Source organism: Sander lucioperca, chromosome 12 (genome assembly GCF_008315115.2).
Source record: "Sander lucioperca isolate FBNREF2018 chromosome 12, SLUC_FBN_1.2, whole genome shotgun sequence".
NCBI lineage: Eukaryota > Metazoa > Chordata > Actinopteri > Perciformes > Percidae > Sander > Sander lucioperca.
In genome coordinates, this window is record NC_050184.1 from 12,358,754 (window position 1) to 12,502,309 (window position 143,556).

Sequence of the window (143,556 nt, forward strand, 5' to 3'; positions counted from 1 at the left end):
TCTATCTATCAACATCCGGTCCCCTACCCCTCTAAAAAAAAAAAAAAAAAGGGGGCGGAATGCTAAGAGGTTAAAAGGTATTTGTTTATTTTTCTCTCTGTCACACAGCGCAACCCATTTATTGCAGCCACCTGATTGTTTTGCCACTCAGTTGTGGTTAGGGGATACTATCATGTGAAAAAGAGATGGCAACGTCTCTACTACTCTATAAGACAGGCAAAGAAAAGTGTGACCATCCAAACGTCTCAGAACTTCAGACTACATTGGTAAACACCATTAAATTTGAAATACCTGTAATTTACGTACTTTAGATCTTCAATAGTTCAGCTTCAAAATTCTGTATTCTGTACACTGAACTTCATGCTTTCAAAGGGTAAAGGATGAATTAACAAGCCTGAAAATAAAATACAGTTAGTTGCCATGCCTGTGAGCATGTGACATTCATCCGTGCATGTTACCTGTTCTCGTTTAAGTTTTTCCCTCTTGCGGATGAGCTCCACCAACAGCCTGGCTTTTTCAAGATCATGCCGCAGCTTTTGCCAATATCTCAGTGCTTCTCTTGCAGCAGAAACCTTCTCATCCACTTCAGGCTACAAAGTGCAACACATTTTTTTTTAGCTTTATTGTATAAACACTAAATCGAGATGTATTTAAAGGCAATCAATGAAGTTTAGAAATTGTTTGTTAGGACAATGGCTAAAAAAAATTGCATACCATTACACATTGTCATCAGAGTACAAAAATAGTTACAAAGTACTAAGGCTGTAGTACTGGTCCTTACCCTGATCTCTTCAGTATTCCTTTGGGATTGGAAGTTAGAGTGCAGATGCCGGACCAGCGGCACACCGTTCCTCGACTGACGCTTCAGTAACCAGTAGTTATGCAGCCTCTGCATGAATTGGTTTTTCCTCTGAAAGAGGATTCCTTTACAGATGATATTCAGCCTGAGAGACAGAGATAGATGCAGGTCGGTCTTACTATCAACATGCCTGACGTCAGTTCAGGCATCTCTACTCGAAAACGGTTTCTTGTTATTGTACAGTACACGTATTTAAACTGGCTAGTAGCAAATCCAAAAATTGGTTAATTTATGTTGAACAACAGATGCACAACATTTTATTGTATTGAAAATAAAATAAAATCGAACCTGCTTGTGGGTATCTGGGGCACAGTCACTTGTGGTGAAGCAGTGTGTTGTGCTGTTGACTCTGTGCTCTTCTTTCCTTTCTTTTTATCCATCTTGGCATCATCTTCAGACTTCCTGCCTTTTTTCGGTGTTTTAGGGCCCTCTGTGTATGCACTCCGTCCTCTACTAGCCCTTCCTCTGCTGCCCACCACTCTTCCTTCACTCTCCTCATCTGAGACGGCCTCCTGTCCTGGTGGCGAATGGGCCTCACAGAATGCTGTCTTCTTAACAGAGAACGTGGTCCCGTTAATATTTGTCTCTCGCACAGGATCAATCTTCATAAACAAGCCAGCACGCTGAGCACATGTGACGTGAAACGCAGTGTAACAGTTGGCCTTGTGGCACTGAATTGATGCACCACGGCCCTTCTGCTTGCACAGGTAGCAGGTCAGTTTCCAGCGAGCTGGGGGGATGTTACTGACACCTTCCACTGGTTCCAGAAATACTGTGTTGGCAAAGCAGACTTCAGGGATCCAGATGGCACACACCACATGCGCCCAACGGCCGTCACTCGTTTGCTTGAAGGCGCCGCCACGGTTCGGACATAGAACACAGTCAACAGGTTTCTGAGCGGACTGGAGGCAGCAGCGGCACAGCCACTGGCCCTCGGGGATGTAGGGCACACCGTAACACTCCTGGTGAACAGCCAGGTTGCAGGAGTCACAGAAGAGGATGACATTGCTGTTAAGGCACTCATCGTCCAGGCACACGCAGCAGAAGGCATCGTCATCAATAGCACCTTGGGAGGGCGTCCGGCTGCGGGCTTCCCGGTACGCCTCCTCCTCCAGCCGGTCAACCAGCAGCTCAAAGGTGTCTGGTGTGACAGCTGAATAACCCTCTGACGTCCGGCCGGCATTGACCATCTCGAGCCAAGCAGTGTCCTCTTCGTCCAAGTCATATTCTGCCTCAGCTTCCTGCTCCTCGGCTAAGCGTTCAATGTAACGGTAATATGCTGTAGGCAGAGGAGGTGCCTCGACCGGCGTAAAGGTTTCTAGCACATGAAACTTAGGTTCAGGGAGGGTCATGTGTTGATGGTGTGATGTGTTAAACTTTTCAGGTGTTTGTAGATGAGAATTGGGGCAGTGGTTCTTGGAAGGTCGTGGCGACTTGACAGGAGGACATTTGGAGTCTTTCCTGCGGCCTCTGAGTGAGACAGGTTTGCGGACTGTTTGGGCACTGCTGGTGGGAGACGATGACTGCTCACTGTTCTCCTTGTTACTGTTACACTCACTAATGTCCTGAGCCATCATCTCATCTTCAGTAATGACCTCCAAGGGCTCCAGAATAGAAATGCGGTGAAGCCTACCATCCAGTTCCACCTCTACCACCTTCTGGGCCTGGGAGTAAGACAGGGTTTCTCTGCTTGGAGATGCTTTGAGGCTGTAAGGGGATGGAGATCGCTGTCGGGCACCCCCACGCCCGCCAACTGTCCCATTGGACTTCTTGACATTAGCTCCACCTCCTGCGGCCACCTGGCCTTTTCGACGTGGCTTCCTCATAGGCCACCAATCACACTTTACCTCCTGTTGGTTTAAAAGGAAATGAGTATGAGAAAACAGTGTTGTTGTCAAATATACAAAAAGGTATTTTGTACAAGAATAAGCATTTGATGGTGCTACAGTAGAATATGAAAATTATATGCCATTATATCACCCTTTGAGGTTAGCCCTCTGTAATGATTCATACATGACATTGCCCTTGCTAATATGTTGCTGTTGTTGTTTGCTTTTGTTATCTTGATTGTCTTATTGTTATCTAGCTCGTTTTAGTCAACAGCTTATTTTCCCCTTTTGATCATTATATATTTACAGGGCTAAGCAAAATCTAAAGCGATAAAACTAAGGCCTAAATACCATGCTTTGAACTTATTGAGATATTGAGCCATTCAAAGCATCTCTGTTGTGTGTTGCATTTAACTGCAAAGTGTTATTAGGCTGGGCTATGTTCATTAGCACCTGTAGTGTAAACATTCCTTCACAAACCTCAGCTCGCAAGACTCACTCAAACCAAATAGCTAAATGCATAGACCAATGTATTGACAGCTGGCCAACGGTAAAGCTGAGGGTCACTATTTACGGTCAATAGACACACGGCCAGTAAAGAAAAATGATCTGCAGATTATTCTCGACTTTATTTCATAAATTGTTGGCAACTACTATCAAGGCTAGCCACAACACAACGGGCACATCCAATCAGCTTTCAGGAAAGTTTGACTGATCCACCCCAGAGCCAATCAGCTTTAAGAATACCAACAGATCATGTCCTTATTTACGGAGTAAAATGTCAGCCATATTTACTATTAAAAGCTCTTCTTCGGATTACATTTTAAAATATAGTTTTGTACTGCTAAAGCAGTGCATTATATTGTAAAATTGGTATGAGAAAGGCACAATATTAATAGTATTGCGGTACTCTGACATAGAAGTAGAGAGTAAAGTAGTTAACGTTACAGATATCAGCTAGCTAACGTGCTAACTTTAAAAGATGGGCAGAACTAACGTTAGCTGCCTTGTTATAGTTTAACGTTGACAATGCGCATTAGCTATAACTTTAACCGTTGCTAGCCAAAATTAGGTCAAACTTCTGAGCCACTCTATAATAAAGAAACAGTACGTAGCAAACTTAGCCATCTTACCTATTATGGCAGCTGACAGACGCAGGTAGCTCGACAGCCGCCGGTCTGAAGCCGCTTCTACAGTAATGGTTGCCTAGCCAGCCGCCTTACTTGCTGTACTCGCGAAGCTAATAGCTAGCTACTGTTAGCCAGCTACAATTTGCTGGCACAGCCGGTATGTTTAGCTCTTTTATACCGCTTACGTTTCTTCACAACACGGCGTTTGGTAGGCAAGGAGTCAATCCCAAAGTCTTACTGAGAACACGAGTAGTATATTTGCATTAATAATAATAAGAAACAGCATATCGTCGACTCAATTTTATGAGGAGAAATACTAGTCTCCTTCGGCTAGCTGTTTGGGATCCTGAGTATGTGCTAGCTAAATCGAAATTAGCAAAAGTAAAAACATAGGACTTCCGGATAGATGTTTCAAAATAAAGTCCTTACTGGAAAATGTTTCAATATTTCACAATTAATACAGCTAAAAAATAATTTAATTTAACATGAGACCGAATTTAATTACACCTAGTTGTTTTTCTTTTTCCCCCCAACATATCATTTTCACAGTATTTCAATGCCATACGGTCTATGACAAAATGTGGTACCATGCATAGTGAAATGTGGCAGAAGGTGGATGAGCAATATAGACCTTTTTCACGGCAGACATGTTGACATGTCATAGTAGGAAAAGCACAGGTATATTCAAAACTATTAACGATGGCTGCATTCCAATTAGGAGAGGCCCTGGTAGTGTGAATGCTGACTCACTGAAATAGCTTGCTGGGACAATTGATGGAATTGAGCCATCATTAAGGTTATCAATTTCAGCTGTGCTTTTCCTACTATGACAAGTCAAAAATGTCTGCTGGGAAAAAGGTCCATTAGATGGCGGCCTAGGTATTTGGGAGCTGCTAAGTGCAGAGATACTTTTTTCCACACGTTTTATTTTACAAATATGTGTTATTATTGCCTTAGTCTTGCATTGTCAGACATATCTCCACAGCGCTAATGTTGCCTTAAATGCACTCTTAAGTAATACATTCTTGCTTAAAGTATTTTATATTGCTTTTAAATAGTATTTCCCCTTATATTCCCTGGCTGTATAATATTTGATCTCCTTACATCCAATTATAGGGGATATAATGTTCAGTGTTTTGTTGTCGGATTTGCTTTGAAATGATGCAATCACTTATAGACTTACATTTTGTTGCTTAACCCTTTCTTTTGAAGTTAGAATTAAGTCTTGAAAATAGAATAGCTGCGCAAAAGGAGTTATATCCATCAATATACTTTTATTTTGACGGCAAAATGACTCACTTCCGCTTTTACGGTAGTCTGTGGGCACAGTCGTTTGTTACAAGTTAACCCGCCCCCTTTACGTCACCAGGCCTGATTTTCGCGCGCAAGGTATTCAACAGTGCTAATGACTACAGCTTTATCCATTCTAAGTGTGTACTTTTTAATCCATCCTTTCATAACAGCAAACTATATAACTATCTGAACTGAATCTAGAGTGGAAACACCTGTTCTGTAACCCCATTTACACAAAACGTGCACGCGCGCGCGCGCACAGCAAGTGCAGGATGATCCCTTCATAAAGATGACACAATGAATTAAACAGTACTTAAACCGTAATGAATTACCTCTGTGCAATATTATACACCACACAGCAGCCTCTAAATGTACCAGTCAAGTACATATTCAAAAGCTGCTACATACTGGAAAGATCCACACGGGTTGGGTGTAAAATTGTGTGAAGTTTTTTTAGTAATTAAGTGAAGAACTACAAAGTGATAAAGCAGAGAATGAATGAATGAATGAATAAAACGACTAGTTGCTTTCAGCATCATACACACCTTCATGGTCACATATTCCAGCTGACACTGGTTACATATTAGAGATTCACACAGTAACTGCTAATTGTTTTTGGCCTTTGCTTGTCAGGTCTTCAGGGCATTCATTGGCAAACTCCAGACTTTGTCCCTTTATAATAATTTTAATGAATAACGTATAAAAAACAAAATGCAGTTTTTACCTCACCATTGCACTAATTTTAATGACAATAGATTTTAGTTGGCTATGAGTTAGGCCAGTCTTAAGTCAATCTCGGGCAGCAACATTTACTATTTGCCGCAAAAACAAAACATACACATCTTGTCTTATTGTTTAATTGTAAAACAATATTAGAGTAAACCCTGTGACATTTAGTCACAATACATTTGCAAAATAATTCACTGATAGGGAATATGTAACATAAGGAGAAATCCACACTTAGGAAACAATTGCACAAAATAATTGAATATAACCACTCTTCAAAATCTAAATATATCCAGGGTAAAAGAAATGAAGTGAATCCATGGTTGGAATATACAAGGGCACCATTGGCTGTATGCTGTGTAGGTTAGGGCATCAGCGCTACAAGGCATTCGTCAGGTCACGGAGATATAGTCAGCGTGTTTTTTCTCTTGGAGTCCCGCCGTGGGAACGGCACAAAGCTGTTCACCTCTCTGAAGCATAACCCTGTGGGTAAAAGGGGAAAACCATTTGTTTTCTGCATGTGCTGCATGTCCACAACTCCAACAATAATGTAAACAGAAAGCCAATAAAAACATATTACATTTTAACACAAATTATTAAATACCACATGAACAGAAGACCTAAACAGGATGTTTGCGTAGTTATAAATCATACAATATGGTCTACATGGTAAACACTTAAAAAATAGAAAATCTCCACTTCAAGCATTTCAAAAGCATGACAATAACAATAACAATAATAACAATAATAATACAGTTCCACTGTTTTCACACTTTTCCACCGTTTACTGTATGCACAATGAGTGTATTAGTACTTCTGTTTATCTTTCTCATAAAATACATAAACATAAAAATACATTTTAAAAAAGCCTCTTTTCTGACAAATTTGTAAAATAAATGAGACCATAATTGATAAGTATATACACGACTCAAATCTGCACATAGGTTATATTGTGGCAGTTTCTTTAAATATGTTTTCTTATTGTTTTTCACTTACGCTTCCACTCATCCAGGGACAATGTGGCGTTGTCATAGCTGTCATCATATGGCGCAGGTTTAGGTAAGTCGTCTGGGTCCCTGAGGCTGTCAAAATATGGGTGCTCCAGAGCTAGTTCGGCCGTGGGTCTCTCGTCTCCGTCCAGAACCAGCATCTTCTCCAGCAGGTCGATACCTGCAAACAGTCAGTGAAACAAAATAATACAACAAGTTGATCAAAACCATCAAATTATACATCAGTCAACGTTTTACTGACATAAGCCATTTGGCAGATTGCTGCAAGTTTTTTAGAAGCAGGAGATTAAATTATGCATACAAGTCCAAAGTACTATTTGTTTTGTGCCTATTAAATGTAACACTTTAAGTTGTTTCCAAAAGATACAAAGAAGAAGGAATTCTACTACTGACAGATACATTACATTATACCACATAGAGAAATTCTCCTGTTCTAGACCTACTTGGTACTGTTTGTTTAGAACAGTAGGCGCAACATCTTAAATGAACAGGGTACAAAGAGAGTCATTACATCATTCAGAGACAGAAAGTAGCAAAATTAACATGATAAGCAAATGACACAGATGATTACTGTTAACGGTTACTGACAACAACAAGCATTTGATGCCCAACTGCTGTGGTGGACCAGCTCTGTGGACAGTAGCAAGACTGTACTTGTGCTGAATGTGTCTGAAGTGTAATAAAAATGTAGAAATAAAAACGTGTGGATCAGTCAAGCTTAGGAAAAAGGCTGTGGCTAAACTCACCCATTGCACTGGCTCTGGGGAACAATGTTGAGAAGTCTTTTCTGGGATAGCGAGGAAGGGCCTTAACATAAGTTTTGGCCTATGTTGTTTAAAGATGAAAGAAAAAATAAAATTAAGCATGAAAAAACAAATTTGACCAAATTACAATGCAAATCAAAGCAACAGCTCATACTGTATCTATTCAATGCAGACATTTCTGGTCATGGACATGGACTAGAATGATTCAAATTACATGCATTTCAACTGATCAAAAACTGTGACTGAGGATATCACTATTGCCTTAATGAATATATATAAAAATCACTTATAATAAACTACTTCATATTCTCCAAAGACAAAAAATGATTGTTAGCTATTAGCTTAAAAATCATCTGCTTCAGTCTGCAGATGATACAGGTGTTTCTGCAAAATGTAATGAATCATTCATTTAATCATCTAACTCACTGAAGTTAAAAGATATTCTGTAATAATTTAATTGTTTGCTTTGCACCTTGCAAAAATGAAACAAATGGAACTGACTGCTTAAGTCTAGGTAAGCAATACGTTTTGAGATTGGTGCACGTTTTATTCCATTCATTATGTGTGTTATAATAGTAGGATAATAATAATAATTTTTTTTTATATTTCTACTCCCACTACTGGTAAAGCTCGAAGAATGGCAAAAGCTCCAGTATGTTGGCTGTAAAGTACATTGCAACCTCTGTGTGCTGCTAGTGGGACTTGTTCTTCAAAGTTTTTCTTTATTTGAATTTTTAACAAGTAATCTTACAATACAGTAATATGTTTGCTGTATTCGGTACAGTCAAGATGGTAAATCCACCCCACCCCCTATCTGCTCTCTATCATTGTCCTACTGGCCAAACACCACGGCTGAATACCAGCTAAGATCAGTTGCATTGTATTTTTTAATCAGGGCAGCAGTTTTCAGATTACATTATGTGCTTACATAATTGCAAAAGGGTTCTCGACTGTTGTAGAAAGAAGTGGCTGATCTTTAATGCAATATCTACATTGCCCATTATCAGCAACCATTCATCCAGTGCGCCAAAGGCACATTCTGTTTACTAATCTGATATCATTTTAAAAGGCTAACTGAGAAAACATTGGAGAACCCTTTTGCGATTATGTAAGCACATAATGTAATCTGAAAACTGCTGCCCTGGTTAAAAAAAACAATGCAACTGATTCTGTCTATAATGGAGTCGAATGGAAATTTCTAAGTGACCCCAAACTTTTGACCGGTAGTGTGTGTGTATACATATATATTGAATATGTGTAAAAAAATGTATAAAAATAATACTAAAATGTTACGAGAACAGCTAGTTCTGAACCCAAACAGTTTCTATAATATGAGCAACATACAAAATAATATTAACCAATAATTAAGTGTATGTGAGTTTAAAGGAAGTCAAAGGAGCAAGAGAGGTGGAAACACACCCAGTCCTCCTCCAGCAGAAAGCAAAAAAGTCAGAGGTCCACTAATCAGAAACTAGCAGGACTTGTTAACAGTAGTTTCCTGAGTTTCTGAGAAGGATTTAGTGTAGCATGAGGCATTTTCACTCTTACTCTCTTGGGGAAATCAATTCATACTTTATTTATGTATTAATCTATTCTTTTTAATTGGCCAGCTTTAAAGGTCATGAGTAGTAGCAACATGTCAGCCACTGGAATCAGAGGTTTTTTATAAAAAAAAACATCCCACTCAAACTGTTTCATTACATGCATGTATAATTATGACACAGTAATTTGTCCTACCTCTGGACTGTCCAGCTTCTGTATGAACTCTGCTCCAGGTACTCCAGTCACTTTCATGATCTGAGTCAGCTGGTCCATGTCTGGTAATAAAGGGTTACAATTGAGGATTTTTTAACCTTGGATGTCCTGGTGGTTCAATAAGCAAGCGTCCACTCAGAAGCAGTGAAAAGTATGCAGGTCCATAAAACTGAATAATGAAGGAAACTAAGCCACAAGTGACAGCTTTATTTGCTAGGAGACGCTATGTATAAGTAAAGGGCATCAAGTGCAAAAAAAGAACATAAAAAAATCAATATAAAACATGCAGAAAAAGTATGTAATATAGTGCAGCATTAGCTGCATTGGATCCTGCCTGAAGAAACATATTTTTGCTGCATGTAATATACTGTGATTGCCTTTTGTGTTCCATTGTGCACCTGATTTATAGTGCCCATCATCAAATAAAACTGTCACTGTTGAATCAAGTGGCTTTAATCACCTTTATATTACAATGATTTAATAAAGTGATATTAAAATGTGTTGTCATTTCAGAATCCTACAGTACATATACATTTCCTTATACTGATAATCTCATTATCTGGCATTACACAGGTTTCAAAAGTCCAATAAACCGACAAGGCTGATGAAAGGATACAGTCTCTCCCTTTGAAAAGGGTTTTTCCATTGATCATTTCTGCCATGATACAACCCACAGACCAGATGTCCACTAGAAAAAAAAGAGAAAGAAAAAAAAATTGAGTGAGAACCTAAGCAGAATACAGGTTTTAACTTAAGCTCAGTGCAGTACAAATGAGGAAGGTGGCATTTATATGCCACAGCAAAGTTCCTCATCACAATAGAGTGCAGAATCTATTGTGCTGTTTATATTGGGGAATACTTGGTGAGTAATACAATCCTACCAAGGGTGCAAACTTGCCAGTGTTGCTTTTTATGTTACATCCCATTCGGTAGATGCTGTTTACAAAATGCAAAACCACTATCTCCTAAAGAAACATACATCCTGGGAAAGTCAGTTTCATTAGAGAGAAGACACATAATCGGCCGTCGGACCGTCTGGTGAGGTCGGTGACTCGAGTCTGTTCGGTGTGTCCTCTGCCGTCGGCCGTCCGAGGGGCTGTCGGCATTCATTTGGGCCGACCCGACATGTTCAGTCGGGGACAGGGCAGTCGGGACTCACCCGGAAATGGGGAGCGGATGAGCTGCTCAAAATCTGACGAAAATCTTTTAAACTGACCTTTGTCAATCTGAAATGAAGACAGATTCAGCAACTGCATGGCCTATTTCTCGCTTAAAATGTTTTCACAAACACGTTTCGGTGAACTATTTTAGTACAATATGAGATTGTATTCTGAACAAGCCGCCATGACAGTCTGGCTGTGAATTTCCGGAGAAAAAAGAACCACGTGATGAGTTCGTCCAATCAGCTGCCGGTTTTCATTTTCTGGTTAATAATCAGACTGTTAATGGAAACAATACAGAGCAGCGCCGCCTGCTGCTATGGAGACGTATTACGTTTCACGCACGTGCAGAGCATACGCTCAAGTCGCCGTCGCCTCAGTGTGTTCTGAGGCATTTTTTGGACCTCGGGGACCGACTGATCAGTCGGACTGCGTTTTCTGCCGACGGTCGGCCCGTCTGGTTGGTGTGTCAGGGCCTTTAGAGTGACAGCTTTATCATTGTCATTGAGTCTGAGCACTATCGGGCTACTTCAGACCCATCTTTGTCAACTGCTAAGAGATTAAGGGAAAAAAAAAAGATTTATTGTCAAAATGATACCAATGCAACTTCAAACGCATTTCAAACACCAACGACAGGATTAGAAAAACTGCTGACCCATAAAGTACCAAACAAGCCACCTCTTAAAGAAAGAAATCCCTCTAACTGGAGTTGAGATGTTTTCACACGACAAACAGCAAAAAGTTACAGGCCAACTCAATACTGAGATGAAATGAAGGACGGATATAATTGTCTTGCCAGTCTGGGTGTAGTGCATCCAGTTCAGAATGACCTCAGGTGCCCGGTACCAACGTGTCACTACGTAGCCTGTCATCTCAGCATCAGTACTGCGAGCCAACCCAAAGTCCAGGATCTGCATTGGAAGCCAAGAAACTGATCAGTCTAGAACGTGAACACTGTGCAGGACAAACATCTGTAAAGTTAATTTATTGTTTGATAAAGTGTTTACATGCTTGCCAAATGTGTGGACACTTAATGAACATATAGACTGATATTGTCTGTAATGTTTCCAATGTTTAAAGATATTTTCATAAATCAATAACATTATCTTAACACACACAACATGTGTTAAGATTTTCAGAGCCACATTTAAGTAAAAATTTAATCTGTCTAGTAACAAAAATAACTGTTAGTAAATCCATATCCTGTTTCCCATATATTGCTAATTTGATAGTATATCTTGTATTCATTACTTTTCATCTGCTGAATCCTAATATTTTGCTGCCGCAGAAACCCTATCATTTCAGCTTCGTCATGTTTTCTTGTGTAATAATTCAAAGTACAAACCTTCAGTTCACAGTCTTGGTTTACAGCCAAGTTTCCAGGCTTAAGATCCTGTAAAAGAAAAGGAGCTGAGTGATGGTAACTTACTGCAAATAGTGATTAACAGCAAATTGTAGTGTTTGTACTGTGCAGTATCAAAATTGGGATCGGGAAGAGCCTTAAGCCACAACACTTTCAGTATAGTACCCCTAGAACCTGTATGTAACTCATACGGACATGCACCTAAACAGTACATCTGTTTTGCATTTCCACCGCAGACGTTACTCTTAAATGTAGGCGGGGTTGTTACCGGAAGGTAATAGCCGCGTCAACCATGTAAGAAGCATGTTGTTTTTAGTTTGTACATTTCCTCCTACATTGCTCGAACATGTGATGGAAGCCGTAGACAGCCATGCGCTGAGAACTGATGGAGAGGGACGTCTGCATCAATCAACATACTGCAGTGTTTCTAGCTCCACCTTTTAGTATTGAATCAGTGTGCTGGATACCTCAACAGAGAAGTAATGAAAAAACGGGACAGAATGGAAAAGTTCTATTGGTACCAGCCACAACTTTTGACAATAACCATTCTAATGTGTAACGAACTGAACTGAACCAGACTGCTTGGTGGAAACGCAGCCTTAAGCATGATTTATGGTTCTGCCGAGGCTGCTCGCAGAGCTTTCGCCGTAGCCTACGTAAGTGGCCTAAAGTTTCTCTCTCTTTAAGAGAATAGCAGGGCCGGCATGTGTGTGTACGTGGGGAGTGTGTGGTAGAGCGAGTGAGAGAGTAACAGTGATTAGCTTCGGAGCGAGTACCGACTCTAGAGTCATAGTGAGAGAAACAAAGTGTCTCCCCTGTGCTTTTTGACCACGGTGGGAAATCTTTAGCAGGAAAAGTTAACCCTCTCCTTGATTTCATGTTGTTTATAGAGAAGGAGAACCCGGAAATGAGTAGGGGGAAATGCAATGCTACCAAGCCACAGCCGAGCGACGTGCGTTGCCGCGACGTGTAGTTACATTTTTCGAGAGGTGCAAGTCAGGCTACGGCGTAGGGTCTGTGTCTCCACGTACCTAAGTACGTAGCCACTGCGTAGATTTAACGCAGAAGCATAAATCACGCTTTAGTGCTTGTAGTTCCTGTGGCCTAACATGGCTCAACTGTATGCCTCAATGCCTGAATACTGTGGGGATTTTTAACAGGTATTCAATGGTCTGACTCAACTATGAGCTGACAATAACACTCACTGCAGCATTTCTGCAGAGTCACTCATACAATACTGTGACATAATGTGTGATAAGTGTGGCACTGTTAGTGAGTGTTGATAACACCTTAAACTGTGTTAGGAATTACAAGAGTAAAAGCAGGGTAACACTGACTGAATCAGAGTGTGCATGATCATATTTTCTTCAGTCTAAACACACAGTTAGCTGATCTCAAACACATGTTCAGAGCTCAACCACCACAAACTATAGCTTAGTTAATAATTAGCATAATCGATAATTATGTTTTGATCAAAACGTGAAAAAAAGGCTACACTGTCCTGTAAATGCTCAAGACACATTTTCATAACAGTGCATAACCATTAGTGTGTCTGAAAATCTACTACTTCCCTGTAAGGGAAACAAGAAAATAGTAGATTTAACAGTAGATCTTGCTGCAAACATTAGTACTATATGTCTTTGGACTTTTGTGTTCTTGTGTTTTAAGTCTTTGGGCATCAAAGAGATAAGAAGCCATTAATATCTGCCCATATATAAGTGCTGTATTGATTTCACCCTACTTTCCCTACTTCACACACACATCCACTTGGCACTGGTGCTGACGGGTGTGGCCTAACATCTCTCGACATGCAGTCAGACATCGGAGAGTCAACTCATCCTACCTGTTAGGGCAGGATTTGATCTGAGTCAATAACAATGACTAATGAAATCAACATTCCCATGTATGTCTGCAGTACAGGAAGTTCATGTGTGTTATCTGAGCCAGTACAGTACAAACCACTGCACACACTACAAGTGCTTCATAATAACCTGTAAAGAAAATTTATCATAGGTCCAAATTTTCCCAGGATAAATCTTATTTTTAATTTTTTTACCTAAGCTTGAATGTCAACTCTCTCTCAACAGTGACATTTGACTTACCCTGTGGATGATTCCAGCCTTGTGAATGTACTGCAGAAAGGGAGAGACAGAGCAGGTCACATCCAAAATGTATGTATGGTATACATTTACATTACATGTCATTTAGCTAATGCTTTTATCCAAAGTGACTTACAATTGCTATATATGTCAGAGGTCTCATGCCTCTGGAGTAACTAGTGGTTAAGTGTCTTGCTCAGGGACACATTGGTTGATGTATCGCAGTGGGAATCGAACCCAGGTCTCCCACACCAAAGTCATGTGTCATATCCACTGCGCCATCACCACCCAAATGTTTACATAATGGTTTTATTAGTATGCCTGTTTTCACTATGAGTTCACCTGACAACTCTCTATTATAGTTTAATATAGTATAATATATACATGTATAGTTTATTATATTGCATTAATCTGTCTCTACTTTTTAAAATAACTTTTAGTATCTCTCTCCTATTCTATAATTGTGTTGTATTAACTAATTTAAGGCACAAAAGGTTGACACTCCACTGCACCCTTCATTATATATATTACGATTTTACTATTTATTCTCTTTAGTTATATTTATTTATTGTTTGTTTATATCTGTGTCTTGTACTTTTCCCCCTATCCCTTACTGCTGCAACAGTGTGAATTTCCCCATTGTGGGATTAATTAAGGATTTTGAATCTTGAATCTTTGAATATATACATGCATGCATGTAATTGAAGTGCAGACAATTCTCTGAACTTATTGTAGCATATATTAAAATTAGGGCTGTCAGCATTAACGCGTTAATTGCGATGTGATTAAGGGCCGAGCATAACGCGTTAAATTTTTTTTAATCGCATGCCGGCATTTATTAATTTATTTTACACTTCACTCGGCTTGACGTCGTGCCTAACAGGCTACTATTTTGACCCTTTGCAGCACCGTTACTTATCATCAAGCTGCCACTTCCTCGTAACACATCCTGCTGCTGCAGGCTGCAGGCATGATGGAGAAAGACAGCAGCAATAACTCTGAATGGAGCTTTTTATTTTCCAAAACTCCCGGACGGCTCGTAGACAAGTCAAAAGCCGTATGCACATTGTGTAAAGCCGAATTAAAATATCGCCGAAGCACGTCAAGCTTGAGCTACCACCTACGGAGCTAAGCATATAGTTCAGTTAACGTGATGCTACCCGCCAGCATGCTACCCACTCAGGCAAAGCAGTACTTTGGAGAGTGCTACTTGCCGACCTGTGGATGAAACCAAATCCCAAAAAAATACTACAGCTCTTGCGAAATGGGTGGCAACTAACTGCAGACCTGTCAGCATCGTAGAGGACTCGGGTCTTAAAGACGTACTACGGTTGGCATGTTCTGACCCGTCTAATTGCCGTCGAGGGGGACAGCAGCCCCACGCACAGCCCGTACGACACGGAGAAAGCAGCCACAGTGGAACTGCTGCAAGGTGCTGCAAACGCTGTCTCATTAACTGGTGATTACTGGACGTCAGTGAGTAATCAAAATTATTTAGGAGTTACTAAACACTATATTGACTCTGGTAAGGATAGGGATTTTTAGTTTTTTAGTTAGGTACTTGGAGGAATTGTGCAATAATGACAGATTCACACATTTTTCTTTTGTTTACACAGTAAATAAATAAATACAAATCTTAAAATCAATTTCATAAAGTAACTTTCCCTGCATTCATTTAATTCCCAATCAAGATACACTGGTAAGAATTGCTTTTGATTGTTAATATGTACTTAAAAACTGTTCTGAAATGCAAAATAATGGAATTTTAATCATGTGATAAAATATGCGATTAATCGCGATTAACTATAGAAATTCAGCGATTAATTGCGATTAAAAAAAATGTATCGTTTGACAATCGTTTGACTAATTAAAATACAGTACAATTCTGGCATGAATGTGTTACATGATAACCTTGGAATGTATTCAGTGAGGTTTTAATAAGTTATAGTCATGTTTCACTAATGTTCTCATTATGCTTCATAATAAAATTGTGCGTTTCTAAAAGGTCAGCTTTTCCCGGCTCACCCTGAGTCCACAGAGCATCTGGTAGACGAGAAACTGGACTTTGTCTTCTGTGAGATGACCTCGCACCTTCGACAGGTCAGTAAACATGTAAGGCATCACCAGGTAGCTGAGAAAAAGAGGGGGAGAGAGGCAGAGCGATTATTGTGTTTTTAGCCACACCCTGTTAATGCTGTAATTACTACTACTTTGATTAAGGAGCTTAGGGTGCTTGTGTATGTTTCTCATATTTCATAAAACCTTCAATTAGGGTTGGGTATCGAAATGCGGTGCCAATAGGGCACCGGTGCCAACGTAAATGGTAGTAACTAGACCGAATAAGAACGAAAATTTTGGTGCCTGACTTTACACTACACTCGACAGCAGGTAACGTTAGCCTATCTTTAGCTAGCAGCTGGATTAAACACAGTTAAAATGCTGACAGCTAACGATAAACAGTGTAAAGTGTGACTGTATTTCACTGTAGAGGATTCCAACACCGGGACGTAACAGTCTGCTCTGCAGCTGCCGTCGGAAAAACAACACAGACGGTGTGTTCACTTGAAACAGGTAGCCTCGTGGTGCATTCAAAGTTATTGTAAAATACCCTTTTCCCATCTGGTGGTTATTTTTCTTTTTTAAAGATTATTTTTAGGGCATTTTAGGCCTTTATTGTGACAGGACAGCTGAAGACATGAAAGGGGAAAGAGAGGGGGGAATGACACGCAGCAAAGGGGCCGCAGGTCGGAGTCGAACCCGGGCCCGCTGCGTCGAGGAGTAAACCTCTATATATGAGTGCCTGCTCTACCAACTGAGCTGTCTGGGCGCCCTGGTGGTTATTTTTGTCGTTCAACAGCAATTTACTGGTGAAATAAGTTATTGTTATAAGTTATAGTTATTACATTATTATTAAATCTTTAATTTTGACCATATGGCCTTAGCAATAAACAAGCTGTTCTTTAATGTCGCCGACTGTTGTTTAGTACCCTTCTTTTTTTTCTTCTTTTTTAAAACTTTTTATTAAAAAATATCGGTTCAGGCACTGTTTAGGCATTGGCACCATTTTAAAAGTATCGCTTTAGCACCGGTATCGGAAAAAACCCAAACGATACCCAACCCTACCTTCAATATACTCTTCCTCTTTGCAGTATTCTCCTAATTTGCTGCTGCAAAAGTCTAATTTAGGGCCAAATAAGATCATGAAACCTATGTGGCAACAGTTCAGGGAAGGTACTTTCCTGTTTCAACATGACAACGTCCCTGTGCACAAAGAGAAATAAAGAAATGCTTTTCAGAGTTTGGTGTGGAACAACTTGACTGGCCTGCATAGAGCCCTGACCTCGATCCCATTCATTACCTTTTGATGAATTGGGACGGCGACTGCGAGCCAGGCCTTATCGCCTAACATTAGTGGCCGACCTCACTACTACTCTTGTGGCAGAATGGCAGCAAATCCCTGCAGCCAGGTTCCAAAGTCTTGTGAAAAGCCTTCACAGAAGACTGGAGGCTGTTGCAGCATACTAATGCCCATGGTTTTAATATAACATGTTCAGCATTTACACACGGGTGTACTATTTAGGTGTCCACATATAGTGTATGATATTACAGCGGGCCTTTGCTTCATACTTTTTTGTCCAATGTCCATACTTCTAATGAAAAGAGGTGTTGGCTGTCTCTGCCTGAGGGCTTTGCTAATATGCCAAAAAATACTCACAAGTCCTGGATTTCTTCAAGGCTTGAGGCAGGTGAAAACACATCAAGAAGTCCGATCACCTGATTGGAATGAAAAGGCGACGTGACGAATACAGAGACATGGGAGCAGACGTGAGGAGCTTAAGTATTAACAGGATTATCATATCTAAAATGCCATGCTATTTAAAAGTTCAAAAACAAATGTCAAAGTCTGCTAAAGGAAGAAGTAGAAGGAGATGTGTTCGGTTTTATCTACTTACGTTTTCATGTTTCATGTGTTTGAGCAGTCGGAGCTCTCGGTAGGCCCTCTTAGCAAAGATCTCTGACTGGAAGGGCCTGTGGAGCTTCTTGATGGCCACTTTCTCTTTAGTCTTCTCATTTATTGCTGAGCTGTGATGAATAATGTAAAACAAGTCATTAGCTTTGCACTCCCAGTCTGCCTCTGCCTCCTAGTATCACTATGATTTCCCTCTTTTGAAGTCAGAGCAGTGAGAAAAGGACAGGACGGTCTATTTTGAGGTTTCACTCAAAAAAATCTTTCAACAGCAAAGACGTTCTCAGATGGAGGAACTCATTCTCTAACTGAGTGGGGGGGGTCTGTGGTTTATTAAGTATGAGTATGTATGAATGTTTGGCAACTCGTGATGTGCATGTCTGCAGTGATCTGCAGGGCACCAAATCGTAGGAGGACAGGCTTGTTCGGCTATTTGGAGCCACATCCACCAACACACATTACACACACCACTTGTGTAAAGTGTTGTTGACAATGTTGATACACGAATGTAGGATATTAATGTCAATTCTACGTGCAGCAGCTGATCCATGCCAGATAAGCATCCACAATAAATACAGTACATCTCACACATACAGTAGTTATGAAACTGTTGGTTATGCCTCTGTTTATTAATTCTTTCTTTTCCCATGTTTGCAGGTTCCTACAAGACGATGAATGAGAGATGTGCAATTTGGCAGAAATACAGAGAATGGTGGTGGCTTGATCCAAGTTCATCAGATGGAGCTTCTTTTAAAAAGGTCAGCTTAACAGACTGTCACTCCCACACTATAATGCTTAAAACCCTGCTAACCACAGTTAGCAGGCACAATATCTGCAGCTTTGACAACAGACACACCACAGTCAGTATAAACACCCTCAATGGGATAAATAACAAAGCTGGGACTGAGTGTGGTCGAACACCAAAACTGGCAATAATGCAGTGTTTTCTTAATAAATGTTGAAAGTGAATGTTCAGTGAATGTCATCCAGCACCTGTGCAATGGAATTATCAAATTATCCAATTTGTGGTGCTACAATTTACAAAATGTATACATTATAGTCTAGATCAGGGATCTTCAACAGGGGGTCCGGGACCCCCATTGGGTCCTCAGAGTCAGTTGACCTTTCAAGATGATCACTAATACATCATAGTATATCATATATAATATCAAAAATGTAATTGATTACAAATGTATCACCAAATTGCAGCCTTAGTTGACCCTAACAAACACTGATTTAATTTATCTAGTCAGCGTGATAAACAATATGGTACCTGTAAATCAATAATGTCAAGTGATGTCAAATGTACTTATTCTATTTGCTTAAACAAATCAAACGATTATCACACTGAAAGTTGTGTTTCCCCGTGGCTTGACGCCTGACCCCCTTCGTGTATCCCTAAAATGTAATTTAATGTGCTATGGTACTACATGTAAATTTACAATATGCTGTTTAAATATGTATTATGCAATGTGCCCATTATCTGTTTATGTGGCTTCCACATGTATTTATGTACCTATACCTGCATGAAGAAATGAACGTGGAAAGTGGCCATCTTTAATATTGACATACTAAATAGCTAGGCTACATCTCCTCTATTGTTGTATGTAGACAAATACATATAAGTTTAAAACGTACGCGTTATGCGATATAGTCTTCGTCCTAGCACATGCTGGTAGGATGCGCTATAAGGTGTCAGGTGTTATAACATGAATAGCTGTGCCATCAGTGTTGACAGTGTATTGGTGTAACGTACACTACAGTACACTAACGTTACAGGATATAACCATAACCCAGGCCCAACACACGCTGCATGCAGCCAATGTAGCTAACGGTAATGAATGTTGGGCTCCGACTAAACAGTATTCATACACAGTCCAGTTCCAACTACGACACACACATCATACAGTGTAAACACACTTCATACAGCGTGAGGTAACGACACTTACCATACAGAGCCATACGCCCCGGTCCCTATCTGTTTGAGCCGTGTGTATTTCTCCGGGACTTCCCACACCGTGCTGTTAATTTCCTCACGGGAGAAATGTGCCCGAGCCTCCATGATTAAGAGGAGAAGGCGAAGCTAGAAAAAAAAGTTCCTCCTGTAAGCCTGTCACTTGTTCAGAAGGTAAAGCAAATGCTGCTTAAATACGAGACCACATAACCTGCATACTTACTTCCGTTAGAGGTTTTCAAATTAATGTCCGTTAGACAGCGTGGGGAGGAAACAAACGGCTGCTGCTCAAAACACCGCAAAACAAACTAATGCCTCAATGTATGTCAATTAATAATTACAAAAAAATCTAGAAATATGACATTTAGTCTGTGCTATTGTTTGACTTTCTTGTTTTATAAGATTCTCATTTGATTTTCCTTTGACTTTATAGGCCTATATTTTCAGTATGCATGAAACAAAACTTTATTTTGAAGGTAAAATAATTACATTTCCTGTCTAAACTTGACTGTCTCCCGTTGGCTTTACTCGGCACCACAGGGTAATGATGTCTGTCAGTAAAGTATAGTCACAGTATAAGACAAGTAACCTAGATGACTACTTAACATATAGCCTCATGTACAGTAGTCTTCCTTTTGCAGAAATTTTTTTTCACTCTAAGCTTCATCCCCCGTGTGGAAAACAACCCAATGATGTGTGAAAAAAATCAGACGGCTGCTTGCTGAAACATGTCAATATGACTCGATTTGCTCCCACCCACACACAGTAGGTGTTACTTGTCATGAATAATTAGGCTACTGTAAATTGCCAGAAGTTTATGAATCATAGCAGCTTACTGCAGGACATCGCACTTACAGACATGGACAAAAACATGAAACTGAACTATAAGATTTTGACTTTGTTCACAAATACTGTAGGTTTAAACCATACATTCATAAATTATCTTTATAAACCCTTCTTTTGCAATCATCACATATATATATATATATATATATAGTCATTTTTTTCTTTTTACAAGAGTGTTATTCCTGTACTATATTATAACTATAATATTATATAGGCTACATATTTTGTTAGATCAGATGTGGACAAAGTAGGCCTTTGTGCATTTGGAAACACAGGGTTATGTGAGTAAGGTGAATTTGTATTTTCTGTATGTCTTATGTTAGTATCATGTCAGTCCATGTTATCAGTGAAGGTGTAAGCCTATTAATAATCATTTTATTTGATTAGAGAACAATGCCTTTGTGTAAGTAAACACAAAGGCGCGAAGATGGTGAATATAAAATCCAATTAAAATATTTAAGAAATTAATTAAGAAAAAAGAAATTAGTGAAATAAACCTAAAATGTGTAATATTCAGTTGTATTTATCTTGTATTTTATGGTACTTGAGTCAACACAGCTCTCATGTTTTGGGGGCAGCATTTAAAAATTAAAAAAGGGATGAGGTGACTATTTTAAAGTGAGTAATAAGTAAGATTTTTACTGCAGGATGGCACAAAATAACCATAATATATCTGTGGTAGTTAAAAGGATTATATATCAATACCAATGACTCAGCCATAACTTGGCCAGCTGTTGAATTTTCTGGCTTTCAAAAACCACTTTCCATCCTGTGTTTTGGAGAGAAAAAAATCCCATCTACTGGAGTTTCAAGAGCTAATTTCCCGAGCTAAACCGGTCTCTGTTTAGTCAAGTGATTAGCAAAGTAGACTACATCGCAACTAATAATACAACATAATAAATGTAAAATGAGGTAATATCAATTTGTGGAAGATAGTAATTGCAAAGGAATAATCTGAATGTTAACACAAATGTAGCAAATGTTTATGCATAATGAGAAATTATATATATTTAAATATAACAGTGTAACATTTTACAGTGCAATTTGTAATACATATAATATAATTGTAATTTACTTGGTAAATATACATATTATACAGTGTTATTATATAGTATACACATTGATGTCACGCTAATACGGTAATACTAATCATGGTATTAACTTTGTCCACATCACCCACTCATATGTTTGAGTGGTAACTATTAGTTACGGTCATCCTGGGACCTCCGTCTCTCCCCTGGCCGTCAGTGACTCATTCCAGACATTTTGTAACTGGGCACATTTTACATTTTCTTAAATGTATAGATAATGATTAGTGTCATGTGCAGGTTATCTGCTCTGTATGCAGGGTGTTACAAGTTTCTTAACCTCCTCTAAAAACAGCACTCTCTTCTGTAGCTTTCCATGGTGCCACCCTGCATGGGCTTCGCAGATCACAAAAGCATTATTGTATGCCAAAACATCCAGTATGTTGTAAAACACTAGAAGTAGCAATTGTGAGGGTTTTCTTAGGCAGCTGTATAGCAGGATAGCAGCTTGGCTAAATTGTCCACACCTCTCTTTATGCCATTATGATTCAGTATGATATCTGGGTCACAGTGCTCTAGAGGAAAAGTCAGGGGATCAACAAAGTCATTATAATTCGCCCCATGTGGACCGTGGGCGTCTGTACAAAATGTCATGGTAATCTGTCCAGCATTTATTAAGATTTGTCAGTCTGGACCAAAGTGGTGGACTGACTGACAGACAGAAAGACCTTACAGCAACGCTGGTAGCTGATAACCGTTACTCCATCCATCTATCCATCCATTTTCTACACCTTCAGTTCTATGCAGGGGCGCAGGAACTGGAGCTCATGATGGCACACACAACATTCACCATTAGGTGCAAATTAGTCTTGCATTGCAAGGTGCAAATATAAGGTGACAAGACAAATACATACAGACAGACATATCTTTGGACTATAGAATAAAGAGGAAAGCCTTGCAGACACGAGCAGATCTGAGGTCCAAACCCAAGGCCTTTTTGCTGTAACCACTGTGCCACAGTACAGTATAGCTACAGTAATTTAAAATTCAATAAACCTCAGATGCATTCATAAAACACATTAAAGCCCAATGTCATGATATAACCTCCATGCATGTGGTTTACGATGGGCACCCTCCTGTTAAGTAACATTTAAAAGAATAATCCACTAATGGCTGGAGCCAATAATCTTCAAAAGACAATTTAGCACCTGGGTCAGGCTCAATGTACAAAGTAATAGTCTTACTGTAAAATGAACCAAATAAGCTAAAGGTTTCCTTCACCTTGTTATTTACCTTGACCGAAGTATATTCTGGCAGCCACACTGTCCCTCTGTCCTCCTCTAGAGGATATATGCATTTGATTTATTGAATCCACTCTACCATTGATGCACATACTCCTTGTTCTATATTACTTTACATGCTACCTGCAGGCTAATCCAAAATTGAGAAATCCAATTTGACAGAAATCTGCAGTCTGTCTGTTGTTGCCAATATTGATCATAAATCCATTTGCTCTTTGCTATTTATTTGCATTTTGTCAACATTTTTGGGTAATTTCCAAAAATAGTTTTCATCAACTGTTTGACGAGGGCCTATGTCACTCTGTATGGGTAAATGTCAGTGAAATTCCACATTTTACAGATATTTTTGGAGTCATTGAGATGCCAAAGGATTGTGATTAACTTCTAGTGAGCGAATTACATCAGCTTCTAGCAGAAAAGTTATGGCAGATGTGTCAGTTGCAAGTTGGCTATAGTAGAAGGAATTTGCCAGCATGTTGTGATATAACAGTTGTTTAGAGGGAGAAACTGTCCTTTCATAGAAACATAATAGTTCAGAATACAATTCAATGATATTCATGCCATGTCTAAGAGTCAAATAAAAGGAAAATTAATTCAGTAAAATAATGATATACTAATGCATATTTAATATCACCCACACAGTGATTGAAAATTGAAAGTTTACATTACAAAGGCTGCAAAAAGCATAGCTAGATATAGCACAGAGATAGTTATCTCAATCTATGTGGATTCATGTTATGCTTGAACAATGAAATGATGATCCCATTTCAAAAACACAGCATCACATTCTATAAGCCTGCTAAGCCTGCCACATATGCTTTGAGCTATAAGTCTGTTTTGAAATGGTACTTTTACAAGATGTACCAGATTGATGGCATCAGCTGCTCCTGATCCTACTAAAAGGGGTGATAGAATGCAAAACCGATTTTATCTTGTCATAGTTGAATAACGACAGTTCGGTGGGTAAATAAGACATACATAGAAGCTCAAAATCCCATTGATACCCCTATCCTCTGCAAATCTCACATTTTGAAACTGCCGCTGAAAATGGGCGAATCTCAACAAAGCTGGATGTTGACGTCATGATCTCAAGTCACGCCCCAACATTTGCATAGGGTACACCACTGACCTGAGGTCAGCTTAGTCTTCTGAATCTAGCTAGGTCATGCAGATCTACAGAGGTACGCTATTTAATTACTAAATTCACTTCTGAGACTTTTTTATGCGAGAAATCAACTATGTAGAGGTCAAATATGGGCCGTTTTACGAACATTGATGGCTAATTGCAAATTTTGTCCGACTGTGTGTTCAGCAGGAGCTCAGCAGGCTATGTGACAGCGGCGGTGGTATATGTTCTATAAGTGGCGTGACAAAATTCAAACTGTAAATAGACTTTAATTATGCCGAAAGTGAAGCTAACTAGCTAGCCGCGGTCTGTACACATAGCTAGGAATGAAGTGACAGTAGCAGCTAACGAAATCCCTAATGTTCACAAAAATGCATTAAATTGAAATCGGACACCATAGTTACCTTTATAAGACCTTGGGTCAGATGTTATATAAGTGGCGTGACGAAATGCAAACTAAATATACTCTAGTTATGCCGGCAGCTGGCAGCTAGTCAGCTCCGCGGAGCTCCACGGAGCTCCAGTAGTCCAGTAGCCGAGAAACGGTGACTTTCACTGCGTGAGGTTGCCGTTTTCTCGTCAGACTGTGTGGAGCTCCTAAAGTATGACACGTCTTACCAAATTTGCAATCAGCCATCAATTTTCGTAAAACGGCCCATATTTGAGCTTTATATAGTTGATTTCTCGCATAAAAAAGTCTCAGAAGTGAATTTAATAACGAAATAGCCCGACAAACAACGTATAACTTTGCAGTGTCTGAAATATGAGACTTGCTGTCTCGTCTCCAATGTGTTTCTATGGGTTTCGCTCAAACCAATCAGCGCGCAACTCATCTAAATATTCATGAGCATACCATATTTGGAAGAAAAGCTCTTGTTCCAAATAGAGCCATATTCACAGGGTAGTTAAGGGCCTAATAAAATAGCATTCGGGCAATTTTCAGCCCAACCAATGTTACATACCCTATTAGGAGACCTTAAGGAACAGTGTGAAATACCCTATATAATCATTCTATCACCCCTTAAACACATATCTAAGTCCTACTCAAGCTCACTTTGGCTGTGTGAATAAAAGCTATGGATGTGAAAATGTGAAAAGACACACCCAGGTTGCAGCTTTAAAGGTTGCAGCTTAATATTTTCTGAAAAAGATCTAAATAGACCACAAGATGGAGCTAAAGTCTAGCACAGGGCCACAGGATGAGCTAAACGTTGCACTCAGGCCATTTTATCCAACACGGTCTCAGTGACCAGTGCAGCTTTGTTTAGGCATAGCTGTGTGTATTGTTTTAAATCTGTTCATGTGTTAACTGCTTAGAAAATAAAATAAATATGTTTGGGCCTTTCATTTGTAAAGCCTGAGTCATGAAGCTGTAATCCACAAATCCATGTTTTTTCTTGAATCTTATTTTGATGAAATTGAAGTTTATGTAGGAGCTGCTCATCTTTTAACATCTGTGGCTATCCCTGCTAACGCTGACTACCAAGTGCTTTTGTTTATTCATGATGATGTGGGAATGTAAAATGCATCACTTCCTACGTGCAGGCGGTTTATTCCCAGGAAAGATCTTCCAGACACAGACAATAAAGAACAGCAAATGTAAAAGCTTTCATAGGTTGAATCATTACTCTGCTTTCATTATTGTCAACAGAAACAAAAAGACTGAATGAGATAGTAGTAGATGACACATTTAATTATGTGAACATGTCACAGAGTATTATTTTAAAGTAAAAGCCTCTGAGCACTACATTGCATCAGCTTCCTTCACAACGTGGAATGGTAGATAATAAAATAACATGGCATGTCCTCTATTCTTGCTTGTGATGCAGATATTATGGTGGCGTATATGTGACTCAAGACAAAGTCAGACACGTACACACACACGTACCTATACATCACTGCAAACATAAATGCACACACACCAACAGTCATACAATCGTGCAGATACACAGGCTCAGAGTGTGTCGTTCCTCCGTCATTTGTGCTTCAACCCATCTGCCAAAATCCTCTCAAGCTAAATCGGACTTAACATTTTCCAACACTGAATCAGCAGGGAAAGTAGGCTAGCACATAGATGGTACAGGTAGAGAGAGACATAGGAAGAAAGAGAGAGAGGGGGAAAGAAGCTTGTTTCACAAAAGGCCACGGGTGGAGGAAGACAGCCATTTGCCCCCCGTGCCACCAGAGCACACGATGGCATTAACCTAATGAGTCTTTACATAGTAATTTAAGGTTCCCCACTGGATGATACTCTGTCGTTCTGTACTGAATGAGTATTAATTATTAGTATCAATCACTGATGTTATCTGTGGGTGTTACTTGGTTAAGAAGGGAGACGGGCAGACAGTGGCATTTAGCTGTGATTAATGAAGTGACCTTCCCTACAGCCTTGGCTGAGATCTAGAAAAATCTATTCCATTTCAAAGTGACCTCCGGGGGGGATGGCTGGTTGGAACACCCACTAACACTCTGCATCCAAATGCAACAAAACACACACACAAGCATGCACACACATGCACACACGACCCTCACCATAAGGACTGCAGCGATGCAGATGCAAATCATCAGAAATGAATGTCCGAGGAAGTCACATCAGATGAACCACACTGTCCTCCAGTCAATCATTGCTCTCATATTCAGCTGATTCTGACATATGACTGAAGATTGTCATCGTAGCTAAGTTTAGTGCACTGATATTATTCCTCAAAGCTTTAGCACACCAACCACTGGCATGCAAATGTGATGGTGGCAGAAGTGGTGATGATAATGATATTAATGGGTGCCCAAAGACTTTAACTAAGAAATTTCCATATTTTGTCCCATGGGCCTCAGTTGGTAGAGCATGGCATTAACATTTTTATATTGGTACCATTCCCACTAGAACAGGACAAGCCAAGCATGTAGGCTTTATTCATTCCTCACACTGGAGAACAGTAGAGAAGAACCAGGCTTTTCACATGGAAAGGTTCAGAAAGTAGGCATGGAATTTATTTGTAAAAGAAGATATACAGGGCAGTTAAATTAACTCAATTGCTACTTGTAGATATAGACACTGTAAATAAAGACACATGGAATATTTTAGAATGTGCATACATGTATGTTTAAATTATGGACAATAATTAGCAATTTCATTTTAGTCTATTTCAGTACGCTAAAATGTTTTACATGCAGAATGCTCTGGTTAAGTTAGTTAAGGCACAAAATAGGGAAAACAGGAGATCATGAGATATGTATTATTAGACCTTTACTGCCATTGTACATTTTTGGCTACAAAACCCTTTGATTTTACTGCATGATTTTCTGCCATTTGCAGAAAATTGCTGGATGTTTTATGCTTTTATTGCATGCTATTGTATGCTTTTTGAACTGTACAAAGATACAAAGATGATAGTTTAAGAGAAGCTGAGATAGGAGTAGATGGGATAAGTACGTATTTAGTGACCCTCATGAACATCAGTAGAACTATAGCTGATATGGCTATGGCATGGATAGATAGAGGTAACGACTAATAATGTCAGTTAGAAATTAATAAAAATACAGTAAAACCAACACAATTGCCAATCCAATTCATATGAATCTGCATATTGCTTTGCCGTAATTAATTGTCTTACTTTTGATTTACTTTTGCAGTATTCTTTTTTTACAGAAGACATTTCGATATATCACAGTAGGAAAAGCACAGTTGTAAATACAATTAATAATGGCTGAATTCCATTTAGCTGCTTCAGTTTCAGGGTCCTGTATGACTTCATGAACACAGCCATTGTTAATGTTTTTTACAACACCTGTGCTTTTTCTGCTACGACAAGTCAAAATGCCACTAATACCAAAAAATAATAATCAAAACATAGAATTGGGACATCCATGCATGTTCCAATATGTTTCTGACCTGAGCTGACCATATAACTAAAACATCCCTCAAATTAATTTGGCCATTTGGAGGCAGTGAAGCAAACTTTGTTAACATCTGACATACTGAAACGCCTGGAAAACCCAAACAATGAGCAAAAAGAGGCTTAAAAGTTTCATAAAGCTGGTGGCTGGGTTGGATCAGTAGGTCGAGCAGGTGCACGTATACTTTTTAGGTTTATGCCTCGATGCAAAGGTCCAGGGTTCAAATCCGACCTGTGACAATTTCCTGCATGTCTTCCCCCCCCTCTCTCCCCTTTTCTCACCTAGCTGTCCTGTCAAATAAAGGCAGAAAAGCCCCAAAAAAATAAATAAAAATAAAGCTTAGAGGGACTGCAGAGTTGGGTTTTAATTCCCTGTGAGTTCATCACTATATGTGAGCCATTTCATATCACACGTCATATGATCCCCAATGACCTGCAGACAGCATGATCAAATGGAGCTATTCAGTTTGGACTTGGCAATGCAGACAGCTGTCATGGAGTATCAACCTTCATATCATCTATGATGATCAGGAGATCAGACCATGAGCATTTTACAATCCCAAATGTGTCCATTCCATTTACACGACCACCTGGCTCTCCTTCCGTCTGACCCAGCATCAGGTCAGCCCGGATCATCTCCTAATGAGGATGAAGAGGAAAATACATTAGTTAAAATAACTCTCCAAGCATTGCAGATGTCTCATTTGTTTTTGATACAGATGAACATTTGGTAACAGATGGGTAATACACACACATACACACAAACAATGCCAGCAATATCTAACACACTAGTGCTCATCTAAACAGCGATTACCATCTTGTATGAGGCTGGTGTGCTGCCCAGACGATGACAGCTCCTCATACAGTACAGCAAGTCCCTGCGGTGTCACTATACCAAGCCTCAGATGCATGCAAGTCATTGTGCCATTGTGCCGGCTAGCTGCCACTGTAGCAAAGCAGGCCAATTCTAATAGTATACACTGCATGTAATTGCTGCATTTCTGGAGTGTACAGCAATAATGGTCTATAGAAGGCTGTTACTGGGGTGACCCTCTGCATAATGACCCAACTCAGGCTTTACAAAGCATTCAGGACATTGACTTTTCATTCATGAGTGTGAGACTGAGGGAAAAGGAGATAATATTATTTAGTATTAGTCAGGCTAGTGTATTAATTTGTGAGAATAATGTCCCAAATAGTGTCAGAGGTTACAGAGCTATGTAAGTGAGAGGATATAATAAGACAGGTGTTCATGTCTGCAATATGTCCCTGTCTATATATTCAATGTGGCTTAAATGGTGATTTAATTGCAGTGACAGTGGAACGATGTGGTGTTATTAGACTATTCTAAGGAGAAAAGTGCAGCTAGTGCTGATCAATACAATTTTTACAATCAACGCTTAATTGCCCTGGTAGCCAATGAAGTGAAGCTAAAATGGAGAATAAGACTGTCTTTTCCACTCAGCTCCCATCAGGAAAACAGCTGCGAATTTTTGGACAAACTGTAATCTGGATATAATCTGCTGGGTTCGACAGCTTTCCAGGAAGCCGTAATGAAGGAGAAGCATTGGTTGCAGTTTCAGCGGTAAGTCAATGACAGAAAATATCTACTGTTGTAAAGTTATAGGAAACACAGCACAATGGTCTTAGGCTGAATGTCATTTGTCTGTCTGTATGTATTTTTTCTAAACCGAGATAAGAAAAAATAATTCTGGCTTTGTTCAAACAGCAGTCATGGAAGGCCAAATGTGCATATGATGAAGGGTATAACTCATTCATCTTCAAGTATAATTACAGTTTATTACAACTTTGGTCTTTTGGTCATCATCTCTATCAGTTATGATAACATTGTACTCACCAAATACAAAGTAGCGATAACATATGATAACACAAGCATTCAGATGATCAGACAAGACAACAGTATCTACAATCCAAACCACTTTATGTGGAGGTAAAACTGAAAGTGAAACAGATAGGGTAATCATTTCACAGCCCCCGTTTGTTTTGTTCTCCAAATAAGTTTGGCTAAACTGGAGATTTATTTAAAACCTGTCTGCCATGTTCCCAAATGTCATCAAATTAACTTGATTGTGTACAAACTTACAATAATCGATGGCCAAAACTACAAAATAACAACCACGTAATAAATAAACCAGAATCATCCTCTAATTATGTCATTAATTTGTTAAAATAAAGCCTACTTGTTGGTTTGTGGATATGGACTGAGGTTACCTTGTTAGGTTAACACGTGCTAGTAACAAGTAGGATTTCCTGCTGCTTATTTTGTGATTTTGTATTTTCTTATTTTTATGATGATGTTTCCTAGTCACATTGCTTTACAAGAGACACTATCAGTGACAGAACAGAACAGTATCTGCCATGTTGTGTGGTGTAGCTGTCAACAGTCTTGTCCTTATTTTCTGTGCTCTTGTTTCCACAAATTTTGTTTTCGACAGTTAGAAAATACCAGACAGCAAGACAGCAGGGCTGGAACAACACAGGGCCATAATTTCAGATTCAGCCATAATCATCTATAGGAAATCATTTTTAATATACAGAAAACAAGTAAGGTAAATTGGCTTATTGCTACATGCAATATCTTCTGGGTTTAGAGACAGTTGCATGTGGGTAACAAATCAGTGATACTACACAATTATTAAAGAATAATGTACATATACAAAAAGACCCAGAATAGACATCAAAGGAACATTTTACACAATCAATATCTATAAAGAGGAACTGTCGTTTATTGAGTTATAACAGCAGAAAAAGTCTACTGGGTTTGAGAAAAATGTGTTTTCAGTTGTTTCACGGCACATAAGAGACTGTATAAAATTTAAATCTACCGCAACCCATAAGAAACTACCAACTACTATTCCTTCTTGACAACATTTAGAGCCACCAACCTTGTGAACACTAAAACAGTGAGGTGTTTCTTGTGTTGTTTGTTGTCTTAATTGTCATTATTATGCTGCTTCTACATAACATTGTATTGTCATACTATCTGTGATTGTTGTCATGTTATTGTTGATTCTGTGTGTCATAAGAGCTGTCTCTCTTGTCTCTATGTAGTGCAGGCTGTTTGTATTTGCTTATTTTTTTATTGCTCTCAATCGTTTGTATTTTAAATGCTTTTATTCTTAATGTCCATGCTTTTAACTATTACCTGCCCGGGGACTACAGATGAGAATTCATATATATCAATATCATATATAATATAATATATATAATATAATATCATATATATAATATCAAGTTATTAATATGCACTGTCCATCCATCTTCCATCCATCTTCGTCCACTTATCCGGAATCGGGTCACGGGGGTAGCAGCTCCAGCAGGAGACCCCAAACTTCCCTTTCCCGAGCCACATTAACCAGCTCCGACTCGGGGATCCCGAGGCGTTCCCAGGCCAGGTTGGAGATATAATCCCTCCACCTAGTCCTGGGTCTTCCCCGAGGCCTCCTCCCAGCTGGACGTGCCTGGAACACCTCCCTAGGGAGGCGCCCAGGGGGCATCCTTACCAGATGCCCGAACCACCTCAACTGGCTCCTTTTGACGCGAAGGCGCAGTGGCTCTACTCCAAGCTCCTCACGGCTGACTGTGCTTCTCACCCTATCTCTAAGGGAGACGCCAGCCACCCTCCTGAGGAAACCCATTTCGGCCGCTTGTACCCTGGATCTTGTTCTTTCGGTCATGACCCAGCCTTCATGACCATAGGTGAAGGTAGAAACGAAAACTGACCGGTAGATTGAGAGCTTTGCCTTCTGGCTCAGCTCTCTTTTTGTCACAACGGTGCGATAAATTGAATGTAATACCGCACCCGCTGCGCCGATTCTCCGACCAATCTCCCGCTCCATTGTCCCTTCACTCGCGAACAAGACTCCAAGGTACTTGAACTCCTTCACTTGGGGTAAGGACTCATTCCCTACCTGGAGAAGGCACTCCATCGGTTTCCTGCTGAGAACCATGGCCTCCGATTTAGAGGTGCTTATCCTCATCCCAGCCGCTTCACACTCGGCTGCGAACCGATCCAGTGAGTGCTGATCCCCCTTTTTGAACAGGGGAACCACCACCCCAGTCTGCCACTTCTAGGCACCGTCCCAGACTTCCACGCAATGTTGAAGAGGCGTGTCAACCAAGACAACTCCTCCACACCCAGAGCTTTAAGCATTTCTGGACGGATCTCATCAATCCCTGGGGCTTTGCCACTGTGGAGTTGTTTAACTATCTCAATGACTTCCACCAGGGAAATTGACAACAATCCCCCATCATCCTCCAGCTCTGCCTCTACCATAGAGGGCGTATTAGCTGGATTTAGGAGTTCCTCAACGTGCTCCTTCCACCGCCCTATTACCTCCTCAGTTGAGGTCAACAGCGTCCCATCCTTACTGTACACAGCTTGGATGGTTCCCCGCTTCCCCCTCCTGAGGTGGCGAACGGTTTTCCAGAAGCACCTTGGTGCCGACCGGAAGTCCTTCTTCATGTCTTCTCCGAACTTCTCCCACACCCGCTGCTTTGCCTCTTTCACGGCAGAGGCTGCAGCCCTTCGGGCCCTTCGGTACCTTGCAACTGCCTCCGGAGTCCTCTGGGATAACATATCCCGGAAAGACTCCTTCTTCAGTCGGATGGCTTCCCTGACCACCGGTGTCCACCACGGTGTTTGAGGGTTACCGCCCCTTGAGGCACCTAAGCTTCAGCTTCAGCAATGGAAACTTTGAACATTGTCCACTTAGGTTCAATGCCCCCAGCCTCCACAGGGATGCACGAAAAGCTCCGCCGGAGGTGTGAGTTGAAAGTCTGTCAGTTTGGGCTTACCAGGTCTGTCCAGAGTCTTCCCCCACCCCCTGACCCAACTCACCACCAGATGGTGATCGGTTGACACCTCCGCCCCTCTCTTCACCCGAGTGTCCAAAACATACGGCCTCAGATCAGATGAAACAATTATAAAATCAATCATTGACCTTCGGCCTAGGGTGCTCTGGTACCAAGTACACACTGAAACAGGTTATGAGCATCCCTATGTTCGAACATGGTGTTTGTTATAGACAATCCATGACTAGCACAGAAGTCCAACAACAAACAACCACTCTGGTTTAGATCAGGGAGGCCGTTCCTCCCAATCACGCCTCTCCATGTATCTCCATCATTGCCCACATGCGCGTTGAAGTCCCCCAGCAGAACTATGGAGTCCCCCACTGGAGCCCCATGCAGGACTCCATTCAAGGTCTCCAAGAAGGCCGAATACTCCGAACTCTTGTTTGGTGCATATGCACAAACAACAGTCAGAGTTTTCCCCCCCACAACCCGCAGGCGTAGGGAGGCGACCCTCTCGTCCACCGGGGTAAACTCCAACGTAGCGGCGCTGGGCAACTCCGGAGAAGAAAAGAGTCCAACCCCAATCCAGGAGTATGGTTCCAGAACCGAGACTGTGCGTAAAGGTAAGCCCCACCAGATCCAACTGGTAGTGCTCCACCTCCCGCACAAGTTCCGGCTCCTTCCCCCACAGAGATGTGACATTCCACGAACCCAGAGCCAGCCTCTGCCGCCTGGGTCTGGTCCGTCGAGGCCCCTGACCTTCACCGCCACCCATGTGGCAGCGCACCCGACCCCAGCGGTTCCTCCCACAGGGGGTGGGCCCAATATGCACTGTCCCTGTCAAATAAAGTAATAAACTAAACTAAATATAAATTTGTTTTTTAATAACCAGTGTTTAGGATTTAGGGGGATCTATTGGCAGAAATGGAATCTAAGAACCATAGAGTTTTCGTTATATATACATATATACTTTGAATTCTTTGGTCCATTTTAATATTAATGGTGTTTTTTTAATTCATTCCTGTGGCTATGTGGGTACTCATTCAGTGATTTCTGTATGGATTATTATAGACAATAGAGATAATATGGAAAGCCCATATGCAATCTATGTTCATAGTTAAAGGTTAATGTGTTCTGTTAACATTACTGACAGTTATTCTGGGAAAATGAGGGAGAGGCAACAGAGTAAGTAAATAAGGCATGTAGACATATGAAACAAAGAGAATTACCACGACGACTGGCAGCACATTTTGAACATCACAGATTGATGATACACATAACTGAATAAGACAATGTGTGGGTGTTTATTTTCTTAAGATTTCCATCCCCTTAGTCTGAATTTGCATGCCGATAGAGCCCATTAGCTCTCATTATGCCTGTTGATTGAGTTTACAAAACAATAAAGCGTGTAGGCTTTTTCTTTCCTAAATTGAAACTTGATTAAGAGAAACCAATGACTTGTAACATCTTTCTCCTTCAAACACTTCCTTTGTCATCTCAGTAAGTGGTGTTTCAAACACATTAGAGGCATCCATATCCAAACGTCTACAGAAAAAAACTGTTTTGTGTGCGTGAGAAACACCTAAGAGGCATCATTCAGCATCCATGTTTCATTCAAATCACTGGCATTCAGCAAAAAATATTGTTTGGTGCCTGTAATTACTGTAGAAATTGTAAGTGGTGAGTGGGCAGAGTGTGTGTTCGAGAGCATATGTCACAGTGTGTTAGTGTCCAGGCTAAACGTGTTACTTACGCCTGTCATGGCCGCCCTGGCTGCCCATCAGACCAGCCATGACTGAGGTGACATTGATGCGTCTTGTCGGTCCTGTTCATTGGCCCAGAAGACCTGTCACTTGTCAACACACACACACACACACACACACACACACACACACACACACACACACACACACACACACACACACACACACACACACACACACGTTATTATGTAGATTGACAGCTCATGTGCATCACGTTTCACTCAGTTTTCACTGGCTCTATTTTTCTGCCCATTGCCTCCTTCCAGCTGCACTTGTTCATATTAATGATATGCCAGCAGATATAAACACAATCTCCTGCCCTTAAAATTACCAGTCAAAGCTAATGCTGAAGTCAGATGTAAAAGTAAAAGCATGTGCTGATTCCTGATTCCAAAAGGCAGGATACTATCACCTATGAGAAATTGCAACCATTTGTCGACTGTTAAAGGCAGGATTGGTAATGTTGAAAAGTTAGCAAGATTTGAAAGTAGCATCTCCTCGGGGCTCCGTCTAACCCCTCCCCCTGCCCTCGGGACTGCAACCCACACACAGATGGGCACGAGCACCGCAGGGAGCAGAGAAAGGGCAGTAATTTTACTTTATGTCTCCTTCACCTGTAAGCAAACCCCTAATATTATCAAACCAAATGTTTAAAACAAACATGACTACTGTTAGCAATGTGGCAATAAACCACATTGAGCTCAGGCTCATACATGGGAGGAGTAGAGTACGTGCAGCGGAGAAGGAGGCATTTCATTGGTTCTTTCCAAGCAGACCAGGTGTTTTTACAGGATTACAGCAGCTACAGATGAAGGATATTTTTCACTCCTTTTTCAGAGCCCATAAGTTATTTATTGCTGTCGGGGTGTAAATGCTATTTCAAACAATATATAAAAAGTGTATATTGGAAATAGTTACCGACCCTGCCTTTAAAGGGTTTTAATTAAGTTCACCAACAAGCCAATCTCCCATAACCCTTGATTGTATTGCTTCCTTGTATTCCTTTAGTGTACAAATTGTATTTTATTTTACAACATTCTTATTTTAATCCTTTTCAGCTTCACTATGACTATCTTAAACAACCTTGTGTCCACATGGGAATCTTGAGGTTTCATCTCATCTTATCACTCCCTTTCGTCTCCATCTGAGCCCTCCTCTCTTCTGTCCTTGTGGATGGCCCGCTCCAGACCTCTGACTTTAACCCTGCGGCACATCATTCCAGCTACACTCTACACACTCTACACAGTTCTTTCTGTCTAACAACTCCCTCTTCTTTCTCCTCCTCTTCCATCCTCTCTCTCCTGTCCAGTGGCCCTTATCTAAGTGTGTATTTGTGTCTCTCTCTGAGGCCCAGTGTGTTAGTGCCAGATGACCTGAAGCCACCCATGACCAGTGGTCCACGGCTAAAACGATAAGGCAGGAGACTCCTCGACTTGCCGTTCCTCCTTTACTTTCCTCTCATCACCTTTGATTTTGTTTTTCTCTTCCTTTCCTGTCCTTTGCTTACTTGAGTCTATTGGATATTTCAAGCCAAAAGTGGTGCACTGTTAGTCACAAGGACTTTCTCAGGCCTTTATGTCTGATCTGAAAACAATGATCCTCAATAAAAAAAAAACCTCTTAAACATTTATCTACTTTTGGAAAGATGACTTAACAGCTTGGTATTTTCCTGGTAATAGCCATGTGAGTCAATGGGAAATCTATTTATTTAGACGCCAAATTGAAATCTACCAAATCTCATGCAACCTAACAGAACGGTTTTCAAATGATTTTGGTAGAAATGGCCCATGTCTCCATTGACTTTGACTGCAGCTTTGCAGCCCTGTGTTGGCTTCCAGAAACCCCAGAGAGTTTTGATGAACCACATCTGGTCCAGCTCTTTATTGGGATTCATCACTGCAAACTCTTTGATAATTAGAAAGGCCGTCCTTCATGTCAAATCGAAAAACATGACTGATGGCCAATTGTAATCTTATGAGTGCATGTGTGTGTGTTGGTAGTATGCAATAGAAATATCTGATTAATGATGCTCATCTTGGCCTCCCTTGGCTGTCCAAATGTAAACAGAGGTCTCAACTGTTTGCTTGCAGTGTAATTAGTCAGCGGTGACAGGTCTTTTCTCTCTCTCTTTCTCTCTCTCTGTCTCTCTGCTCGTCTTGTCAACAGGACAGATACGCACCATGCTGTCAACAAGCCTGATAGCCAGCACTGGTAGAAAGGTTAAGATTTACATAAAATACAGCAATCTGCTTATACACACACATCATACAGATTTCCCCATTATTATGTTTTTTCTTATTCTTTTCTTTCTGTGTCTCTACCTCTATTACGTCTCTCTTTTAATGCAGACTTTCGCTCTAAATAACTCACATACAGAGGCAACAATGCACGCATGATTGAGTGTGCACACACACATACACACACAAACACTCATAAACATTCCTCTTTGTTGAGCAGAATGATGGTCATCTGTCACAGTGAAGGTAACGTTGTTCTAGTACATGCTGTCCCACATAAAACCGTATACAATATATATGCACCCTATTGTTTTAGTGTGCAAACACTGCTATCATTAACTTATCCTCGTCAACAGCCAGAAAGAAAGTGCTCCTTGAAAGACAGCGATGGATTGAACAATTCAGAAGTTCATTTTCTAAAGCCTGAGAATCTAAGGTGCTATATTTCCTGTAAAAGTAGAAGAACAATGTACAGAGAGGATGCATGTAATATGGACTACAAATTGTTAGTAACCACAGAATGTTTACTGTAATGGATACAAGCAATAAATGCATAAAAAATAAACAACTAAATAAAAAACATTTGTTAAAAATAGTGAGAGGGATTCATAAATGTGAATGCACCTTGGTTCTAGTAAAAGAGTGAAAGGGGGTGTTCTGGTCACCTTGTGTCACTAAAATGTCAACTTCTCCATGCGTACACACATCTTTTTCATTTTCACATAAAGGCAAACTTGCCCTTGACATTTTGCGATATGCTGAGTATCCCCTTTAATAGGTGCACCTAATCATTTAGAGTAACGCCCTGCTCCAGACAGTGAGTCACATATGAATAAAGCATTAGTGTAAAGCATGCAGGCGGGTGAGAGGTTATAACTGTTTCTCCGAATGTTAGAATGAGCAGCGTGCATGTAACTTTTAACATATGCTTAAATTTGTACCGCTAAGTCCTCTGTATCCTTTAATTAGGGGCTTCAGGCAATTCAGTCCGGTCTTCCAGATGCATCAGAAAAGGTACATTAAGTCACCATTGGTTATTTGCATTTCATCTGACTCTTTTATTGGTATTATGGCAAATCATTCTCTTAGACCTTGGGGATGTTGTGGGAATGACGTGGAATGCTAACACGTCAGTTATAAATAATAATAATAATAATAATAATAATAATAATAATAAATAGTGATCAAGGATAAATAAAGGTTGACCTGACACCTCTATGGTGTGATTGCTGGTGTCGGACACTTCTGTCACTTCAGTCCAATCTCTGAAATAATTCGGTCTCAGAGAGGATTTGGCACTAGCAATAACGATAACACAAAGGCTGTATGGAAAATGTTATTTTGTCATGTGGTGACACATTGTGTCACCAACAATCATTAATAATGTTTAGACTGCCAATCATGTCCACCTTGGAAGTAGTGTTCAAAAAAGTTATCAGGTGTCAGCAGTGGGGGAAGAACTTTTAACTGAACTAAAAGAACCCCTTCACAATACCACAATGTAAAAAATAGTCTTAGTAAAAGTCTTGCATTCAACGTTTTACTTAAAGCTGCACCAATCAATGTTTTTATTTTATTTTTATTTTAGAATTTGATCAAATGCCTTTGTATAATGAACTTGTAGAGACAAATCATCCTCATTTTCTGTGATGGAAAATAACTAACTAGTACTTTACTTAAGTACAATTTTGAGGGTACCTCAAAATTTTACTTAAGTACTCCACTTCTCCTCCACTATAGTTTAAAAGGAAAATATTGTACTTTTTACTCCACTACATTTATTTGACAGATATAGTTACTAGCTACTTTGCAAATTAAAGGCTCTGCACACCCACACCAGTGTTTTTTTTTTTTTTTTTATTACCCTGATTGATTAGCCCTCTAGTCAGGTATAAGTTGGGTGGAGCAGGGAATTTCACCAAATGTCAATCAAGCATATAGCACCAGAGATGGGGACTCAAGTCTGAGACTTGGACTCGAGTCGCACTTAAGTCGCACAAACAGCTGACTTCAGACTTGACTCGGACTCGAGCTTCGAGACTCGTCAACAACCTGTTTTCATACAATTATTGCTTTTTAAATCTAAATGTATTAATGTATTTCTATTTTCTTTTATTGGCGCATATACGGGGAAACGTATGACGAGCTGTCCCCTGCCCTTTGCCATAATGTGCAACGTAACGCATGCGCCTATGTGCGCGCACATATCAAAAAATGCATTACAGATGGGGACACCAAATCCTCCTGGAGTTGTGCCTTTTGTCATTAGTTTTGCTTTCAATAACTTGGTAAACAGTGGCAGTAAGCTAACAGCTACATACAAGGCGTGTGGCACCAAGATAAATGATGCTGGATCAACAACGTCGGACTTCATCAGGCATCTCAAAACACATCCAAATAGGTCGGTCACTCACACACTAATGTGAAAGAGACGTTACATTTAGCATATATCGTCACAGGTAACAAGCTAACCATCGCAAAGTGTTGTGCTAATGCTGGGAACAGGCAAATAGTATCTTTATAGTTAGTAGTTGCTGAGGCTCAGACATCCATGGCGCACAGGAGGCGGGACGCACGGATCCATCTCCCCAGGAACAAACGCTGTGTCGGGTGGGCAAACTCAGGTGATGCGTAATTGATCCCGTGGATGATTTGTAGACTATTAAGTGAACAAGGTGTACCTGGTCCACCAAACACTGGGCCATCTTGACTGTCTTAATTCTACACATATTTCTGTTACTGTAGCCCTATTTACTATTTCATTATTTCATCCATGCGTGGCGCAGCGGATCCGTGCGCACTGTCACCTGCCGTGGAGACGCTGGCCTCACTAACCTCTCCTCCTCTGAGTCGGGTCTCCCTCGCGCTGGACTCAGTTTCACTGAGCGTACTAACACTTAGAAAATAAATAGCATTACATCAGTGAGTTCAAACTGCTTATTGTGCATAATTTGGACTGACACTGAGATGCACGGTGTTCTGTAACTGGTGTGGCGCTGCCACTTTTCTCTTGATTTCCACTTCGGCATTTTTTTGAGTGAAAGAGACATTACATTTAGCACATATCATCACAGGTAACAAGCTAGCCATTGCAAAGTGTTGTGCTAATGCTGGGAACATCTTTATAGTTGTATCCATATGATGTGACAGCTACAGGACATGCTTTGAATTCATAAGATTTAACAATACAGTGTTAGGGACAGATCAGATGGCCAGAGCCTTGAGACTTGACTTGGACTTGACTTGGACTCATGGCAAAAGACTTGAGACTTGACTTGGACTCGAGGTCAAAGACTTGAGACTTGGACTTGCAAAAAATGACTTGTGAACATCTCTGTATAGCACTTGTTAGGCAACATAAGTGAATACACCTGTGTGAGTGGACAACTGGTGTGCAGTGTGTCTAAGATTATATGATTCCTCAATAAAATATGATGCATCACTTAGCATTAGCTCCATCTCGAACATCTACATAAAATGCTGCTTACAAATAAATGCATCAGTAGTAACACATTCATATTATATAATAATATAACACTTCCACTCTGCATAATGAGTACTTTTACTTTTTATACTTTAAGTACATTATTCTGATAATACTTACTATTACTACTAGGCCTACTATTCTTCTTGCATCACAGCAGGAAAAAATTCAGACTTATTCAGACAAAGTATCATCATATCATTATTAATGCTTTTACTCCTTTATATTTTTAAGGCAAATATTGTACATTTTGCTGCACTACATTTATGTGACGTTTACTTTGCAGATTAAGATTTTACATTTAAAGTCTATGATGAGCTTATATAATACAATGTATTAATGCAGTCATGCATCTGTAATGCACGATATGCCATTAAGTGGCATAACGTGGTAGTACTCAACTTGAGTAGAAGTACATAAAAACTTAAATATAGTATGTGAGTAAATGTACTAAGTTACATTCCACCACTGCATACATTTTACTGTAAACTTTAACAAGTTCCTGTACACCTTGCAACTTCAACTAATGACAGCAGAGATCTGGCTTTCATGCCATCTTTGAGGCCTTTATCCTGAAACACTCACAGCCCCTTCCCCTGCCGACCACCTCTTTAGAAAATACCCAGACACCCTGCTGGCACTGAAGCAGGAGAGAGAGAGAGAGAGAGAGAGAGAGAGAGAGAGAGAGAGAGAGAGAGAGAGAGTGCTGGCATTAGTCAACATTCTCAGAAGAGATTTTTCCCCACTGATGCGCCACCCACTCCTCTGAATGCCAAACAGTTCCTTTATTATCTCTGCATTTACATGATTTTTGGGAGCAGCTTAAGTTTTATTCCTCTACTCTCCCTTTCCTCCACCTCCCTGTTCTCCTCCCTTTCCTTCCCCCCTCTTTCTGCCTTCCTCCTTCTGTTCTATCAAAGTGCTGTATCATTACGCCTGGGATAATCCTGATCCCCTCGCCCCTCCCTCCTCCTTCAATTCTTGAGTCTCACCCTTCAAATTCTTTTGTTTTACAGGGTGCTTTTGAGTGGGGGGGAGGAGGTGGAGGCGGGGGGAGGTTGGGATGTCTTTTTGTGCTACTGCAAAATGATGATGAAACCATATGGAGGCTAGCGGTGGTGGGGTTTTGCAGGGAGGGAAATAGGGAGATGGGGGAACAGGAGGGGAAGCTACACAGCGGCGTAAATGACTTCTTAGCAGTGCAGCGAGATGTGAAGGACAGACTGACGTGAGACGGTGTGGTGAGCAAACTAATGAGCTACACATTTCACGCCGAGAAAGAGAAAGAAAGAAGAGAGAGGGAGGGGAGGGCGAATAGAGGGAGGAGAGATGGAGCAGGAGGAGCAAGATGATGACAGAGATAGAGAGATGAGAGGAGGAGGATAGGAGGCAGAAGAAAAAGGAAGAGGAGAACAGGAGGAATGATGGAGGGAAAATGAGAGATGGTGAAGCCTTACATTTGCAAAGTTGGGGTTAAGGAAGAGGAAGACAGGAGTGAGAGAGACAGACAAGTAGGAAAAGAGGGGGCAGAAAGAGTGACATGAAAAATGACCTTTCCTTGCCAGCTTTTCTCATTCATCCTTGCCACGACAATGAACAATAAAGTTAGCTTCGATATTGCATGGGTACACAATCTCACAGGCTGCTCATACCGCTCATCTTTTTTTAATAGAAACTTTCAAAGATTTCTATTCATTTGACTGCAAAGGAAATATGTATTTGATGCATAAAGGTTCAGATGGGATGTACAATATTAGTGTGGAGGTGATATATGGCTCCCAGACAGAAGAATGAAACATCAGCAATCTGCCAGTCAGTGTAGTCCACATCTGATACGATACAATTGGTTTGATTATTCATTATGGAATTAATCAATACAACACTTGTTGCCTATGGAAAGCCCTGAGCCTACTGCCACAGAGGTGTTTCCTCTCTGGCAAGATTATGCTGTTATTGAACATTAATTTTTTTCTATGAGGATGTCTGGATTTACAACACAGAATTCACATTGGTTAGACTGCAATTTCTATAATGAACAAGCTACTTTTCAACTATATTGTTTTGTAAAATCAGATTATTCATGAGAAAACAGCAACACAAGATGAATGTGCTGTACCAGTAGGTGCACATAAAGATTCTAATCATTAATACCACCACAGATTTTTTAATAAACACCAATCCGCACACTCCATCACCTGCAACTTCACAGTTTTCAGAGCGACAGAAGTAGCAGCATGCTGCAGTACATTTTGTTATTTTTAGGCCTCACACCCAGGACGGAACTTCCAGCTCTTATCCCTCCTCCTTGGCTTCCTGCAGCGTGAGTCTTTCAGTACCTGGTGTGATGGGTGTTGGAGGACGCCTGTGGTTCTCTGTTACTGAATGCAGGCTGCCATCCAACTCATCTTGAGTCACTTCCAGTGTTTGTTCTGGTCCAACCGCCCACCTCTCCACAGTCGCTCAATGCATCAAAATTTAAAGCACAAGATAAAACGTGGTTAAATAAAATACAGGGCTTTGCCTGAGAGAGTTAAGCCTTTGCTTGGTGTGAGCTAACAGTAGCCCATAACTTTGTCCTGAAAAACATGGGGTTAGTGTATTTCTTAGACCAAGACATGTCTGTATCCCATGTAACCATCTAACAACAAGTTAGATGGGTGCACCACTACAATTTAGAATAAATATCTTAACAGGTATCAATGGATTTACCACACAGACATTCATGATCCCCAGAGGATGAATCATGGTTATCCCATGACTTTTTCTCTCTTCCACCATGAGGTGACATTCGTGATTTTAAGTGAATTGTCTTAACAACTATTTGATGGATCGCTGTGAAATTGGGACACACATGGATGTCCTCTACAGAAGGAATTGTAATAACTTTAATGCCACATCTGTAGCATTGGTGTGTGATAAAACTGCACATTTTAGAGTTTATTGTGACCAGGCCAAAGCACACCTGTATGATAATCATGTAATCATCTAATCAGCATCTTGATTTGCCACACCTGTCCGGTGGATGGATGTTGGCAAAGAGGTGCTTACTAACACGGATTTCAACAAATTTGTGACCAACATTTGAGAGAAATAAGCCTTTTGTGGGCATAGAAAAAGTCTTAAATCTTTGAAAAATGGGAGCGAAAACAAAAGTGTTGCATATATACTTTTGTTCAGTGGCAATGGTAAACATTATCTGCTAAACGTCACCATGTTAGCATTGCCAATGTGAGCATATTAGTATGCTGATGTTTTCATTTTGCTCAAAGCACAGCTGTCGCAGGGTTAGGGTTAGGATTAGGAGCCATGGATGTAGGTTCTAAGTCTTGTTGTAGTTTTGGCCATCATTGCTATCTGTTAAACTCACCATTGTACTCACCAAGTTATTTGCACTGAACTGTAAAACTATTTCAACAGAAGTTGTTATAAATTAAAATCTCCCTTTAAAGTTAAACATTGTATTCAAATGTAAAACCAGAAGCATTAATAATACATTGGGAAAGGTGACAGAACACCCAGGGGTGTCCTGGATGTTGTCCAGTACATTTTTTGGATTCAGCAGTTGGGGACTCACATTTATCATCAGTGGAGCAGCTCTTGATTTTTAATCGTGATGACATCACAGGTTGATGGCCAGGTTCTCTGATTTGTGGAGCTTGTTCATGTTTCCGATTAAAATGCCTCAAATAATAATGTCTTTGACTTCTTAAATCCAACCTTTTTTTTTAATTGTCAATGTAATAAAGAAATTTAATTTAGACATATTTGATTTTCCAGGTTTCTGCAGAAGCTGTGTTACCATAGGTGTTTATGCAGTGTATTTGGTTCATCCTAACCAGAGGTTAAAAAGGGCTAACGTGTGAATAATCAGCCTTTCCTCTCTATTTATCTCTCTCGCCCCCCTCTGCGCTATGCTGATATATTATGCTATTTAAGTCTCCCTCTTTTCCTCTTTTAGTTGAGATAAGAGTTCATTTCCCCTGCCTCTTCTGCTTCTCTCATTATTGCAAAAGTCCTTTTCATGTCAAAGAACCTGGCAATGAAGCAAATTGCTTGTCCTACTAATACTTTATTAGAGGCTACTGGTGCGCACGTACTCCTTCAAACTCAGTCGGACTCACTCGTTCTCTCGATCAATCACACGCACTGCCCTCAGCTCGCCCTATCTCGTGACCACTTGTGCTAAAACCTGCAAACAGACCCACTGCATGGTGATTAGTATAAGGGAACACCATAAAACACTGCATTGCATATTAACTGTTACTATCTGTATCACCTCATCACTCAGGCTGGTTCAGGTATCTCCTTCCCGAGCAGCTCCCTGAGGTTTCGGAGGCACAGTCACTGCTGAATTCTGGCAGCTGCATTCAGGGGGCCGTGACCTTCGCGTCTTGTTAAGTTGGAGAGAGATGGGTCACTTTGCGAGCTGTGTTTACAAGCCGCACACTGCAGAAATTCACTCAGTAAGCATTTAAAACAAGTAATACATGCCAATTTATAAGATTATTCAGAGAGATTATTCAGTGTTAAATGCAGAGACACGGGTGTGAAGGAGACCACAATTAAACAGAATATGTTGGTGGTATTGACAAAATGTGACTTTCAAGGACATTTTTGAATAGGTGGATGCACATTCAGTTTATCTGACCACAGGTTAGACATTGACTCAATTCCAGACAAAATAATGTAAGACAGATTTGTTTTAGCATTTGCTGAAAAATGTAAAGACATCAATGTTAGGAATAAAACACCTTACCTGAACAAAGTGTTAGTACCGAGTAATCTGTGATTACGCTTTGAAATGAGAAATGAGAAAAGCTCAGTGAAGTGGCTGTGAACTGCTCTTTATTCATTTTTTCAGGTAACTTTCCAACACTGATAGACAAACAGTACGCACAGATTTGAATGGACTAACTTTTGTGCTTACACCTGAACATCTTAAATCACACACGAAAAACAAAACTTTATTTTTAATTCGTCACATACATTGAATACAATGTAGTGGAATTTAATTACTGCATTTAACCCATCCTAAGTAGTAGGAGCAGTGGACAGCTATACATACAACATCTGGTGAGCATGTGGCTGGAGAGGCCAGAGGAGGTTGACCATTCTACCTCCGAGCCACAAGCTCACACACATCTTATATAACCCTATGTATACACAAACACAGAGCAATAGGAAGCTTGTCTGAGTCTGGAGGAAGTGGAAGACCTGCCATGACTGCTGGGGGCTTTGACCAGCGTCTGACAGGAGAAAGTAAAGCAGCTTGTCTAATTGACTGTAGACAGTGTCTCGCATTCGGGGCTGCTGCTGCTGCCTCCAACACACAGCATTGATCTGATAGAGAACATTGTCTGTCTCTTACTTACCCTTTCTTCATCCATCTGTCCTCTATTCCTCTTGCTTCATTTCCTTTCTCTCTCTTTCATCCAGTGCCCCTCCTCCGTTCCTCCTTTCCCTCTGCTAATCACTCCTTCTTTTTCATCTCCATTGCTGTCATTCTTTCTTTCTTCCTTATCAACATATTTTACTATGAGGGATCTGAGCCAAGCCTTTAAGACAGATGGATGATGATGATGAATGGTGAGACAAACCAGATCTCTATCTTTCTCTTTCTCTCTTTCTTCCTTTCTTTCACATACTGTTGACATTGTTTTCTTTGATACACTTTTAGGATACTGACAATACGCCTTTGGGAGGTAAATGATGTGTTTTCAAATGATTTTGGCCAAAAGCTGATTTCTTGGCCATCGAACATCAATACAACAAAGCCAGTTGGATACAAACCGTGTTGAGACTGAAAAGAAAGAGAAAAAAAACATTCTACTCAGAAGTTGGTTATGAACCCTCTTGTGGAGAACCAATGAGAGGCTGTTGCCTACTTGTTAGAGCTTCCACCCCTCAAGTCTTCTTAACTTCCCTATGATAATGATGTGATCCTGCTTGTATCTCGATTGGATTCAAGGGATGAGGAGGATAAAGATCTGTGAGCAGAGTGACATGTAGCTTTTGCCTTTGAAGAAACACAGATGACGCCTTTTGGGAAATCCCCCCAGGACCCAAGATGGACTCCCTTTGGTCTCAATTATACCAGCCTTTGCTTGTAAGTACATCGTTCTCTCTCTACAGTCTCTATCTCTCTCTGCATGACTTCCGCACGTCTCTTGTAGCACCGCAGGACAGTTCTGTCCTTCACCTTTTGATCCATGCCAGATCAAACACCAGCTGCTCTTTGATGATAGCAGATATGGTGGTCGTGCTAAGGACCCCAGGGTATCAGATCCCCTTCGGTTTATCTCTGGAAAACCCTAACAACCTGTAGCAGCAGGCCTGCAGTTATACTGTTGACAACTCCTAGCAGGAGGCAACATAAGTAATGGCAGTCTTGTTGTGGTGATGCAAGTATTGAGTGTAGATTTTGCCAGCTGCTATGCTTCCAGGGGTGTTTGAGGAGCTGCTCTGCTGGGGAACACTGGGTGGTGGAGTCAAGCAGTTTATGATTCATAATAAGTGACAGAGGTTTGGGCTAACCCACGAAAGCTCTCACAGTGAAGATCAGGTTAATGCAGCACTTCCGAAACATCCTGTCTTTAATTCTGGGAAACAATAGCTTAGTAGCTAGCACAACCAGCAGGTTGAGATAAAGTAGCAGGTCTTGAGTTAATGTCTCAACAACTATTGGATGGAGACTGTGTCAACCCCATAGGTAGTTTGTACAAGCAGCTTATTGCAACCAATATTTACATTTATTGTTAGGCAGTGACCTTTAGTGGCTGCAGTAATTATGACAGGAGCAAAGGAGAAAGTCAGGTGACGTAGTATAAAGAGTAAAAACGTCTGCATAGGGAGCTGGTTGGGGTGGATGGATGTTCTGTCCCATGTGAAACCAAACATTGCCATTCATTGTTAACATTGACTTATTTAAATGTACGTATGTAAGTTAACTTGTAAGTTAAGTTACATAAGTAACTACATTACGCTACGTCATGTACGTAACTATTGTGGTCTCTTACACACTCTTTAACTAACTCTTTAACTATTCTCTGCTAAGAGAATCTTAGCAGGATGTATGTGCACATTGTACCTTATCCATAGCCGAACAATATTAAATCTTATAGTGTAACTAGAAGTGATATTTTATATGCCTATATCACCTTTAAACTAACAATTAATCCTCCAAATTATGATATATTAAAGCAATGGACAAATTGAGGAAAAGATTAAAATGAGCAGTGAGGCTTTCTAACACAACACATTGGGAAATGTATGACTATTATCACCAACTATTCAGACCTTTTCATCATCGCAGGTGCTTACCTTCGGAAGTCCTGACTAATACAGCTCTGGACGGTGATATAAAATGATTACGACTGATATGGACACTTATGGTGCCCACATTTATAGACAGAAGAGACACAGCTACCTGAAGGTCAAGTGGAAGAGGGGGAGGGGGCAGTCAATTTCAAAGGACCTTTTGTCAAGTCCTTATTTAAATTCATCAATGGGCCGCCCTAAGCCTTTTCAGAAATAAAATTGTCATGCTAATTCATTTTGATTGCCACACTGGAATGGCTAAACAAAATGAATGGTGGGGGCCAGATGCATCCGCCGAAGCGTAACTCTGGATATTTCATAGTGAATTACCCTTGATCGACTTGCCCCATGGATCTTGGTGCAAATTCCGATCAAATGCCCACATGTGTGGAATTCCAATCACTGCTTTGCTAACTCATTGATTTGCATGCCAAAGAGGTACACATTAAAACCCCAATGAAAAGCAGCACTGCTGACTGGGACTTTTTTTGCAAATCGAAGAACGGAGATTATTTAAATTTCATCCCAAGCATGCACCTCCTGATATGAAAAAAATATTCAGCCATTTGTGAACCAAACATTGACTATTCACCGTTATCATTTGCAGTGACTTGCAAACACTTGCAGAGAGTACTATGTTTCATTAAGGTTTTATTAGGGCAGACGTTTGTGCTCAAACATAAAATGTTACTTATCAACACACCAAAGTTCCTTAGTTTCTATTCTTGTTTGGATGAGGGACTAAATAAAAAACACAGCAACTGATACAGTTTCAGAGCAAAATGCATCAAAAACACGACTGGTCCTGTAGATTATAGACCACAGACCATACTGTATGGGGAAACAGCGAGGAATAACAAACCCTCTGTGTTGCATGAGAGACAGGATTCTTGTGGATGAGGGGGGATGATACTTTCCAATGAGCCATCTGGACATGGGCCCCTAGGGGACACAGAGCAGAACATGCTTGCTCTGTCTGCCTCTCTCCCTCTCCTATCTATCTATCTATCTATCTATCTATCTATCTATCTATCTATCTATCTATCTATTTATCTATCTGACTTTTTGTTTGTCTCATGCTTTTACAGTAAGTCAACATGGCAGACTTGAAACAGTTGCCTATTAACACATTCAGCAGCATTTTTTGAGTTGTGATTCTATCAACATGGGAACGCAAGTCCAATATTCACTCTCTGTTAGTTCTGTCTTTGGTCTCTGTCAACTCCTGAGGGAAATATCTATTTACTGTAGCTTCTAAATGCTAAATGTTTACCAGCTAGTTGCTAACTGATACCTAAAATTGACTTTCAAATGGAAAAATCTCCGGTGTCATCTACGATCACAGTGTTGTGTCCAGATAAAAGGGCTGATGAGCATTTTAATAAAAGTTGTACATGGGATGCATTCTGCGGGATTTGATTATGAGGCAAAACTCTCATTCATACAGTCAGGATGGAATTTACAATGTGGTGGCATATGATTCTTGTTATTCTGTTATACATCATGTGAGTCACAGGACATTAATGTGACCGTAGCCTTGGACTCAGTGCCCTTATCCATCACTTTACAAAACATTTCTCCATCACACTCTCTTTGTCTCCCCCTCTCACCCTTTCTCAGTCACCCTTTGGTGTGTCTGTCTCTCTGTGTCGTTCAGTTGGAGGCCCTCAGGGTATTGATTGGGCTAGGCTTAATGCTGTCAGACTGATGGGAGACATGTGATTCACAGACGAGATCTTGGCCGGGGTACACTCAGCCTCCAACCAACCAACCAACCAACCACACGCATGCATGCACGCACGCACGCACGCAAACACACATGCACACACGCACGAACGCACACACACACACACACTTGCACACACACGCTCGGACACACACACGCATGCTCGCACACTTGCACGCTCGCACACACATATGCACGCACACGCACACGCACACGCACGCACACACACACACACACACACACACACACACACACACACACACACACACACACATTATGTGGGCAGCAAGCATATACACACAAATGAACACATTTTGGGTCATGCACTAATGTACAAAAGCAAATGCATGTACACACAGTTAAACGGGTACCACACACATGCATGAGTGGGCACACTTCCACAAAAACACACAGCCTTGGGAGTCCCTCATGACACCCTCAATCTGTCACAGCTAAAACCCAGAGGACCTTGTCTTTGAGTCAGGAGGGCCGAGGCAGTACACTGAGCTCAGCAGAGTTTGAGCTAATCCAGACTGGCAATAACAGACTGCCTGCAATGACAGACATTTTTTTTCCACTTTTACATATTTCACAGTTGAGGATATCTCATTTCTTTGGTTGGAGGCATGGAAAAAGGAGTTTGTCCTGATGGGCAAATATGGATCGTGCTTAATCACCCGTCATGGGACTGAGGCACAAGTCTGAATGGATAGACAGCTTTGGGTTGTTCAGCAATATTTACTGACAATAATTACATGAACAATGAAGATTTTTATTATTACTGTAACTGCATTATATCTGGTTCACAGAAAAACATTTTTTTTTATCACAGCAGGTCAACACTGTGAGCTATACTGTATAGTTATTATGTAAATGGTAAAAAAGGGTAAATACATATAATATGGGCTTCACAAGGTTAAAGAACAGCAGGATGAAGGCCAATCAAAGTATATTCAGAAAAGCATGTCTGTCTTTTAAAAAGCCTCAAGATATACTGTATGTTTCAATATCACCCAGATGAGAATGATAGGTATATACAGTATGATGAATTTCCATGATAAATGTAAATAATTATTAAAGGTGATAAAGTTATCAGCCTTTATTCTGCAAACAAGTTAAAGCATGAGGCCGGAATTATTATTAGGGCCCGAGCGCCGACAGCGGCGAAGGCCCTATTGAAACTGAAGAAATTATTATTTTCCCGGCAAATGAATTGGCTTTTTGAGGGGCTTAACATATTCAAAAACTCACCAAATTTGGCGGTCGCATCAAGTCTGGTGAAAATTTACGTATTTTAAGGGTTTTGGGAATAGGCGCGCAAAAATGGCTCGCTAGCGCCCCCTACAATGTTAAAAAAATTGAGCCCCTGCAGTGCGTTTAACGCAGACTCACGAAACTTGGTACACATATGTATCATGTCAAGATGTACAAAAAACGTCATTGAAGCCATACCCTAAGCCCAACAGGAAGTCCGCCATTTTGATTTCAAAGTTCGAAATTAGTGCGATTTTGGCCATTTCCACATGTCGTACTTTAACGAACTCCTCCTAGACATTTCATCCGATCAACTTCAAATTCGGTCTGTGCCATCTTAAGACATTAAAGATGAAAAGTTGTTAAAAGAAAAACTTTTCGTCATAGGGCATGGCCGTGGCGGGGCGGCCATTTTGTGCGTTTCGCCGCCGAAACAGGAAGTGGGTGTAACTCGAGTGTACATTGTCCGATTGGCTCGAAACTTTTCAGGATTCATAAGAGTCCAACCCTGAGGACAAATAAAGGCCGATATTTACTTAAAGTCATAGCGCCCCCTAGTGGCAACAGGAAGTAGGCCTAAAAGTCAAGGTGCTATACTTTAACGAACTCCTCCTAGAGATTTCATCCGATGTACTTCAAACTTGGTCTCTATCATCCCAACACCTTAAAGATGAAAAGTTATTAAAAGAAAAACTTTTCGTCTGACGGTGTGGGCGTGGCGTGGCGGCCATTTTGAGTGTTGAGCGATGAACAAATAAATTGTTGTAACTTGAGTGTACGTTGTCGTATCTGCCCGAAAATTCTCACGATTGACAAGGTTCCAGGCCTGAGGACACCTACAGGCCATATTTGACTTTTGGTCATAGCGCCCCCCACTGGCAACAGGAAATGCGCCTTATATGACAAACATCATCCGATTTACATGAAACTTAGAATGTGTGGTCTACATGTGATAATGAGCCGGCCCCTATAATATAACCACGCCCACTTACTCAGGCCACGCCCCCTTTCATAACATTTGAACCGTTTAAGGTAGAGTCTTGTGTGAGGTGTCATTGAACTCAGCAGAGAGTTGCTTCTTCATTGGTGATGGTTTGGCCCGCCCACTATGCTTAAGCCACGCCCCCTTTCATGAATGCTGATCCATCTAAGGTAGAGTCTTGTGTGAGGTGTCATTGAACTCAGCAGAGAGTTCCTTCTTCATTGGTGATCATTTGGCCCGCCCCCTATGCTTAAGCCACGGACCCCTTTCATAACATTTGAACCGTTTAAGGTAGGGTCTTGTGTGAGGTGTCATTGAACTCAGCAGAGAGTTGCTTCTTCATTGGTGATGTTTGGCCCGCCCCCTATGCTTAAGCCACGCCCCCTTTCATAACATTTGAACGATTTAAGGTTGACCATTGTGTAAGGTATCAATGAAATCAGCAGAGAGTTCCTTCTTCATTGGTGATGTTTGGCCCGCCCCCTATGGTTAAGCCACGCCCCCTTTCATAACATTTGAACGATTTAAGGTTGACCATTGTGTGAGGTATCAATGAACTCAGCAGAGAGTTCCTTCTTCATTGGTGATGTTTTGCCCCGCCCCCTATGCTTAAGCCACGCCCACTTTCATAACATTTGAACCGATTAAGGTAGACCCTTGTGTGAGGTATCATTGAACTCAGCAGAGACTTCCTTTTTAATTGATGATGGGTTGACCCGGCCCCTATAATTTAGCCACGCCCCTTTTTATAACTGGTGACCCATTTAAGGAAGAGTCTTGTGTGAGGTGTCATTGAACTCAGCAGAGAGTTGCTTCTTCATTGGTGATGGTTTGGCCCGCCCCCTATGCTTAAGCCACGCCCCCTTTCATAACATTTGAACCATCTAAGGTAGAGTCTTGTGTGAGGTATCATTGAACGCAGCAGGGAGTTCCCTTTTCATTGGTGACGATTTGCGGTGTCTGAGTGCTGCGCAAATGCACGGTCGCAAGGAGCGGCGACCGCCGGTGACCCCGACGCGCGCAGAGGAGCGAGGGCCCGTCCATCGCTGCTTGCAGCTTTAATTTATATTTTCTATTGTCAACAAATCCCATGAAATGACAAAAAAAACATGTTAGTCTGTCTCTCAATAGTTTCTAATCTCTCTATGCTGTCTGCAAAGACATGAATCTTATAAAGTAAATAGTGGATTTGTTGAGGACTATTTTCAGCCACAAGTTACGCGATACATATGGTGCTCCAGTGAGCATTCAGCAGCAGGTCGATGTATGCTGATATGAGTCAAAATAATGGTAAAGAAGGAACATATCACCTAGTGCAACAGTGTGGTTCATTGATGTGATGTGTTGTTGATTAATGGAGCTCTATGGCACAGAGAAATAAACTATATCACGCTTTGGCAACACAAATAACACTTGTTACTGTAATATGATTATTACATTGTTGGCTTTAGTCTTTTCATGGGACTTGTTGACAAAATGAACAATATAGAATATGGTCAGCCTTATCCTCTAAGGTTGTTTTACTCTTCGCTTCTTCAATGAATAACAAAATTACATAATCAACGTGCTGCAGCTCCAGTGCTGTTTATTTCCTCATTCATAATACTGTAATACCTATTGTGTTTCATTTCATGAAGAGTAGCCTATTCTGTGTTTCTGCTGACATTTAATGAGGCTTTGCACTTGACTTTGAGCCTGTTACGTCTCTCTCTGTTGTTGCCCTAATAAAATGTGCATTTGTCCTTTTCTTTACGCGAGTACTCAGCGTCCTCTGTGACATCTGGATGTTCTCTTCGTGTGGGGACCAGAGACTAGTAGCTGCTGTAACTGTAAGTCCAAAGGCAATAAGCGTTCAAATAAACAGTCCTCAGCAGTAGGCCTGTTAATCGTCTGCATGCAGGGCTGGGAATCAGTGAGACAGATGTGGCAGGAAACAATCATGTGATGAATTGACCCCAGTGTTAAATAGTGCCACTAAACCTTTTAAAATTCGATAAACAAGTCAGTAGGCCTGCGCAGAGATCCATACCCTCATCACAATGAATTTCCTGCTGCATAAATGGGTCAATGGCAAAGTGTGACTTTGCGTTTTCAGAACGGTCCAAGAGACATTTAAAGACAATTCACCATTAGCTTCACTAACACCATTTCTTTTTCGAGTAAGAAATTGATAAATTAGCAATGTAGATCATTGAAAATATATCCTAATCCAGTGGTGTAAGGTATTTACGACAGGCCCTAGTGCGCGAAGAGGTGCATGAGAGTTTGCACCTAAACTAACTACTGTGTATATCATATCGTCTCAACACATGGTCAAATACAGACTTGGCGTTGGACAACATCAAAATAACATATTACCCAGCAATCATCATTGCATATTTATATATGACAAAAATACCATAGAACATAAGACATGTATTTAATTCAATAGTTTTTTTTTTTGTTTTCATAGTTTATGTGGAATAAGCATATGACTTAGTTATGGATTGCTACTGACTATTTTACAAAACCATGATGAGATGGGTTTGCCTTTTCAAGGGCATATATAGCAAATGGCACTATTTATTTAACATGATTTTTTTTTTTTAGCACAGGGCATATTTTCAAGGTGGCAATCTGAATCACTCGCAAGGGCCCATTCTCCGCCCAACACATTGTTGCAGGTCCCACTCTCTCTACAGGCCCTTGACTACACTACACTGTCTATATTTATGCCCCTGTCCTAATCCTATATTGCTGGTATGCTAGTCATTATTCTTTAACATTCCTCTATCTTAAACGAAATGAAAAACTGCAGAGAAGTTGACTTTTTAGTTTAATTAACATTATGCTCACAACCTACCCAGTAAAGCTACAGCCATGCTAGTAGCTTTGTGAAGCTGTATTTAAACACAGCTGGACTTTGACCTTAATGCTAACATCAACATGCTAACATGCTTACAATGACTATGCTAACATGCTGATTTGTTTACCATGTTTACCATCTTAGTTTACCATGTTAACATGCTAACATAAGCTAATTAGCACTAAGCACAAAGTACAGCTGAGGCTGATGGGACTGTCATTAGTTTTGCAGGTATTTGGTCATAAATCAAAGTAAAAAAAGGCAACATCATGGTGGCACTAGAGAAAAAGTTAAGGGGATCACCAAAGTCGGATTCATCCTCTGGGGACCATGAAGGTCTGTACAAAATGTCCTGGTCATCCATCCAGTAGTTGAGATATTTCAATCTGGACCAAAGTGGTGGAGCAATCGACTGACAGACATTGTCATCCATAGAGCATTGCTAAAAACAACATACATTGGAATGATAGTGTGACATATTTTGCCTAATTCTGATACAGTATATAATGCTAGCCATAGTATCACTGAAATATTACTTCTTCTGAGTAATTAGTACTTTTATCTAGCATGCACAATCTGACAGTACAACATGGATCTTCAGAAAACATGTAAATGACTCCAGTAACTTTTCCAATACCTTCAATAATTGACCTCACTGTGTCCTATTGGTGTTAGAAAATGATGACTCTATTGGTTAAATTTGGCTCCGGCCCCTCTCTCCTTGACTCACTAAATGAGCCGAGTGAAGGATGTTGTGCTCTTCTGCATAAACGCTCGCAGCAAAATAGAGTTTATTAAGACCCATAAAAAACAACATTAAAATTCACAACCAAGGGAGCGTCACCTGACCCCTGGAGAATGATAAATTAGCTTGTGTTGCTCTAGCAAAACGACCATTTTATACCTTCATTTTCCCCCCTGGAACTGACTCCCCTTCAGTGTGGTAGCACCATAAAGGGCCTGGACTGAGAGGCTTTGGCAGTGAGAAACTTTCAGATGCTGCTGATATCATTCTGCCTGCTTCCATTCTCATAGGAAATCCCTAATGACATTTAATTCAGCTGCATGTCGGCTCTCCACATTCATCGGTGTCAAGTTGGTATGGCGTTGTACCGCACTGCACATACCTTTACCTAAGCTGGTCTGAATTTTACATTGAAGTAACAATAGAGAGCAAGGGCCAAGAAAATAAAAGTCAGAAATCTCTCCCGAAATCTCTGTGGTCGATAAAAGCTGCTGCTTAGGGCTCAGTCCATTGATACCTTTGATTGTATTCTACTTTTCACTTACCATGGATGAAGTGTTTTCTGCAGCCAGTGCTGCTCTGCTTATCTGGGACAAGTTGTAATTGTTGAGTGCAGCCACCTCCTCATTGTTAGTTTGAGGGATGGTAAAACAGATTTCATGTGACAGCAGCACTTCCATTTCCCACCAGGCAAACATGCAGTTGTCTGGGCAGCATTTAAGAAGAGATGAAAGAAAATGTGAAAACTCATCAGTGACACTCATTGAGAAAAGAGGGGTTAATACTAAGTTTTAGTATTCTCCAGCTCGGGTCATATACTCCTTACATGTATGAAGCTGCTGCCCTGTAAGTGCCTACCTTTAATGACGATTCGCTTGCTAACCAAAGTCCCTTGCGAGTCATCACAGGCAACTCATTAGCACTATGCTAAGCTAATGGATCAGTAAATGGATTTTTATGTGGGCATAAATGCTAATTCGCTACACTGCAGCGCTGTTCGACAACGTTGTGTTTAGCGAGCCAGTCTGAGCCTCTGAGGTGTGTTTGTATCTTATTAGGCTTGGCCAGGGATCTATTGTGGATGTGGAGGACTTAGTGGCAAAACAAAAATACAATGACGAAAGCCTACAGTGCTAAAACACTTGTCTGTCCTTCACCTGAAGGTTTTATTGAAGAGGGATAAGATATCCCACAAGTGCAGACTCAATTACTTTTTTTTTTGAAAACAGAAAATCAGCCTGTAAGACCGGAACTGATTGAGTGTCAGGTGTTATTATGTTGCATGATGGTTGGTGCTATCTGGGATTGACACTGACACCAACTGAAGCTACTTGATAAAACTTGAGAAGGTGTGTAGCTCAGAAATAAAGATCTCATACAGACGTGGTGACTTTTTGCCCCTCTTCTGCTCACACACTATCACTTACTGTATTTCTATCCATCCACAACTCACATCCACACAATCTTTTATTCATCAATTACTGGACACATTCCTCATTTGCAAATGCTAATTGGTGATCATTATCATATTTTTTTCCCATTAGTACTCTGGGCATAATCTGTGTAGGGAGTCCTCCTTTTAAAAACCCAAATTTACATGAAGCCCATCTACAATGTCTGATACCTACGTATATACACTAACGCATTATAACTTGTATCATAATACTTTCTACAAGCCTTTATAACCTATAATGCTTTCTACAAAGGTAATAAGGCATTACAAGACTGATCATAATTAGGTATTAGGTATCACAACTGCTCATGCTAAATCACCTAATTTGCATTAGAGATAATAAGGTCTGACGAACATTATGGTTCTTCCAGCAAAGTGTAGTTATAGCTCGCCCTAATAGCTTCATGACAACTCAGCTTTTTCAGCTCATACCACCTTCGTACCATTTGTTGATCCTGATAGCAGCCACCACTTAAAACCCTGAGACAGCAAGAGACAGACATTCAAAATGGAAGAGAGCAGCAGCATGGCCTTGTTGAAAGAACATCTCTAACTGAGTGGGAGCTGAGTGGGAATACTGGCTCGGCAGCGAACACAGAAACCACACGTCTGAGTTTCTAAAGCCAACTGAAGCACATACTGTAATATTATTGATGATGCTGCATGTTGGTGTATTACATTTTCACCTTTCTTACAGCAAATATTAGCCTACCTGTTTCTAGTATGTCCTACAGACATTGTGGCAAGCAGAAGAACACTCTCCGTCGATAATGGTTATAGAAAGCATGGCAACACTTTATTTTTTGGGTCCATTATTTCCTAGTCGCACCTTGCCAGACCTTCCTCCACAGCGCCGCGGAGGAGGGTCTGGCTAGTCCACACAGCATTCCGGGATGGGAGAACAATGTGCTGTGGTTTATTGGCATTTCCTTAAACCAATCACAATCGTCTTGGGTGGCGCTAAGCACCCGGCAGAGCCACGGTGCCACTGCAAAATAACCTCGGGAAGGAACTTGTTTTGGTGGAACGTGTATGTTCAAAAGTTGTTTTAGTCGAGGAACAGAAAACTCAGAAGATTGGACAGATAGTCTAGCTAGCTGTCTCAATTTACCCTGCAGAGATCTGAGGAGCAGTTAACCATAGTCCTCGTTAATCAACCGGAGTTTAAAATTCCAACACAAAGAAAGCGTAAGGTAACGACACAGTCGGCCGAAAAGAGTGAAATCCGGCGGAATGTCCGGCGGCAACGGAGCAATCCCAGAAGTGGAACTTTGTTGATATGGACTAATTATTTCCTAATGATTTCTTTACGGTCTGACATAGCATCCTCATAACCTTTCTAAATTACTTATAGCTGGAAGGCTCAGTGGTTACTACACACTGGCTTCTACTTGTTGAAGTAAAATAACATTAACTCCACTTTATTCCAAAGATATCCAAGATTGTGGCGATACAAGTTTTCCACTAAAAGAGCATATTTTCCATCAGAATAAAGAATAAATATTTACTGTATATTCCTGGGAAGCGCGGCCAATGAAGAAGTGGGGAAATTTGTGATGCATCATTGAGAAAAAGAACGCACTCCACACTGTGCGTTGTATTTCCATACCTGCACTTTGTGTCATTCTTTAATACTGCACACCTTATTGTGGATTATCCCTCACATGAAGGTATGGGGCAACTTTTGCAATGTAATACGCTGCTGTTATAATGCATTATGCAGTAGTTTACATTATAATGCATCATACACATGGGCTTCATAGAAAGTGTTACCCAGTTTCATTTGAGTCTTCACAAGAAAACTTTGTTCTTTTATAGTTGTTCCAGTTTTTCTTAGATACCCTTGCTGTGTCCCTGTTAGAAAAATAATTGGCTTGTAGTATTGCAGTTTTCAAGGAAAGCCTCTTTCAAAACAAGGACAGTGTGACATAAAAGTATAAAATATTAATATATACACATTTGAGGGCCACAAAAGGCATTTACAGTCCTTACAATTTGAGGACACTCCCTCAGCTTGGGGTCCTAGATAGTCCCTCCACCACCGTGCATCAAAGGTTCAGAGTCAGCGGCTCAGTGCTAGAAGTTGCAGAAACGCTCACCCACAGTCAGATGTTGACAATTTTAGACCAGTAGAGGTCCAGATATTTGTTGTTTATGTTCCTATTAAGATTTTACTAAAATCCAGATCTATGTACTCTGCCACTGCCCTGCAGCAGCAGTTCCTGCACTGGCAGTGGCTCAAATCAAAGGGGCAATGTATTTACGGTAAGTGCAAACCAAAGAAGTGATAAATAAAAGCAGCATGAAATCAAAGGTAGAGAATCAGACACAGACTACCGTTGACCTGGAAAACACTCACACACACACCAAATACACACTCCGCAGCTCCTGGGAGCGGACACTCTTTATATACTCAAATGCATACATTAAGATGGAGATGTACAGATTTTTTTAGTACAAAGAAATGAAAAAAAGAGTGTGTAGACATATTAACAGGAACACCTGTACAATATTATGCAATCTATTGTAATTGCCCTACAACAAACACTACCTCTGTGAAGGTTATTTTTTTAGACTTGAGGATGTTCATTCATCTCGCAGACCATAGCTTATTATGTTGTGGTATTTGGATAGTGTTTTATCCTATTCTGTGTTTTTGAAATATCTGGTATTATAGTAACTGGTATTCGTGTTATTGTGTCCACCTCTTGCACTTCTCTCAGAAGAATGCCTCTTGTGCTCCTCCTTTTCTTTACTTACTCTTGGAATGAGACCCACAGAACATAAAATACATTAATTGAATATATATATATACACAATTTCAAATATATCAAGCATCTGAAATCAGCAAATAGCATGTCCAGCTGGCCAAAACATTTCATATCAAAATATAGTCAATTTAGACAAGGATTCTGAATACATTTAATTACGCATGAATTGATTTTAATTACATAATTTAACTTATGTGACATACTGCAGATCTGTCCCCAGTTTTAATAATATTTCCCCCAATATAAATATCTCTATGTACTAAATAAAAGAAAAGGCAAAGCCAGGATTCATCTGTAAAGATTTAAATAAGATCCAACATCTGTAAAATCACAAATGCTTCTCTTGCCAGATGGTAAGCTCTGGTCTGGGCGTGTCCCAAAAATATACAAGAGTATGAATAATGCATTGAATATGACTTATTTCACAGTGTATATCTGGATGTGCACGCTCACTCACAGGCACACAAGCATGTATACACATATTCACACATGGACAGATGCAAGCACGCACACATGACGCACGCACACACATGCACGCACGCACGCACCTACAAAGTGTAGACCATTAAAATGAGCCAGGGGTCCACATCTGCTAAATGCTCCCAGTGATGTGTACAAGATGCGTGAGGTTCATTGACAAAATCTACACTTCTAGTCTACTGTATGTTGGCACCACATAAAAAAACATAAGTTATAAGCTAAGTCGTCCAAAATGTCCACATTTTACCATCATGACCTTAAGTCATTGAGTAAAGACAGTCAACTCATCTCTGTCGTCTCTTCTGTGACATTCCAATAGAGTTTCATGCTTTTTCACGTTCCAGCCAAATGAGAGAAAGAATCCAATGGACAATACAGCCTTTCTCAACCTCTGTAAAGTCATGACTCTTTAGCAGCGAGCTGTCGAAACTTGTCTGCAATATAACCCTGGACGGCTTCATAGCGGGGATAGTAAACAAGATGAAGGGGCCGACTTCTGAAAGACCTTCTGACAAGTCTAAATCTTCAAGGAGCCGTCCCCTGCAGACCTGATGTTGGATTACAAGGACAAAAAAAAAGGTAATGTACTTCAATGAATATTCCACCGCCCTGTTGATAAATGTTCCCCACAGGGATTTTGTTCTATGATGTGTCCACAAATTTGGCTGCAGTGAAGATTTAATGCCGATGGTGTACCATGCTCTTCACATGAGACTTCTCAGAGTTCTCAGAAGTGTCTGTCGAGAGTCTTTCACTGTGGTGATTGGAAAAACTTTGGATTATTTCAATTCTTTTTTTTTTTTTTTTTAACTGAAGGTCAAACCTGGTGTAAAGTTTGAGAGTCTCGTTGGTATATGGATACAATGTTGTGGTGTAGTGACTGGCCGCAGTTCCTTTTGTAGCATGGATGTCAATGAATCTGGAATAGAGAAAAAAGGAAAGGAAAAGATCAAAATCACAAGACAGGTGTTTCATAAGCCTTTTTCAGACATGTACCTTCTTACGTACATATCTAACCTTTTACATTAAAGTCACAATGGTAATCTTACCAGGTCAAATGTAGTTATCATTTCCATAACATTTTACCTAAGACAACTCCGAATTGAATACCACCACATTGACATAAAGCCTACTGCAACACAAAATAAGGTTAAATATGCACATAGAGATTATTGTAAATGTACGATCGGCCTTCATTTGAGAAAGCTAATACATTATATCACTTACTTATCATTTCTTTTACATAAAGAAAATAAAATCCACTAGAATAAAGGCTTTTTATTTGTTGTACATTTGTGGCCTTCACCTCCTGTGAAATTCTGTAACCAATGACTTAATTTAGCCAATCACTTGATCAAGAAACCTATTTGAATGATAATAAAACTTTGCAATGAATATGTTATATGGATAAATCCATAAATGTTAATACATAAATGATTCACGGTGACAATGGACAAATGTGACACCCTCGACTGCCCATATAAATCATTCAGACACTTAAATATGAGTTGGCAAATCCACACAGAATTGCACAAATTCCCAGGGCTAGCAAATAAATATTTATGACGCCCCCAATTCCCCCTTTCTCCCTGTCCTTGGTAATTGTGCGTGATTCATTTTGTTTTCTCGGTGGAAGAGGGAAAATCAATCTTAGAATATTGGCCAGGGGACATAAAGCATGCAGATTCCAAATGCTTGTGATTTTGCAGAATGTAAAAGCTTCACAGATACTCAGTCAATGTTCTTGGGAAGGGAATTTAGTTTAATCTTTAGATTTCCTTGTTTTTCAGGGAAAAGAAATGTTTGTGGAAGTAAAGTTAACCTGCCAGCAGAGTTAGGCTAGCCTGCTCCTGAGTCGAGTTTACCTGCCCAACTTTCAATATTAACTTCGGCAGCCAGCAAAATTTAAGGAATCTGGTACCATGGCATTTAGAAAGGGATTTTCTTTGTCAAGAACATCCTCCCATTCATATCAGTTTTCTACCTTTGTCCTAAAAGAAAGCCTGGACACTTAGCCTCTCCCTTTGATGTAACCACAGTAAGGCTTTTTAGTTTCCATCCTTAAGCATTTCGAAACTTCCAAAACCCCTTTTGATTTCCCTTTTTTTGCATCATCAAAGGAACTGCATCCTGAGAAATGGGGGATCACATTGTGTCTTCTCCAGGTCCTGAATTATGTTTATTTAAGCTCAGTGGTGAGAGCAGTACTGAAAAATACATGGCGAATACACACTAATGGCTGAGTTATTCCAGGTCTAAACTAAACTAAACCTTTAAAAAACTTGTAATTAAGGCTTCTTGATCATCAAGATCCCTGAAGATTTATTATTTCTGCTTTTACAAGATGCAACAATGAAAATGTCTTTAGTTGCTTGAAATTTATGTTGAAGTAAACTGAAGCATGGTTATACACTTAGTATGCAAATTACAATAAAATATATTATAAAAGACTTACATACTTGCTGTTTTCTATGCAACCTATGATGGCTCCTTGGGCAAAGGCTGGAAAAGAAAAGTAAAGGTCAGCATCGGAGGAACAGAGGGCCAGCCTTCACTAACGTTTTACTTTTCCTCTTACTCTTACTTTTCCTCAGCATATTGGAGGCATAGCAGCATATGTCCATTTAAAAGCACAGATGGCATGTCCAATTATTATCTAAGGCGAGGCGATGGAAGCTGAAGGTTATTTTGTTCTCTCCCAGTTTTTATGACCTCTGAGGACGCCACTTCTCTCCTCGACCACAAAATACGAGCAAGTAATGGCCACCTCATCATCTGTGTTAACGATTAAGAGACCTTTTCTTTCTTCCATCAATGGCATCACACAGATACAACATTTTATCACATTACCTGTAGGGCAGGGTGATAAACAGTGTTACACTTTGTTTCTCTGTGAACAACAACTTCTTGCCTCCTACATTCATCTTAAGAGCACACATGAAAACACTGTTTTTCCCTTGACCAAAGGAAGAAAACAGCTCCCTTGCTTTCTTAATATTGGTGAATGAGCCCCTTTTGTGTAGATAATGACTCGGCTAATCATAATCAGGAAGCTAATGGTCTGTTTAGCCAATCAGAGGAACCAAGGCGAAACGGCGGTCTGGGTAGCGCATTGGCATTCCCAGTAGCCGCTGCTCTCCTCTCTGCTGTGCAAGGCTTTCTGCAGCAGCGAGGTGGACTTGGTATTCTGCTGCCCGCCCAGCCTTTCGTCCTGCGATCTGTCGCTCTGTCTGCCTGACTGGCCGACCGGCCCTGCTGCTGTCGAAGAAAATCAGTCCTCTGAAGAGGCGCTGATCATCACACCTCTCCAGCAGCATGTCATCTAAATGCTAAGTACTTCCACTGCATCTTTAAATCAAAACAAGAAAAGAAATGAGCATGGGGGGCGAGCGGTTGGAAGGGATAAAAGCTTATAAGGGCACAATAGAATCTGCCGAGCAAACCCTTAGCTTTTTGATAACATTAATTTTCGAGGGAGAGGAAATGTGAGAGAGGAGAAACTGGGCGAGAAGGAATGTGCATGAGGAACCCAGAGACCTTGTTATCCCTTTAAATGTACAAGGAAGAAAGAGAAAGAATAGATATTGATACACCCAAAAGTTTCCTTTAAAGAAAATAGTATGTTGTTTGAATTCTCTCCACAAACCATCATGAATGTACCTGAGCTGCTTTCCTTCTCTTCCTCAACTCCCTGTCTTAGTCGGACTCCTTGCTATCGATTGGAGGGATTCTTGAAGTCGGTGCTGAGGTGGCCAGCACTATTAACTGCTCCTACTAATTAAAAGGGTAACAAGGTGAGTTTGGCCCCACGGGACGATCTGTGCAGGAGACGGCTGTTTGCCTGCCATGCACACCGGTAAACAGTGCTCACCGCCTATGGTGTTTACAAGACAGGAATCCAAGGACATTGAACACATATTCATCTCCCGCTGGCACGAGGGATAAGGGAGATTCACAGATAAGGAGAGAGAATGAAGCGGGAGCACATTAATCAGCGCTTTACTAATTGCTTATGCTGTGGTGAAATTGAAACATTTGGACCTCGTCTCTGAGCTCGGGGTGCCCCTTGTTTCATCACCACTTGTGAACATTGAGCACTGTGCATAAATGATAAAGTTTCACAGTTCAAATAAGGTGCACAGCCTGGATCTTTGAGAGAGTGCCAGCAGAGATTGGCAAAAATATTAAGAGATTCAATTAACTTCCTTTCTTATCATCAACACAGCATATTTTAGGATCAAAGTATTTTTTAAGATACAGTAAGCCTCGCATTACACAAATAAAATCCTCAGCCAAGGTAGCATTACAACTTCCAGAAACGTTTGTAGCCAGAAGGGAAAGCCACTGCAGGTAGAGCAGACAGCATGTTTGCTCAGTGCTCATGGGAAAACAAAGCAGAGACTGCATATTCAGTGGCACTTCAAGCTGCAAAATTCTCACCAGCAGCCCACCCAGCCATTATGGAGACAGGCGCTGTGCCATCGCTGCAGTAACAAAAAAATCTTTGCCAGGGTCTCTCCTAATAAGTGGACTCCTGTACAGGGCTTAGTTGGTTTCATCAACTAGAGACTCATAGTGGTCCCAGTTATTACCAGCCACTAGAACTGGTGTTATTAGGCTAACAAGCACAGATATAGCCTACTGAAGACCCTGAGGGCATGCTTCATGTCCAGAGTATGAACCTGATGCACAAAAGCACCAGAGCATCAGATTCAGAATTATCTCAGAGGAACAAAAACAACATTACAGTAGTTACAAAGCATTGGGTTGTATTTGCTGCTTTATTTCTACGGGGGACAACTACAGAAAAAACAACATTGATTGTCCAAAATTCAAATCCTTTACTGAAGTTAAATTATAATAGCATATTGTAAAATAGTATAAAATAATGTAAAAATAGTCCATTACAAGAAATAAAATACTGCATGAAAAATTATACCTTGCAGTGTTTTTCAAAGTTTAAGCACTTTCAAGCTGCATTCATTTTTTTTTTTTACGCTTGGGGGCAGCTGTAAACACTGACATATTATAACCTATTAAAGTTCTCATGGTATTGCTTATTCACACATAAAATAGTACACAGAACGACATTAGCATTCATTTGGTGTCATGTCTTTGGCAACCTGGTGAATGTTAAGTCCAATATTAACTCTCCTCTTAGCTCTGTTTTGGTCTCCACCAAGTACCATTGCGTAATTAGTCTACGTTAAAGTTAAAGGAGGATTTTCAACTACGAAAATGTGTAGGGGGCACTAGTGAGCCACTTTTGCACACCTGTTTACGAAACCCTTAAAATACAATTTTTTTCACCAGTCCTGATGCATGTGCAAATTTTGGTGACTTTTTGAGGCATTGCGCATAACCATAATTCCTTCAGTTTTAATAGGGCCTTCGCCGACTCCCGCTGTCAGTGCTCAGGCCCTAACTATAGCCTACTACTACTACTATTTATTTAACTAAAAATCATGTATACTTTACATGTTTGCTGAGCATTTTTGGATGCCGACATTGTTTTACACTCATTTCTGTACAATATGAAAATTAACACACAGGCTCTTGAAACTGGCTTGATGTGTGTAATCATTACATTGAACATCAAGTCTACATTTTTCTTGTAAATGTTACATTACTGCTGCATGATAATGTAGTTTAGATACATATTAATTTGAATGTGATTTGTGGTAAACTGGCTAAAACCTAGAAAACCACTGTTATTGGCATTAAAGTAAAAGTATGATCAGCTAAATGTACCTAAGTATCCAAAGTACAAATACTGCAGGGTGGCACCTTTCACAGAATATTATATAATTACAGGTGATATTATTGAATTGTTACTCCTGATGAATTAACATGTGAACATGTTAATTCAAAACACAACAGCATTTTAAAATTGTAGCTGGTCAAAGTGAAGGTTATTTCAAATATTTATACACTGATGAGGGGTTTAATCTAACAATGCATCATATTTTATAAGTTGATATGTTTCGTTTGTATTTTTAACCTGTAAAGTAACAGGTAATTATAGCTGTCAAATAATTATTGTGGGGTTAAGAGAGCATAATGTCATATACAATTTGATGTAGTGTGAGTATACAGTAGCATAAAATTAAAGACCTTCAACAAAAATCTAACAATTATATTTTTGCTTTATAGCTCTGTAAACGGATTATGTTTTTAGGTTGACAACAGCAACATAAACGGGACAAAAATGAAAGACTGTGGCTGGCTGCATCATAGGCAGCAGCACTAAACAATGAAATAGGATAAGTTAAGTATGCTTGAATATGTCCAGTCCATTGACAGACTTTCTACATAACACAGGGTACAAAAACCCTGTGTTGAAATGTGGCCTATGGCTCTGACAATTTCACACCAGTCGAAGCTCGGGACACAAGCATTGTGCATGGTAAAACTCGCATGGCAGTTCAAAGCCTGGCAATAACAGAAATTCAGATAGGGGAGCAGGGTAAAGTGTGCTGAAGTGACAGCAGAAGGGACCACATTCATTGGGTCCCAGACAAAAAGGAAAAGGGGGCAACACACGGCCAGTGAAAGCAAGCTGAAAAAATAACTATTAGATGATGGCAGTACAAGAGGAAATAAAAAAAAATGTGTTGCCTTTTTATGCTCTGTGAAACATTAGATATTGTAAATGTAATCATGACGCTTCCTGCAGTATGTATGTTCCATAACACAACACCTATGATAACACAAATGAAAGAGGGGAATGGAAAGGTGGGTTTTCTCTGTTTTCTGAACATCTCTATCAATCCAACCTATTTCAATATATTTTCTGCATCGGTCCACCAGCTATCTCCTCAAGACTGATGATCATGCCACAGAATCCGACAAACAGATGAGCTGTAACCAAAGGAGTGCATTTTTATTTTCCGCTTGATAAATAGAAGATGTGTAAATGAAACCGAAATAAAATAGAGTATATTTGCTTATCGAGCGTAACCTGTGTACTCCGGGGCACATATGTTGTTTCAACGTCAGTCATTTTATGAATGTACATCCAAAGGCAAAGTGGCCAGGCTACAATATGTTATCCCCGAGGATTCAGAGAGATGCTGTCAGAGACAATATGACAGGAGTGCCGTCAGTTCACAAAACAGGAATATGAGTGAAAGCCTGGAGGTGAGCCAGTAAAACATAAAACCTAAGAGCTAGACGTGTGCTCTTTTGTCTGATGTATGTATCAAAGAAAGAGTGGGGGTGCATTTTAGATTAAGAATGGATGAAAAATAGTAGTCTCAGTTAATTGCAGATGTGCATCTCTCTCAGCAGATAGAAAAAACTAAACTCTGCTTCTTTCAACCCAACACTCCTCAAATAGATCCATTAGTTGTGCACGATTGTTAGAATTTACTTGCTGGAGCACAGAATTTAATAATTTCAACTACAAATGGAACTGAAAGCCAGCAGAGCATTGAAGGACACGGTGCACAGCATGCATATCTAATATTTGAAAATGCTCTGGCCTCGTTTTTCAATGCAATATGAAGATGCAAACATTTCTCTAATGACCTCCAGTTGTGATTTCCTCACTAATATTTCCCCACTGCGTTAGAAGGAAGATTAATAACATCCTTTAAATCAGGGCACATTTTTACTGTATGTATCCTTCAGAGCCTTCCGCACAAGGAGTTACTATTCAAGAAACAACCTATTTACGTCTCTCATTATGCATTTTATTTAGTCTTAATGAATGCTGCTGGTCACAGGACTACAGCACCTAAAGAAAGGAATTTTACTAACAAAGACCACCTTTATCTAAAGATGGCATCCCACTGAGAATACAAATATGTTTGCGAGAGGTTTAGAAGGCAGCTCTGTGACAAATACAAGAGCTGTAAAAGAACAAAGGCCAGCAATTTACATAACCTGACAAAATACACTCAAATCATATAAAAGATAAGAGCAAAGTCACACCAGGCTAATGCAACTGCAAATTAGGCTGAAAAACAAAAGGGCACTGAAGGACCTCTTGAAAAATATTGTCATTATACAGTATATCATCAGTGGTATGAGCTGTTTAGATAAAGGTAGATTTGGTTGAATCAAAAGTCTGTAAAAATGAAATCACATTCACAGATAAAAGATTGGATGTGACCTGCAGTAACCACTGCAATCACTACCAGCAGCATTCAGGGTTTTCAGCCTGTCTTTTGAAAACATTTTCTTCTGTAACGATTGCAGGATTATCATTTTTCATAAGCACAGAGCCAACAGTGGTCACAGGTAGTTTAAAGTGCTCATATTATGGTTTTTGTTTTTTCCCTTTCCTTTATTGTGTTATATACAGTGCTGCTCATAAGTATTCATATCCATGCTAAAGTTGACTAAAAAGTAAAAAAATCATCTTTTGGAAATTGATCTTAATGCCTTAATTAAAAAAATGAAATATTTCATGGATCCAGGATACTATGCATCCTGATAAAGTTCCCTTGGCCTTTGGAATTAAAATAGGCCCACATCATCACATACCCTTCACCATACCTAGAGATTGGCATGGTTTTATTTCAGTTAGCCTAATAGCTAACTGAGATAAGATCCATAGCAATGCAAATCAAACCAGCTTTTTTTTATATATATATATATATATATATATATATATATATATAATACTTATGAGTAGCACTGTATCTTTTTGTGCACGTTATAGGTTTACAAAGTGAAAAAGCCCAAAGTCCACCCCAAGGGCACTTACCATCTCCAACAGAAAACACTGTTCACAAACTGCTCCAAACAGCTCTATTGTAGTCCAGCCTTTACTTTAATGACAAACGCTCGTCACTTTGTAACACACGTTATAATGCTCGCCTAGCTGATAGCATGGCACGCCCACATTCTCTGTAACTGACTAGCTAGCAGTATTTACCTAGTTATGCGCATGTGCGACTCCCAACAAAGATTGAACAGAAGTGAGATGCCTTACTCTGTAGCTAAAACAGAGAGCTCAACACACAGGGTGAAAAGAATAGCTGCAGCAATGTGCAATACAACAAATAGTGTTTTTTGAAAATTAAACCACATAAACCTATTCTGGTACAACCTCTAAATACAATTATGAACCTGAAAATGAGCACAATATGAGCACTTTAAAGTGCTGTTGTTAACAGTCTATGCAAAATGCTATTCTGTGGCACAAACATGACGCATATATGAATCACTACATGCAGATTAGTGGTTTAAATATAACATACAGATATTTATTTTCAGAAACAGAACAGCTCTTAAGATAATGAATCAGTAGAGCAAACTCTGTTTCTGGTTGACTAATGTTATATTTGGTAAACTGGTTGTGTTGCATCAGCAGTAAGGAATATGTATGAGGAATGTGTGAGTGTCTGCATCTGTTTCATTTTAGTAACATATTAAAAAAGCAGGAATTCAAGCATGTAACCTCAGTAAAAAGACCAAAAGATTTTTTAGTTTTTTCAGATACAGTGTGTTTTCCTGTTGTTTACTGTTTGGGCTCTCTATGACAGATATAGCATTTCTTCTGAAATAGGCTTAACTATAGACCAAAACCATCAATGGGTATGTCTGTCTCTTAATACTTTCTCTCAAGCCTCTCAAACCTCAAGCCCATATATATATATATATATATATATATATATATATATATATATATATATATATATATATATATATATATATATATATATATATATTTTAAAGCTGCACTTATATATGGCTCTTTGTAGTTTTGCTTATTTAAAGCTAATGTACTTGCACTTACTACTTGTCTGGAGTTTGCACCTTCAAGGTTGAAAGCACTTAATTGGAAGTCGCTTTGGATAAAAGCATCAGCTAAATGTCATGTAATGTAATATAATGTAATGTAAAAACAGGAGTAAATAGTGCATATGTGGGGACTATTTTCAGTGGCAGATTAACAGACATTTAGTAATCTAGTGAGCATTGATCTTTTTTAGATTAAATTCATTGATGGTAGTCTTTTCATGGGATTTGTTGTGCAGGATTTTTCCAGTAGGGTTGAGATAATTCCATCTGCTTCATCTACAGTTTGAACTATCTCAGTGGTATAAGGAAATTTTCATCAATTCAAGGATATTGTAGAAAAAAAGTTGAATTGCAGTTAGAGGAAAAGTGAGATGACGTCACCACATCGTTAGACTTAGATTGATGACACGTTCAGACATTTTCACCAGCAACTCACTTTTAAACCTTATTGCTTTCTGTTTATTCTTACTTGGACACCACATCCTTTTCCAGCCTTTACACTAAAGGTACCAAGCCAACCAAGAATCTGTCATCTCTGCTCTCTAACCTCACCAACTAATCAACAATTCAGTGCTGACAGAACTGCGGTTGTGTTGCGTTGCCTTTGAGAAGCGAGCTCATTAGAAGTCTATCTCTGGTCAGATGGGTTGCCAGCACAGCAGTGACCATGGTGTCACATGACTTGGCTGCCTGGTTGTTTGTCGTTGACATGGAAGCTTTTATAGCTGAAGTGAGAGCAAGTGTTATATAACGACACTGTGGAACTGCATCATCTGTCTGTGTAATTGTATCACCTCTTTCGTAAGAGGTGATAATTTCATAACTCTTTCATAACTGGACAGGAACATTTGTATTGATGTGGGGTCATAAATGCAAATTTTCTTGGTTTTCCCACCACATTTGTAACATTTTCTATTCAAACACATGCTTCCCTATTTCTCTATGTTGGGAACCGAGCAGTGTAGTTAAACGCTAATTTTTTGCAGTGTGGTTAAATGTTAATCTTTTAAACAAAGATCTCAGAGCATGTGACCTCTGAGACAAAGGAAACCACATGTGCCACATGCGGCCTGAGCGCCCTTTTCAAACAAAGAGAATGTGGCCTCTATGCAACTGTAAAAGCCTAAAAGTCACACCGTCATGAGACAAGATGGCCGGCGGTCTAAAAACTACAGACGTTGTAGTTCACACCTACATGTCACCTTCAAGAACTCTGATTCACTATTGGCAGGGGTCCCTGAACACAGCAGGGGTCCGTGCCCAGGTGACCAGGGATATAAATACTCTGGTCACCCACTTCTCATTGTCATCCACTGCACGCGAAAGCTGCTAAAGGATGCTCTCCTCTGTGCTTTTTGATTGCAACCCCGTTGCTGAATGAAGGCATGCAGTCAACCGTTTGTACTCTAATGAATAACTTAATTTTCCGGACGAGTGGACTATTTTTGGTGTTCTGGGAACACCCTGGATCCTGTGGAAACACGCATCAGTGTTTCATCTCTGCAGAAGAGAAAACGTTAAGAAATCGGACAACAGGGACACCACTTTTGTTATCGAGTCGACTGAACTGGTTCTTCGCTGCCTTTGGAGAGAAACCGTTTTTTTCCGTGAATCACTGACGAGTGAGACGGATCCGTTTTGTTTAGTGTGGAGCATCTATGGGACCAAACAAACGGGAACACACACAGTAAGGAGGCTAAAGTTTCTGGGCAGAGAAATATAGGTGTGTGTTATTAATGTCAGTAACCGCTATTGCTGCAACTTGAATGTGATTAATTAGGACATTGAATGTGATTAATTAGTAAGTGCTACTGTTGCACATGTCTTACTATGATTGTGACCACCAAGTCCAATTTATTGCTGTGAAAGTACTGGATCACGGTACTTGTTGATATATGTTGTGTTTGATACTGTAGCTTACTGAAACTGTAATGCTACACTGCTATCTCCCGCCACAGAGAAGTTAGTTACTGTACAAGCGAGATAATAAACCTTCCGTTTGTCACTCGAACCACGGCACCGCAACGTAATGAGACCGTTACCTCGTGGCCCTGTGTAGACAGAAGGATCGGTTATTATTGCCACAAGAAGTCAGCTGTTGGCCCACAGAGGCTGGATAATAAACATTCCCCTCGTTAGATAACTTCTCAGACCCCTGCCATATCGTCAAGTTAGGTAAGAGTACTGAGTGAACGAGAGGATTGGTTATTATTACTTTCTCGAAAATCTCTAAAGTGTGCTTTGCTTTCCTCTTTACACACTAACCTAAAACACATACACAGATCAGCTGATGGCCACCCCATAGTCACGTAGTATTGCAACCAAGTTTCACTACCCGCCTTCTTGGGGTTAAATACAAGGGGGTAAGCTTCTCCTCACAACGCGAACCTCCTATGGCGCCATTTTGATGCTAACAAGCACTCATCCCCCGTTCCATCCCATTGACTGCCATTCATTTTGACGTCACTTTGACAGCGAATAACTTTACATCTGAAGCGTTTAAAGACTTTATTTGTCCATTGTTTATTTCTAAAGAAACACGACAATGTATAAAAGGCTCCATTACCTTGTACCTCACGTTATGGCTCCGTAGCAGACGTTTTTGTAAAAATAGGCTAACGATTGTGTCATAACCACACAACTTACTGTTGCATAGTAGAGGAATTACCATATAGTACAGGAGAAGCTCACAGGCAGTTTTGACTTACATTAGCTGTTTAAGTTTAATTACTAATGTTAACTAGCATTTTAGTTAGCAATAATTAGCCTGTGCCCATGTTATCTCCTTACATAGACCTACGCTCTCCGTCTCTGCTAGATTGGGAATGATTGAGATTTCTCTTGGCACAGCTACCAGAAGACTTACAACTTTCAGACACGTTGCTCACGTCACATTTACGTTGTCTCTCTCAGTTGGAGGCTGCGCAGTAACGCTCAGCGCTCACCGGAAAAGTGCTTCTAATATCCTTCACTGGTCTCTGTCCAGAGCAACGGGATCTATTGGTCCATTCTTATATACTGTCTATGGTTAAATAGCCTGTTTGAGTAGCCATTTTGTGCCTTGTGCTAAAAACTACAAAGAGCTTCAAATCTCACGGTGTTTCATCCGCTATCTTGATCTCACGTTCTTAGCTACCCACGTGATCTTGTCACCTCCCCCTCTTTCTAACACGCACGCACGCACACGTGTGTGTTAGTTATTGGTCCCTGATTCCAGGGTGGTGCCCCGTTTAGATTTTTTGTCAATTTGGTAAAGTTATTAATACACATAATCATAACTTTATTAATATTGATAAAACATCTTTGATAAATTGGCAATAATTGAATCTGTACCTTCCTAATCCCCAACATCTATTTCTCATTAAGGTACACATATTAATTCATTTTTCCTTTACAAATCAAGATTTTGTGTCATATGGCATCCTTTCAAAAGGACTGCAGAGCTTTTTTTTTTTTTTAAAGAATATTTTTTGGGGCATTTTAGGCCTTTATTTTTATAGGACAGCTTAGACATAAAAAGGGAGAGAGAGGGGGAATGACATGCAGCAAAGCAACGCAAGTCGGAGTCGAACTCGCAGCCAACGCATCGAGGAGTGAACCTTTATATATGGGCAGGTGCTCTACCAGTTGAGCTAACCAGGCACCCAAAAGGACTGCAGAGCTAACTGGTTATGATGTCTTCCTGTTTACAGCAGCACTGGCAGGACTACACACACTCCACTACCTTTTTTTTACTCTGGCTGACGCTGGAAAAAAAGAGCACATAGCTGGTGGAGGACCACCAGAGCAGAAAAAAAGAGAAAATGCTAAAGAACATGATGCAAGCCTTTCTGGCCCACTGGATCGTGCTGTGTGTGTATGTCTGTGTGTGTGCTGTCTATTTTGCAACTCTCCTTCGTTTGGCAAAAACGCCCAACTGCAACTGTTCTGGGTCTCTACAGGCCACACACTAGCTGAGCAGTGGCATTTGTTGTGTGGGTGTTGGAAGATATTTTAACCCAGCTACTGTTGTATATTGTCTGAGGGATGAAGTACACATCAAACCGCAGTCTGAATATGATCAAATAAGGGTTTTACTTAGTAGTCATAATTGAAGCTCTCTCTAGCCTGTGAAGGATCATTTGAAGCCCACAACATACTATTTGTGAGAATAGTCTCTTCTAACCCTGCACTGAAGAAGCATTTCTATGTGCAGTTTTAATTTCAGCCCATCACTTGATTAGCAAAGGCTGATAATATTGCTCAGTAGTGCTCTCAACAGAGCTCTCACCAAGCAGGGAGCAAGTGATGCAATCTCACAACCCTCTTGTTTGCCGGAAAGGAGAAAAAACATTTTACTGTCCTGAATTCAGTCTGTCTGTCTTGTCAATTTTCCACCTGACAGCCATTTCCATCATTCACACACTAACACACATACAACACACAACTGTGCTCTTGTATAACCTAACAATTGAAATCCCCCCCCCCCCCACCCCCCCACCGCTTTCCCCTGTCAAGTGTATGAAACCTAAATTATAACACCCCGCCCCGCTCCTCCCGAATTGCGCCTTTCACCTCAGAGAATATCGTATGTAGACCTTTCAGCGGCTCACTAGTGAAGACAAATTGCCAGCTTGTTTGGGGGGGGCCTCCAGAGAGTGATTCATATTAATGGCTAGCTGGCAGTGGTGAGCAGGCTGCATATGCAAACACCATTAGCAGGTTAGGCTGGAGTGTGTGACCTGGCTGTGCCACCGTGAGCTGCACACACATGAGGATGGGCTGTGGAGAGGAGGCTGTGTTTAGAAAGAGTTGCAGGTGCAGGGGAATGTGTATGTGTGTGTGTGTGTGTGTGTGTGTGTGTGTGTTATTTAATAACCACTTAACACAATTCACAATTATTGTGAAAAATAAGGTGCGAAAGTCAGTAGGCGACATTCATTTTTTCAATGTGTCAGATTCATTTAATCAACATTTCATATTCTCTGCTGCTTATCTCATGGTTAGGTTGTAGCTACAGGTTGTGAGCAATAATTAGGCTGCCACTCAAAACTGAAGTGTTTCTCTTAGTCCACAAAATACAGATCTTAATTGAATTTTCAAGTCATTTTTAACTTTTTTTACCTTAAAATTGTTGAAAGCTTAACTAGATTTGATAGGTGAGTTCAATACTGGATTCAGATATTATGTGTTTTTTAGCTGATGCATGATCTGCCTCCATCAGGTACATTTGTCACTTTATTTCAGTGGCTAACTCCACCTACGTCACGCCTACGCACCACAGCATGAATAATGAGTGCAGCCATTACCAGCTTTCAGAAACCCACATTGTCACACTGAGTGCTCCTATGTAATGTGATTATGAACATGTGAAGACAGATGCTCTCACAATTAAAACTCCCTCTCTACACTCAGATGTGGACGGACAGAGCTTGGCCAGTCTCTCTCTCTCTGAGTCTCTCTCTCTCTCTCTCTCAGAGTCTCTCTCTCTCTCCCTCTCTCTCTCCCTCTCTCTCTCTCTCCCCATCTACTCTCCACGCTTCAGCCTGATCAATCCTCTTTATAGATTTCTCATTTTCATTTATCTTCCAGAATGTGCTATCCAACCATTTCAGGTCTTACAACAAATACCTCTGGATACCTCCTCTCTTCTGCTGCCAAATCCTCCCTATCCCTGCCCGCTCAAATAAAAAACAGCAGCATCACTTGTGATTAGCTCCTACAATAAAACTCTCCTCAGCAACAGCTAATAAAGAATATGCAGTGGAACACATAATCTGCATTTTTTTTGTATGTACAAAAGCAAAACACTAACCTAAGTGTGCTGTCAGGGTAGATTAGAGCACGATGGGAATGCGTGCATGAAATCTGCTGCAGCTGCCCAGGGCTGCCGGATGGAGGAGGCGGAGGAGCAGCGAGAGGGAGAGAGAGAGAGATAAAGAGACAACAAGTGAGGGAGATAAAAGAAAGAGTGAAAATCAAGAGATCCAGTCACAGGTTGACCTTTGAGCTTGTGTACCTGACGATGAGGCAGTCTCTCCTGCTCTGTCCGTCCTGTCATCTCATGCTGACATCAACATGCTGTATTGTGCTGTTTCACTCGCTCTGTCTCGGTAAGTTACATCCCTCAATAGAGAAAATTTAAACCTGAATTGAAAAAAAAAAGCTGGACTCGTGCAGTGCCAACCACTGAACACAACCACAGCATACAAATGCTTGTGGAGCCAGAGTTAGAGTCTAACTATAATTGTGCTTAATGGACATTTCAAGCACAGATTAGCTAATTGGTGAAGCAAGACAGTCACCTGGTGGGAAAACTAGCCTGCATTTTATAGAGAGACCAGAGAACCCCACCATTTCCATTGAGTATAAAGTTGCATGGTGTGAAATTGAGACCTGTATCCATGGCGACTCAGCCGTTGACCAAGCAAGCAGTAGTGCTCGGAGAGTGGCTATCTGTCTGTAGGCGCCTTTACAGTTTGTTTGTTTTTCCACTCATGGCTTCCAAACATTCATAATTAATATTTATAATTCTTCCTTTATAATGACACCAACATCTAAAAGCTCAAACCCTTACTGATAAGACATGCTGGCTTTGTGTTCCCTGTGTATTGTGAATCAAATAAAAGTTAATCACAGAGCAGAGCCTCAATCAGCACTGCAGCATTGGAAGCTCTGAGGCATTGGATGCATGTTGCACTGTGAGAGGAGCCTACAGACGACCAGATGACACCATATTGAAGGCTTTAAAAATGTAACATGTTTGGTGTTTATTTAAATCTCTCACAAAGTCAGGGAGAGGTCATGGACTGTTGTCAGCTATTATTTTTCTCAGCATGACACCGAAACCTCAAACCTCTGATCTCTTGTTAGAGTAAATTAATCTAATCAGCTGCTCCTGTTTCACATCTGAATCCACATTTTGTCAGTATTTGTTTCACAGTAGATGTTCAAGGTAAAACCTCTGCTATTTGGCCTGGGGTTGACAGGTTTGTTTGATTGTTAGGTGAATCAACATGGAATCAAAGTGGGCAGAAAGCTGCTGCTGAACTGCTCGCTATTGTACGGTCTATTAGTTGAAATTTTCAAGCATGTTGCACTTGGGGCCTCAAAAGGTGTCACAGCAGATGATTTCATTTCAGCCCTTTATGGGTTGCTAGTCTTCTCGGGGTACGTAATCAGACACGTGGAACGTAAACTACAGCAAAAATTGATTCATGACCATTACAAAGTTATATTACATAGTTATATTACAACTGACCATATTGCAGAAAATACAGTTCAAGTTGGTAACAGACTCTAATCTGAAGAGGTTCTGTACAGGATGGTTTCAAATGACGTATTTGAGTTTTGGAAGGAGATACTGTAGTTGAGCCTTGTTAGCATTCCTAAGATGCTGGTGTATTTAAGATGGTCCAAGAAGAATTCAGGTTTATCTGGTGAAAAACTTTACCTAAAAAACTAAATGCTAAGTTGAAGTTTGGTAGCCAGAACAGTTTGGTGTGCATTTTGTCAAAGCTAATGTGATACAGTGCAGAGCTAATCTAGAAGCTTTTTATAAATCCTCTTTAGCTGCAGGGCAAAAACTAGGGCAATATTAGAGGTGGGTTAGAAACAATAATGATATGACCATGTTCGTAACATTAAGTACTGTTTTGGCTGCTTCTGACTTTCTTTCCAGTATTATCAATGTCCAGAGTACAAGAGAGATGACGTAAAATGAAGAAGTGATACCCAGAAGTTTGGTTTATTTGATTTGTTCTAATAGGATGTCCCACAATTAAATAGTGGATTGTAATTCCAACCCACATGGAGCAGTTCACCATGAGTTTCCTACACTTTGACATTCAGTATTGATATACCTGTGTGCTGCCTCTAGCCCTGGACTCTCGCTTCACATAACACTCATCAGCTTGCAGGGTTTACCCATGCTAAAATGTTGGCGTGATGTCATGTCTTGTAAATTACCGTGACGGTCTTGATGCGACCACTGCCCTTGGTGCAGGTCCAGCCAGATCGGTTGAACAGGAGGCTGCAGACCTCCCCCTCCAGGCAGGGAGCCATCTCACACCACTGACGACTCCGCACGATTCGTGCTGAGAGGGCAAAAGACAAGAGGGCAAAGAGGCAAATTAGACAGACAGATTCACCGACCCAGACAGAGACTTCAAAATGTCAACATTTTCTGGAACAAAAAACAAAACTGTCCATTTTATGCTCACTAGACAGGAAAGCATATTCATGTGCTGATGTGTCTACAAGCCTGTAGTATTTTAATTAGGTTCTTGTTGAACTACCAGGTCTGAATTGCCTGTGGTAGTAACCTTTACAGGCCAGCTGGCGTTCCATAAATTACTCTTCTTCTAATGCTTGCTTTTACTGCAGCAGCACAGAAAGATTCTTTTTTATTTTGCCACACTTTCCTCCTGACAGTTTTTTTGGTGGTAATTCTAGGTAAAATGTTCTAGGTTGAAAGTAATGTGTACCATTATACAACATAATATTGTTGGAATTCTTTTACTGAAGCTACATTGTACAATTTGCTCTCAAACTTGCACTCAGTGGACAATACGCCAAATAGTTTACCTGTGAGCTTTTCAAATGGTTTGATGTTACCTGTCTCGTCACTGTCAAGGCCAGACATATTGTGCAGTATATTGCAAGAATCTTGGCCATCTCTTTATGCACCAGGAGTGAATAGAGCTACATAGCAGGAATAGCAAGAGCATGAGTAAATTGTTGGTTTGCAACAATGGCTGAAAAAGCCATATAGCCACTAGGGATATACCAATCCCACTTTTTTCAGTCCTGATACCAATACCTTGCTTTGGATATAGGATGATTCTGTGTTCCAATCTGGTAACAGAATTTAATTAAAGCTGCAAGCAGCGATGGACGGGCCCTCGCTCCTCTGCGCGCGCCGGGGTTACCGGCGTTTGCCGCTCCTAGCGACCGTGTATTTGCGTGGCACTCAGACACTGCAAATCGTCACCAATACCTCACACAAGACTCTACGTCATACAGTTCATTAGCTGAGACAGGGGGCGTGGCCAAAGTATAGGGGTCGGGCCAAACCTTTACCAATTAAAAAGAAAGTCTCTGCTGAGTTCATTGATACCTCACATAAGACTCTACCTTAAATGGGTCACCATTTATGAAAGGGGGCGTGGCTTAAGCATAGGGGGCAGGCCAAACCATCACCAATGAAAGAAAGTCTCTGCTGAGTTCAATGACATCTCACACAAGACTCTACCTTAAACAGTTCAAATGTTATGAAAGGGGGCGTGGCCTGAGTAAGTGGGCGTGGTTAAAGTATAGGGGGCAGCTCAGTATCACATGTAGACCACACATTCTAAGTTTCATGTAAATCGGATGATGTTTGTCATATAAGGCGCATTTCCTGTTGCCAGCGGGGGCGCTATGACCAAAAGTAAATATTGGCCGGTAGGTGTCCTCAGGCCTGGACCCTTGTCAATCGTGAGAAATTTCGGGCAGATACGACAACGTACACTCAAGTTACAACAACTTCTTTGTTCATCGCTAAACACTCAAAATGGCCGCCACGCCACGCCCACACCGTCTGACGAAAAGTTTCTTTCAATAACTTTTCATCTTTAAGGTGTTGAGAAGATACAGACCAAGTTTGAAGTCCATCGGATGAAATCTCTAGGAGGAGTTCGTTAAAGTATAGCACCTTGACTTTTAGGCCTACTTCCTGTTGCCACTAGGGGGCGCTATGACTTTAAGTAAATATCGGCCTTTATTTGTCCTCAGAGTTGGACTCTTATGAATCCTGAAAAGTTTCGAGCCAGATGGACACGCAAGTTACAGCCACTTCCTGTTTTGATGGCGAAACGCACAAAATGGCCGCCCCGCCACGCCCTATGACAAAAAGTTTTTCTTTTAACAACTTTTCATCTTTAATGTCTTAAGATGGCACAGACCGAATTTGAAGTTGATCGGATGAAATCTCTAGGAGGAGTTTGTTAAAGTACGACATGTGGAAATGGCCAAAATCGCACTAATTTCGAACTTTGAAATCAAAATGGCGGACTTCCTGTTGGGTTTAGGGTATGGCTCCAATGACGTTTTTTGTACATCTTGATATGTTACATATGTGTACCAAGTTTTGTGAGTCTACGATAAACGCACTGCAGGGGCTCGATTTATTTTACTATGTAGTAGAGCTAGAGAGCCATTATTGGGCCCCTATTCCCGAAACCCTTAAAATACGTAAATTTTAAGCAGACTTGATGCGACCGCCAAATTTGGTGAGTTTTTGAATATGTTAAGCCCCTCAAAAAGCCAATTTACTTGCAGAAAATAATAATTCCTTCAGTTCCAATAGGGCCTTCGCCGCTGTCGGCGCTCGGGCCCTAATTAATAAGCTGTATGCCTCACTGTGTGGAAGTGACTGGGATCATTATTTTTTGTTTAAGGCAACACCAGGCTTAACATTGCTTTCCTCACTTTGTAAAACGAAATGTAACAAATAAATACACAGATTAACAATTCAAGTGTAAACCTTTTCAATGTAGCAACAAATTGGTCAAAACTTAAACAGGGATTACAATTCCAGTGTATTTGAGTCAGTATCAGATCAATGAATACTAGCCACCTTATCTAAGTTCATAAGACGTTATCTTCAGCTAAAAATGGAAATGATAAACATTTGCAAAAGAAGAGCAGTACTGTAATTGGGACTGCACTGAATTTGCAGAGATATAATGATGGCACGAAATGGTCAATTTTTTGCTAAAATCTAATGATCATGCTTTTTTCATTCCTATTTGCATTCTAAATTTAAAAAGCAGCCTTATTGTATTCTGTTAAAAAAATAATGTGATTAAAGTTTCCTGTGAGGATGCCTTTTGGAAATACTTAAATTAAATGTAATGCTATAAGGTGTACATTTAACAAGAAAATCTCAAGAGACATTTACTTATTTTTGGGGCATTTTTGTACCTTTTTTATTATAAATATTATTATAAATTAGCATCAGTGAAGAGATGACAGGAAACAAGGGAAGGAAATGCAACAAAGGTCCCTGATCACATGCAAAACGGGGACATGGCAATTCAAGCTCCATCGATGTAGATTATTTAAAAATATTTCAATTTCAGGTTAAGACATGAACCTGTACAAAGCCCAGCAGGTGTCAATTTCTCTGCACAAATGAGTAAAATTAGCATCAAGTCACTTAATCAGTATGAACTTAAGTTACAGGTTGTATCAATATTGTGAAATGAGTTTTGTTTGGATTTTGGAAAGAACTTCTTCGTCTTCTTAAAGGTATTTGTCTGCTGGAGCCAACAGGCTGTCAGAGTGATCCCTCTGCAGTCTGTCTGCATGACATTGAATTAGCCTTCGCCTGTAGTCGATGCTGATAAGCTCTTATTGTTCTTTACACAGCGTGCTAAAGCGACACTGAAAGGTTTTCAGCTCTCTGCGGACCTGGCTGAGGCCGCTGCTCTTGCCTACCCACGATCCCCCGGGGGCAGCACACTGTGGAATGAGGTAACATGGTCGCCAAATTGAAAGAGAGGAACTACAATTCGTTGAATGTCCACTGGAGAGCTGAGGGCGAAACAGAGAAGGAGCAGAGAGAGGGAGAGTAAGGAGGTGTGGAAAGGGAGGCCTTGTGACATTTTGCTGTGAGGTATTCCTGGTCCAGGCCTTGTTAACAGTCTGAAATTGGTCTTTGGAGTGTCATACCCCGACTGCTACTCTAATATAGATCTGTCATCTTGTGCTATTTATCAAGCACCCCTCATGTATGTAACCACACATACACAGACTCAGACACAATTAACGCTCTGTAGATATAAAGCCATTCTCTCAGCAAATAATAGATATTGTTGACACATCGAGACAGGAGCTGTGTTTTTTCCAGCCTGCATTCACGGTGTAGTCAGGCAGCTGGGAGACAAAGCAGTGGAAGAAAAAAAATCTAGAAACCTGTCACCTCATTGAACCGAACAAGCATAAGAAAATATTAAAACTGAGACAAAATGGTCATTTTGGCTTCTCCGTGAGCAGAGGTTCCTCAGTGTGCAGGAGAAAATCTAGTAAGTGACCTTCCTCTTGACACAGCAACATGCCATGGTGAGTTTTCATTTTCACAGCCACCAGTCAGGTGCAACAAAGCATAGATTTATCAGTCAGTTGCAGACGTAGTTTTGAGTATATTACAGGGCCAGCACAACTCAATTTCCAGGGCACGGAATATAAGCTGAGCCCGCAAAGTGGCGGGAATGCTGACTAACCGTGGAGTGCATCAGCCCAGCCAGCCCAGAGTCGCGGAGGTTGGCTAAAATAAATGCCTTTTTCAGCTGCTGCCACAGTATCCAGGCACTCGATAGCTTGCCCTTGTTACTTTTTCAATGCCGCCCATGACAGTGTGACTTGATCTATGATGACTTGATGAATTGCATGGTGCCGTAAGCCGTGGATCGGTCGCACGGCACTGGTTGGGATTAGAGTGTCGCCATGATAACTTCATCCACAACGACATCATGAATAACACGAGCAGCTACAAAACAGCATCGCTGCAGTTTGGCTTCAGCCTGTCTCCATCCATCAAACCTATCTGTCCAATATGCTGGCACGAGCAATTGTGGACACATTAAAAAGCTTATATGGTACAACCACCCACACACACATCAACTGTATGCTGAGCAGACTTTGAGCTGAGCTGAAGCTGTCTGAAAATATCTGTCTGCTGTTATATTTCATCTTAGAGTATCGATTACATGATGCTATTATGCAAATGGCTGAGGATTATTGTGGTTTTATTATGATATCTGTTTTGTGTTTGAACATGATTTCAGGCCTGTTGTATAATGTTTTCCTGTTTGTGATGTTGGCAGTGTGCAGCAGCAACAGCAGCAGCAGCATCAGAGGTGAAACAGCTGGCTGTGGTGGTTGGAAGAGACAGATAGAGTCTGTCTGTCTGGTTGACACCTGGGTGGCCCATACTGTTGCCGGCGCTGTCAGAGTCCCACACAGGGACCATGGACGTCGGGCCAGGCTTGTAAGCTGCCAGAGACCCTGCTGGGGCAAGGTTCTGGACCTCCAACTACTTTACACGTAAGACCATCTGTCCCCCCTGTGCACAGTGCCAAGCTCTGCCCTGCACAACATAGCACTGCCAGACGAGACTCAGAGCAGGACAGGAGGCACAACAGTGAGTCCTAAACCAAACGCACTGTTAGTCTGACGAAATTCTTCCTCTGCAGAAGTAAAAAATAACATCAAATTTTTACCAAAGCCACAGGCAGCTCATGTAAAATGCATTAAGATGAGGTACAACAAACTAAAAGACACAATTTCAGAGAGATAGGAAAGAGTATGTTAAACATAAAGTGATGCATGAACCTAAACAATATATTGTGTGCCTCTAATTGTAATTTAATAATCATACTAATAATGACGCTTTTTGATAAATATCCAACAAGATTAGCTAACTAGCTTTGCTGGGCACCAGAAACAGTTTTACAGGTTTTTACAGGCTTTCTGGCTGGATAATAATTTGTAGCGGCCAGATTTTCAGCCCTCTGTCCTCTACACAGCACAACCTGCTGCCAGATGCCTGATGGTCTTTCACTTCTAATTATGACAACAGGAAAATCCAACATTAAACACATTTTAAAAGCGGCCAGCAGCCAAGCTCCAAATGACTCTATACTTTTGTTGAGCAAGCTGTTGAATTACTGAGATTGTTTTTTGTTGCATTTTCTTTTGGGGGCTTTTATTTTAAAATGGCATTGTATTTCTGGCTGGTTCATCAATATGTCATCAAACTAGAAAGTTTGCCGAATATAGTAAAACCCATCTGGCAGCATCTTGATACTGTATTAACAACCTAAATCTAGAGCTGATTCTCTAACTTGAGATCTATCTATCTCTACATCTGTGGGTGCGATGCTGTCATAAGTGAGGTTTGCTATTAATGATGAAACTAACAAGATATTTCATTTTCCTTTTTTCTGCTGATTTACAAATGCTGCTCTGTGGAAAAGAAGGTATTGATTGATATTTTAAATGAATTTGTCTGTTTGCAGCATTTTATGGCTGGAAAACACTTCCACTTTTATCAGAAATATAGAATTGCTTGGTTTTGCTGTTGTTGACATGAATGGAAAAATTAGGCTGCATTGATTAGAAATTGAGAAGCCATTTTGTGGTTTTGTGTAAGCCTGATCTTTATTAATAATTTCCAAAAGATTTTTCTTCCCAAACTTTTGTTATTGCTGTTTAGCTACTGTCAGAAAAACTCAACTCTGCATATACATCTGGGCAGGAAGTGCTGTCATTAACTGTAACTTATAGATTGTTGAATTGTAGACTTGTTGATAATTAGTGAATAAAAACAGTATTTTTGTTTGAGAAGAGAAACAGATCAGTGAGTATGATATGACAGTGTTGTTGTACGTAATTTGGGCTGGGATTTTATGAATTTATCAAGACAACAGGTAAACATGAAGAAGTGTTGAGTTGCATTACCAGCAAACATCAACAACAAATTGAAATTAGAGTAGATCTGGAAAAAAGGGAAATACGATCATATATATTTCTTTTCTGTGTCAAACATAAGCTTCTTTCAAATCAAGGTCTGCTTCTCTCTGCAGCTGAGGTAAATTAAGAATACAACAAATTTTCTCAACTGTGTGTCTGCATTATACATTTGAAGAAAGTCTTCCTTTTGCTCACTTTTTGGCTCATTTAGTGTCAATAATCATTGTGTAGGAGTGTGAAAGCAGAAGCTTGCAGCCAGCATATAAACAGTCTCCCTGCAGCCCGCAGACTCTTATCATGGTGGCCATCAAGCTACATACGATTACAGTGTGATGTGATGGCATGGCAACAACGGGCCAAGCAGAGAAGGGGAGGGAGCGGCAGAGAGTCAGGGAGCAGATTAGAGTGAGAGCAGGGAGACAAGCAAGGAAAAGCACATAATCCTCCTGTGTACAGTGTGCAGACTAAACCTGCACAACAGTGTCACACAGCAGTACAAAAACAGGGCAAACCTTGAAATATGGCCTTAAAAAGACTTACAAAAGAAGTTATTTTGTGAAGAAATACACTGCATAGTGAGAAATTGTTGAGTACAAATAATCAAAAAGGAATAACAGAGTAACATGTAACATTACATGCTGCTAAAACAATGCAGCCGCTATCTTGGTAAATCAGCTTATCAAATCCTAGGTAAGTCACATATAACAAACTTTATTTGCTGCAGAGCTTAGGCTTGTTGGTATGTCATTATAGAAGTGTGAATACTAGCAAGACGGCAAGGGAGATCAAAATATTTGTCTAATTGTCACCTTTAGTCCACAAGTTGCAGACTGTTGTCCCAAAGGCTACACTATACTTACTGTAAGCCTTGGATTTTGGTTTGTATTCATTACAGGAAACAGCAAAGAGATTCAAATCTATGAGCTTTTGCTGTTGAGTATAATTGTCCTGATGAAATTCTCCAATTTTAACTCGTAATGCCCTATTTTAACTATCTAAGCGCACGGCGTGAAGTGCATGGCACAGGTGCGTTTAGGGCGTGTCCAAATCCACTTTTGTTAGTTTGACGGTGGAAAAAAGGGTCCGTGTGCCGGGCGCATGGTTCAAAAGGGTTGTACTTTGTGTCTTCATTAATTCATAGGTGTGTTTTCGGCGTAACATGCAATAAACCAATCAGAGTGTCATCTCCCATTCCCTTTAAAAGCCAGGCGCGTTTGTACCTTGGCGGATTTGCACCGTAATATTTTTATTTGTAATCTTTTGCATGTTTGTGTGCTGCTGCGCTTCCCTGTGTGTGTGTAACAAGCATAGTATGCGCACACTGTGCATAAGCCTAGGCGCATTTTACTAATTTGCTGCCCTATTGACTTTAGACCAGGTTTTTGTTGGTCACTGGCGCTATCACTTCCCGCTGCCTCATGATAGCAATACGCCAAGAATTCACCTGAACACACCTCCCTGTAAGACCAGCATGCCCATGGGCGCAAAGATGGGAGAAGGTGCATTTGAAATTGACAACTGCATCGGTCTTAAACTAGCAAAGACACTTGCGTTGGGCTTTGCGCTGCGCCGGGTGCAAGATAGGGCCCGTAAAGTTGGCTGGATACACTCTGAAAGGTCAACTGCAACCATAGACAAACATCAGTGTAGCTGTGTACTGTGTGAAAAGTAGCACTAGCACCATTCTTATCACAGAAAACAAATCTCATGATTATGTGCACTAGCCTCTGTTCCTTTCTACTCGGATACAAAATAGTGCAAAATCCATTATGACATACAGTAAACTGATGGTCTTTGTACTTTTGTAATGCAAGAATCGCTGTGCACTAAATTCCACATCAGTCAAACCTGCAGGGTGAGAGAGGATGTTTATTAAAGTTTTAGTTTGACTTGTAATCCCTCCACCCCAACATGCCAATCACCATAACTGGAAGTGAAAAGGCTTAAAAACCATGTTAAGAGGTGTAATATCTGTGAATTTCATTAAAAATCCCAGCTGTGGCTGCTGAGATACTGCACTTGACGAATGTATAAGGAAGTCATACCGACACCTTTGAGTATACTTAATTGTGTCACTTTTCTAGCATGAACCCACTTTACACTTGAACCCAGTTAGAGTATGGAACTGGGACACATATTAAGCCTCCAAGAAAATGACTTTAAATAAATCCGTATTGACCGCTGTCCATGGTGCTGATTCTGGAGCTGTCTTGGATGTTCTTCAACATTTGTGCTGGCAGGCCACAATCCCACTAGTGGGGAGTGATGGCCAAGGTTGGCTTATCTGATCAGCATTCGCATATTGCCTCACCTGTTGAGCTCACTATGTATATCTTATTGATCAGGATCCTGGTTGCTGAGACTTGGAAATGCCACGCCAAACGGCCAAAGGAAAATGTTTTAGTCATTATAAGTTTGGTTGCCTAAAATAAGTTTAGTTATTTATTTATTCACACTCCAACAGATGCCACTTGTTAGTGTGTTTGCTTCTACTTCTCTGCACTTTTGTCACCTGTGAATCACAACTTTAGAAAAAACTCTTTGTTATTAGCAAAAAAGACCGCCACCGAAAAAGTGTTCCGCCAACAAAATTACTTTCCAAGATTAGTTTGTCTCTGGGCGTTTCCATGCAAAGGCAGACTCTTAAAATCCTTAAGAAATACAGGGAAGGGTCAAGAAATCAGGCTTTCAACCACTGACATTCTCCCCTGGCTCACAGCTCTGACGGATCGTTGCTCCAACGACTCTTTATCTCATCTGTTTTTTTAGATTATCTTGTCTTTATTAGATGGTGACAATGTAAATACAACCAGGACACAAGGGAAGTGAGAGAGGGCAACAACATGCAAAAAAGATCCCCCACTGAAATTGAACAGGGGATGCTGCGGTTATATGTATAGTTCTTTCTACCTCTTTTCAAAATCATTCCAAACTAGAATTACACTAGAATTCTATGAATAATGGATTACAGAAATGTTGTGTAATACCTGAATTTCTGCTGTTTCTGGTAGTCAGATACTGCTGAGAGTTTATTTCACTTTTTATGCGTCTTGACAGGAGGGCATTTACCACATCAGAGTGGATGTACATTACTTTGTACTTTCACGGTGTGGAGTAAAAGGCAACAACACTGGAGGACAGAAAGGACAGGAATACTTGATATTCTCTGGGAAAAAGGAAAAAAGCACTGAAATGGCAGAGGACGCTATAAACCTGGACTCTAAACACCAATAGGTTTATAGTATAATTAAGTGACTGTACATATGACTCACAAACTCAAAAAGAGCAATTCATATCATGTTACTAAAAAGCAAACCAGGTTTTGCGTTCACATGTATGCTTAAAGCGAGGAATAATCATATGACAAAAAGTTCACAAGTTCTCACATCTAAAAGAGCCAGTGATCCACTCCTGCTGCTGCTGTGAATGAGTTATATCAAATTGACCCAGAGGACAGTGAGCCCTTGCTTTGTTAATAACAGCTCAGTGAAAAAACTGGAGTATGCCAAAGCCTCAGTGAGAGACACAAATGAAACATGTCTAAAAGTCAGTAAATTTGTTTATGTGCTTAGAAGGGCAAAGGCATTTATGGGAATTCACATCAAAAGCAAGAGTAACTGAATATACCCTGAACTAAAGGTCAGAGAGGATATCTGAACAGTTGCAGCATTAGACCCATTGTGGTCTCGATATGCAGAAATTCCACCTTGTGATTATGGACACATTTTTTAGCTGTCAGCAGAAAGCCTTTAAACAAGCCTGTGAGCAACAGGTTGCATCTTTAATGCACTGGTTATTAATGGAGTGTAGGGTGTGGTGTAGTGGGAAGCCCATAATAATCAATTTCCTGCTGCTGTAATCATAGCTCTCTGTAAGTAAATTAGCATCTGCTGAGTGTTACTGAGAGGCGTCTGCAGAGAGGGAGTGGTGGTTAAAAGCAGTGTAGGGAGCGTGACACAGGCTGTGGGACTGCGGTCTCATGTCAGGGCTATTAGATTAAGGCTAACACGAGTCATTGTGAGATGGAACTAATAGATGCATGTGATTGTGATATTGTGAGATCCAATCAGCATCACAGATGGACTGTGTCTCATCTGACTTATCACCCTCCTCTAGATATCGTCCAATAACACAGAGGGGGCTTATCTTAGAGAGTGGATGAACATCACACAGTCTGTATTACAAGAGATCTTTATTCAGCTGGAGTATATTAAAAAATAAAAACAGTGGAAGAGGAAAATTCAACATGAAGACAATGAAAGAGGCACAAAGTGATTTATAATTTGCTGATGTCACACTGGCTGACTGGAGGCGATCTAATGTAGACAACCAATCCCATAGTTGGGAGTCAAACAGTCTAAAGGGAGACACGCAAAGTGATTATCGATTGGCTGGTTAAACAACCAAATTACATCGGCAGTTGCTTTTAATGGAGAAAGAAGGAAATCCATACATTTTGTTCTATCGGAGACATCTTTTACTGCCATTAGCATGTACCTACATGCGACAATTTTAACACAGCAGTAGCTTAAAAAAAAAAAAACAAAAAAAAAAAAAAACACTCCAGTCCTGCCTTCCTGGAGCAGATGCTCATTCATAGAAGGCCAGAGAAGGCCAGCTAAGTGTTGCGTAACACTCAGCCGAGAGTAGAAAAAACTGTTGAAACTGAAGCGTTCAGAACAGTTTTGGCCACATTTAACATTAGAATCCAACATTTTAACATTGTAGATATGACAGAAAATACGGAAAAGCATAATATGTCCACTTTAATATGTGACAGCAGGAAAAGCACAGGTGTTATTAATGAAGCCTGTTGGCTGATTGGCACCCGCTGTTTGCAGTATGATATACAATGATTGGCTTATTTACAGCTGTGTAGCAAGTACCATCCAATCATATTCATGCAGGTGTACATTATAACGTGACACTTATGTCTGTTACTGTGACGATCATGTCAATGATGTTGTCTGCTGCTGCAGCCCCATCCGCCACTCCACCCTCCTTCTTATGTGGTATTTCATGTTGTCGATTTAAAGGTCCAATATGTAATATATTTAGTGTAATAAATCCAAAAATGACCCCAATGCGTCATCAGATATTAAGGAAACATGCTAAGTTGAAATACTATCTTTTCTGACAACAATGCTAATGCCAGTATTTTCTCCTTTTGAAATTTCCGTTCCGTGACGGAATTTTTGTGTTTTGGCCTGTTTGTTGTTATCAACTGCCCAGTTTGTCAGCCAGGCCGGGTTGCCAGATATACCTGTAAAAACGTAAACCCAGCGCGCTACAGCTGTAAGGTTAGTACAGCCATAAAAGCAGCAAACAAACGAACAGGATCAATGGAGATTGATTTTACCCGACAAAAAAAATGGCATGTCAATAGTTGCGTGACCAGAGACGTAACAAACCCGTCTGGGTAAATATTGGAGATGTATTTGAAAGATGGAGACAGCTTAGAGCCCAAAAGGATGCAGAGTTGGCTAATTTCCTCCTTAACAGGTAAGTATTAGCTTCAGGCTAATTTATCACAGCTACTAGGGACGGGCATTTTATGTCATTTCAACATTTGTGTAGCTACTCACATTGAATTATATAGCTAGAGTACCCGAGTTGGTTACTCACAAAAACAATTGAGACACAGCCAGTGCAGTGATCCCGACTGGTCCTGGCTAACGCCGCCATGCTAACTGCTAACGTTACCGGAGGACCAGGCAAGCAGCCACGGCTGTTTACAACGTGGAGCCTGTTCAGCGGCTGTAGCCGACAACGGTGAGTTATTTGAAGCCAAGAGAGGGGGGCTGTAAATCGGTAAGAGAGGACCTTGAGTTTGCAGTGTGTTTAGCGATTGTTGCCGTAAGCCAATAAAGTGTGTTCAGTCGGGTGGAAAAGGACGGCAACGGCAAGGACGGTAATGTCTGGCTATGTGAGACAAGCGTCTAGCAACATTGTTGTGGATGCTCCGGTATCAGCCTGGCAACCAACATGAACTTCGAGTCTGGGGAGGAGGGGGCGGGGGAGACGACTCTCTCCAGTATTCTGAATTTGTACTGCAGTAACTATTTTAAACACTAGCTGTCAGTATTACATATTGCACCTTTAATGTTCATGCATGTGTTTATAAAAGATCCCATATTGAAAGAATATTCCATGTCTTTTTTTTATTAAAGCAGGTTGAGGTGCTATAAAAACACTGTGAAAGTGTCAAAACGCTCAATCCAAAGAGAAATGCACACAGCCCGTATTAAGAAACTGTGCCTTTAAACGAGCCGTTAGGACTTCCGTATTTATAGATAGAAAGTGCCACTACAGTGCTGTCATTCCCCGGATGCAATGACGCTGCAGCAACTTCAAGAGCCCAGATGTGAAAATGCTAACCCATCAGAGAAGAGGGCTTAAAGAGACAGGGAGTGTTTCAGACAGAGGGTGAATACAGGTATATATTCAGACAGACAGTATAAGAAAAATAATGTGTTTTGAACATTAAAGCATGAAACAAGTTCTAGGAGAAACCTAATATTAGGGTTGGGTACCAAAACCTGGTGCTAATACGGCACCAGTGCCTAAACGACCGGTATCTACTGGACCGAATTGCAACACGGATTTCGGTGCCTCATCTCAGTGCCACTTAAATGCCTTCTGCGCTGCTCTCTGATGCTCTGAAATAGACACTAGAGGCAACAGGAGCATCGCTACACGTGACACTAGTTAACACTTCACTTGACAGCAGGTAATGTTAGCCTACTGTTAGCTAGCAGCTGGATTAAACACGGTTAAAATGCTGACAGCTAAACGGTGTAAAGGGTGTCTGTATTTCACTGTAGAGGATTCCAACAGCGGGACGTTAAGCAGTGTGCAGCTGCCGTTGCTGGAAAAACAACACAGACGTGGTGCGTTCACTTGAAACTAGTAAGGCTCGTGGTGCATTTAAAGTTATAGTAAAATACCCTTTTCCCTATTACCCTATTTTTTTACGGTTCAGGCACCGGCACCATTTTAAAAGTATCGTTTTAGCACCGGTATCAGAAAAAAAAAAAACAATACCCAACCCTACCTAAAATACAAGCATGAACTGAAAATGACTATGGGAAATTTAAGAGCGATTGGCCGACTATAATTGGTAATTTCCTAATGCAAGATCTATCAATAATGTTAATAGTTACAACTGTGATTTTCCTATTATGATTTTTCATGATGTTCCTGTTATGTCAAAATGTCTGCCATGAAAAAGGTCTACGGATTCTGCTGTAATTTACTCTAATGTTATTTACTGCTTTATTTATGTCTTGTTTATAATATTAGATTATAATTATTAGCTGTTTTTTTGTTAAGGCGCCCTCCGTGCCAGCCAGTTTCCAATGTTTATGGCCAAGATAACCGGCTACACACGGCAGCTTTAGACTAACCGTAGAGATATGACAGTAATATTGATCTCCTTATCGAACACTTGGTAAGAAAACAAACAAAGTGTATTTCCCAAAGTGTTAAACTATTCATTTAACTAACCTAATTATTTATAATATCCTTTTAAAGTAAGTCATTAACTTTATATTCACTGCTGTGTCAAAAAAAAGCCATGAGTCAAGCATTCATCCAGTGTTCACTTGGTGCACATTGAAGTCAAATCTTACTTCAAACAGAAACCCTGCTTGACATTCGTACACTCTCACTTGCTGTTTCTGTGCCTTGCTCAAGGGGACTACAGCGGGAGAGAGGTGGAACCATTTCCATTTACAGGACACATTTTTTCACTAGGTTTTCTAACCATTGGGCCTCTTGTTTTGACTCAATCCAACTAAAATCAGTAATTTTTGCCCTCTATGGGACAATTTCCCTCCCCAGGGCTAGAAAGGTCATTCAACTCACCGTCTACACATGCTGGCCTCGCCCTGGTGGTCCCAGCAATCTGGCCTCTCCGGCAGGCGCAGCGGGCCGTCTGCCTAGCGATGGTCCGTCTGGGAACGCTGCTGTCTCTGTTGAGCATCACTATCTCGCAGGTTCCCACTGCCAACTGGCCTGCCGAACAGAGCAGGGAGGAACAAAGTACATCACATTAGCATAATGAGACTGTAATGAACATATTACAGAGGAGCAACTGGTCTTTGAAGGTACAATAAACAGGCAGCCTGGAGACAGGGCCCCTTTTTTTTGGTATGTGTAGCACTGAACAGTTTAATACTCTCATTTCAGTCTCAAATAGAATTAAAACTGCAAGCAGCATTGGACGGGCCCTCGTGCCTCTGTGAGCGTCGGGGTTACTGGCGGACGCCGCTCCTTGTGACCGTGCATTTGCGCGGCACTCAGAAACTCGTCACCAATGAAAAGGGAACTCCCTGCTGAGTTCAATGATACCTCACACAAGACTCTACGTCATACAATTCATTAGCTGTGTTACAGAGAGCGTTGGGAATCTGGACAAAAAAGTCGCTAACACAATGGCTTAAGTTGCAAAACATGAAGGTGCTTTTATTTACAAAAAAAACAGTGGTGAAACAGCACAGGATGTTAGTGATGTTACCCGTGAACCTCCTGCTTCGAGGCATGTATCGAAGAAATGAACCAATTTGGAATGAAGCTTTGTATCGGAGCTTGATTCGTTTTGTGATAATCACGTGACCAGTGACATCCGAAGCTTCGTTTCACACCCCCCCACGTGACTGCTTCGAAGGTGAATTCAAAGCGGTTCACTGGGTGCGTCTTTGTGGGTTGTTGCAGTAGAAGAGTCAACAGTCAGGAAAGTTAGTTAATAGAGAGATTATTATAGCCAGTAGAGAGTTTATAGTAGAGAGTTTATTGTAAGTAAGTTTATAGCGAGTAGAAAGTTTATAAAAGAGAGTTTATAGCGAGTAGAAAGTTGCTCTAGTCTAGGCTACGTACTCAATATAATCACAGAAATGTGTGTGCAATGTGTTCTTCATTCATTTCCCTCCCAAATTGATGTATTTGTTTACAAACACAACCAAAATCCTAACTTTATGGTTTTTTTTGGTTTTTTTTGTGGAGAAGACAATTACATTTTTACTTATGCAAACTTCCAAATAGGCTTAGTTATTTATGTCATTATTTATTTATCCATGAATTCATACTAAAAATGTATTCATCTTCGACTCAAAGACATTCATGGATAATATCTGTGAAACAGTGTGTGACACAATGCTATCCTTAACTTCCACCACTAGATGTCCTCATAGAGTTCTGAAGCTTCGAGTATTGAACCTTTTTTCGATACAATTGGATTGAAAGCTTCACTGGTTCAGAAAGCTTCAGTTCGCCATCACTACAGGACATCCACAGCAAAAAAAAAACATAAACAAAAAAAATATCTTTTTACACAAGGTTTTCACTAGCAAAATTCACATCACCTGTCTGGATTGTAGTCACCCTCAGACTGAGCCCCCATGCTTAGGTGGCCAGAGGCTTATATATGTTAAGCCCCTCCTACTAGACCAACCAACTCTTAATTGTTTCAATTATCTCTCAATTACCATTTACACATTTAGAATTTCACTGCTAGTTTCTACAATAAACAAATAACAGACTCTTGAAAAAAATCATTTTCCACTCATCTTACTTTAGAAAACACCGAAACTTACACACATTTTCAACTAGAAAATCTACCCTCACCTATGACCCAGATACATGGTATCTTCCACCATCAGCGCACCTGAGTGTGACTGCTGTAGGCCCTATATGAAGCAGCACTTTGCCTCAGCTCTGGTTCAAACCCAGGGACTGGAGAGGAGAAAGAGTTCGAAGTAATGGTTAAGTTTAAGTAAGTAACAGTTTGTTGAAAAATAGAAATGACTGAAATGAATAAACTGAACTGACTAAACCAATGTAATGTGGTATTTTTGGTAACAGTTTTACTGAATGATATGTATAAAAGTGTGACTGCAAATTAATTGTCTGGGTTTTTGGTGACCTGAGTAGGTTTACCATGTGCCATCCAAAAGTGACAGGGCCTTTGTCACAAGCTGTGAAAGGGGGCATGGCCAAAGCATAGGGGTTGGGGTAAACCTTTACCAATAAAAAAGAAAGTCTCTGCTGAGTTCATTGATACCTCACATAAGACGGGTCACCAGTTATGAAATGGGCGTGGCTTAAGCATAGGGGGCGGGTCAAACCATCACCAATGAATAAGGAACTCTGCTGAGATCAATGATACCTCACACAAGACTCTACCTTAAACGGTTCAAATGTTATGAAAGGGGGCGTGGCCTGAGTAAGTGGGCATGGTTAAAGTATAGGGGGCGGCTCAGTATCACATGTAGACCACACATAAGTTTCATGTAAATCGGATGATGTTTGTCATATAAGGCTGATTTCCTGTTGCCAGCAGGGGGCGCTATGACCAAAAGTTAATTTTGGCCTATAAATGTCCTCAGGCCTGGACCCTTATCAATCGTGAGAAATTTCGGCCAAATTGGAAAATGTACACTAAAGTTAGAACAACTTCTTAGTTCATCGATAAATGCTCAAAATGGCTGCCACACCACGCCCACACCGGTCTTAAGATGACATAGACCGAATTTGAAGTCGATCTGACGAAATCTCTAGGAGGAGTTGTCGGCGCTCGGGCCCTAATTAAAGCTGCAAGCAGCGTTGGACGGGCCCTCGCACCTCTGCGCGCGTCGGGGTTATTGGCGGACACCGGTCCTTGCGACCGTGCATTTGTGCGCAACTCAGACACTGCAAATCATCACCAATAAAAAGGAAACTCTCTGCTGAGTTCAATGATACCTCACACAAGGGTCTACGTCATACAGTTCATTAGCTGTGAAAAGGGGCGTGGCTAAACCATAGGGGGCCGGCCAAACCATGACCAATGAAAACAGAACTCTCTGCTGAGTTCAATGATACTTTACACAATAGTGTACATAAAACGGGTCATTAGTTATAAAAAGAGGCGTGGCTAAAGCATACGGGGGCGATGGCGGGTCAAACCATCACCAATCAAAAAGGAACTCTGCTGAGTTCAATGATACCTCACATAAGACTCTACCTTAAACAGGTCACCAGTTATGAAAGGGGGCGTGGCTTAAAGGACAATTCCAGCACAAAACGACCCTAGGGGTTAATAACGGATGTGTACCCACTCTGTCTTTCTCTGGGACATGTTTTCATGCTAATTGATTGTGTTTGTAGCTTGAACGAAGCTAGCACGGACCGTTGGTTAACTTACAACGCTAGTATTCGGGACACAGGGAAAGTAAAAACAAATCACTATTTATACCACTAAAAAGGCTCAAAATATCACCAAACTTCAACAGTAGCATAGTGAGGGTCCCTACATGTTAACCGAAGCCCTGAGAACTTTGTAAGTGTACAGACAGTTTATTGAACGAAGAGCTGCGGGAGCTCCGTGAAAGGGCTACGAGAGAGAGAGCTATGCCGCAACAGAGCCTCATACTTCAGGAAACTGGCGGTGTACCTGCGGACATTGTGAAGCTATGGCCACCGAACAGGAGTAGCTGTGTTGCACGGAGTGGGACCTGTTGCGTCGCAACACCCAAGCGACGCAGTGTTTTGTACAGTCTGAAGATTCCCCCTCTCTGATGAACAGGGAAACTTTTTTCCATGTCCCGAAAATAAATTGGAGACGGCAACCCAGACCGGAGGGACAAGATGGAAAGTTATCCACTGAGTAAGTAAACTAGACAAGTTATGTTTTACATCGGTGCGATTATTTCAGATATATTGTGCAAATTGCTTTTGATTTTAGTTGGCAGCGCCAGCTGTAAGTCATGACTGGTTTCCCGAAGTACGAGGCTCTGTTGCTCTCTCTCTCTCTCGTAACCCTTTCACGGAGCTCCCGCAGCTCTTTATTCAATAAACTGTCTGTACACTTAGAAAGTTCTCAATGCTTCGGTTAACATGTAGGGACCCTCACTATACTACCATTGAAGTTTGGTGATATTTTGAGCCTTTTTAGTGGTATAAATAGCGATTTGTTTTTACTTTCCCTGTGCCCCGAATACTAGCGTTGTAAGATAACCAGCGGTCCACGCTAGCTTCGTTCAAGCTACAAACACAATCAATTAGCATGAAAACATGTCCCAGAGAACGACAGCGTGGGTACACATCCGTTATTAACCCCTAGGTTCGTTTTGCGCCGGAATTGTCCTTTATACATAGGGGGTCGGGCCAAACCATCCCCAATGAATAAGGAACTCTGCTGAGTTCAATGATACCTCACACAATACCCTACCTTAAACGGTTCAAAAGCCATAGAAGGGGGCGTGGCCTGAGTATATGGGCGTGGTTAAAGTATAGGGGCCGGCTCAGTATCACAAGTAGACCACACATTCTAAGTTTCATGTAAATCAGATGTTTGTCATATAAGGCTGATTTCCTGTTGCCAGCGGGGGGCGCTATGACCAAAAGTCAATATTGGCCTGTAGATGTCCTCAGGCCTGGACCCTTGTCGATTGTGGGAAATTTCAAACAGAATGGACAATGTACACTCTAGTTACAGCCACTTTCTCTTTCATTGCTAAACACTCAAAATGGCCGCCATGCCACGGCGACACCATTTGACGAAAAGTTTTGCTTTCAATAACTTTTCATCTTTAAGGCGTTGAGATGACACAGACCAAATTTGAAGTCCATCGGATTAAATCTGTGGGAGGAGTTTGTTAAAGTATAGCACCTTGACTTTTAGGTCTACTTCCTGTTTCCACTAGGGGGCGCTATGACTTTGAGCCAATATCGGCCTGTAGATGTCGTTGTTGGACTCTTATGAATCCTGAAAAATTTCGAGCCAGTTGGACAATGTACACTCAAGTTACACCCACTTCCTGTTTCGATGGCAAAACGCACAAAATGGCCGCCCCGCCACGGCCATGCCCTATGACGAAAAGTTTTTCTTTTAATGACTTTTCATCTTTAAGGTCTTAAGATGGCACAGACCAAATTTGAAGTCGATCGGATGAAATCTCTAGGAGGAGTTCGTTAAAGTACGACATGTGGAAATGGCCAAAATCGCACTAACTTTCAATTCAAAATGGCGGACTTCCTGTTGGGTTTAGGGTATGGCTCCAATGAGCTTTTTTGTACATCTTGACATGCTACATATGTGTACCACATTCCGTTAATCTACGTTAAACGTACCGCAGGGGCTCAATTTTTTAAATATTGTAGGGGGCACTAGTGAGCCATTTTTGTGCGCCTATTCCCAAAACCCTTAAAATATCAAATGTTTCACCAGGCCTGATGCGTGTGCAAATTTTGGTGAGTTTTTGAGTATGATAAGGTCCCCAAAAAGGCGATTCATTGCGCGGGAAAAGAAAGAATAATAATTCCTTCAGTTTCAATAGGGCCTTCGCCGCTGTTGGCGCTCGGGCCCTAAAAATGAAAAAATGGATTTCAAAACTTTCAAAGCAACAGGCTAGAGTGCTTCTTCAGTTTAAATACAGTATGGCTGACTGCTTTGTTGATGTGTCTTATAGTGATCATGTGGAAACAAAGATCCTTCCAAGAATCTGTACAAAAGGATGTTTTCTATTTTGTTAGTCATAACTACAACAACAAGCCTACAAGTCAAAAGCTGCAAGATATTAAAGTGCTAATACTGACTGTGTTAGGAATAAAATATGCTCAGCAAACTTCATCAGACCATTACATTATGAGATATTGAGACTGTCCTCGAAAGAAAAACAACATTGGGCATTTATTCAAATACCTTAAACAACCTCTATTGTGATGTGAATGAGGGCAAAGAAATTATTCACTAGACAGACATAGTACTATGGCGTGTAGTTTGGTGTATATTTTGGAGTACTTGTTATCCTGTATGCACAGGTGATAGTTTGCTCTCAGTGTGGTGTGAGAGAGAAGTTCATGGGGTGTATAAAGTAGAAAAGATGCCATAATCCGGGAGGCATTTCCCAGAAGCCCCAATATGAAAACAAAAAAATTTGCTATTTGCATGATCACTGATAGAGGTAGAGTTGGAGCTGGAACTGGCACAACAGAGCCAGGGCAGGAATGCATTTCTATCTTGGAAATTCAAACAGCATTTCACATTAATTACAGGGAGAAGTAAATATAACTGTGCAGTGCAACCTCTGCTTGTGTGACGCCCAGCAATGTGTGGTCACATTATGTGGTTTAATAATGTATAATTTGAATAGTTGGCATATGTATATTGCTTCACAAGGGTCTTATTTCTTTCATTTGGTGTAAATTCATTGTGTAAGCTGTATTCCAAATTTCCACCACAAGGGGGCCTCGCCTCCCAGCGAGACGACATATTGTGGCTGTAGCCGACTCTCGTCTTTAGTCTGGCAGAAGCGAGAGAAGGAAACGCAATACCTGTTGCCGGTCTCATCATTTTCCTGTTCTTTTCAGAACGACATTTTAATCTGACCACAGGCCTCACGCCTGGGGCCTGTTACAGATTCTTGGGGGCTCGTCCGGGATTGGCTCTTCATGCTGGGAGACGCTGATCTTAAAATCGTGACTGAGACGCTGAGCTGGTGGTGCAGTGCCTAGTGCTGGAGGTGAGCAGCTGCTGTCCATGAGAGCTGCGACCCACGGGGAGGAGGTGTAGCTGAAACTGGTGCTGAGGGACCTGCTGTAAAGGACTGGAGAGGACGTTACGATGGCCGACAAGGAGAGGAAGAGCCTGGTGTGGGACATCAGGAAGAGCCTGCTTTTACTGTCGCCTAATGAACTTTTCCAAATTGCAACTGATGTGGGCCCAGTTCCAGACAAGGATCCGTCAGAGCTCTCTAGTGAGGATGCAGAAGGGTGCTTTGAATACATCCATTCTCGAATGTACAGTAAGAACCTTTTAGACACTGAGGACAGTGGGATGGGGGAATTGTTAGCACTAAAAGATGTTGTTGACGAGATGGTACAGTCTCGTGGTGTGACTGCCCCTCCTGTCGAGTTAGCCCATCCAGCCACAGCTAATGAACCAGTGACTGAAGCGGTAAGTGTAACCACTACTGCCACGGTGAACACACAGCCAGTCATTGACACAACTGATGCTACTACATTTAGCAATGCTAATGTTTTACCAGAAAATGTACAGCAAATGCTTTTGAATTATGATGATTTGAGTAAGAAGCTCCTCCAGTTTGTGAATATGCCCACATCACAGGCCAGAGCACGATCTACTACTCCAGTGAACAGCGCCCCACTACACAGTAGCACACAGCCAGATGCTGCCACATACCAGGCACCAGAAAAGGTGTTTTCCCTAAAAGATCTCCCCTACATCCAGCGGCGCAAATTTAAGGTGCAGGGAGGCCAAATCGGGGATCACTCATCTGATATTAGTTACAACAGTGTGTGTAGGCAGATGGAAGAGGGAGTTAAAGATAATTTCACAGAGTCAGAGGTAGTAAGAGGTGTGCTTAGGATCATAAAACCAGGAGATTTCCAGGACATGCTTGTTAATAAGGAAGATATGACCATAGCTGAGCTCAGGGGATTTTTGCAGTCACACTTAGGGGAAAGAAATAGCACAGAACTATTTCAAGAGCTAATGTGCGCAAAACAAAGTGAGCATGAGACCCCTCAGCAATTTCTCTATCGTGTAATCGGACTGAAGCAAAGAATCCTGTTCTCATCGAAACAATCGGAAGCTGGGATTAAGTACAGCCCAGACACAGTCCAAGGTGTCTTCCTGCACACCGTATATCAAGGAATGGGGCACAAACATAATGACATCCGCAGGGAGTTGAAACCCTTACTTTCAGACCACACAGTGACAGATGAGACAATCTTGAAGCACGTCATGAAAATCACTAGTGATGAGAGTGAGCGACAGCGTAGGTTGGGCTCAACACAACGGCTGAAGCACGCCACTGCACACAGTGTTCAAATTTAGGCTGGAAACTTGGAACAGCTACACACAAAGAAAGGAACTGTTGAGCAGAAAGCCAAACCAGATACTGTACAACAGCTCACAGAGAAGATAGATGTGCTCACCAAGTTAGTTGACTCCCTTGCAGAAAAAGTACAAAAAGACCAAACGTGTCACTGTGCTCCTACAAAAGTTCAAATGACCAAAAAAGAGAGACCCTATGGTTGTCCAAAGTGTGTAGAGCAGGGCTTGCGGGACTGTAGACACTGCTTTATTTGCGGTGAAGAGGGCCACAGAGCTAGAGGCTGTCTAAAACACCCTAAGCATCAGGGAAACGCCAACCGGTTGCTGAGGGGGGACAGACAGTAACCGGAGCCCTCCCTATGTCCCACCTTACAGGCGCAGAAGCTGTGTTAAACGTCAGCCAGTGTATCAACACTAATAAGCGAGACACAACCATCGAGACAGCTAATGTAAACAAAAAACGTAATAGTAAGAAAACCACTGTTACGTCTGTGCAAGACCCCGCAGCTTCCAGCAATGTACAAATCGCCAAACTAATAGGCAGAAAAGCGTTAACTAAGTGTATCCTTAATGGCCTAGCAGTTAATGTGCTAGTAGACACTGGAGCTCAAGTCAGCATAATAGATAGATCCTGGAAGGACAAATACTTACCTGACCTTGACATGTGCCCGCTTTCTGAGCTCATCGACCTATTGAAAGACAAAAAGAAGTTGGAAGTGTATGCAGTGAATGGAGAACTCGTCCCCTTTGATGGTTGGGTCATTATCACTGTGAACTTGCCTGGTAATGAAGACCCTGACTTATCAATTAACGTACCCTTTCTTGTTAGTTCATTACCCCTTGAAAGGCCACTGATAGGGTTCAATGTGGTGGAAGTGGTAATCCAGGGGAAGCCTGAGAAACTAGGCCCCACCTTAGCCCGACTGCTAGGCGGAGCCATGTCCATTCCTGATGAGACGGCACAGACTATTGTACACTTTGTACAAACCAGAAAAACAGTTGCGCAACAGGGACGCTTGAGAATAGGACAGAGAGAGAGAGTAATCCCTGCGGGTAGTATAACCTGGGTGAAGTGTAGAGTGCCCCCCCCAGCTTGACCCCTCTGACTCATTAGTATTGTTTGAACCAGAGGAAAGTTGTGTGCAGCTACAGCAGCTAGACATAGGTGAGGGCTTGCTTGAGATTCAGAATGAGAGGAACCCCTATGTAGCTGTGCCTCTAGGGAACCCTACGAAACATGACATCATGCTGCCTAGAAAATCCCCACTTGGCAGTATTCAGCCAATCAAAAAAATAGTTGAAACTGACTCACCTGATAAAGACAAAGTGATGGTTCAGGGTATCACCACTCCCCCATCTGACTCAGCCAGAATACCCACACGGTGGCAGCCATCAGTTGATGTAAGTCACCTTAACGAGGAGCAACAACAGACTGTAAGAAAAATGCTGTATGAGGAATCACCTGCTTTCACCAGAGACACTGATGATATTGGCTGCATTCCAAGTTTACACATGTCAATAACGCTCAGAGATGACATTCCTGTACAGAAAGCCTACTCCTCTATTCCAAAACCACTGTTTGCGGAAGTAAAGGAGTACATACAAGATCTCTTAGCAAAAGGATGGATCATCAAGTCGAAGTCCCCTTATGCAGCCCCTGTCGTGTGTGTCCGCAAAAAAGATGGCTCACTACGCCTTTGTATCGATTATCGGTTACTGAACCAGAAAACCGTCCCTGACAGGCACCCACTACCTCGGATCCAAGATCTGACCGACACCCTTGGGGGACACTCTTGGTTCAGTATCCTTGATCAAGGTAAGGCATATCACCAAGGGTTCATAGCAGAAGGCTCAAGACACGTCACAGCATTTGTAACTCCCTGGGGGTTATATGAGTGGGTCCGGATACCCTTTGGCCTCTCCAATGCCCCTGCAGCTTTCCAAAGGAGTATGGAAGAGATGCTGGACTCACTCAGAGACGAATGCTGTATCCCCTATTTGGATGACATCCTGTGTTATTCAAAAACCTTCGAGGAGCATGTTGAGGGAGTTCGCAAAGTCCTGAGAGCACTTCAAAAACATGGCGTAAAGTTAAGACCTGAAAAATGTGAACTGTTTCGCAGACAAGTGAGATATGTTGGTTGCCTTGTATCTGCAGAAGGGGTGCACATCGACCCAAGGGACTTGGAAGCGGTGCAGACGCTCAAGGTAAAAAAACCAGGGACAGTTGGTGACGTGAGACGACTTTTGGGCTTTCTCAGCTACTATCGCAGTTACATCCAGGATTTCTCAAGCATTGCACAACCTGTGTATGAGCTGCTCAAAGTTCAAAATAGTGCATCAACAAGGCAGCCCCACCAAGTAAAGACCAAGGGCCCTCAGCTGTCCTCCAAGATCCTGGTGGAGTGGACTAGTGAACACCAGAGAGTACTGGAGTACCTCATTGACAGGCTCACCAATCCTCCAGTTTTGGTTTACCCAGACTTCAGCCTACCATTCCTACTCCACACAGACGCTTCTGAAAAGGGTCTTGGTGCTGTACTCTATCAACACCAAGATGGTAAACTGAAAGTCATAGGTTACGGTTCCAGAACGCTGACCCCGGCTGAAAAGAACTATCGTCTGCACAGTGGGAAATTGGAATTTTTGGCATTGAAATGGGCAGTGTGTGAAAAGTTTAGAGACTATCTGTTCTATGCTCCACACTTTACCATATACACCGACAATAATCCACTAACCTATGTCATGAGTACTGCCAAGCTCAATGCAGTCGGACATCAGTGGGTTGGAGAGTTATCTGACTTCAGGTTCGAGATAAAGTACAGACCCGGAAAGACGAATACTGATGCTGACACGTTGTCTTGTGTGCCCCTCGACATCAACAAGTATGTGGTAGAATGTACTGAGGAGTTGTCACAGGAAGTAGTGGAAGCCACCTGGAATGGGACTAGAGCAGCTCAGGAACAGGATGTGGCGTGGGTTGCTGCACTTTCTCTCACCACAAACGTCAACCAAGAACCTCCTGCACCTCTTCCAGCTATCAGTAGTGAGGAGTTGGCCAAAGCTCAAAGGGAAGATCAAGCAGTCGGAGAGATCATTAGACTAAAGGAGATAAACGCAGTACTAACAAGTGATACACGACTAACCGTGAACAGAGCAGCAAGGAAACTCCTTCATGAATGGAGCAAATTGCACTTGAGAGAGGGACTTCTTTACAGACAGACCAATGAAAGACAACAAGTAGTTCTCCCGGCCAAATACAAACCCATGGTGTTAAAGTGTCTCCACGATGACATGGGACACATCGGTACAGAGAGAGTACTGTCCCTAGCTAGAGAAAGGTTTTACTGGCCGTATATGAAGAAGGAAGTGGAGGAATACGTTACGAGGAAATGTCCATGCATAAAACAAAAGAAACCAACAGTACATGTTCGCGCTCCAATGGGCACAATTACTTCAAACTCACCATTGGACCTTGTATGCATAGACTACCTGCACCTGGAACCCAGTCGAGGTGGATATGAGTATATACTGGTCGTAGTGGATCATTTTACAAGGTTTGCACAAGCGTATCCGACGAAAAACAAATCTGGACGGACAGCAGCTGACCGCATCTTTGAAGAATTCATCCCACGCTTTGGATATCCCGGAAAGTTACATCACGACCAGGGTCGCGAGTTTGAAAACGAACTTTTCAGGACTCTGCGGGAGAAATCCGGGGTTGGACACTCACGAACAACGCCATATCACCCGCAAGGGAATCCGGCAGAAAGGTTCAACAGAACCCTCTTGCAGATGCTCAGGACACTTGCTGACAAAGAAAAAGAGCGGTGGAAAGATCATCTTCAAGGAATTGTACATGCTTATAACTGTACGCGGCACGAGTCGACAGGATACTCCCCCTATTTTCTGCTGTACGGACACAATCCCCGTCTCCCTGTAGACTTATTGTTTGGTCTAATGGCTGAGAAAACCACAATATCACACAAGTTATGCAGAAAAATGGGCTGAGAGGATGACTGAGGCGTACAGGATAGCCAGTGAGAACAGTAAACTTTCAAGTGCGCAAGGCAAGTCCTATTATGACAAGAAACTAAAGGGTGTGGTTTTGCATCCCGGCGACAGAGTACTTGTTAGGAATCTCAGTGAGCGAGGGGGGCCAGGGAAACTCAGATCATACTGGAAAAGGAACATATATGTAGTCAAAGAGCAGGTAGCAGACAACCCTGTGTATGTAGTCTACTCTGAGACAGGAGAAAAACGTAAGACCAGAGTCCTTCACCGTAACTTACTGCTCCTAGTTAATGACCTACCTGTTGAAGCCCCGCCACAAAGATTTGAACATGTACCAAAGAGACAAACGATACAGAGGCATAACCAGTTGAGTAACAAAACCTTGAGAAAACACCCAGATGTCACAAGTGAGTCAGAGTCAGAAGAGAGCACTACAAGGTATTGGTTCAGGGTTCCTGTGGAAGAACGAGAACGTGAGAGACAGAACACTTACCATTATTTACCTACCGTGGTCCAGAGGGATCCAGCACCCGTAGAAACGAACAGACCTCTACAAGCAGCTGTTAGGGAAGGAAGACAAGTTACCGTACCTGTGTGGGGAGAGAGACTTGGTAGCCTTCCAGTCAATCAAAGCCAGAGAGATAGTCAGTCTGTGACACAGTCATTACCTGATTCAGTACCACCCGAGATAGACAGTGAAGGGGATGATGAGTCTGTAGCTGTTGGGGATGCAGAGAGATTTTTGAACGCTCCTGTAGCAGACACATCCACTCAGGTTAGAAGGTCAGCAAGAGAGAAGAGGCCAAAGCAGATGTTCACATATCAGACATTAGGCGAACCCTCACTGCAACCGCACCCCACTGTCAATACAGTCGCCACACTCACCTCACCCTACATACCTGCATGGCTAACATCTTATCATTTATCACAGCTAACAGGTGTTGCATCTTACATCACATCTCCTTATATGCCCCATGCATACACACCATTGTGGTATTGAACGGTTAAATTCTATGTTAATGAGTTTTTTTTAGAATAGAGAGGTTTCAAATGTCAGGAGCCATTTCTATTTTTGTCAGGGAGCGTGTGACGCCCAGCAATGTGTGGTCACATTATGTGGTTTAATAATGTATAGTTTGAATAGTTGGCATATGTATATTGCTTCACAAGGGTCTTATTTCTTTCATTTGGTGTAAATTCATTGTGTAAGCTGTATTCCAAATTTCCACCACAAGGGGGCCTCGCCTCCCAGCGAGACTCTCGTCTTTAGTCTGGCAGAAGCGAGAGAACGAAACGCAATACCTGTTGCCGGTCTCATCATTTTCCTGTTCTTTTCAGAACGACATTTTAATCTGACCACAGGCCTCACGCCTGGGGCCTGTTACACTTGCCAGCAACCAACCTCCTTTCAGCGTCTAAATTACTCCACCTCCAACCTGAAGAAACATCTTAAAGTAAGTTTTTTTTTTTATTAGCCAAGGGTAGTCGTCTGCTGTAGTTTTACTGGTCACCTTGCTATTTTATAGTTGACGTGCGACTTTACATTCTCCTATGTGCTGATTTACTAGCTCCAGAGCCGTTGAAAGACTGACTAGCCCTGTTCGACATGTTAGCTAACATTAGCTAAAATTAGCTCGTGGTAGCTTAGACTGTGGTTAGATTTTTGTAGTATGCAGACTACAAATACAAAAATCTATCTTCTTGTTTAGGTACACATCCAGCCAGTTGGAACAGAAGAACACACCAGAATAGACCTGTTTAGTAAGCTGTATGTGATGGCCGCATTCCTACACTTAAAATGAAATGAAACAAAAATAAAACAATTTCAAAAAAAAATGAAACAATAAAATGCAATTCAATGTGGAAGTAATCCAAGTATTCAGAATATGTTACAAATTACAATTTTGGGCATGTATTTTGTATTCTGTAACGGAATACGTTTTGAAAGTATCCTTCCCAACACTGCTTATATTATATATTATATTTCTATATTATAGATCTACATTCATTATATCCTATGTAATTTGTATTTAGTCAAATCCAATACCTTATATCTTACTAGTTAATACCCTAACAGCCACACAATTGAATTTTAAAATATTTTGTTTTTTGAAAATGTTATGTTTTGGGATTTGTTTGTAATTTGACAATTGAACTAGTTAATGGACTGCTGGCTATAATAATGTGAGACTTGGTTGACATGACAGTTGCTGCTGGGCACTGTGTTCCGACAACAGACTGATTTACAAGGCAAGTTAAGCTCTATTGATATGGCAAATGGACAGAATGTCTTAAAGTGATGATCACCTTGCTCAGGAATTTCTGCGGTGTGTATGTGCTATTCTTACACTTCTATCCAAGCAAAGAGAATTACTTCAGAGTTCTCCAGGCATTACAAAGTGATGGATGACTCCCTGGCCAAGGACTAGTGGCTATGCAGGTTTTTTGAGTTTCAATTTTGTCAGAATGTGATCTCATAATTACTTACACAAACTGAACTACTTGGGAGGGGGGGAAATAATTAATAACTGTTTTTCATTATCTTGACTTTTTAATGTCATGAAAGTTAAAAGAGTTTTTAAACTTTTCACTCTCTTTTTACTTGGCATGAAATGAACGGGATGAAATGAACACAATTCTAGATTTAAAAATGTTCATTTTAAATGATTTTTTAGATAATTTTGTTTGCCAAAAGATACATTTCTAGCAGCAAGAGCTGCTCAGCATTTCAACATACAGTACACCTGTGTCAAACTATTATCAAGGTGAAGAGATGACCTTTGCGCTCAGAACTGCAGCTGTGGCTCATTCATGGCTCTGATGAACGCTTCTGATCAGTCACACTGAAAACTTTTAACAGCCATGGGCAAATGAAAGAAGAGGTGTAACAATGATGTTTTCAATGTTGAGATTTATTAAATGAAACCTCTGCGTGACCTTTCGTAGCTGGCAGTGTCATTGAACACTTAATGTTGAGGTAGCAGTTTTGTGTGGCGTACAGTTTTTGGAAACCCGAAGGAACATATTTAATTGCCTTTTATTGAGGCCTTCCTGGTGCGTTTGAGGGAATTATGAACTGTTAATAGTCTTGTGTTTATGATAAACAAGCTTTAATCACAGGAAATTGCTTGAGGGTGTCTGCTGCTTTCAAAAACACATTTGGAAGAACAAATTCAATATATGTTGATGACACATTTTCTTCATTTAAAATCAAAGGGAGGTTTGTTGCAGCCTCAAATGAGACCAAAAAAATGAATCAATAACCTGCTGAACAATATTAATGTGTGAGTACATCAAATCTGACTCTGCTTAAACTCAGCACGTTTCTTAATAAGTGCAAAATAAATGCATGTGAACTTAAAGAACTACATCAATTTCTCTAGGTTGAACAGTGCAGCACAGAGAGAGTTGGGGAAACTTACTTCACCTTTGTAATGATCTGGACAAAGTTACATAGTTTCTTTTTTTCCTTTCTTTATTGAATGGAAAGCTGCCAGTGAAAGCCATTCAGGCTGACACTGAAATAAAATCAGTTCAGCGAAGGTAGATTAGAAAAGAGTCTGTGCTGCAGTTCTTGTAAGGTCAATCCCTGGCATTCACCAACCATCACTCCTTTACACTGCTGTTGCTAGTTCCTTCCCAGCACCTTCAAAGGCTCATTAAGTGAGACGTTAACTGCTAAATAGCATGAAATGACTGTAATAATGGCAAAGGTTGAAAGGGTTGTTGATCAACATAAATGACTCATAAAATTGCCTCAGCGGGTGCTGAGATGTTTCAGAAGCTACTTACTTTCTGAGGAAGACATGTTGGAAATATTCCAGATGATGATTGTGGTTTGGTTTTATTATAGTGACCATGTGGGATTAACCAACTATGGGGCAAGAATTAACTTTGGGCCCCAATGACCACCCAACCAATTATTCCAACTATGTGCACTGACAATGTAACATTACTTTATTAATTATTCTTCACCAAGAATCGCCTTGGATTAGGGTGGCACCAAGACCTGGGTCTTGGGTGCAGCTGTCGCTGTGGACCTGCTACACCCTGCTACGCTCTGCGATTCCCTGCAGTGTCCGGCTGCGTCCTGCTGCGTCCTGCCGCGTCCACCCATGCTCTGCCACACTACACCCCGTAACGCCCTGCTGTGCCCTACTATGACATGAACTACTATGACTACCATTTTAGTCACTGTTCTATCTTTATTATGATTATTATTGCCACTGTTCATCACACCCCCAACCGGCGCCGTCAGACACCGCCTACCAAGAGTTTGGGTTTGTCCGAGGTTTCTTCCTAAAAGGGAGTTTTTCCTCGCCACTGTCGCAATAGCTACTGCTAATGCTTGCTCTTGAGGGAATTACTGTAATTGTTGGGGCTTTGTAAATTACAGTGTGGTCTAGACCTACTCTATCTGTAAAGTGTCTCGAGAAAACTCTTCTTATGATTTGATACTATAAATAAAATTGAATTGAATTGAATTGAATTGAATTGAAACTTTAGACGTGAATCAATCATGAATCAGAAATCAAGTGACACCCTTTCGGACCCTTGACCTAAGTTTAACATTTCCATGAACTTTGCTGTCTAAATTCACAATCTCCAGATAATGGAACCTTGTAATTGTTGTAATCCAACGACCTTACATTGTTTTCCCTAGGCCAACACGTTTGCCTGAACTCATGGTCCCCAGGGGATGGACCCTAATGTTGTTGGGGAATCCTTGATCTTTCCTCTAACAACACAGTCAGGTTACTATAAGAACTCAAATCAGAAGATCAGATTGCCATGAAATGGCAGCTTCACTTTCCCCCTAAGATGAACCCTTTTCATTTTCAACACTCCATGGGCTTTCCTCCAGCTCCACCTCAACATTGCAACCTCTAGGGCCTGCAAACCAAGCTTAAGACTTTTGTATTAATAATTTGTCCCTGTCAGTAACCACACTCAACCCCAAACGTTTCCAGACTAATCTGCATCTAAATTAATGGATTGGTGGGTGGGTTGTTGGTCTCAGTGGCAGCTACCTTTGTGATTTAGGCTGATAAGAATGGTGTATTTTTTACATAAAATTATTATCTAGACCAGTCTTGGGAGTCATAAAACACAATCACCTCTATGAAGAATTGCTATGCATATTTCATAGCATCAGCCATGCTGCCCACCCTCCCCTACCCACCACTCAGCCCACCCTCTACTCTCTTCTGCTAAGGAGAGTCCCTGTTTACTTGGTGGGTGCTTGGAGGACAGAGGTGCCATCAGATATCAGTGCTCGCTGCCATGTTTCAACACTGAACAGATGAATGGGCTTCATGCAATAAGCCTGAAGGAGGAGAATAGCAAGGCGGAGAGTGTGTGTGTTGGGGGGAGGGGGGGGCTTTGTAAAGTCCCCTCAGCCACGGCCAGTGCTCCATCATACGTACAGGAGTTAATTCATATGACAGTGGGTTTCTGTCACTCAGCAGCGTGAAGACACTTGGCCTCATCTCTATTTCACATGATGATATGGGCATATGGCTGCTGCGGTGGCGAGGAGCTTGCCAAGTGAAGGATGTTGCTATGTTGCTGTCTAGGCTATGGATCATGTCAGACATCTAGAGGGCTACAGGAAGCCGATACAGAGCACAGAGACTGGTTCTCAGCACTGACTGGCAGCCTGATGACCTTCACTGATCACTGAATCACAACACTATACAAGTGCAAAGTTGCAGCGCAGACGCACAAGGGTTAAAACAAACACAGCTTAGAGCAAAGACGCGAGTCTGTGCTCTACATATCGGCACTTTGATCAGACACACTGCAGATCACCAAAGTACAGGAGCACAAATATCTTAGTATCTCTGCCTGAAATAGGCTACCAGGAGTCCACACTTGCTTACACAATTTTCCCAATTCAATGTGTGTCATTGTAAGACTGAGAACTGCTGGGCATGATGAGGTTATTAAACTACATTACACTGGCTGACTCTGACCACATAGACCGAAAATAGAAAACTACTAATTATCTTTCCCGTTAACATTGCAATCGGTTCCTTATTTAGACATGTACTTATCAATAAAACATTCACTTCGTTCTTGCTTATCTTTCTTTTCTTGTTGGTCTCTTTAATTAAGACTGTGCAGATACATCAGTAGTCCTAACTGATAAAATACCTTTATCAGATTTAACAGACAAACATCAGACACAGCCATGCACTGCTCCCATTCAACTGAAACCAGATTGGGTGCTATGAGAACTGCTCTGCTTCTTCTTAGGGAATCTGCCATAAAAAAAAAAAAAAAAAAAAAAATATATATATATATATATATATATATATATATATGTGTGTGTGTGTGTGTGTGTGTGTGTGTGTGTGTGTGTGTGTGTGACAGGCTGCACTGAATGAACTATGACAAAGATTCCATTTCCATATTAAAACAATCTTTCTTATAGATTGTAATTACTCGCAGGCAGCTAAAGATGGAAGTGAGGTTTTACAATGTTTTATTGCAGAGATCGTCTCTGCAAACTATTCTTTCAAACCATGTTTATTAAAAATTCCACTTCTTGTAAAGCTAGTTCAGTTAATTATTCATGACAATATGTATTGTATTCGGTATTATACCCCGTAAAGACACAGCTATAGCACGGAGCCATTATGTGCTGGCTCGGCTCAAACGTCCTGGCATTGAATCTAACCAGTTTTCCCTGAGAGAGTCAATCAGACTCTAATCACTACACTGGCATACAATAATAAGTCTCAGTGATTATCTTCCTTCCATTGTATGTTCCTTTCTTGATAGAAGTGCCGTTCGCAAGGATGAAAATGGGGCTGCCAACAAAGCGCCAATTTAGAGAGCATGACAATCATATTAACGTGCATCAAATCAGATATGAATTCAAAGGATCTTTTATGGAAGATTTAAAACAGTGTGTGATGTGTTATAATATTAATGCTACAGGTAATCAGTCAAAACATATATATTTTTTGTGGTGGCTGCAGTTATCAAGTTTTGAAATGTAATGAGCACTGACTGAACCTCCATACCACCACAAATCTTAAATCCATACACCTACCTCACACTGCTTGGATTTATTTTCTCTTGAAAGTCTTAAATAATAAATAATTATCATTATTGATTATGGATTAATTTAACTATTCAAATGGACTTTTTTGTTAGTGCTCTCGAACCTGAGCAGCACAAAGTGCTTTACAAAGCCTCTCATTCAAACACACACAAACAAACCGATGGTGGTGGAGATGCCATTTGGGGTTCAGTGTCCTGCTCAAAGACACTTCCAAATGTGGACAGGAGGAGCTGAAATCGGACCAGAAACTCTATAATTTGCTTGCAACATGCTTGCCAATTTGCTAAGAGTGAGTTAAATGTTAGAAATGTGCACCACTAATGATTTATTGTAAATTAGTTGTGACTGTGGTTGTAAAATTGTATATTTTGATGTTTTGTATTTCACTTGCGTGGAATTTTTATTGTTTTACTGACCTGCCAAGGGACTACGGGCGGAAAATAGCACTTGTGCTACAACCCAGTGCAATGCATCTCTCCTTGTTCTTATACAAGGTTAATGTTAACTTGTGCATTGTCCCTGTTTAAATAAAATAAATTCTAAACAGGTTGTAGTCATTAAGTTAAAATGAGCAATCTAAGACACTAAGACTTGTTTTGTCTCACCAACACTCCAAACCCCCAAAATATTCAGTTTACTGGCACATATGACAAAGGAAAGCAGCAAATATTTAAAATGTAGACGCTGCAAGTACAGTAGGGACTGTTTGGCATATTTGCTTGAAAAATTACTTCAACAATTCATTATCAAAATAGTTGACCATTATTTTTCTGTCAACCCCAATACAAAAGTGTTCTTCCCTTAGGCCCATTATTTGGATTTTTTGCTTAATGGTTAACAGTTAATTGATTATCAAAATTATTCACCATACATTTTCTGACAATCACATAATCAATTAATTGAATACGTTTTTCAGTCCCACTTATGACATACATTAGTGCACCAAGGTTAATCACCACTAACTTGGACATATTCACAGTGTAGTCTCGCATTGCCAGACCTATCTCCACAGCGCTGTTGAGTAAAGTCTTACTACACCACACATACAGTCTAGGATAGGAGAAAAAAAATGCTGTGTTGTTTGCATTTCTTTAAACTAATGATGCACCGAAATGAAAATTCTGGGCCGAAACCGAAAATTCAGGATGCACTGGGCCGGAAACTGAAACTGAAAATGAAAATTTTTGGTATATTTGTAATAATATTATACTTTTTAATTGATTTTATGAATTTAATGAATTTGAATTGAAAAACTACATACAAACCACTAAAATGATCACACTTTTATTGAAAGTAACACACCAAAATTTGACAATTGTGATAATTTTTCAAAATATATATAAAACACAATATTGAATACACTGTTCTTCATTCAGTTCTGTAACAATCAGATGTCAGAGATGTTGATGTACTCTGCATATTGAATTGGATGTCGTGTTTTCAGATGGTGTCTCAAACCTGACGTGGAAAAGTTCTGCGGCACCGTACCCCCTCTTGAAATGTCTGCTGAACACTGCAGATCGCAAATTTGATGTCCTTATCAGAAACTTTGAAGTAATTCCACACCGCTGACATGATCAGCCTTTGCTGGCTAAATCAACTGAGAGGGAAATCTGAGCACTGAGGGGCGAGGTGGAGAGGCATGTATTTTCGACTCATATTTTCGGCCGTTTTTTTTTCGGCCAAAAACCAAAAATGCTATTTTTGGCCTAAAGTTTGCGGTGGCTGAAATTTCGTGCATCCCTACTTTAAACCAATCACAATCGTCTTGGGTGGCGCTAAGTTCCGGACGCAGTGACGGTGGCTCTGCAAAATAGTCTTGGAAAGGAACTTTCAAAACAAAATGGCACATAAAATATTAAATGAAGTTAACTGTTCACAAAATACAGTAACATGAGCTATTTAAATTAGCTGGATACATGGTTAAACCTAATTTGCTCTTACCAGTGTGTCGCTGTGTGTCCTTCGTAGACAGCAATCCCTGGCAATCGGTCCCAAAACATCCCAGTTAGATAGAAAATACCGTAAACATATTCCTTGTAAATCTTTACAATCATTCCCCAAAAGAACCAACCAGACCTGCCTTATTGCACGATCCAAATTTTCTTCATAACTTGCCATTTTCAGCATGTAGCTTGCTAGCTCGAAGTTTGTTGTTGTTTCCCGTAGCAAAGGGATTTTGAGAACGACAACACAAAGACAATGTCAGGCTTTATCCTGGAAATGTACTTCGGTTGATCCAAACTATTCACTGTGTTACATTAGCTAATAAGGAGGCTGACCAACATAAAAAAAGTAATCTAAATTACTGGATAAATATCTGGATTTATCCTCCACTGCTGCTCTGATTTCAATCAATCTAACCTAATCGTTCCTTTGTGCCCGTTCTGATCTCACAACTCTGTTATTACCAACTCAGGACGACATCGAACAGCAATCCCTTTTGACTAAGCATATGCTAGTCTAGGCAGCCACAGCCAAGTGCATCTCATTACCTTAACACTGTTTGACGCCAGTAGCGCAGTAGGTATCATGTAATAGGACACCAGGTGAGAGAGGTAGATGTTTGACTGACCCCATGCTATATGCTTTCTGACACCGCTGTGAGATTCTGCTGCTAAACAAGTACAACAGCAGAGCAGTGGAGCGAAACCCCCGCTTTTTATTAATGTGCTTGGTTTATAGGGAATACAACCATGATTTCAAATGCTATTTGAATACTCTACAGCGGTCCGATCAATATTTATGCAAGTGCACAACTCTCTGCCGAAGTCGGAGGACCTGTAACGGTACCTAAGAATGCAATTGAATCTGTAGCTAACAGAAATGAATCAGGAACTATAGCAAAGGGAAATGTGGGAGCAGCCGGGGTGACTTCTGGAGATGAGGGGTGTGTTATGCTATTACATGATGAAGCTCATTTATCTGCGAGCGGTAAAGTAGGCAGTGTGTTGGCACGCAGTCAGTTTACCATTTATTGTTCTGAGGAGCAGTTCCAGCTCTCACATCCTGATGACAATACAGGTTGGAGTTTTTAGCTCTGAAAAGCTCTTCATATTCACAAATGCATACCTACATTGCATTAAAATGTGGGAATTCTTAAAGGTCTTAAAACAAGCATGATTTTCTATGCAGTCATGAGCACCCAGTGGGGCAGCAGAAAAAGAGAGAAATGCACTGCACCCCCACCAACTGAGAAGCTAGAGATGTGCTCTATTTGCTCAAATTTAATTCTCGAGTCAGGTGTGTACACTACTCCACCCACGGGGAATGACAAATTGAAACTCTTGTAGCAGCAGTAGGATGGTGCTCCCTCTGGAGAAAGTCGAACTCAACAGTGTTGGGTTGTTTCCTTTTTCACTGGAAAGCAGCAGTTTGTTGTTTAGTTCGCTAATGTAACTTTACTGGACTTCCAGGTCTTTGCAGTTAAATTTGTTTTAAAACACCAACCCACTCTCTAAAATTCAGCACTGCCATTGTGTGACATTGCCAAGGGCTGCTTTAAAATAGAAAATATTCCCCTTACAGAGCTAGGACTGACACTGTAATTTAGGTCTGTCTTGTACAGTACACATGATGGAGGTGGCGTCTGATACATTTCTGTTGCAGTGATGCAGCACAGTCTGGGCTGCAGAGATATTACAATGTAGAGTACACTCAGACAATTGGTTGTGGATGAATACAGGCTTGAGGCATAGGCAAGAGTGAATGTACAATATGCCTTGCAAAAGCAAACAGTTGCTCAGTTGAATGTAATGCAGAGAGGACTGTAAAAGCCACAGTGACTCACTTCAAATTCCATAGCCCTCTAGGATGCCCTCCTTCTTTAATGCAAACCCAGAGAAAATGGTGAGCATCAGAAGGCTATTATGACCCCATAAGCACTGTACAGTAATGCATAATTATGTGAACTGCAGCTTTAATATTCAAGCACAGCGCTATCAGGAAATATGGCATCAGGCAGAAAATAGAGCAGGACACAAGACTGAAGTAACATAACTCAAATCATTTATACTACTCTGCCAGTGATGGAGCAGTTTCAAGCCCAGAGCTTTCCGCAGAGAAAATAACAAAGCAGAAATACACTGAGCGGTGCACTACACTCAACCACAAGGGAGGTCAAAGCTGAAGGCTAGACGGAATTCATATTCAGGGAGATGAAATATGAGCTTTGTGTGCTGCCAAATTGATTTAGCTGTAAAAAAAATCTTTTCATTTTGTTCCATAAAAATGCTCATACTTTTACAGCTCTGCCACCTATAGGAGCAGGCCTCAATGATTTGCTAAGAATTTACAGCCAAGGTCATAATCAAAGCGGGTCTCCTTTTGCATGCTTAATGTAGCCTTGAAGAAGAGTGGAATGAAAATCATCCTATTAACTTCAAAAAGTCGGTAATTCTCTGCTACTCTGATTAGTTTAATGCTCTGATAGATAGATGATGCTCCCTAAGTTAAAAGAGAATACCAACCAAAGATGTTTAAATTCATCACTCTAGTGCCCCATGAAGACTTGCTGTCTCCCACACAGGAGCTGATTTGCTAAAAAAAAAAAAAAAGAAGAAGAAAAAAAAAGTAATCGAGATAGAATCCAGAATAATTTACCAGGATAAAATCTGTCTGGTTTGTGAATGACATTTGGACAGGAGGCATCAGAGACACATGGCAGAGTCCACAACGCAAAGAGTGGACTGACTGTGTGAGTCGGCCATCAATGGAGCTCTGTAATGATTGTGAAGCCACAGGGACTCACTTTAAAATGTAGTGACACAGCCTGTATACGTATCTCAGAAAATGTGTGCTGTCATTCCCATCAACAGTTTACTGCAGAGCAAGAAGACTGGATAGATTGTTGTCTCTGCTTCTCAGCTTCAGGGCACTGTTATTTGTGTTCAGGAGCACTGATTGAATTATTCAAACAAATCAAAGTGACACGTTAATCATGACATGTGACATGTGCTGTAAAAAGCAGCATTGCTGTCTGTTGCACTTATATGACACCAAGTTTAGGATCTACAGTGTAGCTCTGTAGATGTATTCAAGTCATTTGAATCATCCAATGAATCTTGTTATATTAATGATATTCATCATTCCACACACTGTGAATAAAAGTCTGTTTTGCTGAACTTTTGATTGAGGAAGTCAACATTTTTTAGGTCATTTGGAAAAAGCATAGAAGGGGTTATGCGTAAGAAGTAATAGCTGAGCAGACAAATAGACAAATGCAGGAGCTAATGAGGATCCTAAATAAACAAACAAACAAACAAAAGAACGCCAACCACCAAAAAAATGAAATTAAAGCTACACTAATTGATTTAGGCCACTTGGGACACACAACAGCTTAATTTAGAAAGTTGTTGTAACACACATGTTTGCTAACAATTGCAAACATTCAGCAGACATGGCGCAACATTAGCATTCATTTGGAGTCTTTTTTCTGGCTACCTGATGAATGTAAGTCCAATGTTCATTCTCCTCTAAGCTTTTATTTTTGTCTCCAATAACTCCTGAGCAAAGTATCTGGCTCTTTAGCTTCCAGTTGTTCAACTTTCTTCACCATCTAGTTGCTGACTTTGTCTGTCTGACATTTGGTGCTGGTCAGGTAGCGTATTGGTTTTCTCAGAGCTTTTTTTGCTTAAAACAGCTGCCTGTTGCTGCTTGAAACGAGATCCATGAGAGAAAAGTTAGTGGCCCTGAAAAGCAAAACAACGAGCCAAAAGAGGCTAAAAAGCTCTGTTGAAATGAAGGTACGTGCAGAGGGTGATAGTTCTCTGTTGCTTCATCACTACAAACATTTCGCACATGTTTCACGTCGTGTGATCCAATTTTAATATAAGAAATATTTCTTGGGGATTTAAACTTGGGCTTTAAACTTCTTCAACAGGAAATCCGAAAAACAAAGATGTTATACTTTGTTTTGATTGACAGTTGATCTTTGGAAAGTGCAGTGCAGAAACAGCAATGACTGTTTACCTTTGCATCAAAGATGCTCACAGATCTTGAGGATTTGCACTTCTAAAATGCTAAATAGCCTCATTTGATCACAGTATTTTAGAAGGAGGAATTTTTATGTTCCCACTTGAAGTTGAAATGTATTCTTGGCATTAGAATTCCTTGAGCTGAGTTAGAGCAAAGGCTAACTGTCCGTCCACCTCCAACTTACAAATGTGGATAACAATGCTCCATCCCCTCCTCCTCTTCACACGCGCACACACACACACACACACACACACACACACACACACACGCACACACGCACACACGCACACACACACACACACACACACACACACACACACACACACACACACACACACACACACACACACACACACACACACAATCCAAAGCAATGTGGTTGACAAAGCAAGGAGGAGTTGCCACCATTCTCTAACTGCACCACTGAACCAGAATGTGGTCCAGTGAGGAAATCCAGACATTTCCAAATTTATCGTTGAATAAACTGGCAACGTTGAGAGCGGCTGACAGGCAATTCATCGTGGTGGGCGCTGGCCCAATGGCGTGCGCTGACAGGGCTGCTGTGCTTTGATTTCCTGTCCTGGCCACCATGACAGATGAGCTTCGAAGAGAGGGTGGAGGCGACGCAGCCTCTCACCACCACAAGGCTTCACCTCTCTGCCCACCACTTCAACCACACTCGTTGCTGCTTCAGGGGCCTTCCGGGGCCAGGGAGGTGGAAGTGTTACAGAGCTGGTCAAGGAAAGTGATGAGTGCTTTGACTCAATCAGTGGTGAGCAGTCATAAACACAAAACAAAAATATACTGTCAACTAGCTGATGAAATAATAAAAAAGCAATGGTGGTTTGACAGCACTGACTGGTCACAGCTGCCAGTTTCAGAGGAGGATTTTAGTGGGATTTGAAGATTACAAGTGCGGATAAATAATATACTACATGCTTCATTCTTAAAATTCAGCTCAGAGCTGGAAGGAGGTGAGCGACAAATCATATCCAGAGGTATTAACTAGGCCAAATCCAGCAGAATCTATTTACTCTAAGAATATCAAGTGTATTAAAGTTCACAAGAGATTGATTGAACAATGTTGTACAATAACACTCTAATGAGATCATTTTCAGATGAAATTGAGTCAATAATAAATGGCTGAGGGGAAGAGGAGAGCTGCTGTAACTCCTCAGATGATATGCAGAGGCTTGAAAGAAGGTTCAGGGGCTGCAATAAGAGGCTGGTAAAAGCAGCATTTTAGGAGAAAACACTGCAAATTAGAGGCAAAGGGAGCACATTTCAGTGCACAGGCAGTTCATTTTTCACATCAGTGTCTACTTTTGTTCCTGGCGAGCTGCCAAAGACATTGATGTAGGCACTATCCCTCCTCCACAGTGGTAATTATGCTGCTGGCCAATGCTTGATTAAGAGATCTAATCTGCAAACTTAGTGTTCAACATCTCCCAACAAGTTCCAATGCTTTAAGCCCGTTCTCTGTGTCTTTGACAGCACTGGAATCCAAAATTTTTGTCATGGACAGCAGCCAATGAAGAGCAGAGACACATACTTTTGCTTTCTATTCTGTGTCAGGGTGAAGGTGTAATTGCACCAGCGGATGTATTATTCAAGAGGAAAGCATGGCATGGATGGATATAGCCTTAACCTGAGTGAAATTATAAAAGCTTTGAAGTAGGCCTTCTCCTCTCTGCACGAGGAATTAAAACAAGCAAACTGTGTTACTTTTTCACCTAAAGCTCGATTATGGCTTCACTAAATTGTCATTCCACAAGGTATAGCAAAGAGCCTGCATCAGAATAAGGAAAACCACAAGGTTAGTTTAACAATAAGGTTATATATTACAGTATTGTGAGAATATGGTCACTGCAATATATTACAGGCTCCTAGATAATATTATAAAATGGTGTTAGGTCCAATAATGTCACTATACACTGTCTGTTCAGTATCATATACTCACTACAGTAATGTTATTATAAAGATACCAATCAAATTCAAATCAATAAATAATCAAAAATACCATAAGGTACAACAAGGTCACCATACATTGACTGGTGATGGGACACAAATTGGACATTATGGAGAATGTTCCTAAGGATCACCAGACCTGACCACACCATGTGCAGCTGCATCCCAATAAGAAGCCCTCAGAGACAATGGTGCTGCTGACAAAGTAATAAACAGAAGTGCCCTTACCCTCTCTGAGCAGATGGGAGTAGATGAGCCAGAGGAGCAGCAGGCAGCAGAGTGACGCACCTCCACCTGCGGAGAGCGTCTTCACTCCAGACTGCATCCTACACCTTCAGCTTTTAGATTATCCAAACTTTTAACGCTTGTGCCTCTCAGATATCAAGCAGATCAGCGGAAGAGTGGCAAATCCAGTGGCGTCTCCACAGCCTGTCGTCGGCATCCATTTTGAGGTTATAATAGAAGAGAGGAGCTGATAGTAATCCCCTCTTGCTTTTCAAATTCCCTCGGTGAGCCGCATATCCATCCAGGCTGCTCAGCGCACACACACACACACACACACACACACACACACACACACACACACACACACACACACACACACACACACACAGGGTACAATGTCACCAGATCTGGCCAAGTTTACGCAGCTGTGGTTTCAGGAGCTGGAATTCACTGGCAGGCTTCTGCAAAAACTGTTAGTATGTAGATGAAGAGGAGTGAGCAGCAGCAGTCCCTCGCAGTTTTGATCCTCACACGGATATATGCTGATGATGTTGCTAGTAAATTCTGCCGCTCAACATCCCCTGAACGCCACTGTCACCTCTATTTTCCTCCTCTGCGCTCCGCACTGTTTCTATTATTATTCCCAACCAACTTCTGCACTGAGCGCGGCTCTGTGTGACTCTATAGAGAAACGCGCAAGTTAACCCAGGCGGACATGACGAACATACCAATCAGCACAAAAACTTGTCCGGAAACGCAGCACTCCATGCGGCCAAAACAGCTGAAGGCGCAAATGCGTCATATGTGGCCACATATGCACTGCAGCTCAAGCGAAATGTCACGTCAAAACAAGAGCGGCGGGTCTCACGCAGCGCACTGCCGCTGGACGAAACGCACTCTGAAGCGCGTCAATGCAGGCGGTGCAGTGAAGTTGGACACACTTGTCACCTGTATGAGCCTTTGTGGATGCTCTGGGAAATTGTCAGGGGTGATGCCTTGCATCTCGGGCTCGAAAAGCTCCCATTCCCGCAAAGCCAAGTGTTGGTTTTCAGATGAGTGTGTTAAGCCTTATTCTGTCCCGTTCTGCATTTGCATGCAGGCGACGACGAAGTAGAGGATTTCCTCCTTTCAATCCATACAAGGAAACGCTGCTTCTGTTGCTGCTGCACCCTGAGTTTTGCCTTCAGTTACACTGTTTCCATCTGCTCTCTCTCTCTCCCTCGCTTTCTCTCTCGCTCTCTCCCACACACATACACACAGTGCCCCAATTCCTTTCGCAAAGTGAAAAAAAACCTTTTAGCTCCCAGGCTATAAATCCTAAACTGTAGATGATGATGATGCTTATTTATACACAGTAAGATGTCCCATCTCAGCCCACAGGGAGAATCAAAGCAGCACCAGCCTCCCCCACATTCTGACATTAAACTTTTCTTCATGTTTTTATGCCCTCATTCATACTGTAGGTGTAAAACGCCCTTGATGGCAGCATGGTCTGAGGACTACACTGGCATTCTGGGAAAATGTGAAAGGTCTGTTCCTGGACTGGTGGCAGGAACATGTGCAGTGCCCCAGGGCTCTTTAAAGTCACATTTTTATATACTGTCTAATATCACAATCACAATATCAGAGTGTGTGTGTGTGTGTGTGTGTGTGTGTGTGTGTGTGTGTGTGTGTGTGTGTGTGTGTGTGTGTGTGCCAAAGCTTACAGGTGCCAGTCTATCTTCTGAAAGAGCACCATTTAAGACTCCCTTGCCACTCAAGGACCATTACTGTAACTCACCCTCTCTCTCTCTCTCACACACACGCACCAAATGCCATGACCAGTGAATGTGCACTTTATTAGCAGATGGAGAAGTTCCCCCCTGTGCTGTGCTATCAGCCGGCTTTTATGATGACATATTGGCCCAGGCCAAGGCCTGTCACATCATCAGTGTAGTATATGAAAAATGACCGGACCTCATACTGCACAGACTATTTGTGAAGTATTAAAGGTATAGTTTGCTGATTTTTCACCTTATGTCCTACAATCTGCTTGTTTTATCTCCATTACTGTAACCAACTGCAGCAGCTTACTTTACTTGGACAACGGTAGAAGAGCTACAGGGAGAGTTCGGATGCTGAGAGGAGATTTGTTTTCTTCTCTCATCTATAACTCGGCTCAGCCAGATATCAGAATCAAGAACCACGTTTCAGTCTGTCAGAGTGACGTCCCAGCAGGGATTGCAGTGTAATTAATCACAACCCATCACTGTGACTGACAGGGTTGTGAAAGTTCTGCCAGTTCATTTTTTACCCATCATATTTATTCTTATGTTTACCAATAATATATAGACTTATTTCATTTGCATTTGGGTATGTGTGGATTGTGCTCAACAAAAAAATCAGAAAAAGATTAAAAACATTGATTTATTCATGCTTGATGTTTGTGCACATGCTTGTATCTACATTGGTGCCACTGTGTTATTTGGCTGCCAACTTTGATCACTGTTTGTGTATATGTTTGTGCCGGTGGTACATTTGCTCAAGTACTACTTAATTACAATCTTAAGACCTACTTAACTTGAGTATTACCATCATATGCTACTTTATACTTCTATTTTACTTTACTTTATCTATGTTTTACTAAATATAATATCAAGTTTTTACATACAAATCTTATGATCAGCTTGTAAAATTGCATGGTTATAGATTAAACGGCGCAACACAATGAAGTACTTGAAAATATAACAACTGTCTTTAACAGCCTCATTCTGCTGTATGAATACTTTTCTTTTTGATACTTCAGTAGCATACTTTTTGCTGCATATACTTCTGTCCTTCTACCTAATATTGCTATAATTAATATTTTATTGTTAACATCGGATCATGTGATGAACCCACAGAGAAAAATCACAGGACAGAGCTTGTTAGCATATTTCGTACTTGAGCTAACTGTCCAGCATTTAACAGGGAAAAAACAGATATTCTTCTGAGGTATAGGTACAGACCACAACAGAGCCAAAAGGAGAGTGAATATTGAAACTTTTGAAGTGGGGTTGTATGAGGTAGATGACGTTCGGCACGTCCCCAGTTTGGAGAAACAGGCCAGAGTACTGACAAGGAAGCAAAGCAACGTGGTGCTGTGGACGGGGTAGTAGCGAAAAAACGTATTTTAGCCAACTAAAAAAAGGCCCACCTAAAAAAAACATCAGTTTATGTGTACGCTATATTTAGAATACTATATATATTCACTACTTTACCTTGCAGTCGGACAGCCCTTTCCTTTGGAACTACATTTTTTCAACCATAGAACTTTTGATTCCACGCAGAAGCAACTGTGCCTCGCACTTCATCAGCTGTTTCGGTCAGACTTTCGGTGGTTTATGAAAATTGTAAAATAAAAATATGTGATTATTATGTTGGGACCAGCAGTTGTGTTAAACCTGATTTGTAACCAAAAAGGCCTCAGATTAAACTGACCTCTGGAGACAAGACACACATGTAGCACATGTGGACACAGACAAAGAGATCTTGGCAGCCCTTGTCACCAAACTACGAGAAAGAGAGTCCCAAAATGCCTCCAGGGAGGGGCTGCAGATAAGGTTCACACCTTCCTGTAGCTTTGCTTCTTCCCATTGGTTCATGGGTTCCTCAAACACAGCATGGGGCCTTAAATTATAAATAGCCTGAGCACCCAAAAACTAATGTCTTCCGCTGGTGGCTCACACTGCTGAAGGAAGCACACAAGCGCTTGTGCTAAAAACTTCCATTTCTGAACAACGTGGATTTAATTAAGGGGATCCTGGAAACACATGTCATGTTTCAACGCTGCAGAGAGAACAACAACATTCTCTAGAAGAAAATCTGACACGGACACAGTTGTTTCTTCAAAGTCGACTCTGGCTTGTTCCCCCCTACCCTGGGGATCAGAAAGTTTCTCCGTTGCCGCTGACGAACGACATGGGCTGTTCTGTTTTTTTTGGGGCTTTTCCCTTTATTTTGAAAGTGGATAGACATGAAAGGGGGAGCGAGATGAGGGATGACACGCAGCAAAGGGCAGCAGATCGGATTCGAACCCTGCGCCGCTGCAGGACTCAGCCAACATGGGGTGAACGCCCCTACTGGGCGAGCTAGAGGTCGCCCCGGGCCGTTCTGTTTTAACGTGGAAAGCTATGGACAGACACGAACGGACTGAACACACAGTAAGAAGGCGGTCCGTCTGTTCACAGCCACCAGGCGACGAGAACGCCACCCCGTGGTTTGTGTAGACCGGCGGAGCCATGTTATCTCCGCGGAGAATCAGTTGTTTAGTGCACCAGAGTGGTTATAATGAACATCCCCTCAGTCAGACGAAATTCTCAGAGTCTGCCCTAATTTCACATTAGTCCAGACCTGAGTGACTGAGAGGGCTGGTCATTATCGATAACTAAGATCTAAGTGTGTCTCTTTCTTTCCCCTTTCTTCTTTCACTAACCTCACGCACACAAACACACACATGCAATCTGAATTTCTGGAGAAATCAAACCCACGTGACACGTTCGTCCAATCAGCTGCCAGTTTTCTTTTTTTGGGCGACAATACAGATTAGCGCCGCCTGCTGTTATGCCGTCGCTTTGGTGTGTTCCGAGGCACTTTTTTGATCAACTCAGGGAGACTGATCAGTCCAACTGCCTTTTCCGCTGACGGTCGGCCGTCTGGTTGGTGTGTAACTGCCTTAAGACATTAGCCTGAAAGCTAACCGGCTTGCTCTAGCCACACAGCGCTGCACCCAGCACCACTACTGTCCTCTTGAGGCTAGACAAAATAGTTTTGTGCAGCTCACAGGAGTAGCCATTTTTGTAGTCTTTGAACTAGACTACATTTCGACACCCCCTCCTCCTCGCGCTCTCTCACACACACTCACACTCATACAGACACAGACGTGTCTCTTCACATCACATGCTGGTTTGTTTTTGCTTTGTTTTGTTGTAGTTTAAAAAGGGTATATTGGTTTTAATTGATCGAAGGATTATTGATTGGCCATTGATAATTTAAAAGTTAATAAATTCTACTATATTTTAAATAGCAGTTGTCTGTGATTATTTGTGTACTTATTGTAATAAGCTGGTTAAACAGGTCGTTACTTGGATTCACCCTTCCTTTTGTTCCTTTAAAGAATACCAGATAGATTAACCAAGTTAAGATCTGTATTTTAAAGGGAACACCACCTAATGAGACAGGTTCACATGAAACAGTTTCACAGTTTGATTACTGGTCCCTGACTTCCAGGGTGGTGCCCCGTTTTGATTGTTTGTCAATTTGGTGAAGTTATTAATATGCATATTCATAACTTTATTAATATTGTTAAAACATCTTTGATAATTTGCCAATAATTAAATCTGTACCCTACCTATACCCAACAAATGACGCCCCGTGTGAGCCTGTTAGATACCAGCATTATTAAAATAATTATATATAATAATTCATAAATGTAAATTTTTAAACTTAATTTTTTTTTAAAAGAAATTTTATTTTTGAAAATTATATTTTTTCTGCAACATGTAACGCCCCGTGCAAGCATTGAATACCAGCTTTATTGCAACATTTATGCATAATTGTCCATCATTTTTAATTTTAAATATTTTGAAAATTTGAAAAAAAAAAAAATTTTGCAATCTGCCAAGCATACATTCAGTTGTGGTTTATGAATTTTTCAGTGTGTACATTGGTTAGTATTACTTGATCTTCCTTGAATGCCTCTCAGAACCCAACTGCACAGCCGTGACAGCCGCGATTCTGCTCCTGATCCTTGACTAACACTGATTTTTGACAGTAACAGCTATTACTCACCTGAGGTGTGTGACCTCTGACATCCTGACAGGATTAGGTTGTAGTAATTAGCTTAATTAGCAGTCAACACTTAAAACTAAAGGAACTACAGGTTAAGCCTTTCACCTGCTCCTTGCGTCAGCTTTTTCACAGTTAGTTTTCTTTGGTCACCACAAAGGAATTTAGCCCTGGTATTAATTCTTTTACTAGAAGGTAAAATGAATTACTTGAATCTTGGGTACCATAGGCTGGAAGCGAAAGCTCCCAATGAGCTAGCCGACGCAGACCCGAAGGATGTGGTCGCTTGTCTCGTCCTAGACTCCAGGGAGGATAGGAATAATCTTAATGGTTATGAAGCTAGTACCTGCGACAAGATGCTCCTGGAGATAGTAGCTTACATAGCCCAGCCAGATAGGAAGCTAAGAGCTCCCATTGAAAACGGGCTGGGTCAGTTAGTGGTCATGTATCGGCGCAGAGTCCATCGGCAACAAGCTATCCTCCAAGCACAGCTCGCACAGCTGCAGAACAGCTATGATGCTGAGCAGTGCAAAACGGCGTGGCTTAGACAGAGAGTCCAAGCCAGGCGTGATGAGATCTCTTGGCTAGAGGAGAGCTGTGAGGATCTGTCAGCACAGCTCTGGCGTGCTGAGCAAAGAACACAGTTCTTTTCTCCGTCACCTCGGCGGAGAACCCACTCTTCCTCTTCCTCTTCCCAGAGAAGAGACTGTTTATCTCCTTCCTCTCGTCCTCCTCGGAGGGACCAATCTTGTTCTTCTCCACCACCTCGGTGGGGAAAACCCTCTTCCTCACCTTTCCAGAGGAGAGACTCTTCTTCTTCGTCGTCTCCTCCCCCTCGGAGGAGAGATCACCACTCCCCTGCCAAAAGGGGGAGGGATCTCTTGCAACATCAGAGAAACACAGGTAGAATCAGAGTTCCGTCCACTGACAAACGGTACGCACCACAAAGCTTGCCGTCCCGCTTTGATCAGACTCCATCCCCACCGCCAAAGGGGGGGGAGCCGTCCTCAACTGAGTGACTATGATCTGATGTTTCTAACGGCCACCGTTGGCTCCGAAAACATGATCTGAGCACTCGCTAGATCGAGCCTTGACTGCATGATCCTCTCTGACTCCGAAAGAGTGTCCGGTTTGACCACCCTTCAAAGAGACACCCCAGCTAATTTCTGATTGCAACATCTTGCTTCCTGAAGAAACCAGATCTTCTCCACTCATTAAAGAGGAAGAAAACTTCCAAACCCTGCGCGGTAACAGTGGATCAAGACTTTCACCCACCGCAATGGATACTTTGTGTAGCTCAAAGCCACTCTCTGCCTGGACTCCGCCCCCACAAAAGGGGGAGGGAGCTCCCGATGACTCGGACAACGCATGTCCATCCCCAAAACAAGGTCTGTATCCAGCAGAACTGTCAGACTCCTCAAAGAGACCTGACACTGGTTCCTCATCAGCAGAACCAGACCACGGAGGGGACCTAAAGGAGCCCAGAGTGCTCCCTGAAACCACGACGCCTAGCGCCTCACAAAGCCCTCCCCTGACGTCCTGGGGAGACCCTGCCCACAACGGCCACGGTACAGATACCGCAGCAGGGGCAAAAGGGGGTGTGAGCACTCTAGCCCTGCTGGACTGCGTCTCCAGGATAAGTCAGACACATTCTAACACTTCTGCAGAAGTCGTTAAAACAATGCTCCCCCTCAGTACACCAGTACTAGCCGTAGCATTCAATGGTAGCATTCCCAGCTACCTGCCAGATAAATCGCCCATCACAAAACCTGTTTTGGTCGATATCACATCCCAGAGGATGACTCTTGTGCATCCTATTCACATCTGTGTAAGTGACACAGAAGACTTGGACACCGGTCACAACCACCGGAGGCCGGGCCCACTCACTGACTGCCACCGTGGACACAGTCAGGCTCAGGTCGACACCCTGAAGCCACTTGATCCTGCAGGCAGTCTGCCAGCCCCAGACGGACAAGTCACCGTCATTCATGAACAAATGGCCATGATTCTTCCAGAGCCTGATCTTGGCTCTGACTCTTCCTTGCCGCCGGCGAGCACACAGTCGCCGCAGTCTGGCAGCCTTGATTTTTCCAACCCTCACAGGTTCCTTTGCTCGCTGAACACAAGCGATGCACCGCACACAGCCACGAGCTGTAGGTAGTGGAGGGGATGCGGAAATACACCTCCTGGAGAGCGGTGCCTTGTCATGGGACAGCTGTCCTGGGGGTGTTTGTCTGTTTCTCTCTCCCCTTTTCCCTGTCTGTGTGTTTGTTTTGCCGGAGCGGCGGAATGTAGGTCAAGGGGCGTGGCCAGGCGATCGACCTACCTACACTGCTGCTGGCGATTCTTCAATCACATCTACTCAGCTGTTGCAGATTCTCCTAATCACGGCTGCAGTATTTAGCCCAGTTGGAACCTGCATTCGGTGCCAGATCGTTACGATTACCTAAGTGGTAACTTGGCTCTCAGTTGTTGTACTACGTTGTGACTCCTGTAAGTTTTTTGCCTTTCTTTTTGTTCCTCGTGCTCCGTACAGATCTGTTTCTCCTCTCTTGCTTCAGACCGACACTACTACACCTGTTTGCCGTTTGCCGCTGTTCAACCAGCTCCTCGCCTCTCTGCCGTGCCACCCTCAGCCGGGATCCCTGTGAACGTTTTGGACACACAACACTCTGCTTTGCCCGCTGCTATCCTGTCCCCACCACCAGCGCTGCAAGCTGTCTCTGCCTTCGTTGCCTTTTTTTTGTGATCATTCATTAAAAGACACTTAAACCTTCCTCTTTGTGTTTGTGTTGTGATCCTCTGTGTTCTGGGTCGTAGCCACAGCCATAACATGCCTAGGCCACAACAGCAGCACCAAGATGTCAGCTCGAGGATTGGACCAGCACCCACCTGGTCCAATCCACTCGCTGATTTGTGAACAGCGGCAGCAGTGACAGTGACGGGGCGCCGGGAACGCGTGTCTCGCTCCAGCTAGAGTTGGAAACATAACGGCACTTTTAAGGGCCACACAGTTTCCCCTAAAAAGCAGTTTTCCCTCTCAGTCAGTCCGCTTTTGTCCCTTCTGAGCAACTTGCGGCCACTGAGACACACGTTCCCCTCACACACACACGGACAGGCTCGCCGCCACGCTCACGTGCAGTACGCAGGCGGAGCCAGCCACACTGTCAGAATTGACAGGCACAACACCCACTCAGAGTGCGTGTTGATAGCCTTCTCAGTTATTCTCCACCACCCAGCTGATTACGCGGATTGGTGAGAGTGCTGAGTGAACGGCTTGTGAGAAACAAACTACCGCTTCACACAAGCAGCGGGGAGGGCACGATACTCACTGCTATGTAAACAGACAACACACAGACATGCGCATGCCCCCTCTCGAGATGCTGTGCTGTGTGGAGAAGCATGTTACCATAATAATCACATGGATGTTGAAGCTAATCGCAAACGGCTATACGCCCCCCGGTTCTTACTAATTAAAACTATCACGCTATCTCGAGTCCAGATAACGGCTCTGACGTCAGAGCTGGCGGAGCTGTTGGAAAAATATGCGGGTGGTGGTGGCGCAGTGGATAAGACACATTCCTTTGGTGTGGGAGATCTGGGTTCGATTCCCACTGCGATACATCAACCAATGTGTCCCTGAGCAAGACACTTAACCACTAGCTGCTCAGGAGGCATACGATCTCTGACATATAGCAATTGTAAGTCGCTTTGGATAAAAGCGTCAGCTAAATGACCTGTAATGTAAAAATATGCTACAGCTTTTTGCTGAGCATCACGCGGGCACCGAAACACTTGCTCCCCCACACAAGCTCAGACAGGCCTGCCGCCTTGCACACATGTGGTGCCGCAGGCAGAGCCCGGTCACTCACTGTGCAAACAGCGGGAACAAGCGCTCATTCAGAATGTGCGGTGCTACACAGTCACAGTTGTGCAGCACCTACAGATGCTGGGTTTTGCCATAAACTGGCAAAAGAGCTCGCTGGTCCCTTCACAGGCAATAGTTTATCTGGGCGTGGACATAAACTCAGCCACTATGAGAGCCAAACTGTCAGCGGCAAGGCTGGACGCACTAAGCTCTCTGCTGTCATGCATCACGCCTCAAAAAACGGTGTTAGTACTGTCAGTGATGCGTCTGCTGGGCATGATGTCCGCAAGTCACGTAGTGGTCCCTCTGGGACTCCTGCACATGAGGAAAATTCAGAGATGGTTCGGCCGCCTGCACCACGATCCAATACGACACAAGAGGCGCATGCTAACCTTCTCTGCAGTTGGACTTGGCCTACTGGAGAAGAAACTGGACCCTGTCGGCGGTGTTTTCCCCTGAGGAGAGTGACGTCAAACATAACAGTGTACACAGACGCTTCTCTCATCAGCTGGGGGGACATGTGCAAATCGCAGGTTGTGGGGGGAGGTGGCCAGATTCTCCATCTCCTCACATAAATTGCCTAGAGCTGTCCACGGTGCTGAAAGTGTTGAAACTCTGTGGTTTTTTTCTCTATGAAGGCACGAGGCTGGTCTCGTTTTTTTCCCCCTGTCCCCCTGACTCCTCGTCTCCTGGCTCGCATTCAGGAAGAGAGCCCGGTGGCCATTCTAGTGGCACTAGAACACACAAGCACACCGTGGTTTCCGACTCGGGGCGACGTCATCATCATGACAGCTGCCATATGGCACAGGGACACACTGTCACAGCCGGACTGTGCGATCTCCCACCCCGCAGTTATAAGCCAACGGCTGTCGCCCTGGACGCTGAACGGGAGCGCTTGGGCAGGCTAGGTTGTCCCATTGCGCTACTTAGGCAGCAGCTCCACCCTGTGGTTCAATCGGGGATGTTGATCTGTAACAGCAGAGCCACTGTGTGAGCCAATATACTGTATGTGAATACATGGATCTTGGAGCGCTGGTGTGTGGAGGAAGGCTCAGACACCACCTTGTGTCCTCTGCCTCTTGTGTTCCTACCCTCAGACACTGCTGGATAATGATTTGGCTAAGTTTTAAAGCGTATGTGGCGGCCTTTTTTCATCGTGCAACAAGGACTGTGGAGAGAGATGGGTTTTTGCGCATCCCTTAGTGAAGCGTTGTTGAAGGAGATCAGATGACAGAAACCTGTTGTGTGTTTTCTAGCACCTTTAGGGGATTTAATCCCAGTGCTTCGGGCTCACGAGTTCCTGGCACAAATCTCTCTCAGAATGTTGCTCCTGACAACAGCGCTCCTCATGGCCTTGACGCCAGCTAGGAGAGTGAGTGACTTATGCACGCTGTCGGCCCCACTGTCCTGCTTTTCTATTAGAGAGGACAGGAGTGTGGCTACTTTACAGGCAAATTCTTCATTCATTCCGAAAGTCAAAACGAACTATTTTTCGGCCAAGAATTTCTTACCTTGAGGGTTTCTTCTTTCCACCCCATAACAGAGAAGCGGAGTAAACGTCTCACTGAGTCTGCCCAGTGCGTGCGTTATCTCAGTAGGCCTATGTTTTACGCACGGCAGAGCAGCTGTTCGTTCACTATATAACACTCATGCGGCTCTTTCGAAACAGCGGCTGTCTCACTGGCTGTGTGAGGCTTAGTGTAAAGGGAGTGGCATCAGGGCACAGTCCACGAGAACGTTATCAGCACCCACGGACCTCCTCAGAGGTAGGACAGTGTCTTGGGCATCTCAGTGCCTTTTTTCATCCGCTTTCTTTGCGCGATGTGTCCCCATGATTCACTCAGTCTTATCCACACTTAACGGCATGTGATGTGCTATTAGATATGGTATGCCATATCTCCATCCTCCGGCAACAGAGTGCCGTGAAGAGTGTGCTTTGCATTAATTAATGATGATGTTAATCTTAATTACGGAGCATCTTCAGAATCCATGCGGCAGGGCCTCACAACGTAAAGCAGGCCAGTCATGGGGATAGCCTATCAGGTTTTTAAACAAACAATATAATTCTTTTACATAATAAAACCTGTACAGTGTGAGAAGGAAGAAGAACTAGTCTATGCTATCTGCTTGTGGATTTTGGTGTCACATGTGGCATTGACTACATCAGCTTCGCCCTTAACCCAATAGCAACAGCTCTTAGAGGGCAAAGCCTATAAGAAATAGAACGATAGTTACGTATTGTAACTCCAGATTCTATGAGTATAGGCATAGCCCTCTAAGATCCGGGCCACCTGCTTCACTAACATTGGCTGAAGAAAAATGCTGATGTTGGGAGCAGATCTCTGGTCTCACAGCTGTAATATACAGTAACTGCAGACGTAAGAGAGGCCCGTGCAGGGCACTAGGGCACAAAAGAAATCTTCACGACTGTGCATGCTCGAGGGATAAACCCAATAGCAACAGCTCTTAGAGGGCTATGCCTATACTCATAGAATCTGGAGTTACAATACATAACTATCGTTCTCCACTACACAGCCTTTGTTCAGCTGCTGAGTACAGAACATGAAATGCCTATTGTGTTTCCACATTTGACAGGTAAGCAGAGATGTGCTGTTGTAGGTGGAGCTGATATGTGTATGTGTGTGTTTGTAGCTCAAGTTTATATATGTGGACTCTCCAGAGGGACGCCAGAGTTCCGGGTCAACTACAAAACATCCGCCATAGATCTGGTGGAATTTCATGTCTTGCCCAAGGGTACTTTAGCAGAGTGGTTTGAACCCAAGACTGAGAACTTAGAAATCAAACTCAAAGTACAAATATTGTTAATATTTTTACTGTCCATAAGCTACCTTTGCATATCGTCGCTGATTTATTGTTTTGTTAATTATGCCTGTTCACAAGTTTTCACATAAACATGGTTTTATTGGAACAGGTGGAGAGTTTGTTACAAGTAATTTGCAACATTTGTCAAATCATTGGGGGGAAAGAAAAGGAAATTAGGACACTGAAAATGTATGAGCATGAGCATTAGGATATGCAGGCATTTCTGGAATGTGATTTGTTAGCTTATATCAAACCAAGATAGGTCGCAGTCATGTGGACCCACAACTTCAATCCCCATTTTCCAGCCACCGGCTGCTCACAGGCTTTGCTTACATGCCGTAGAGGAGCATATGGTGCCTCAAAACATCTGTTCAAATGGACCATTTAAATGGACCAAAATATTGAAACAGTGGGTGGATACTGCCACTATTATACATACTGTGTAGTAATCACTTTAAAGTTTGATTTTGGAAACTTTAAAGATAGATTTTCTGTGGAGTACTACTTCTCAATTGTGTTTATACTGTATATGCTCACTACTGATATTTTTTGACTAAAGTTGACTAAATACACAGCAACAAATTTGTTGAAGATTTGTTTCTAGCATGATCAGCTATTTCCTTGTCATTCTCAACCAAGCAAAGGTGGTTGCATGCGACAGACATAGAATGGAATCCACTGTAGCTGTTGTCATCCTCCACAAAGAAGTAACATTAAGTTACAAACTTTTCAGAGCCACTTTAAAGTCCACAGGAGGCAAGTCTTAAATAACCACAGGTGCATTCAGACAGAAAGTGAAGCAATTTACGTAATTTGCATGAACACAATAAGATTCAGCAACAGCATGTTTGCGTACAAAACTTGCTGATGAAACTCGGCAAAGCTATGCTAAATTGTGCAGTAGACAGTACTTTCTATCCAGATTTATAAGCCTAAGCACGAATATGACTAAAGAAAATCAGGATACTGACTAAAATCAGTGTCATGGCTGTCATCTTTTGCAGTGCTCATGGTGTGGCATCTGCATACAGATAAAGAGCTTCCAACTGTGTTTGCATGTCTCAAAATGATCAAAATTTCCAAAAATGGTGAGCCCTCAGAACCCCAGCAGTATTTACAGACTACAGCATGTCAGCTTCTGAAATAACGCTCCATGTTCCACACGGGTGTCTGCTTGGGTTTTACAAGCATAACTCCCTTCTCTCTCCCTCCATCCAGAGAATGTGAGTGACATGCCAGTCAGACGGGACATGGACTGGACCCCCTTTTTCTGCTCCAATGGACAGAGAGTCATGTTGACAAGCCACTGCAGAAAGGCAAAGGAGCGTCTGTCCTTTTGAAGCGCAGCAGACCTTGAAAGAACAACACAAACAAATTTGAGCGCAACAGCAAGGTCCCTCACGCAATTACTGAAGATGCAACGTGCTCCTCATAATGATTCAGACTGATGAGTTTTTCCTTCTTTATAGCTTCTTCCTATGAATCATCACTGGTTGACTTCAAGAAAACACCAATCTGCGGTCTGTACATACCTAATGAGTCGGTCACAAGATAAATTAACAATGGCATTTTCACATAAATATATGCCAATAATTCAGCGTAGCCAGTTTGTAAGAGCTTTTACATTTCCTGTTCCAAACACCTAAGGCCAATAATCTTCTCAGCACACCATAACAACCTAATAGGCCTCCATAGTTTTGCATATAATAACATTTGCATGCACTAAAATATTTATTGTAGCATGAGTAATGTGAGAATAAGAATAATGAACACTGGATCATCAATTATTATCAATTATACATGCTCATGTGATGAATCAATCAGATATGATGGTTAACAACATAAAGTTACGTAACAGCTGTCTGACAACTGTATGTAGAAACTCTCAGCTCATCAACATTGGTGTCTCGCATTGTAAAGTTATTGGTAGCACTTTATAATAACTATCCATAAGTCATCATTTGTTGAGCATTAGTTAACTATTAGTTAATGGTTTGTTCATTATTACTTATTAATTGTTCATACATAGTTCATCATGAGTATAACTATTAGTTAATGGTTTGTTCATTATTACTTATTAATTGTTCATACATAGTTCATCATGAGTAAAGTATTTGTTCACACAGTTATAAATGGTTTGTTCATCGTAAACAAGCCTATTAGTTAATGGTTTGTTCATCATTATTAATTTATTGTTCTTACATAATTCATCATCAGTAAAGCATTTGTTCACATAGTTATAAATGGTTTGTTCATAGTAAATAGGCCTATCTTGAAAAATATGTTTGTAAGTACATGATTTATACTTAATAAATAATGAAACAACCATTTATAAATGAAATAATTTTCCCATTATAAAACAAGTTGCTAACTATTGCTAAATGCTTTGTTTATCATTTGTATACACACTCATAAATGGATTGTTCATAGTAAATAAGGCTCTCAATAATGATGTTTATAAATAGAAGTCTGACACTTAATAAGCATTGCAAAAACCATTGGTGAATTAAATACTTTTCCCTTTATAAACTATCTATAACTATCTACAAACTATTAGTAATTTATTTGTTTATCATTTGTAAATCATAGTTCCTACATTCATTCTAATCAGTACAGCATTTGTAAATACAGTTAGTAAATGGTTGGTCCATAGTAAGTAAGCCCATGTAAAATGTTTTTTTAGTTTATTTTTTAATAATTCCTAAATGATGCATTAACCATTTGTAAATGAAGTAATTTTACCATTATCAACTAGGTACTCAGGAACGTAAAAGGTCGTTTAAAACTAGGAAGTTAATGATTAACAGACCATCTACAACTACATTTGTTCATGTCTTAAATAAAATGTTATGATTTAGAAAAAGGCCTAAATTACTAGCTGGGGTGTTAACACATCTGTTGCAAATACTTACCAATAATCTAATCCATGACTAATTCAGGAGTTACTGATGATTAGTTAAGTTTATTGTGTGAGCCCATCTAAAGTGATTACTTTCTATGCTTTACAAATCATTTATAAATGAGTTGCAAAGGCTACCAGAACCTGGACACACATGTATTGTTCTATTTGGACACACCTTCAGAAATATGCCTACGGATAGTTAGTGTGTTAATGCATCTTTAACAAGCACTTACCAAAACATAAATTCATGATTAACTCATGAGTTACTACTCATTAGTTGACTACGTGGCGTGAGCCCATCTAAAGTGAGGACTTGCTATGCTTTACAAAGCATTTATGAATGAGTTGCAAAGGCTAGCAGATACAACAGAAACACAAGTAAAACAAGTATTTGTAACCCTTATTACAATGTAGTAAGAATGTACATTTATGAAATAGCTCGTAGTAGTGTTATGTAGTTGATATCAGTGTGAATTTGGACCAGAACCAGAAGAAAACTAGATTGGTAAGAGCCAGAGAATTGAACATCAATAAAGAGACTAGGAAACCAGGATACAGTTTGAGAAGTGTATTAATATACACAGAAACATGGCATACATACAGATAAACACAGGTATGAAAAATAACTAAAATAATAAACGCACATAACAGAAACCCTTTTCAGTTCTATGAGCTCAATTGTTCTTTGATGACAAGAGTTCAGAGATGTTCAACGTTGGGGCCCATATGACTTTGGTTTCTGTTTGTCCTACCACCATGAAGAAGGAATCCAGGGCAATCCGTCTAAGTTCAGAGTCTCCATCCTGTAGCTCGCCACCCAGCCAACTGAACTGGGAATCTCTAAACCCTGGAAGTCTCTGGGATCTGAAGAGTCGATGTGGTCCAATATCCCTCTGTGGACCGGACCTCCCGTGAGTAGCGCTTCTCAAATCTCCACATCCTCCACCTGTAGATAAGGCCAAATCAGTTCTCTCAATTACTATTCAGTAATAAAATCAATTGCTTAGGTTACAATGAAAATAAAATGAGGTAATATTTCAGTTAACCCATATTGAAATATCTAAATCTCTATTCAGTTGTACAACCGTTCTTAAATTTCTTCTCTTGGGTATCAAAAGTATATAAATCCCTTTCAGGTATCAATAGTACATTTATATTAATAGGTAACCTTTATACAAAAAATACATTTCTAATTCACGTTTTATGGAACCTACCTTAGTAACATTAACACTATTCTTAACATAATTGCATAAATTGCATGTAAAAATCTCTCAAATTGTATTATTTTCCCATAACTTAAGATAGTGTTGTAATCTAGAGGCATTAAGACATGCGTGCTTATTTATCCCTCCCTGCACCGGTAACAGTAGAAAGAATGCACTAAAAATTAGCCTCTTAAAGTTACTTCTCCATAAACTCCAGTTAAACAATTAAACTCACAATTTGTACGAACATTCATTCAACAAAATACCCACAGCTAGCAATAGTGTTGAAAAGCAACATTACTTTCCATAACCAATAGATAGAATCATTAGCCTTTTCACAGGCAATAGTACTCCGCTAGCCTTTTGTGGCTAATTACCCTATTAGCATATGAATACAGCACCTTAGCTAACCCGTTAGCTTTGCACTATTAGCACCATTCTCTTAATACATCCATGATTAACACCGATTAGCATGGATGCTAGCGAACTCAAGGCCTAGTGCTAAGGAATGACTCACCATTTTAATGGAATTCACTGCCTTTAACTCCGTGACGACAGTGGATTCAGCCACAGCTCTCTTTCGTTCTATTCACAACAAGGCATAGCCAGTATTAGATAGTATATAGTATGTAGAATTGATTTAATTCACTAAATGTCGTGAATTAAGCGAAAATTATTTCATTTATAAATGGTTGTTTCATTATTTATTAAGTATAAATCATGTACTTACAAACATATTTTTCAAGATAGGCCTATTTACTATGAACAAACCATTTATAACTATGTGAACAAATGCTTTACTGATGATGAATTATGTAAGAACAATAAATTAATAATGATGAACAAACCATTAACTAATAGGCTTGTTTACGATGAACAAACCATTTATAACTGTGTGAACAAATACTTTACTCATGATGAACTATGTATGAACAATTAATAAGTAATAATGAACAAACCATTAACTAATAGTTAACTAATGCTCAACAAATGATGACTTATGGATAGTTATTATAAAGTGCTACCAAGTTATTTTATGAATGAAATGGACAAATTATAAACCTGAGGGCCAATTCGGGGTCAGTTTTGAATAATTTACAATCCCGTAATGTTCTCCATCTGTTGTCTGTCTACCTGTCGTAAATAATTTTGTGACTTTGCGGGAAAAATCGGACCCAAGGCTTTACTAAAAACTATATTAAAGCTTTCTTTTCATATTTGCTACATTTGTCTTACTTGCTGTTACAGGTCATTTATGATCATCAGATGAAAAATTACACAGTTTCAGAAACATTCAAAAGTTACATATAGTCACTTTAAATATATTAAAATAACAAAAATTAGGGCTTGAACAGACACAATTACTTTCACAGGTTCCATTTCTTACACACAGGGCTTAAGCAGAGGCCATGTAGGGTGTGGTTTGTCAACTAATAATATTGACCTACCAACTTCATATGAGTTGTGGTGATGCTGAAGTCAAATCAATAGTGCCAAGTCAATAGAAGGGCAGTGGATTCCAACACCACACTATAGCCACTATTAGTGATTTACTGACCTTTTTGCATGTGGAATAAAGCCTCTGAGAATGTTTCAATTACAAAGTGTTTTTTCTTGTCTCTCAGCTGTTTGGATCTAAACACTAACTTGGGCAATATGGTGCCATGCCCCAAGAAATTCAGCCTATTTTCTGGCCTGTCAAATTCTGAACTGTTGGCGCTGAGAGCCCAATAACAAAACAAAGAACAACCCTGTAGACGATGATAGATACAAAGCCCTTTTTTATTCTTTTCTCTTTTTTTTAAGTTTCCAACAAACATGCTTCCATTGTTGCTGCATCTTATTGTTCTGCAGGAACTGTGGCTTTGGAGTGTTTGTTTTTGATTAGGAATGTTTAATGGCCTCTACACATTCAATTATCAGCAGCCTGCTCTGCCAGTCGATAGTCATCCTCTCATTAATGGCCCAGAACTGATTACCAAGGACAGAGAGAGAAATGGGTGAAATGTTAGTCATTCAAAGCGCTAATTAAATCCTCCTAGGTGGGACTTTCAATCCCACTAGAAACGTTGCCAGCATTTTACTTTGTACCACTTAAAGTGATAGTATGCCTAAAAATAACTGATCATGAAAAAACATGCGTCTGGATTTCTCTGTAGCCGCGCTGTCGGAATAGTAAAGTAGTTTGTGCTGCTGCTCGTGATTGAGCTGGAAAGTCATGTTCTGGTCTCAGTTTTCTGTATATCATTTAGGCATACACTTCTAAACTACTTCACATATATGTTCTATCCAGGAAAGTGGTGCAAATCGTAGCCTTGTAGGGCAAAACTGTCTCTGATGGATATCGATGTCATGTCAAAACCTATGTCTGCTTGTGTTTCTTTTTGTTGAACACAGCATGGGGTAATAAATGACAGAAAAATATTTTCTGCCTCTTTTGTTTTTTGCAGGCATAGGTGTGTAGCCCCATCATATTTCTCTTCATGCTAAGTGGAATTAATTAACTTGCTGCCAAACAAACAAACTCAAGGACCTCCTTTTGATTGAACACTTTCCTCTATAGTCTGGATCAAATGTCTTCACAACCTCAAACAGCATATCGTCAATGCTGAGAGGAACCGTTTAGTTCAAGAATTTCAAAGGCTAAATTGGGCACGTGCCAAGCATCTATAGTTCCTGTACTGGGACTCTTGGTTTCTTTTGCACCTAATGGCTCCCAAGGTCAATTTGCCTTGCTGCTTTGATACACCAGCAGCATCAACTATGGCAAGCAATACAAATAATCTTACATCCAATGCCAAATCTTTTCAAAATTCTTGCTTTTTGCAATATCTGCACATTACAACCACAGTAAAAGTACAGAATAGGTTAGTAAAAGATTGTTGTTGTGGAAAGTACAGTATGATTAAGGTATGGTTATACGTAGGCAACTTAAACACTCTGTTGTTTGAGTTCTGTGACGGGAGGCAAAGTTGGACTACGCTCGCTCATCCACCACCTTTGCTTCTACTCCCTGTGTGCCCTATGGTTACCTTATGCGCATGCGCGATAGCTGTTGAACTTTTGAACTCCAGCCGGCCACTCTGCAGGCTGAGCTGTGGTGTGGTGTCAGGTTACAGCTTGTTGCTACAGTCATTACTATGGAAATAACCATGGCAAATCGTTTTTTGGGGGGAAAAATACGTTTTGGAATATTGGATTGTATGAGTTTGGCAATCGACTAGTGTGGACTTCACCAGAAACCAGGAAATAAACAGAGGTGTGGATTAACACAACTTTTATGCATTTCTGTCACAGCTACTGCAGTCAAATTCGCTGTGTTCCCTCGGTTGGAATAACTGCACATGGGTAGGCACTTGTAATGCCATTTCAAACATGTTTAGAGGCTAAAAACAAGTTTAAAACTTGTTTAAGCCTGTTGGCTGCTAACTCTAGCAGGAGAATAACACGGTGTAGGCAGCACCGAATGTTTTCTTTTTTCTCGCTACTGACAGCACTCCAAATTTACAAACAACAGAGCTATGGGTTGAAATCGACCGGAATTCTCCTTTAAGTGTTTTCTAAAAGTTTCCACAGAATCCAAGGCTCTTAAGGCTAAAGGGAGAGAGTTCCAGAGCCTTGGAGCCACCACTGAAAAGGCACGATCACCTCTTGTTTTAAAACTTGTTCTGGGAACAAAAGGTCTTGGCTTGAAGACCTCAGAGAGCGACCAGAAATGTGTGCATGCAATAGATCCTGAATGTAAGAGAGAACGTGGCCATGCAAGGCTCTATAAGTAATGATTAAAATTTTTAAATGCACTCTAAAACCAATCGGTAGCCAATGAAGAGCCTTAAGCACAGGAGTAATTCGCAATCTCCTGCTGGTTTTAGACAAAAGTCTTGCTGCTGCATTCTGAACAACTTGCAATTTGTCCATGAATGATTTGTTTAAACAAGTGTACAGTACATTGCAATAATCCAAATGGGAAGAAATAAAAGTAAGAACAAGCATCTCCATCTCTTTTTTAGAAACCACAGGTCTAATCTTAGCAATGTTTCTGAGATGGAAAAAAACAGGAACGAACCACAGATTTCACATGACTGTTAAAACACATAGATTTGTCAAAAATGACACCCAGATTTCGCACAACATTACAGTCAGAGAATGATAGAGCTGCAATGGCCTGCCTAATCTTAGCGGTAATGTTGTCTGGGGCAAAAATCATCACCTCAGTTTTGTCTGAATTTAGTTGCAAAAAATTGTCTGCCATCCATTTGTTAACGGAGGCTAAACAATTGTGCAACAAGGACAGTTTGTCTAGCCTATCAGGGCTAAAAGATAAATATAATTGGATGTCATCAGCATAACAATGGTAAGATATTTCTTCAAAACTACCAATAATTGGTGCAGAATTACAGCCACTAGAGCCAGTCCCACAATGAGCTTTACTTAGGATGTGCCATTTCTGTCTGTAGCTTTAAATGCTATTGAAGAGGTGGGGGTGTGGGTGTGGCTTTGACCAACTGCCACTTTTCTTGTTTGCAAGCCATGATGTCTCTCTCTTTCTCATGGGTGGGCCAAATTCTCTGGGCGGGCAAAGCAAAGAAAGGGGAGGTAACCTTGCCTCTTATGACCTCATAAGGGGCAGATTCCAGATCAGCCCATCTGAGCTTTCATTTTCTCAAAGGCAGAGCAGGATACCCAGGGCTCGGTTTACACCTATCGCCATTTTTAGCCACTGGGGGACCATAGGAAGGCTGGGGGAACTCATATTAATGTTAAAAAACCTCATAAAGTGAAATGTTCATGCCATGTGACCTTTAACGCCTCATCCTACCAACTAAAGTCTTGTTCTGCTGTTTGGTGTGGAGGAGCTATTGTGACAGTCAGCAGTAGTTGCTACTGTATATGCCCCCCGCCACTAACACTGACGGTTAACACTAGAACATTTACTGCCTCATGTCTACAAGGCCGCCATGAATGCATCCTCTGCCCGTCTCTTCCCCATAGAGACATGCCACTTTGGATTTCCATCAAGGCTGCTTTAAATGGGTGCTGTTGTAATCACCGTCTGTAGGCCTACAGGAGTCTCTGGTTTAATCTTGGCTCCAAACTCTCCAGGCCCCAGGCTCTCTTATGTGTCAGCCCTGATTCCATCACATGAGGAAAAATCAACTTGGAGGAATACCTTAGAACCAATGAAATATGTTTAGGTGTACCCTGAAACCGACAAAAATGTGCAGTTTATGCTGGCTGAATTAGGTGACTTGGGTGCCTTGGATTTGAACATGGTGCAACAACACCTACACACTGGGATCCACTTTGGTCTTCACCTCCAACAGAGGAGGAAAGAGATGTGTGTCAGGGCTCACTGTCACCGCCGAGAAAAGCAACAGGGACAATAAAGAGTGCAACAGTACAGTAACAAAGCATCTCAGGCTTGTTTTCCCCCCCTCTCTCGGTTTCTGTCTATCTTTCAGCTCCTTTGATGCGTTTCCATGAGAACAGTGAGACAGAGCAGGTAGGTGTTGTTGCCCCTAGTGTAGGAACAACCAAACTGAGCAGAGAGGAAGCAGAGCTGGTAGACTTTTGTTACTGTATGTCTCTCCAGCCCAAGCACTCCAAGGCAAGGCTTTATTTGTGCCCACATGTGACATTGCAAACAGATAATACAGCACACACCTGTACCATCACACATACGCAAAACATAATGCATTTTAAGTCTGAGTTCCAATGTAGATTATTTGCCATATCCTTCTCTAAATGATTTTAAGCGTAAAATGAAATTAAAGTGAATTGAGCCCGGTGTGTTACATACAAATGTGGCTTGAAAATGCCTGTATTCTAAGCAAGCAACAGTACACACAAGAGATTTGAAATCTCTTGGGATTGTTTGTATCCGACAACTTTATAGATTCAGGCTGTTCCGTACATGCAAGGTTACCGAGAGCTGCACAGATCCCATTTGTGAGAGCCTGAGAGTCTCTCAATGCCATTTAGAGCCTTTTTGGACACCATGACAAAGTGGAGTGGTGCAGCACTATTCATCTTCAAGCTGTGGCCAGGAGCCTCTGACATCCCAGTAGACAGAGGGAAATGAAAAGAGGGTGCAGCAGCCAATGGCGCCGTACTTTATCTGCCGAGAGACTTGGCTTATCCTCCAGCTGTGTGGGCACTGGCTTTGAATGCAAACAATATGGCTGCAGAATGTAGGGCAGGCGAGAAAAGCAGCTTGCATGGTTAAGTTGAGGCTGCAAAAGCTATCAACGAACTTTCTCTGCAGAGGATTTAGCAGTTGTGACGTCTTTAAACGAATGGTATTTGCATCACTGTGAACTTATTGTTAAGTGTCAGAATGTTAGAGGATAACTCCGGTTTATTACAGCTTGGGTCTTATTTCTGTAGCTTTGGCCTTCATTCCTATCGGTTATTGTGCAGATATTGTCCTCACCAAGTAATTGCTGAGATCTGGGTACATGGTGACATCCCTACAAGTTAAATGGGGCAAGAAACACATGCAGTCAGACTATCAGACAGGTTGTAAACAAGCAGATTATCTAATCACATTATAATTATTATCATTATTATTATTATTATTATTATTATTATTATTAACAATAATAATAATAATAATAATAATAATAGTAAGTGCATGCTTATGTTACTCTGCCCTTACCGACAGAAGTTCCTGGATTTTGTTGTCTCTCTATAGACATTTTTGTCAGCGTCTTGGTGTAAATGACTCTTCTTCTTCACCCTCGGATGTTTGTTTTCTTGTTACTGTGTCTACTATTTCCAAGGTCAAGAATTAACTTTTACTCTCAAGAACCAAGGTGTAATAAACCAGAATTATCCTTTAAGACGGCTGTATTGAGCAAAAATCACAATGCTTGTGTCATCACTGTTCCACAAGTCACTCAGTATGCTAAAGTCGCCTCTGTCGCATAGAAATTCAGTTTTAATATCCATCAGCCAAAGACCAGATCATATTTCCTCCACAGTGGGAGTAGCCAGCAGGTAAGCTCTCACTCCTTCAGACTTCTCGTAACAAGCAAAATTTATTGGCTACACTGAATCATTTCCCCAGTAAAAGTGTGAATTACAGGGAATGCTTTTGATGATCTTTCTGATTTTCTACAGCAATTTAAAAGCTATCTGTCTATGTAAGAGCTGTTGAAATGACAGGCAGTAATTTAATCTGAGCTCCTGAAACTGCGCTTTGAGAGAGGCAGGAGAGGGAAGAAGGGAGGAAGTATAGAGCGAGATGCCTCATGGGTCATCTTTGTGGTTTACCATGAGTTAAATCAAAGCTGCCAACTCCACAACTCTAGTTTGTTGTAGTCAAAAATTGAGGACTGTTTTAATTTAATAAATTCAACAATATAACAATGCTATTTTCAAATATTTGCTGTTCTGGATTACTCATCTAAAGTGTTATTATGTCATTTTAGTCACATGCCAATGCACATTGGTTTGTGTTACTTTGTTAAACAGACCAGACCTATAGGTTGTATCCCATTATAGTTATGAACATGCCAGCAGTTGGGAAGCAGGACACTTGGGTCTTGAGTAGCTGCAGTGTTTATTCATAGACAAACTGAAACCTACACTGTACATTAACTACTACCTGCACTTGAACACCTGTCTGAGC

The 143,556-nt window shown here is 41.2% G+C and overlaps 3 protein-coding genes and 2 long non-coding RNA genes across 12 annotated transcripts in view; 1 reads left to right on the forward strand and 4 right to left on the reverse strand.

Moving 5' to 3' along the window:
• Nucleotides 1-4,199, reverse strand: part of brpf3b (bromodomain and PHD finger containing, 3b) — a 15,465-nt gene extending 11,266 nt beyond the window's left edge. For 2 of the 3 annotated variants that reach the window (XM_031286171.2, XM_036008009.1), the window contains exons 1-4: nt 3,822-4,198; nt 1,148-2,709; nt 782-944; nt 459-590 (exon numbers count right to left, since the gene is read on the reverse strand). In XM_031286171.2, coding sequence (XP_031142031.1) covers nt 459-590; nt 782-944; nt 1,148-2,685 — 1,833 coding nt within the window. In that variant the 5' untranslated portion in view covers nt 2,686-2,709; nt 3,822-4,198. Of the gene's footprint in view, nt 1-458; nt 591-781; nt 945-1,147; nt 2,710-3,821 lie in introns of all 3 variants that reach the window. The other variant, XM_036008010.1, reaches the window with a different exon arrangement.
• A 1,350-nt stretch (nt 4,200-5,549) lies between these two features.
• Nucleotides 5,550-20,166, reverse strand: mapk13 (mitogen-activated protein kinase 13). Its single transcript, XM_031286669.2, has 12 exons — nt 19,905-20,166; nt 17,942-18,071; nt 17,704-17,762; nt 16,014-16,119; nt 13,992-14,021; nt 11,872-11,919; nt 11,323-11,437; nt 9,983-10,054; nt 9,349-9,428; nt 7,594-7,672; nt 6,834-7,007; nt 5,550-6,320 (listed from the first exon to the last, which is right to left on the reverse strand). Exons 1-12 carry the CDS (start codon nt 20,015-20,017, stop codon nt 6,235-6,237), a joined length of 1,092 nt encoding a protein of 363 aa, XP_031142529.1. The 5' UTR covers nt 20,018-20,166; the 3' UTR covers nt 5,550-6,234.
• LOC116040933 lies at nt 13,980-16,116 on the forward strand. The gene is made up of 2 exons (XR_004102794.1): nt 13,980-14,060; nt 15,994-16,116. It is a non-coding gene; the product is annotated as an uncharacterized LOC116040933 (long non-coding RNA).
• A 38,932-nt stretch (nt 20,167-59,098) lies between the features above and the next one.
• tafa5l (TAFA chemokine like family member 5, like) lies at nt 59,099-120,553 on the reverse strand. 6 transcript variants are annotated; one of them, XR_004899024.1, is made up of 6 exons: nt 119,324-120,553; nt 92,094-92,243; nt 77,679-77,806; nt 75,526-75,600; nt 62,438-62,480; nt 59,099-60,897 (listed from the first exon to the last, which is right to left on the reverse strand). XR_004899024.1 is itself a non-coding variant. In XM_031286717.2 (5 exons), exons 1-4 carry the CDS (start codon nt 119,418-119,420, stop codon nt 62,457-62,459), a joined length of 399 nt encoding a protein of 132 aa, XP_031142577.1. In that variant the 5' UTR covers nt 119,421-120,550; the 3' UTR covers nt 59,099-60,897; nt 62,438-62,456. The 6 variants fall into 6 exon arrangements, 2 of the variants coding, with proteins under 2 accessions (XP_031142577.1, XP_031142576.1); XR_004899023.1 differs by having other exon boundaries at nt 62,434-62,480; XR_004102810.2 differs by having other exon boundaries at nt 75,526-75,597; nt 119,324-120,552.
• Nucleotides 120,554-135,106: 14,553 nt separating this feature from the next.
• On the reverse strand, nt 135,107-136,576 carry LOC116041056. Its single transcript, XR_004102829.1, has 2 exons — nt 136,441-136,576; nt 135,107-135,664 (listed from the first exon to the last, which is right to left on the reverse strand). It is a non-coding gene; the product is annotated as an uncharacterized LOC116041056 (long non-coding RNA).
• Nucleotides 136,577-143,556: the final 6,980 nt, after the last annotated feature.

What these genes read in the sequence shown, in the direction of transcription:
- mapk13 (XM_031286669.2), bottom strand. Translation starts at nt 20,017, where the DNA reads ATGGAGGCTCGGGCACATTTCTCCCGTGAGGAAATTAACAGCACGGTG. An exon ending in GATGCACTACACCCAGACTG is followed by an intron (nt 10,055 to 11,322) that starts GCAAGACAATTA and finishes TTTTTTTTCTAG; the next exon opens with TGGACATCTGGTCTGTGGGT. An exon ending in CCCCAGAGCCAGTGCAATGG is followed by an intron (nt 7,008 to 7,593) that starts GTGAGTTTAGCC and finishes GACTGTTTGCAG; the next exon opens with GTATCGACCTGCTGGAGAAG.
- tafa5l (XM_031286717.2), bottom strand. Translation starts at nt 119,420, where the DNA reads ATGCAGTCTGGAGTGAAGACGCTCTCCGCAGGTGGAGGTGCGTCACTC. An exon ending in CTCCCATCTGCTCAGAGAGG is followed by an intron (nt 92,244 to 119,323) that starts GTAAGGGCACTT and finishes TCTGTTCGGCAG; the next exon opens with GCCAGTTGGCAGTGGGAACC. An exon ending in GTCGCATCAAGACCGTCACG is followed by an intron (nt 62,481 to 77,678) that starts GTAATTTACAAG and finishes TTTCTTTTCCAG; the next exon opens with CCTTTGCCCAAGGAGCCATC.